Consider the following 143,321-nt stretch of genomic DNA (forward strand, 5'->3'; position numbering starts at 1 on the left):
TACTCAGTACTTTGTGGAAGCACCTTTGGCAGTGATTACAGCCTCCAGTCTTCTTAGGTATGATGCTACAAGCTTGGCACACCTGTATTTGGGGAGCATCTCCCATTCTTCTCTGCAGATTCTCTCAAGCTCTCTCAGGTCGGATGGGGAGTGTCGCTGCACAGCTATTTTCAGGTCTCTCCAGAGATGTTCAATCGGGTTCAAGTCCGGGCCACTCAAGGACATTGAGACTTGTCCGAAACCACTCCTGCGCTGTCTTGGCTGTGTGCTTAGGGTCGTTGTCATGTTGGAAGATGAACCTTCGCCCCAGTCTGATGACATGAGCACTCCAGAGCAGGTTTTCATCAAGGATCTCTCTTTACTTTGCTCTGTTCATCTTTCCCACGACCCTGACTCGTCTCCCAGTCCCTGCCACTGAAAAACGTCCCCAGAGCATGATGCTGCCACCACCATGATTCCCTGAACCGATAGTGCAAGGTTTCCTCCAGACATGATGCTTGGCATTCAGACCAAAGAGTTGAATCTGGTTTTCATCAGACCAGAGAATCTTGTTTCTCATGGTCTGAGAGTCCTTTAGGTAACTTTTGGCAAACCCCAAGAGGGCTGTTATGTGCCTTTTATTGAGGAGTGGCTTATGTCTGTTCACTCTACCATAAAGGCCTGATTGGTGAAGTGCTGCAGAGATGGTTGTCCTTCTGGAAGGTCCTCCCATCTCCACAGAGGAACTCTGGAGCTCGGTCAGTGACCATTCGCCGGATCACCTTTCGCTTGATCACCTCCCTGACCAAGGCCCTTCTCCCCCAAATTGCTCAGTTTGGCCGGGCGCCCAGCTCTAGGAAGAGTCTTGCTGGTTCCAAACTTCTTCAATTTAAGAAATGGAGGCCACTGTGTTCTTGGGGACCTTCAATGCTGCAGAAAGGGTCTGAATACTTGTGTAAATAATGAATGTTACATACATGCATACATGCATACATGCATACATATTTCCAAAAATGTGTCATTATGGGGTATTGTGTGTTGTGTGTAGATTGCTGAGGATTTTTTAAAGGCCATTTTAGAATAAGGCTGTAATGTAACAAAATGTGGAAAAAGTCAAAGGGTTTAAACACTTTCCAAAGGCAACGTATAAAACACATAGTGGGGCAAAAAAGTATTTAGTCAGCCACCAATTTGCAAGTTCTCCCACTTAAAAAGATGAGAGGCCTGTAATTTTCATCATAGGTACACTTCAATTATGACAGACAAAATGAGAAGGAAAAAAAAAATCCAGAAAATCATATTGTAGGATTTTTAATGAATTTATTTGCAAATTATGGTGGAAAATAAGTATTTGGTCAATAACAAAAGTTAATCTCAATACTTTGTTTTATACCCTTTGTTGGCAATGACAGAGGTCAAACGTTTTCTGTAAGTCTTCAAAGTTTCACACTGTTGCTGGTTTTTGGCCCATTCCCCCACGCAGATCTCTAGAATAGTGATGTGTTGGGGCTGTTACATGGTCAACACGGACTTTCAACTCCCTCCAAAGATTTTCTATGGGGTTGAGATCTGGAGACTGGCTAGGCCACTCCAGGACCTTGAAATGCTTCTTACAAAGCTACTCCTTCGTTGCCCGGGCGGTATGTTAGGGATCATTGTCATGCTGAAAGACCCAGCCACGTTTCATCTTCAATGCTCTTGCTGATGGAAGGAGGTTGTCACTCAAAATCTCATGATACATGGCCCCATTCATTCTTTCCATTGCACGGATCAGTCGTCCTGGTCCCTTTGCAGAAAAACAGCCCCAAAGCATGATGTTTCCACCCCCATGCTTCACAGTAGGTATGGTGTTCTTTGGATGCAACTCAGCATTATTTGTCCTCCAAACATGACGAGTTGAGTTTTTACCAAAAAGTTATATTTTTGGTTTCATCTGACCATATGACATTCTCCCAATCTTCTCCTGGATCATCCAAATGCTCTCTAGCAAACTTCAGACGGGCCTGGATATGTACTGGCTAAAGCAGGGGGACACGTCTGGCACTGCAGGATTTGAGTCCCTGGCGGCGTAGTGTGTTACTGATGGTAGGCTGTGTTACTTTGGTCCCAGCTCTCTGCAGGTCATTGGGGCAGCCTAGTGGTTAGAGCGTTGGACTAGTAACCGAAAGGTTGCAAGTTCGAATCCCCGAGGTGACAAGGTACAAATCTGTCACTTTGCCCCTGAACAGGCAGTTAACCCACTGTTCCTAGGCAATCATTGAAAATAAGAATTTGTTCTTAACTGACTTGCCTAGTAAAATAAAGGTAAAATAAAAATTCACTAGGTTCCCCCGTGTGGTTCTGGGATTTTTGCTCACCGTTCTTGTGATCATTTTGACCCCACGGGGTGAGATCTTGCGTGGAGCCCCAGATCGAGGGAGATTATCAGTGGTCTTGTATGTCTTCCATTTCCTAATAATTGCTCCCACAGTTGATTTCTTCAAACCAAGCTGCTTACCTATTGCAGATTCAGTCTTCCCAGCCTGGTGCAGGTCTACAATTTTGTTTCTGGTGTCCTTGGACAGCTCTTTGGTCTTAGCCATAGTGGAGTTTGGAGTGTGACTGTTTGAGGTTGTGGACAGGTGTCTTTTATACTGATAACAAGTTCAAACAGGTACCATTAATACAGGTAACAGGTGGAGGATAGAGGAGCCTCTTAAAGAAGAAGTTACAGGTCTGTGAGAGCCAGAAATTTTGCTTGTTTGTAGGTGACCAAATAATGATTTCCACCATAATTTGCAAGTAATTCATTAAAAAATCCGACAATGTGATTTTCTGGAATTTTTTCCTAATTTTGTCTGTCATAATTGAAGTGTACCTATGATGTTGAGCATCCCCCAAAACACATACTTCAACCATTTTCTGCCTGTGTGCACAACATTGTAATAGCTCCTCAGTTAGTAAAGATTATCAACCCCACCCACTTTCTTGTTGAAACATTACAAGCTCTGGAACAGATATACAGTTGAAGTCGGAAGTTTACATACACTTAGGTTGGAGTCATTAAAACTCGTTTTTCAAACACTCCACCAAATCCTTGTTAATTAACTAAGTATAGTTTTGGCAAGTCGGTTCGGACATTTACTTTGTGCATGACAAGTAATTTTTCCAACAATTGTTTACAGACATATTATTTCACTTAGAATGCACTATCACAATTCCAGTGGGTCAGAAGATTACATACACTAAGTTGACTGTGCCTTTAAACAGCTTGGAAAATTCAAGAAAATGATGTCCTGGCTTGTAGACCTCCACAAGTCTGGTTCATCCTTGGGAGCAATTTCCAAACACCTGAAGGTACCACCTTCATCTGTACAAACAACAGTACGCAAGTATAAACACCAAGGGACCACGCAGACTTCATACCGCTCAGGTAGTATCGATATCCACAGTAAAACGAGTCTGATATCGAGTCTGCTCAGCAAGAAAGAAGCTACTTCTCCAAAACTTCCATAAAAAAGCCAGACTACGTTTTGGATAAATGTTCTCTGGTCTGATGAAACAAAAATAGAACTGTTTGGCCATATTGACCATCCCTATGTTTGGAGGAAAAAGGGGGAGGCTTGCAAGCCAAAAAACACCATCCCAACTGTGAAGCACCCACACAACAGCATCATGTTGTGGGGGTGCTGTGCTGCAGGAGGGACTGGTGCACGTCACAAAATAGATGGTATCATGAGAAAGGAAAATTGTGGATATATTGAAGCAACATCTCAAGACATCAGTCAGGAAGTTAAAGCCTGGTCGCAAATGGGTCCTCCAAATGGACTATGACCCCAAGCATCAAATCAAATGTTATTTGTCACATACACATGGTCAGCAGATGTTAATGCGAGTGTAGCAAAATTCAAAAGGCACTCCCACAACTTAGCAATCTTTTTGCATGGCAACAGTTGAACAAGATGAAGGAAAAAGGAAACCGCACACTGCTCTTGATATTATCACTGATATTTAATAAGCTTACGTATCGGCCTCACTGCCTTCGTCAGAGCTTTTGTGAATAAAAATAAATAAATTGCACCCTTATGTTGACCTGGCCCCACTCACATCCGTTCCACACATCGAAAGGGGTTGGAGGCAAAGGAAAAACAAGTGCTGCCAAATACAGTATAATAATATGCATTTCATAAATATTACAAAAGTGTATAAATAAGACGTATTAAACAAATCTGTAAAACCATAATGAGGACATAGCAAGTTTTCATTAATCATTGGGTACATCGTACGAAAAACAGAGTAATCTTAAATAGGCACATAATTCATGTTCAAATTCACAACATAACATACATAAGCATTTCATCAACCTCTTGAAACTAGGGGGCACCATTTTCATTTTTGGAAAAATAACGTTCCCAAAGTAAACCGCCTATTTCTCAGGACCAGATGCTAGAAAATGCATATAATTGACAGCTTATGATAGAAAACACTCTAAAAAGTTTCCAAAACTGTCAAAATATTGTCTGTGAATATAACAGAACTGATATTGCAGGCGAAGCCCTGAGGAAAATCCAATCAGGAAGTGGCTCTTATTTTGAAACTGTTGTGTTCCTATGCACCCCTGTTGGCCATTGAAAGGGATATCAACCAGATTCCTTTTTCTACGTATTCCCTAAGGTGTCTACATCATTTTGACGTTTATGTTTAAGAATGAGCGTAAACGACTACATTGCGTAAGTGGCCAGCTGAGGGCTCTCAGAGTGATTCTTGCGTAAAAGACAGAGGTAGTAATTTTTCCTCTCTCTCCTACTGAAAAGCCAATTGTCCCGGTTGATATATTATCGAATAGATATTTGAAAAACACCTTGAGGATTAATTATAAAAAAACATTTGCCATGTTTGTCGATATTATGGATATAATTTGGATTTTTTTCTCTCGCCGTTGTCGTGACCGCTATTTCCGGTGGATTTCTCAACATAACGTGACAAACAAAACGGAGGTATTTTGGTATAAAAATAATCTTTATGGAACAAAAGGAACATTTGCTGTCCAACTGGTAGTCTCGTCAGTGAAAACATCCGAAGATCATCAAAGGTAAACGGTTAATTTGATTGCCTTTCTGATTTTCGTGACCAAGCTTCCTGCTACTAGCTGGACATAATGCTATGCTAGGCTATCGATAAACTTACACAAACGCTTGTCTTGCTTTTTTGGTGATTAACAAAAGGCTAAGCTGTGTTTCACTATATTTCACTTGTGATTTCATGGGTATTAATATTTTCTAGTAATAGTTTTTGACCGTTGCGCTATGCTAATTAGTGTAGTTGATGACAATTCTCCCGGATCCGGGATGGATAGTTCCGGGGGGTTAAGTCCTTTAGGAAATAATGTCTGGAGGGTGAAAATCCAAAAACATTCTCTTTTACTCAAGAGTTTTATTAATATATCCTCCCCTGTCTGATATCTTAACTTTCTCTGTGCCACAAAATCTTTAAAAAAAATTAGAAATGTCATACTTTAGGTCATTAAAATGTTCTGCAACTAGATAATCCCTGTCGTTTCTTTCTTATGTTCACTAATTCTCTGAGAGAGCGGGAGGTTTTACTGACAGAGCCCACATGGACATTGGACACACGTGGAACACGTAATAATGTAATTTGGAACCGTTTTCCTGTGTGTGTTTGGCAGAAATATTCACACTTCATCATATTGTTGCACTGTGCACATCCTCTGCATTTATAGCTACCATTTGGCAGAGGGCGTAAAAGAGCCTGACTGATTTTCTTTTGCGGCTAGAAGATGGCATGAACCAATTTATCGCGTAAATTGTGACCTCTCCTATACACAATAAGTGGTGGATTTTTAAATTCAGCCGGCAAAGCTGGGTCCGATGATAAAATATGCCAGTGTTTGACGACACCTCCCACTTTTCGTGATTTTAAAGTATATGTGGTTGTGAACATTACGGAGTTTTCTTTAGCGGGTCTTTTTTGTAACAGTTCATCTCGTGTTTTTCCCCAAAGCCAAATTAAGAGCTTCATCAACACATTGTATTCATAAAGTGGCTAGAGATGAGTCGGTATGTTGGCAGCAGCCTCTCAATGTTAGTGATGGCTGTTTAACAGTCTGTTGGCCTTGAGATATAAGCTGTTTTTCAATATCTCGGACCACGCTTTGATGCACCTGTACAAGAGGTCGACCGATTAATTCGGGCCGATTTCAAGTTTTCATAACAATCGGAAGTGAGTGTTTTTTTACACTTATTTAGATAGGCGAGTCAGTTAAGAACACATTCTTATTTTCAATAACGGCCTAGGAGCGGTGGGTTAACTGCCTTGTTCAGGGGCAGAACGACAGATTTTCACCTTGTCAGCTCGGGGATTCAATCTTGCAACCTTACAGTTAACTAGTCCAATGCGCTAACCACCTGCCTCTCATTGCACTCCACGAGGAGCCTGCCTGTTACGTAAATGCAGTGGAAGCCAAGGTAAGTTGCTAGCTAGCATTAAACATAACAAATAATCAATCATAATCACTAGTTAACTACACATTGTTGATGATATTACTAGTTTATCTAGCGTGTCCTGCGTTGCATAAAATCGATGTGGTGCGTATCGTTGCTCCAATGTGTACCTAACCATAAACATCAATGCCTTTCTTAAAATCAATACAGAGAAGTATATACAGTGCCTTGCGAAAGTATTCGGCCCCCTTGAACTTTGCAACCTTTTGCCACATTTCAGGCTTCAAACATGAAGATATAAAACTGTATTTTTTTGTGAAGAATCAACAACAAGTGGGACACAATCATGAAGTGGAACGACATTTATTGGATATTTCAAACTTTTTTAACAAATCAAAAACTGAAAAATTGGGCGTGCAAAATTATTCAGCCCCTTTACTTTCAGTGCAGCAAACTCTCTCCAGAAGTTCAGTGAGGATCTCTGAATGATCCAATGTTGACCTAAATGACTATTGATGATAAATACAATCCACCTGTGTGTAATCAAGTCTCCGTATAAATGCACCTGGACTGTGATAGTCTCAGAGGTCCGTTAAAAGCGCAGAGAGCATCATGAAGAACAAGGAACACACCAGGCAGGTCCGAGATACTGTTGTGAAGAAGTTTAAAGCTGGATTTGGATACAAAAAGATTTCCCAAGCTGTAAACATCCCAAGGAGCACTGTGCAAGCGATAATATTGAAATGGAAGGAGTATCAGACCACTGCAAATCTACCAAGACCTGGCCGTCCCTCTAAACTTTCAGCTCATACAAGGAGAAGACTGATCAGAGATGCAGCCAAGAGGCCCATGATCACTCTGGATGAACTGCAGAGATCTACAGCTGAGGTGGGAGACTCTGTCCATAGGACAACAATCAGCAACAATATTGCACAAATCTGGCCTTTATGGAAGAGTGGCAAGAAGAAAGCCATTTCTTAAAGATATCCATAAAAAGAGTCGTTTAAAGTTTGCCACAAGCCACCTGGGAGACACACCAAACATGTAGAAGGTGGTGCTCTGGTCAGATGAGACCAAAATTGAACTTTTTGGCAACAATGCAAAACGTTATGTTTGGCGTAAAAGCAACACAGCTCATCACCCTGAACCCTCCATACCCACTGTCAAACATGGTGGTGGCAGCATCATGGTTTGAGCCTGCTTTTCTTCAGCAGGGACAGGGAAGATGGTTAAAATTGATGGGAAGACAGATGGAGCCAAATACAGGACCATTCTGGAAGAAAATCTGATGGAGTCTGCAAAAGACCTGAGACTGGGACAGAGATTTGTCTTCCAACAAGACAATGATCCAAAACATAAAGCAAAATCTACAATGGAATGGTTCAAAAATAAACATATCCAGGTGTTAGAATGGCCAAGTCAAAGTCCAGACCTGAATCCAATCGAGAATCTGTGGAAAGAACTGAAAACTGCTGTTCACAAATGCTCTCCATCCAACCTCACTGAGCTCGAGCTGTTTTGCAAGGAGGAATGGGAAAAAATGTCAGTCTCTCGATGTGCAAAACTGATAGAGACATACCCCAAGCAACTTACAGCTGTAATCGCAGCAAAAGGTGGCGCTACAAAGTATTAACTTAAGCGGGCCGAATACTTTTGCAAAGCACTATATTTTTAAACCTGCGTATTTAGCTAAAAGAAATCCAGGTAGCAGGCAATATTAACCAGGTGAAATTGTGTCACTTTCGTTGCGTTCATTGCACGCAGAGTCAGTGTATATTCAACAGTTTGGGCCACATAATTTGCCAGAATTTTAATTAATTATGCCATAACATTAAAGGTTGTGAAATGTAACAGGAATATTTAGATTTATGGATGCCACCCGTTAGATAAAATACAGAACGGTTCCATATTTCACTGAAAGAAGAAACATCTCGTTTTCGAGATTATAGTTTCCGGATTCGACCATATTAATGACCTAAGGCTCATATTTCTGTGTGTTATTATGTTATAATTAAGTCTATGATTTGATAGAGCAGTCTGACTGAGCGGTGGTCGGCAGCAGCAGGCTCGTAAGTGTTAATTCAAACAGCACTTTCGTGCGTTTTGCCAGCAGCTCTTTGTAAGCACAGCGCTGTTTATGACTTCAAGCCTATCAACTCCCGAGATTAGGCTGGTGTAACCGATGTGAAATGGCTAGCGAGTTAGTGGGGTGTGCGCTAATAGCATTTCAAACGTCACTCGCTCTGAGACTTGGAGTAGTTGTTCCCCCTGCTCTGCATGGGTAACGCTGCTTCGAGGGTGGCTGTTGTCGATGTGTTCCTGGTTCGAGCCCAAGGAGCGAGGAGAGGGACGGAAGCTATACTGTTACACTGGCAATAATAAAGTGCCTATAAAAACATCCAATAGTCTAAGGTTAATGAAATACAAATAGTATAGAGAAATAGTCCTATAATTCCTATAATAACTACAACCTAAAACTTCTTACCTGGGAATATTGAAGACTCATGTTAAAAGGAACCACCAGCTTTCATATGTTCTCATGTCATGAGCAAGGAACTTAAACGTTAGCTTTCTTACATGGCACATATTGCACTTTTACGTTCTTCTCCAACACTTTGTTTTTGCATTATTTAAACCAAATTGAACATGTTTCATTATTTATTTGAGACTAAATTGATTTTATTGATATATTATATTAAGTTAAAACAAGTGTTAATTCAGTATTGTTGTAATTGTCATTATTACAAACACTTTTTTTTTTAATGGCCGATTAATTAGCTTTTTTTGGTCCTACAATAATCGGTATCGGCTTTGAAAAATCATAATCGGTTGACATCTACTAACTACCAATTGAATATCACTAAATTGTGGAGAAAAAGGGGTAAAAAGTACCCCCCCAAAAAAAATACAATTACATTGAATATAAATGTGATATAAATGTACATAATTTTCAAAACCATATAATAAAATGTACATTTAGATCTTGCATAATGAAATATATTATTGATTTTAGAACATATTGATGTTTCAAATGACAACATTAAGTTCAACAGTAATGGTGTCTTGCAATGCTCCTGGGTAGGGTCAAATTGTCTTAAATAGGCCAACTTTGATTCATTATTTCTCAATATGTTTTAAAATATAAATGTCAAATATATGTCAATACGCATTCCTCCAAAGGACCATTTTATGAATTACATTTTGTGACAATCCCAAAAAAGTCACGTTCCTTTTTTGCTCTACTTTCTTGAGGAATCGCCCCCAGACTACTAATAAGCACTGCCTTCTCAATGGGATCCTGAAGTTGAATAAAGTTTGCAGATGTGTTTGTGTGAAGTTTCTCCACTTTAAATGCATACTAGGCCTAACTGTAGCTGACAACCTGTGACCAACCAATCTAATGAATGTAACACTGTGCCCTACTCTGGGTGTATGGGGGTGGATGACGTACTGCACCAACAGCGTTCACATACAATAAATAGTAAATGCATTGAAAATGAATGGTTGGAATTCAGAAGCTGCTAACGAAGTGAACATATGTGAATTACGTTAGACTTAGAAGGGACATCCGGAAATGGGACATGATGTGATGACCACCCAGACAATAAAATAAACCAAATCAACTCATAAGTAGCAAGTTGTTCACTAGCTAGCTACGTAATGAATGTGTCTTACCTTTTTAACGGGTTTGTGAATAGGGACCGCGCTAAACGCAGCAGACGACACTGACAGTTCACCCATGGTAATTTCGCTGTTCTTGCTCACGGTCATGGCTGAGTATTTTTCAGCCACATTCTCGCTCTCCTTTACTTCTTTGCTGGCTTGTTTCAGCTCCAACTTTCCGTCCCCCGGAGTGTCCGACATTTCGATAAATAATTAAAACGTACAACAAATTAGTTAGCCCGTGGTATAGCTAACGTTAGTTAAGTTAGCTACAGGATTCGAGTTTCTCCCCACTGTTCGGTATATTACGGAAGAGGGATTGTTTTGTGCAGCTGAAGACTGCAATTCACACGATTTAGAAACAATTAACAGCCGTTTGGTGTATCAGTTGGTAATTCTATATTTACTACAAACTACAATGTAGTAATTGCTGTCATAAAACGGTTCGTTGCCTGCGCAGTTCCTTGGCGTGCAGCAAGTTGTGAACTGCCTGTTTCGCCTAGCTGTCACCTGAAATTGTGGGCGGGTGATGCGAGCCTCCTCTGCCTTCGTTTGCTCAAGCATCTCGTTGTTGAGGTTGCTCTAAAAACATTGATTGAGAATCAGCTTCCCAGCCTACTCCCCAGTGGCGGATTTAGGTATAGGCGACATGGGCATTTGGTCAAATCATACAGTGTACATACAGTATGTGTACAGTACAATTCTGGCAATATTAATTCCAAAACAAAATATGTTGGAAGTTGGAAAATGTATTAATTGTATTTTCAGAGGCATTCTAAACACATACAGAACATTTGATAATGTTTCATTTTATTTATGCAATAAAAAAGTTGCTAAAACGTTTTTAAAAAGCATCTACACTCTTACAAGACTGTTACAACACAATATAAAAAACTGATGCAGGTAATTAGGCATTTGATTATTGCTCCTTTCAAATAGAATAACCAGGAAATCATTTTTTTTAAGTCTGAAAAGCCTTAAAATAAGTGATGATAGTTACATATTATCATAAACCAGAGGACACAACTTATCTGTACAAAAGAAAAACTATTTCATATTTCTGAAGAGCATCAGGAAAGGAAGAGGGCTATTATAACAACCACTTTGGACTTGTGGCCTATAGGATGGTGTGTTTATTGATCAAGTTCTTGTGGCACATCCAGAGATAAAAGTAACTGACATGAAACAAGTCAAGGTTTCTTTGGAAGAAACTTTCTTGTAGAACTTGTGCTGTTTCTTAAAAGACATTCCCTCCAGAAGGCCCAATTGTTCTCCAGTGTTACCATGGTTACAGTATATCTGTATGTGCAGTATCTCTGTGTGCTAGCAATCTCTTCACCCAGTCTGGCCTGCTCTCTACCAGACAGGGGACTTGGGCAGCTTGGGACTGGTTGGAAAGCACTGGTTGATTGATGTGTGGGACATCTGATCTCAACTCCTCTGCAACCATTCTCACAGAGACAAACACATGAGCACACACACACCTCACAGGTCTTCTAGAGGTTATGACACACAGATCACCTGCCCGACTGCCTCTTCTCTAGCATGTGGTTGGGCCGCCTGTACCTGGAGGAAGAGGAGCGGTTGGTCAGCCTGCGTAATGACCATGCCACAACAACATGAATCTCTCCCAGGTATAAGCAGCTAAAGTGCCAAAGTATAATCCAGTCTGGGGGTTAGATTTCAATCAGACTATACCTTAATCTAAATGCTCACTAATGTTTTGTTAGGATTTGGTCTGGGAGGTGATACTATGTTATTGGTCAAAATGCATTTTTCCATCATACCAAAAGGAGCTACACAGCTGATTGTATTAGATAGGGATTCATTTATGTGCCGTTACAAGAAACTGGTAAATATTTTATTGATTTATCAAATCCATCATTTTCAAACATCTTAATTGTTTTGAATAGTATTTTTAGTTTAGTGGACACAGATTTTTCATCATGTAAAAAAAAAAATTGAAAAGATTGAAAGCCAAGTCTTTATTCATATTAAAAACAATACCAACAGAAAGAGACATGTTTATTTGTATACACACACATCACAAATGTGAATGATGGGCAATGAGACAGGTGGCAGTCGCAGAAAAATGTCAGCAATCATAAAAACTAATAGAAAACAGAAATCATACACAAACATTATACACAGAAAACACACACAGCCTCATTCTTAATCTGTTACATGTGGTTCGCCATTACCAACTTCTCAATAAACCTTGCGTGGGCATAAATAAAACTGCTGCAAATTCAGGTTTAATGTGTATATAATTACTGTATGTTCAGCGTTTGTGTTAATTGCTCGTTCTCCAAGGATGGTTGGATGTATAGCACCATGTTTAATATTTAAAATTAGGATAAATCAACCTACATTGAGGGGTGGGTCTGACCCAAGACATTCATAATATGAAGCAGCATTGACAAAGGTTAGGAAAGTAAACATTTGTTTTATAGTGATCTTGTGTTAAATTCATACAGTACCTTTACACCACTCCCATCCTAGCCCTGCAGCTGTTAAATGAACACAGGTGTTAGCAGAGATGTTTACACTACAACATAGTACAAGTTTCACAAGGAAACACAACAGCAAGGAAGCAACACTGGACAAAAACAGCAACATTAACATTCCAACATTCTTCAGCTTGCAACAAGAGCTCAAACAAAGCCAAGACACATTTCAAATGACATTGGAGAACATTTTACTGAGTCAGTATCAAAGAAGGTTGGTGGCACCTTAAATGGGGCGGATGGGCTCGTGATAATGACCGGAGCAGAATAATTGGAATGGTAACAAATACATCAAAACATATGGTTTCCAGGTGTTTGATGCCATTCCATCTGCTCCGTTTCTGTTCTGGACATTATTATGAGGTGTTCTCCCCTCAGCAGCCTCCTGTGGTCAGTATGTACAGCTCTATGTGAAAGAATGAGATTTTGAACTCAGTGTGGTTTGCCAGAGACATGGTTAGGGATCAAGTGGCTGGAATACATCAAAAGAACAACAGAAGGTACACAAAAAAATATGCCCACATCTAAAAGCACCCCGTCTATATACTCAAAAAACAAGCAAGTACAAAAAAAACATAACTTGTAAAAAACTATACTATTCTTTGATACAAAACTACAAGGTAACCAATATAATAAAAACATACAAAGATAGCGATGATGACCATTTTAAGAGTGCAGGGGAAATGAGTGGCTGCGGTGGACATGTGACAGAGTGAGTGGTGGAAATGGCTGCTACTTGTTGGTTAGCTGAGGGAGTCAACAGAAGTAGGTTGCCAATTAGAGTTGAGTTCAACACCTCCAAACACATCCTCTTGTTTGAGGGCACCCTGAGCCCTCCTCACCTGCATGGCCAGAGCCATCTCCTCCCTCTCCTTCGGCGAGAAAAAGCGTCCGCCATCACCCCTCTTCCTCGCCATGGCGTGCTTGTGACGAGACTCGTGCAGGTATTTCTGAGGGACAAGTAAAACCACATTCACAGACAAGCACATGAACACATCCTTTACTGCCCACACCATTTCCTCATCCTAAAACTGTCATCCTGGAATATTCCCCCTCTCAAACTCACATAGAATCTTATAGACAAATATTGTGTCTAAACACACTCCCAGCAGTTCTCTGTCTTCATAAAAACAACAACCACACATATATACATCTGCTCATGTCACAGACACTCACCCTCCTCTCCTTGGGGATCTTTCCTTCTGCCTCCAGCTTGGCGCGGGCCTGCCGTCTCTTCAGGATGCGGTGGTACTGCTTAGCGTTCACATACAGAGGCTCCTCCTCCAGCATCTCTGCCCCCGGCAGGGGGATACGCTGCATGGTGGGAACACTGCCACCGCCACCCGGAACCATCTAACACATACACACACTGGTCAAACTGATGCATAGCATACACACATGCCAACAAGTCTGTATTAATGTCATTATGGACCTTACCATGACCATGCCACCTGCGTTGACCATGTTGCCAGGCAGTGTGACGGTCACTGTACCCTGACTACTGTTTGTGGTGTTGGTGCTGTTGCCTGCCTGAACGATCTGAGCACCAGCCAGACTAGAGGCAGGGATGGTAATCATACCTGGGGGAACCGCAAAAGGGTTACGTTAATATCAGCTATCATAGATTAGTGATCCAGAAGTGTGGAGTGTGAACCACTTTGCATACAGCCACTGATTCAGTTCTAAATCAGCTGATAATCAAAAGAAGGGGACAATAGCCAGCACACTAAGCATCCATCAACACACAGTAGGGATCCCAGCTATGAGTGTGAACGTGTTACCTTGCTGTAGAATGGACCCATCAGCATTGACTGGCTGGTACACAATGGTCTGGCCGTCTGCAGTCTGAGCCACTTGCTGCCCCGGCTGTAATGTAATCTGCTGCTGGCCCTGAGAAACAAACATCAACAATCATTACCACCCAGTTATACACCACAAAATGTGGTGGGTTTCTATGGTGTCCATAATATGTTTTATGCATTACAGCTATTTACATAAAAAATTACAAGTGGGCCTCTTCTGAACAATGGAAACTATGAGTATGTGTTCTATTACAGACCAAAATATTGTATAAAGAGTGTGTGAGTGTCTATACCTGGTTTTGTCCTGCGGTCACAGCAGTTTGGGGCTGCTGAATGATGAACTGCTGGGTCTGGCCTTGCTGACCCTGTACCTGTAGAGTCTGTCCCCCCTGGAGCTGGATCTGACCTGGCTGCACCAGCTGGATCTACAGCAGAGAGCAGGACAATCTTAATCAGCCAGTCTGCTTTATCATATCTCGTTCAGTAACATCTTGTTAGAGAGACATGTTTGCTCGGTTTCAGATAGGTGTGGTGTACAACAGTTCAGTCACCTGTTGGAGCCCCTGCGCTCCAGACATGGGCACCTGCATGATGGTCTGCCCCTGCCCTCCCTGACCCCCCATGACCATAATGGGCTGGCCCGACGAGGTGATGAGCTGACCACCGCTCACCTGCACCATCAGAGGCTGCCCCTGCACCTAGAAGAGAGGGGAAGGAAGGAGTGAAAGAGATAGAAACAGGTGGGAGATTGTAAAAGAGACATGGAAAGGAAAGGAGAGTGAGGTTAATTCAAGATATCTCTAATGGAACTGCAACCATGCATAACAACCATTTGACATCACAGCAGAGCTTCCATGCAGCACATGTTGACCACAGACAGACAAAACAGAACAAAACAGGCCAGAGGGCAGCAAACAGATAAACATGGTGCTGTGATAGTCAATGCACCTTTTCTTGGAGTTAGTTTGATCTCCACAAGATGCTGAATGAGCACACACGAAAACACAAATGACAAGAAGGGAATCATAATAGGGTCCGAGTGTACTGTAATTTCAGTGTATACTATATTCACCGGGATATTTACTTGAGATTTGAAAAGGCAATGTAGGAGTCTGGTCAATCTTAAACTCAGCAAGGAGAGCATTTTATGCCACTCAGAATATTGTTGTAGGTTACAAAATACACATATATCTATAGATTCATGACTTGATTGTGGTATAACTGTACCACCTGTTGGACAATGTGAGAATAACACAATTGATAATCTCAGACTGAAGACAATACAGATAGCAAGATTGATATTGGAGAGGGTCATGCATGTAGTTTTTCAGCCTGGCTGACAGCAACTCATGACAACACTACGATCACAGGCAGCTGTAGCGTCAGAAATATTTACATGCATCTGCACACAACAGTGTAGCAGTGAGGCCCAGAGGATATGATGAGGCGACATGTAGGGAGCAGTGTTACGTGGTTTATTCACCCACACTCGCTTGCATTTGGCGAATAACCAATTCGCCCAACTATATGTGATAAGGTGAAAATCTGCAGTTCACACCAGACCTTAACTCACTAATAAAAAACATGTTCTGTAGGCTACAGTCAGAAACTGCAGAACTATTTTTTTGATGGGGGTTCAGGATTTTTTGTTGTTGCCTGATTTAGATATATTTCTGATTTTAATTTCTGACATTTTGGTAAGCTATTTGTTAGTCATCTTGTCTATAATTATAATGCAGCTTTTCTTCTCTCATTATGAGTTGCCCTAGAAGACCCTTGCTCACCAGAATACTGTAATAAATCGATAGAATGTATGCTTCAATCGGTAAAGTTCTCTGTCATTCTGTCATATCTGCTTCTTTCGTGGAGCAAAGACGTTTATGGACCGGAGAGAAAATGAAAATATTTTTTTTACAACTGAAAAGATTTTCTGTACAAAATGTTCAAATGACACCAGTTTGACCTGTTGTAAGGAAATAGATTCCAGTTTGGCTTGGATGCATATTTTATGTGGTTGAAATAATATCAGCTTTTATGATGCTGATAAAGATAGCACTCCACAGACAGTATCTAACTGCACAATCGCATTCTCTCAAAATGCTGAAAGAATTAAATAATATTTCTCCAGTCATGTTCCCATGTCGAAATGTAGCCTACATTTGGTGTATACTTTTACTGCAAGAAATGCTTAATTCTACAGGAGTTAATAGTAAGGCTGTGAGAAGTTATAGACCTACAGTCAGTGTCCAGATTTCAGTTTTCATTTAACCCATCCGAAAAGTAGGCTACAGTTTCATTGATATGCCATAGGCCTATTTGAAGTTCTGTCTTGTGACTCGAATTTGTATAGCCTATCATCAAACATAACATAGATGGCCTGCTATCATCCTCTTTTACCACTTCACCAAATCCCAAACATTACTTTTCTGTCCCTCCCATCTCTTTATTTTAAAGGTCACCATTTTGCAGCTTTTATCAAATTGAATTAAACTCAGACTGCCCTTTATGCCTTTGTGGATTGTCGTTAACTTTTTCTGCCCTTTCCCAAAAGCATTTGGCAACTGGCCTATAGGCTATTTGGCTCGCTTACAGTTAAGCTTTAGGGCCTAGGCATACACACTAATAACAGATAACCTAAAATAATGAATGAAAAACCTCAATGTAGCCTATACATAATACATTGCACAATAATTATAAATTTAAGGTGTTTTCTCTTTATTCAACCTGACCCTAAACCCACTCGCCTTGTACATAAAGGTATATGAATGAATGATGGTACCGAACGGCATAGGCAAGATGCAGTAGATGGTATCGAGTACAGTATATACATATGAGATGAGTAATGTAAGGTATGTAAACATTATATTAAGTGTCATTGTTTAAAGTGGCTAGTGATACATTTTTTTTTTACATCAATTTCCATTATTAAAGTGGCTGGAGTTGAGTCAGTATGTTGGCAGCAGCCACTCAATGTTAGTGGTGGCTGTTTAACAGTCTGATGGCCTTGAGATAGAAGCTGTTTTTCAGTCTCTCGGTCCCTGCTTTGATGCACCTGTACTGACCTCGCCTTCTGGATGATAGTGGGGTGAACAGGCAGTGGCTCGGGTGATTCTTGCCCTTGATGATCTTTATGGCCTTCCTGTGACATCGGGTGGTGTGGGTGTCCTGGAGGGCAGGTAGTTTGCCCCCGGTGATGCGTTGTGCAGACCTCACTACTCTCTGGAGAGCCTTACGGCTGTGGGTGGAGCAGTTGCCGTACCAGGCGTTGATACAGCCCGACAGGATGCTCTCGATTGTGCATCTGTAAAAGTTTGTGAGTGCTTTTGGTGACAAGCAGAATTTCGTCAGCCTCGCTGCTGCGCCTTATTCACAACGCTGTCTGTGTGGGTGGACCAATTCAGTTTGTCCGTGATGTGTACGCCGAGGAACTTAAAACTTTACTACCCTCTCCACTACTGTCCCGTCGATGTGGATAGGGGGGTGCTCCCTCTGCTGTTTCTTGAAGTCCACGATCATCTCCTTTGTTTTGTTGATGTTGATACAATAGGCGCTAAAGGTAGTTAGCTTCTATGAATGGGTTAACACACAGCTACTGTGGTCAATGCCCAGGAACTTCCACCACACAATGAGTAAAGCCACAACCTCGCCCAAACTCATGGCATTAACATTCTTCCGTTGGTACATTTCTCCTAACCCGCTTCCAATACACAAACACACCATACATAACAGATGTGAACAAACCCTTCCTTCTTACCTGTTGTTGGATCTGCCCAGTGGCAGTCTGAACCACTATCTGTTCTCCAGTAGATGTGGTGGCGGTAGTGTACTGCTCCATGGTCAATGAACTCTGAAAGTCCTCAATTCAGTCTACTGCTACAGATGTGAAGGACACATAACTGCATGAGATGACTATCCTCGATTAGATAGTAAGATACATTCTTACTTAAGAAGGTGAAATTATGACGCATTTCAGCAACAGGTTAACATATTTACAGTATGGTGGTGGAACAAATGTAACAGGACGTCATATCTTGTTATCAAATTATTATTATAATCTGTAAGGGCATATTCGCTAAGGCTCATAATAATCATGCCAATAAATACTACAATCACATGTAAGTACCATGATGAATATGACTGCCTTCACAAATGACTCTCTTGATAGATTTTTGGACAACTGAAAATGAGTCCCTCTCCTTCCCTTGATCTGGAAATACTTGTTGACAGGAAAAACATCTCATCATTAGGCAGGCTTTCACCTGGTCAGCTCTTTCAGATCAGTGCAGATAAGTTGGACAGAGCCCAGGGACATGGTTTGTTTGGTGGTCAAGAAATGGGCTACTCTTCTTGCCACTTTAAGACAAATTACAAAAATATATGCCAAATCACTATATTGTCCTAGACAACTGGTATGTCAACTTTGATCACAGGCTACTAGTGTTGTGACTGACGGTTTTAGTCAAATTTTTCAACTGAGTATGCAGCAGCCCAATAGTCAGTAGACCAGTTAAGTAACGTTAACTAGCTCACGAGTCACGCACCTCCTCGAATATTGTTTTCATGTGGCATTCTAGCTAGCTATATTATGAGACATTGGTCATTGTTGTCTCTCACCCAACCAGGCATTTGTCACTGTGCCACCACACATAACTAGTTAACGTTAGTTATCTTACAGAGCTAGCTAGCCAGGCAGCTAACAATGAGCCATGGTGATTAGTGAGTTAAGGTTTAGTTATATTTTAGCTAACCAGCTAGCTTTTAATTCTTGCATTTAACTAGTGGAGTTAGTAATTTGGTTGGTCAATGACACACCAATCCCCTGCTACCGGATCACATTCCTCCTCAGCCGTGCAACCTCTCACCGTTTGTCCGCCGCCCGGTTTCTCTGATTGGCTCCAATACCCACACACAAAATCCAATCACGGCGCTCTCGACATGTAGACAAAATGGCACTTGTATAAAAAACTACCACCAACAACAAGCGTCTTCTTCTCCAACCCACGATATATGCACATGCGCGTTGTGTAGTATAAGGCGAGAGGGAGGTGAAGCTGAAAGTTTTGGCCAAGGTTTCGGGAACTGATGGCTTTATGGAGTAGCCTATAGCACCACAGTTGTCGCATCGGGACACTGGTGATTTTTCATAAGGGAGGGACAACTGTACATTTTTAGTGATGGGATGATTGATATTGAAGCTCCGATGCAGTATTCAAAGCACTATGTAACATGATCACGTGTTCAATGACGTCCGAAGAACAAGTTTCTAAACCCGGAGGCGCAACATCGCCATGAATCATTATAATAAAATATTTTCAGAGTGAATATAATTGCACTTAAATTGTTAATTTTTTGTATTTTATTTATTTATTTTTATTTTTTGTATGTTTGAGCATTGTTAATACCTGTGTTTGGTTTGCTAGACATGTTTGATGTAGCAATGTAAATAGATTTTTGTATTATGAATAATAAAAATAATAATAAAAAGGCGCAACATCGCGAGATTTCCGGGAACGCGCGCGACAAACCAGGCCAGAGTTTTGGGGTTGAGAAGTGAACCATTTAAAACATTCTTCCTGAGTTTTTCATTTTCTCGAAATCTAAAGGCTTCGATTCGAGACGATTTCTTATGTTGTTGAACATGTTATTACTTTGATTTGACGGCGTGCGCATTTCGGCGCAAGACGACCCTTAGACCCGATGACGTGTCTCTGCGCATGAGCTTAGCGAGCCAACGTCGCCATGACATCGCCTACAAGCGTGATCAGGGATTTATATTGGAGAAGCAGTTTCAGCCTATCTTCATGTCTTTGGTAATACTATTGGCGCGAGTCAATTGCCGCGTTTGTCTACCAGTCGGAACGAGGCAACTCCGAAATGTCCGACTTGATAATTGGTTGTAGTTATACACGTGCCGTGTTCAACTAGTTAGCAAATCGGAAATTTGTTTCCTAGTTCCGACTAGTATGTGAACGCAGCACAAAGCCTTTTATAAGGTTAGAAAATGTGGGTGAACGCAGCACAAAGCTTTTTTTAAGGTTAGAAAATGTGATGTTTTGTTTGTAAATGTACTTTTGTGAATACGAAATTTGGCCAAAAGAATAATTAAATCGATTACATAAAAATGTTTCAGTTTATTTTTATCGTCAGTAAAGAATCCAAGCAGTACATCTCCACAATAGTGTAAGATCTTCATCCTGCTGAAACAAGGTTTGTATCGCTCTGTTGTTGAATGGACCAAAAGTGAAACAAATCTTTCCAACTGATGAGTCAACAGTGTCAATGGAAGGTAAAGTTTTGAGGGTCAGGTCTTGACACGTTCCTGAATAATAAAGCAACACCTGAGGGAATGGCATCTAAAACAATTGCAAAATCTGTAGGTGTTACAGGGACCTTGTAAAGTGATAAGAATTCCTTATAACTAAGTAAAAGACCCTCTGCATTTACCAGTTGGCTCACCAATAGAATATTATTTCGGAACCAATATTCTAAAAACAAAGAAATATGTTTATACAATATATTCCAATTATTCCATATACAATATCTGTGTGGAGAAAAAATATGCTTATAAATTAAGGTCCATGACAAGAAAACCTGCCAATGAAAAGCAGAAAGTGTCACTGGAACTTTGTCAATATTATAATTGCAAACCAACATGAAGTTAAGGCCACCAAAAGTCGAGAAGACATGAGGAATAGAATTCCACATAGAAGTGGGTCTTCTTAGGAATTATTTTATCCAATTGATCTTAAAAGTATTATTTAAGGTAGTAAAGTCCAGAAGATTCAGCCCACCATTCTCATAAGTGTTCATTGCAATAGTTTTCCTAATGTAATGGATACGGTTTCTCCATAGAAAGTTGAAAAGCATCTGGTCTATCTCCTTGCTTATTTTACCGTCACGATATAAAGATAGAGCGCCATATGTTAGTCTAGAGATACCTTCAGCCTTGGTTATTAGGGGACTCTACCTTTTAAAGATAAGTCCCTCTGTAGCCATTGATTTAGCTTCTTCTGGGGTTTTTTAATAAGAGGGTTAAAATTTAGTAAGCCTCTAGACTTCTGATCCTTTGTAATGGTTATGCCTAAATATGTAAGTTCTTCTTTTACTGGAATATCATAATATGAAGGTGTCACAAAATCTTTGACAGCCATGAGTTCACATTTATGAATGTTAAGATATAGACCAGATGCTTTGGAAAAGGATTGTATCACATTGATCGATATGGGAATTTGGTTAGCGTCTTTCAGAAAAAGTGCCAGCCAGCTGGCTAATAATAATTTATTCACCAGCTATGGAAATACCTTGTACAGGACTATTATTTAAAGAATTTGTAAGAAGTTGGGTGATTACTAAAAACAGGTATGGAGAGATAGGACATCCTTGCCTAATTCCTCTCTTTAACTCAAATCTCGATGAGGTGCCATATTTCAATTTGATAGAGCTGTTACCATTTGTATAGAGAGTCTTAAAACGTCTTTGGGCTGCAATCCCGTTAACGGGATGATATGACAACAGCCAGTGAAAGTGCAGGGCGCCAAATTCAAAACAACAGAAATCTCATAATTAAAATTCCTCAAACATACATGTATCTTATACTGTTTTAAAGATAGTCTTGTTGTTAATCCCACCACAGTGTCCGATTTCAAATAGGATTTACGGCGAAAGCACCACAAATGATTATGTTAGGTCACCACCAAGCCACAGAAAAAACACAGCCATTATCCCAGCCAAAGAGAGGAGTCACATAAAGCTTAATAGCCTTACAGAAATAATCCCCAAAGCCAAGTTTCTCAAGGGAGTGGAAGAGGAACGGATGCTCTACTGTGTCAAATGCTTTATAAAAATCTAAAAATAATATGAAGCTATCCTCGGTTATTAGGTCTGAGTAGTCAAGCATGTCTAATACTAGTCTGACATTGTTAGAAATATGTCTGTTCCTCATAAAGCCCGACTGTGTTTCATCAATGATTGCATCCAGGACTTCTTTAATTATTTTTGCAAGTAGTAAGGCTAATATCTCATAGTCATTATTAAGAAGACAAATTGGACGCTGGTTATCGATGAGCAGCACTTATTTTTTAGGCTTAGGTATCAGTGTTATTAACCCCTGACTCATTGTTGGAGGGAGAACATTGTTTTTAATACTCTCTAAAAAAGACTTCAAATAGGAAGGGAGCTACTTGTTCAGAAAATAACTCTGATGTAATTCCATCAACAACTGGTGATTTATTGTTCTTTAGATGTTTGACAGACTATAATCTCTTCAACTTTGATGGGTTCATCTCACTGTTTAGATTCTATATCACTCATAGAGTGAACATTATTCAGTGAGTCAAAAAACATATCTGTGGATTCCTGACATTACTTAGAGCTATACAACTTTCTGTAAAAAAATTGCTACAGTATGTAGCGATACATTTTTGGTCATCTGTAATAATCTCCAATGTTTATTTTATGGATAGTGTTATTTGTAGAGTGAAATTTCTCAAATCTAAAGAAATAGGATGAATTCTGTTCTCCCTCCTCAATCCATTTTTTCCTAGGTCTAATAAAGGCTCCTTCTGCTTTTAATCGCAGCACAAAGCCTCACTCCTCTCGTCTCTCTGTACATTTCCGGTCCATAGTGTGGCGTGTGAGGGTTGTTCAGTTATGAAATGACAGGTGGAAGATCATATCAGCTCCACCTCACCTGACACCCGAGACACACTTTAATTTGCATACCACCCCAATAGATCCACAGACCATGCAATCGCCATCACACTGCCCTATCACATCTGGACAAAAGGATTACCTACATAAGAATGCTGTTCATTGACTATAGCTCAGCCTTCAACATCATAGTACCCCCCAAGCTCATCATTAAGCTCGGGGCCCTGGGTCTAATCCCGCCCTGTGCAACTGGGTCCTGGACTTTCTGATGGGCCGCCACCAGTTGGTGAAGGTAGGAAACAACACCTCCACTACGCTGATCCGCAACACAGGGTCCAACAGGACACTTACAGCACTAGATGTCACAGTAAGGCAAAAAAGATCAAGGACATCAACCACCCGAGCCATGGACTGTTCAGCCCACTATCATCCATAAGGCATGGTCAGAACAGGTGCATATAAACTGGGACCAAGAGACTGAAAAACAGCTTTTATCTCAAGGCCATCAGACTGTTAAATAGCCATCACTAGCTGGCTACCACCCGGTTACTCAACCCTGCACCTCAGAGGCTGCTGCCCTATGAACATAGACATGGAATCACTGGTCACTTTAATAATGTTGACATACTGCTTTGCTAATTCATATGTAAATACTGTATTTTAGTCAATGCCACTCCGACATTGCCCATCCTAATATTTATATATTTCTTAATTCTGTTCTTTTACTTTTATATTTGTGTGTATTGTTGTGAATTGTTTGATTCTACTGCACGATTGGAGCTAGGAAAACCAAGCAATAACATCTGCTAAATATGTGTATGTGACCAATAAAATTTGATTTGATTATGACCTAGAATTCCCGGGCAGATTGGGATGCAGGTTGAGTGTGATGTATGGAGCAGAATGGGGGAGAGCACAAGAATGGTAGTAGACATGATATAGGTTGTTACGTTTGTGACAGCAGCAATCAGTTTCACAGAAGAATTACAATCAAAGACTAGGAAGATACAGATCATAGTGGAGCGAGCAGTGAGGTGTCTTGGGATCACAGGACTAACATGGGAAAATGTACAGGATGACCTCAATAAGATTGAGAATCAGTCCAGCCAGGAATCATGTATTCGTTAATTTTCTTAATGGTGTTAATCTTTCAATGGAATGACAGAAGTTTGATGGCTAATGGACAAGAGTTCAAACAGTTTATTGAGGAGTTACCAGCCAAACCTGATATGATATGTCTCCAGGAGATATGGCTTAAACCTACTCTAGATTTTGTATTACAAGCTTATGTTGCAGTCTGTAGTGATAGGGTGGTAGGGGGAGGAGGAGGTTGTGCTACCTTTATAAAGAGGGTGATCCATATAGGTGTGTGGGAGAGGGAGTTGAACAGGAGTATGTAGTGGTAGATGTGTGGTTGGGAGGGGGTTAACGTAATAGTGAACTATTACAACCTGTGTAAGAGACTAGACTTGGGAATGTAAAAGAGATTACTCTTGGGAATGTAGAAGGTCAAGATAGGAAACTGGTCATGTGTGGGGATTTTCATGCACATAGTATGCTCTGGGGAAGGTTATAGACTGATGTAAATTAACAAGTGTTGGAGTAACTATTGAATGAGAAAGGGCTTGTGGGTCTTAATGATGGCCGGGAAACCAGGACTGACCCAGTAACTGGAAATTAATCTGCTCTGGATCTTACTTAGATCTCAAGTTCAGTGGCAGGCAGATGAAGTTGGGAGGTTTTGGAGAAATCTACAAGGGGTTGCTATCACTATTCTATCATGTGTACTGTAGGATTGGGAGCATACGGGGTCCTGGATCAGAGAGAGATGGTGGGGATACATGTAATGACCCTTTTATGTTGGCTGAGATGAAGAGAGCATTAGCTAATGTAACCGAAGTGAAATGGCTAGCTAGTTAGCGGGGTGCGCGCTAATAGCGTTTCAATTGGTGACGTCACTCGCTCTAAGACCTTGAAGTAGTTGTAGTTGTTCCCCTTGCTCTGCTTTTGTGGTGCGATCAGTAACGATGCTTCGTGGGAAGCAGTTGTTGATGTATGCAGAGCGTCCCTGGTTCGAGCCCAGGTAGGGGCGAGGAGAGGGACAGAAGCTATACTGTTACACAAACGTTGGAGTAACATCTCCTGGGAATGATACATCATGATGGCTCATCTCAGTGACACTGCAATGGGGAAAGTATTGGGTCTTTACGATAAGGTGTGGCAGGAAGGGAAACTGCCTGGAAGTTGGAAGCAGGCTGTAGTGGCGCCGATATGGGAGCCTGGTAAAAGACCCGACATGTCCTTCAAGCGATAGGCCGATAGCGTTGACATCTCATGTATGGAAAGGATGATAACAGAAAGGCTGACTTACTTTCTGGAGAGAAGAGGACTAATGTCACCAGATCAAAGTGGGTTCAGCAAAGGCAGGGGAACAATGGATCCTGTATTTTTCCTTGAGTCAGTCATACGGAAGTCACAGGCAGATAAGGAGGTGGTGGTAGCAGCTTTTTATTTGATGTAGAGAAGGCTTATGATGTAGAAGGAAGGCCTACTTATCAAGCTGGATAACATGGGGGTTGGAGGGAAGGTGTTAACTGGATAAAGGATTTTATTTATGATTGACAATGTATTCTCCCTGGGAGGTTATTGTTTGCAGATGATGGGGTACTGTGGAAGAGAGGGAGAAATATTACCCATACAGCCAGAAGAGTTCAAGAAGTGATTAGTGAAGTTGAGCAATGGTCCCTCAGGTAGGGTTTCAAGTTTTCAGTTGATAAAACACAGGCTGTTTTTTTCGAGAAGGAAGGTTGGTGAGGAAATATACTTGAAGCTGTTTGGAAGGAATCTCGAAAGGGTAGGAGGGTTTAGGTTCCTGGGGGTCTGGTATGGTTTAAATGAAGGTTAAATAAAATATAAATTAAAGTATGGTTTGACACTCAAATTACATTGGCGGCGCATATTAACAGAGTAGTTGTCAAAAAAAGAATATATTGAATGTGATGCATTGCTTGTCAGGAATGACTTGCCCAGTTAAATAAAGGTAAAATTAAAAACATAGAAATCCAATTTTAATGGAGTGGGTGGCAGATAGCATTTTCAATGCCATTCTATATCTAACGCTGTTAAGGTCATCACTGGATTATAGAATTGTAGCATATAGATCAGCTGCTCAGACATCTTTAAAAAGCTGGATGTAGTCCAGTCCCAAGCCCTAAAAATATGTTGTGGAGTACTCAGGACCTCCCAGGTGGCAGGATGCAGGTAGAGTTGGGAGAAATGCCGTTAACGTTAAGAAGACAACAGCTAACCATGACATATTGAATAAATAAACACTGTGTTAACAAACCTCCAAACGAGCTTCAATGTCATACAACACTCCTTCCGTGGCCTCTAACTGCTCTTACATGCTAGTAAAACTAAATGCATGCTCTTCAACCGATCACTGCCTGCACCTGCCCGCCCGTCCAGCATCACTACTCTGGACGGTTCTGACTTAGAATATGTGGACAACTACAAATACCTAGGTGTCTGGCTAGACTGCAAACTCTCCTTCCAGACACATCAAACATCTCCAATCCAAAGTTAAATTGAGAATTGTCTTCCTATTTCGCAACAAAGCATCCTTCACTCATGCTGACAAACATAGCCTCGTAAAACTGACTATCCTACCGATGCTCAACTTCGGCGATGTCATTTACAAAATAGCTTCCAATACTCTACTCAGCAAACTGGATGCAGTCTATCACAGTGCCATCCATTTTGTTACCAAAGCCCCTTATACCACCCACCACTGCGACCTGTATGCTTTAGTCGGCTGGCCCTCGCTACATATTCATCGCCAGACCCACTGGCTCCAGGTTATCTATAAGTCTATGCTATGTAAAGCTCCGCCTCAGTTCACTGGTCACGATAACAACACTCACCCATAACAAGCACGCGCTCCAGTGGGTACAGTATATCTCACTGGTCATCCCCAAAGCCAACACCTACTTTGGCCACCTTTCCTTCCAGTTCTCTCCTGCCAGTGACTGGAACGAATTGCAAAAATTGCTGAAGCTGGAGACTTATATTTCCCTCACTAACTTTAAACATCAGCTATCTGAGTAGCTTACCGATCGCTGCAGAGAATCAACAGCAGCAAGAGCGACATCATAGATATATACAGAGAAAAGAGTCGGCCCGAGAATTTAACCCTGTGGTACCCCCATAGAGACCGCCAGATGTCCGGACAACAGGCCCTCCGATTTGATACACTGAACTCTATCTGAGAAGTGGTTGGTGAACCAGGCGAGGCAGTAATTTGAGAAAACAAGGCTATTGAGTCTGCCAATAAGAATACGGTGTTTGACAGAGTCGAAAGCCTTGGCCAGGTCGATGAACACGGCTGCACAGTACTGTCTTTTATCGATGGCGGTTATGATACTGTTTAGTACCTTGAGCGTGGCTGAGGAGCACCCGTGACCAGCTCGGACATGTTCTATTTTAGTGCCAGAAATATGGGAGGAAAGGGAGTGATTGCTATTAGATTTGAGGAGCAATGGGGTAGAACAGCCAGGATTAAGTGAACTGCTGGGGAAATCTTCAGGGGATGTAGTATTTAATTATGTATTTCGTTTCCTTAGGGAGAGGAGAATGTTGGGTAAGATTTCGACCTTCACTGTCTCTGGTCCACACTCCAGTCCAGTTGGTGGCGGTAATGCAGCTTAAAGTTGGTCGCCAACCGCCATATAAAACCCACAGAAGAAGATTTCCGGTCTCCATTTTATTATAGCTAGCAGCTCATGTCGCAGCTACAGACAGGCGTTTCGACGGAAGGCTGCAAACGGATCGAATATTAGTGTTGGTTTTACAATACGGTAAATAACACATACCTAAATAATGTAAAGTGTGATATGTATTTCATTTTTCAATTCATGTTTATTTTATATTTACTGACTCTTTCATTTATACTATCTAGCTAACGTTAGTTAGCCCACCGAAGAGCTAGCTAGTAACGTTATCCATTTTCAGTATTTTCGCAGTTATTTAGTGAAGTTAACTGAAATGGTTAAACCAACGGTACTACATCGTGTAATTTTAATGACAAATGTTTAAGTGAATTTGCAGCTATACTCTAGCCCATGGCACGTAAACAAAAAAGTCAACTAGGAGGGAGCAAGCCAAGCAAATGTCGTGAGGGTTCTATCTCGTCAAGGCCCCAGCCCGGGCTTCTGCCATTTTGCATAACTACATACGGGCAGGTAGTTAGTAACCTTAGTGAACGATGCAAAGGGGCCGTGGGCGATTTTGACCAACGTTGGATCAGAAAACAAGCTTGTTCTAACAAACGTATTACTTACTTTGTAGCTGTAATGGCAAAACCTGTTCATCTTTCACGGCAATTACATATTAGAAGAATTACCGCAATGCATTTCCATGTGCTATGCATTTCCACACCACTTGCTTTATGCCCTGTATTAATTTCTGGCACTTTGTTGCCTACCTCAAATTCAGCCAGAACGACGCAAAACATCTGCGTGTTATAAACACACCTGGCTGTTTGAATGTGGCTTTGTAAATTGTATGTGTAGGGAAATTTGTAAATCTGCGTGTTATGAACATAGACTATAGTACAGTCCTACTTGAATATAAATTGTGTGGAAAATGTGTACTACGTGAAAATCTAAATGGACAATTCTTCTTTCAGTTTCTCATTCACGTTTGCGGAGTATCAATTTTTGTTTTGAAAATTGAGACCTGTTGAAATGGCAGGTAATTACAAAAGTTTTCGTTCCTTGCATGCCAGTACACTTGACAGATTGACTGTTTGACACAAGAATTTCAGATAATTAGAGGTGTGTGTGTGTGTGTTCCAGAACTGCTTGATGTAGCTTTTCTGGTTTATATATATATATATAAGTGCACTTTGTGCATTGGCCATTCTGATGCCTTTTGAAGCATGATTCCTAGAAAGCAAAACTAGTCAGATACTGTGAACCATCAACTCTAATACCAAAGATTGAGTGGAACCTGATGAATTCTATTAATTTTGCTTAATATATTTACAGATCCAGCCATGCACCGAGATTGCCCTCTTGACTGCAAGGTCTATGTGGGAAACCTGGGAAATAATGGCAACAAGACAGAGCTGGAGAGGTCCTTTGGCTATTATGGGCCACTTCGCAGTGTCTGGGTAGCAAGGAACCCCCCAGGCTTTGCTTTTGTGGAATTTGAAGATCCAAGGGACGCAACAGACGCAGTAAGGGAGCTTGATGGAAGGTAAAGCCTAAGAACAAGTTTCTGGTATAAAAAAAAAATAACTGAATGATAGATTCAGGAAATTGAGGACTGTTGAAATGAGAGGCAATCACTGAAGTTTTCGTTCCTTGCATGACAATATACTTTACAGATTTACTGTTTGACCAAAGAAATTAGAGGCATTCCAGAACTGTTTGAAGTAGCATTTCTGTTTTTGCTATATGAACGCACATTTTCTCCGTGTGCTTTTCACTTTATAAGATAACTATATGACAGAGCCTAGTTTGCTTGGAGATCCTTGTTTCCAAGCAATTCACTTACTCTGATATTTGGAAGGACTACATATTAATTTCAGTTGCCACTGGCCTCCATTTAACTACCCAACAGGTGGCGAAGCAAGTCGTTTGGTGACCGTTAAACAGTATACCCATGGTAACATCCTTATTGATCTGCACAGGACACTAAGTGGTTCTCGTGTGCGAGTGGAGCTGTCCAATGGTGAGAAACGCACCCGCAACCGGGGTCCTCCTCCCTCATGGAGCAGACGTCCTCGAGATGACCATCGCGGGCGTCGTGGCAGCCCGCCCGCCAGGCGCAGGTAACCCGTCTCCCGTACAGGGCTTTATGATAGCAATGCCCAACAGACTACAAATCCCTTCCTTCCCCTTTTCCTATTTAAACTTTTTTTGTTTGTTCCTGTATCTTTCCAGAATGCGTCTCCTGTTTCTATGCAACCATGTTGATAGTTCAGCTCTGACTGTTTGATAACCCTTGCTTCCATGGTAGTCTACAGTGGTTACTGTGATGTGGTGCTGGAAACGTGCTGTTTTCATCTTCATTATCATTGATCAATTTAACGAGTTCCAGGGAACTTTAGATCCAGGGGGTGGTACAGTGTGAAATGAAGTGTGTTGCTTTTTATGCCAAGTTAGGTACAATTGCATTTACTGCTGCCACTTTTTCTCTAAATTTGGATTGCAAGCTTTTCACTGTTGCCTAAAGCACTGAATGTGTTTTGGAACCATGGTTCATGCAAGATTATTTTAAGATTTGACAAAGTGTAAAAAATTGCAGCTAGCTTTTTAAGTAGGTGATTTGTATTACAAAGCAGTACTTATCTATGATCCCGGTGGGGTGGGAGGGAAGCCTAATGATGCTAGATTGGTTGTTTTTGTTACAAATTGAGGTTGCCTTTTTATTTACCATTTATATTAATAAAAATGAACCCCCGTTACAGAGTCATCACCATGCCTCTTCTCACCACCCTCTGAGTCAGTCAACTAGTCCTCTTTCAGCAGCATGTGACCTCTGACCAGCGTGCACCAATCAGCTTGGCTGGTGTCGTGTCACATGACCCAGGCATGGCCAGTCGTCAGGTTGCACCAGCCCATTGGTTCCTGCGCATGCAGTTCTCAGCCTCCTCCTCCAACCTTAACCAAATCGTCAGCGGCCCACCTCACATTCCCGACCAATCAGCGTTTTACGTCCCCAAATGTCTACACTACTACAACCTACCAGCAACAGCCTTCGGCTAACCAATAAAAGCAGGAAAAATCCACAGCCAGCCCCCATCCGCCAGCCAACTAATCACATCGCAGCATCTGGCCAGTCCTTTTCAGCCAAATCTGCCTACCCGGCCGACAGTCTGCCTCCCCTTCGTCATTTCTAGCTTGTTGAAAACCAAAAGACTAGTAAGTTTTTCCTGCTTCATACAGTACACTGCTGATTACAAATTTAAAAGTGAAGAGAAAGCTGCTTTTAAAAAAGGTTCTCCTTATTTGAATCAAATAGAGTTGGTATTTCTCACTCATTACTGTAATCCGTTGGGGCATGGCTCTGCATCCAGTGAGTCTAGGACCCTGACATTTTGAGATGTGAATTATTAAATTGTGACTATAAATGTTCAAAGGAGCTATTCTGATCAGTGCTTCCCCTTCCAAAGTGTAGGTCCCTCCCTGGTTTAGGTCGCAGTGGCCCTATCTTGTGTGTACTTTGTGGTTGTGCATAATATGTAACCTTTACTGCAGCTTTAAGATGCCAATGTTAAAACCCAATGTTTTACCATTAGTTATGTTGGAGCCCTTCATTTTCTTACCCCTCCCCATTTGGTATAAATGCACCTTTTTGCCATTCTCTCAGCTGGCAGTATTAACAAACCATGACCTTTTAGGGGAGGTGATGACTGAATTTCGGATTACAAATGCCTTATCAGAGGTCACCCATTCTCATCCCTTAGGAGGGGTGTAGCCTATAACTTTGTGCCCACTGAGGGTCAGTTTTCAGTGGGAACCGTAGGGTTTACTTCAAGGGAGTACAGGTAATTTGTGGTCGGATGGGTTTGGTATCAATGGGTCACCAATGTATTGTGCTCTGCTTTTGACACCCTGTCCCCCCCACCACCACCAGATCTCCACGAAGGAGGAGCTTCAGCCGCAGCCGAAGCAGGTATGTTGACAACCATAAGCGTCATTGTAAACGTGAACAGCTATACTGTGGGCAACTGAGATCAAAACAGATTATTGGTCATGGAAGCATGGACTTAAGGACTCAATTTTGAATCAAAATATATATGTATTATTTTTTAACACAGCTTTCCAGAGGGTAACTGACAAACTTGTCAATGATGACATCCTCTTGTCAACAGAGGCCTCAGTAAGATGCAGTGTGCTTTGGTTAATTCTGTGGTTCCTTCTGTATGCAGGTCTCTCTCCAGAGACAGGAAGAGGGAGAGATCTTTGTCCCGGGACAGAAACCATAAACCCTCAAGATCATTCTCTCGATCAAGGAGGTAAGCAGGAGAGGTTTTATGAGACAGGGCAAGGATTTTATATCTCGTCTTAATATAACAATGAAACCTCGTGTTAGTATTGTCGTGGAAATTTCCTGTATTTACCAAGTCATGAGAGCAAACCACACAAGTCAGTTATCACAAAGTCCATTTTAATTATATGAGCTCCATCACAACCTTGTGACTCTCAGATCAATTCAGTGTCTATAAATGAATTCTCTGAGTCCCTTACACATTGCAACTGAGATCCTTTATAGCAAAGACACAGATAGCCAGACAGCATTGGCATAGTTTAGGAGACAAAGCTGAACGATAAATTGTTCTTTTCTCAAACTCAGAACCTAAACAAATCCTCCATATCAACAGGCATATATCAAATCCATCCTATCTTGACAAGATCACAGAGACACATTGACTGGCACACAGACATTGTGGAGCCAAGAGATACAAGCTTGACCTCTCCCCTCTCTGCGGCCCAAGCAACTTAGTCTTGACAGAGAACAGATACTGCAACCCCGCCACAGTATTATACAAAAATAAACATTCTGATGAGAAGTAACTTGCAAACATATGATGAATATAAAACACCTTACCTATGTTACCAACTAATTCTGATTATTCCCCAACAGTATGTAACTCTTAACAGACCATGGCTGTAACATTGTTCTGAGAGTGCATGAATGCTCCGGGTAAAGTTTTAATTAACGTTCTTGCTTAACTGTTTTTCCCCTTCTCACAGCCGCTCCAGATCTACTGAGAGAAAGTAAGAAGATTCACGGCAATCGATGGATGAACAAATACAGCCATCCCTCTAGCGAGTTGTTTCATGTGATGGACTTTAAATGACCTCTGGTCATTTTTGTCATTTTTTTTATTTTATTTTTAACAATCAAATGTTTAGTATTTGCTTCTTTGTGACTTTCAAGGTATCTATTTCCTCTGTATTTTGTAAATAAGTGGGTATGCAGGTGTAATACGTTACTGAAAGGGCTGAACTTGAGAACCAACTTCTCATTCAAAATAGCATATAAGACATTGATGTTAGTCAAACATTTATTCCAGTGCCAAAATTGACAATAAAAATGCAAGTAGGTACATATAAAGTCAGTATCGTCCAAAACTGACTTGTGAGATTTGTGTACAAGATTTCGGCATGACTTGAGTGTTTGTCTCTGTATGTCTAAAAGTACCAGGTCAAGGAAAGGCCCTGTTTTAAATAGTCTAGTGCTCCCATCATGTTTCCATGTCAGCAAGATTTGTCTGGAGGTGGTAAAAGTCTATGGTCATCTATTCTTTGTTGATTAATATATGTATCCTGTTGTTTAGTTGATCAATAGGATTTTTGCTGTTCTTCCAGTTCCTGTTGGTAAATATTTGTCAATGGGAATAATGCCACCCTTATTCGGGATATTGGAATCGATTTGAGAAAAAAAGATGCAAAGTACTGAATACAATTATCTCAATTTTGGCTCTACAATATTCCATTTTCTTTTCCTTTGTACTATTTGTAATGTTCTCTGAATTAAAAACTGGTTGTTGAAAAGTCTTCTGTTACCATTTTGTGGGGAGATATAAAATATTAAACTGTCTACAGACCTCAGATGTTCTTGCTTTGGATGTAGACTCATCGATATGGAACTAGAAAAGATCCAACTATGCCTCCATCACAAATCAACAGGGAAGTGCTGGGCTTCATGATGACAATGCATATTTCTGTTTTCTTTGGTATTGAGGCACACAGCAGATTTCCAACAAGGGGTTGGAAAATGTATTGCTTTGATTTGAGCAAACACTTTTAATAGGACAGATCAAATGTTTGCTCTTTTCTTCAAATTGGCGCCCTCTACTGTTTTGTTTGTCTTCAGATTCACCACAAGATGTAGCTGATTAAATGGCATGATCATTACACAGTTCCACTGGTAGCTGGGGACAAAATGCCACTACAATGTGCAGTTTTGTCACAATGCCACAGATGTGAAGTTTTGAGGGAGTGTGCAATTGGCATGCTGACTGCAGGATTGTCCATCAGAGCTGTTGCCAGATAATTGAATGTTCATTCCTTTACCATAAGCTGCCTCCAATGTCATTTTGGAGTGGGAATGCTGCTGATGAGTATTTCTGTCTGTATTGAAGCCCTTTTGTGGGGGAAAATGCATTCTGATTGGCTGGACCAGGCTCCCAAGTGGGTGTGTCTAGGCCCACCCATGGCTGCACCCTGCCCAGTCATGTGAAATCCATATATTAAAGCCTAATTCATTAATTTAAATTGACTGATTTCTTCATATGAACTGTCAGTAAAATCAATAAATTGCTGCATGTGTAGTTGATATTTTTGTTCAGTATATTTGCACAACCATTGATTACATTTGGCACTGTGATTGGCTGGGCCTGGCTTCCAAGTGGGTGGGCCTATGCCCTCCAAGACCAACCCATGGCTGCGCCCCTGCCCATGTGAAATCCATAGATTAAGGCCTACTTTATTTATTTAAACTGACTGATTTCCTTAGATGAACTGTAACAGAAAGTATTTGTAATTGTTGCATGTTGTGTTTATATTTTTGTTCAGTATCATTGTCCTTCAATTCGTAAGAGGCTGAATGTATCTCACCGAAGAAAGCATCCAAGTGAGAGAAACAGCACCCCTGTGTATTTGTAGGCCATCTATCTGATTCTGTCTGGCCATAAAGAATATGACATTGTTGCCTCCCATAGCATTTGAATGCAAGGGAAGCCAGCGAGCAATTGGCCTCATTGAGCTAAACTGAGTGAGCTGAACTGTGAATGGTCCTGGAGCACCAAAAAAAGCTTGTTTGGATTTGGCTTCATTTCTATTACCTCAAGAGAAATACATAATTGACAGAAACAACTTAGAATTGTTGCATTCATTGTGCTGTTGTCCTCTTGTGGCTGGTTAGCTAGCTAAAATGGTCCCTTTCCTAAATTAGCTGGATGGAGATAGGGATCTGGACTTGTGGTTTTACTTTATTCTCTGTACTGGCCAATGATTATAATGGCGATTCTGATCCAAACATACATTTATACATTGGACTCAAGAGGATGGAAGTTCAACATGTAGCTAGATGTAGAAGAATAATGTTAACTAGCTAACGTTGCCTATAAAAGGAAGTTAGGCTAGCAAGCAATAATTTTAGCCAGATTAAAATAAAAGATTGTACTGTATGACAGCCATAGACTGTTTCGTCATCATGAAAGAAAGGGGGTTGGCATTGGCGTCTCCCCACAAGTAGGGTGAGTCAATGTTTTTTTATACTTGCACGCACACACACACAAATCAGAACCACGGACAGCCGCATATTTACCTTACGTTGATTGTTATTGGTAACTTTTAGTCAATGTTGAAATGGTGCTGGAATAGTGGAGGCAGCTCCTGTTTTCTTTGCAACTTGCAATATGCGTTCTCCAGTTTAGTAATGAAAAAAAGGTGTGGTGGAATTTATTCTGCCACTACATCTTACTGTCTCGACCTTAGGCGTATATATCACGGTGTCAATGTATATGAACTAACAGGTTATAGAGCAAACAATGCAATTATCACAACACATAAGTTGTCATATGTACATTTTTTCTGGCTTCCCCAGGGATTTTACTCACGCACCGCTACTGTAAGTTAGTTCTGCCATTAGGTTCCAAAAAGGGGAGACGAGGTCAGTTATACATTAGGTGCTATGATCCACATCTAATACCCCTTCAGTCTGTGACTGAATGACAATTTAGTTTCAATAATATCACAAAACAAACTTTACTGTCAAAATAGCTTTGTCTTCGGCTTCATATTCATAAACTTAAACTCATCTCCTATGATCATATGAATGATCTCTTCCATCTGAATAATCTCATCTCCTCCATCTGAATGCCCTCATCTCATAATAGGGTAAGCTACTTTGGATAAGTATGTGTTACATTTTATAAATGTATGGCATATCATAGGTGTAAATGTACCAATGACAATGGTTTTAAAAAGTCAAACCTGGACATCACAATTCTAAAATAGTAAACAAAATCCTATAATTGACTACAACTGGTGGATAAGAGGGGAGGTGACCAATTCGTAAATTAATGATTGAATTTTTATTTTATTTAACTAGGTAAGTTACAATGACGGCCTACCCCGGCAAAACCCAGACCACGCTGGGCCAATTGTGCACTTCCCTATGGGACTACCAATCACGGCCAGATGTGATACAGCCTGGATTTGAACCAGGGACTGTAGTGACACCTCTTGCGCTGCAATTTTTTTAAACCTTTATTTAACTAGGCAAGTCAGTTAAGAACAAATTCTTATTTTCAATGATGGCCTAGAAAAAGTGCCTGTTCAGGGGCAGAACGACAGATTTGTAACTTGGGAATTTGAACTTGCGACCTTTTGGTTACTAGTCCAATGCTCTAACCACTAGGCTACACTGCCTCCCCAATGCAGTGCCTTAGACCGCTGCGCCACTCGGGAGCCCCTCGTCCTCATGAAAATACTATAAAAAGTTCAATATAATTGTAATGTCACAAGACAACTTTACATAACTTAGATTTTAAAAGGGTGGTGACTGTCAAAGTTCCCTGTTGAATTCCCTCCATTATCACAAAAGTATATTCCAGTCTTTCTGGGTGTCTGTGAAAGCTCTGCGTCTGGACACTGCCCTCTGCAACTGGATCCTGGACATCCTGGCATAGACCGACAACACCACCACTCTTGTCAAGAGGGTGCAACAGCGTTTCTACTTTCTAAGGCGGCTGAAGAAATTCAGCATGTCACCCCGGTCCTCTCCAAATACTACTGCTGCACCATCGAGAGCAGTTGCATCATGGTCTGGTAAAGGAATTGACCTCGTTGAAAATCTGTTTGAATTGAAGAGGCCAATCCATAAGCGCAGAGGCAGGATACCAAGGACCTGGGAAGATTCTGTATGGAGGAATGGTCTAAGATTCCTCCCAATGTGTACTCTAATCTCATAAAACATTTTAGAGGAAGGCTCAGTGTCATTATCCTTGCAAGGGGAGGCTGCTGGAGTATTAATCATTTTGATCCCTATCTTTTTTAGATGTTTTTTTTTAAATTACTTGTTTGACTAAACCTCTATCTCTGAGCAATTGTATTAGTATAAAATAATATCATTTCTCAATTTTTGTGAGAAATACAAGTCTACTCTCTGGAATGTCACTCGAATAATCAGGCCAACCTACAAGAAGTCTAAGCCAAGTGAAGAAATTGGTCTGGACTGGAATTTACTCATACCGGAAAAACTTGGGAGAGTTTGAATGTGTGTACACATGGTTGTTTACTGGACGAAATACACATGCTTAACTCAGCCTTTGCACCAGAGAAAATTCATCACCCAGAGTTTATGGAAGTCGGCTTCTGCTTATCCGCCACTCTGCCAGAACAGTACACTTTGAGAAAGTATCAAGCAAAGAGAAGACATCAGTGAGAGCTTGAGTTGCTTTAGTTGTGCCTCAGGCATTTAGTAAAACATTGTTTTTAGAAAACTGATATTCAAAGCAAAAGTTTACTTAAAGTAAACCGTAATTTCATTCATTTTATTTTCAAAGAGTAACCTGAAACCGAGAAAGGGAACTTTTCCTGATGTTTGGATTGCAGTTTCAATGTATGTAAAATCTTCAAATATCTATGCATCCTACTTTTTATGTAAATTGAAATAACGGTAACTCAGAAAAGCCTCATCAGGCTATAGGCTTATGGAAATGTGTTATTTCATACAACTGAACAAAGGAAAGGTTGAATCATTATCAAATCAAAGTTTGTCACGTGCGCCGAATACAACAGGTGTAGACCTTACAGTGAAATGCTTACTTACAGGCCCTAACCAACAGTGCAATTTCTAAGTAGAAAACTAGGTATTAGGTGAACAATAGATAAAGTAAGGAAATAAAAAACAACAGTAAAGAAAACAGTGAATAACAGTAGCGAGGCGATATACAGGCACCGGTTAGTCGGGCTAATTGAGGTAGTATGTACATGTAGGTATGGTTAAAGTGACTATGCATATATGATGAACAGAGAGTAGCAGTAGTGTAAAAGAGGGGTTGGCGGGAGGCGGGACACAATGCAGATAGTCCGGGTAGCCATTTAATTATCTGTTCAGGAGTCTGGGGGTAAAAGCTGTTGAAGCCTTTTGGTCCTAGACTTGGTGCTCCGGTACCACTTGCCATGCGGTAGTAGAGAGAACAGTCGTAGACTGGGGTGGGTGGGGTCTTTGACAAGTTGTAGGGCCTTCATCTTATACCGCCTGGTGTAGAGGTCCTGGATGGCAGGCAGCTTTGCCCCAGTGATGTACTGGGCCGTTTGCACTACCCTCTGTAGTGGCTTGCGGTGGGAGGCCGAGCAGTTACCATACCAGGCAGTGATGCAACCAGTCAGGATGCTCTCGATGCTGCAGCTCTTGAACCTTTTGAGGATCTCAGGACCCATGTCAAGTCTTTTTAGTTTCCTGAAGGGGGATAGGCTTTGTCGTGCTCTATTTATGACTGTCTTGGTGTGTTTGGACCATTCTAGTTTGTTGGTGATGTGGACACCAAGGAACTTGAAGCTCTCAACCTGCTCCACTACAGCCCTGTCGATGAGAATGGGGGCGTGCTGAGTCCTCCTTTTCCTGTAGTCCACAATCATCTCCTTAGTCTTGGTTACATTGAGGGATAGGTTGTATTTCTAGAACCACCTGGACAGGTCTCTGACCTCCTCCCTATAGGCTGTCTCGTTGTTGTTGGTGATCAGGCCTACCACTGTTGTGTCGTCTGCAAACTTAATGATGGTGTTGGAGTCGTACCTGGCCACACAGTTGTGGGTAAACAGGGAGTACAGGATGAGACTGAGCACCCCTGAGGGGCTCCAGTGTTGAGGATCAGCGTGGCAGATGTGTTGCTACCTACTTTCACCACCTGGGGGCGGCCCATCAGGAAGTCCAGGATCCAGTTGCTGAGGGATGTGTTTAGTCCCAGGGTCCTTAGCTTAGTGAGGAGCTTTGAGGGCACTATGGTGTTGAACGCTGAGCTGTAGTCAATGAACAGCATTCTCACGTAGGTTGGAGTGGGTCTAGGGTTTCTGGGATGACAGTGTTGATATGAGCCATGATGTCATGGTTCCTCCTGGCGGCAGAAACCGCCCGAGAGAATTTTATTGGACTCAGGTGTGTCTTATTAGTTCATGATTGTGTCCCTGTTGAAAAAGGTATGTTTTCTGGGGTCCTTTGTAGAAGCTTGTCTTGTTTACCGTGTGTGTTCGTTTCCTGAGTGAGTTTGAGGCTTAGTATTTTTTTTTTCTAGTGTACTGTGATCCTGCTTCTACTGTTTCTCAGTAAAGTATTAATGTGTATCCTTATCCACTAATTCCTCATCTGGTCTCTTCTCTGCACCTGGGTCCAACCTCTTCACGCCATACATGATTAGCTACAGACGTGAGTGCTACAGATCGGTAGTCATTTAGGTAGGTTACCACGGTGTTCTTGGGCCCGGGGACTATGGTGGTCTGCTTGACTCACTCATCACTTAAGGAGGCAAACATATTGAGTGAATTTGTTTTTCCCAAATACATACAGTCTCTGTCCAACGATACTCTATTGTGGCTCTTTGTTTCCACAAACATTCAGTCCAGGTTATTTATTTTGTTGCCATTCTCAATTAGCCTTTGAGGCTTTGGCAGTCCTTTTTGGTTCTGCTGAAGCACTTATTGAAGCAGTTGAACAGCATTCATTGTCAGTCAGGGTGTTCTGACTCCAATGCTGAAGGCATTTGACACTTAGGAAGTGTCCTCCTGATGATCCTCAGTCCCTTGAGTAAACGGCTGAAGCCTTAGAGCCACTCGGTTTCCTCGAAGTTGTGATCCATGCGCCGTTTGGATCTCATACGAATGCGGTGCAACTTCTCTCTGCACGTGTCCTTGCTGCATCCAGGTTCCCGTAGTGATGTCTCTTGAGTTTTTGGTTTTTCCGTTCAATTAAAACCGACAACCATCTTCTCTTCGTCTTCGATAAGGTTAACAGCGTTTGGCGACTGAGCGAGAACGTTGCATTACCACCAGCTGGACGGGATATTGGATAAGAAATTAAAAGAACAGTGCAGAAAAGGGGGGAAAACTACATCATATTAAAATAAAACATGTTAACTAAGAAAACCCATCCCACTTATTTAATCCCAGTCCACTCTACAATACACCCCTACACAGGCTCAGGGGCCTGACATCAGGCTCAGGGGCCTGACATCAGGCTCAGGGGCCTGACATCAGGCTCAGGGGCCTGACATACATTCACGTCAGGATTTCTTGCACGGCCTCGGCTGTGAAATCACATAGACCCAAAAAAGCAGCATTCACAATACCAGTTTGATTCGACTTGTTCTCCGCTTGTGCTGTACAGTTTATGACCGTTGCAATCAATAATACAAAGTCCACCTTTTTAACATGTAGCATTTCTCTATCCTTCGGTTGATGAGAAACCTTCACTGGTCTTGGTGGCTCTACTGCCATTGTTTCTTCCCCGCTACTCGTTCCTTCCATAGCTTCCAATTTTCTCACCACCTCCACATGGGAGACGCACTGGACACTCCTTACCCTTGCCACCTCATTCTCCTCCACCCTAACAGGGTACTCCAGAAATGCAGGTGCATGTTCACCTCCACAGTTGCAGCATTCATCTGGCATAAGATACTCTTCCCTTCTGCACACACTTGACACATTACCAAATATTTTACATTTATGACACTGAAGGGGTTTGTGCAAAAAAGCTCTTACAGGGTATCTCATGAATCCTTACTTCATATGAGAAGGTAGAGACTCAAAGAAAAGTAGCATGGATGAATTGATTTTCTCCATACACGTCAGTCGATTTGCACCAACCACTCCATCGATGTCTTCAGTTATATTCTCTGCCTTTATTTCTTGCGCCACCCTAGAAATCACCCCCTAGATAGCACGAAAAACGAAAATCCACACAGGAAGCATTCCGCAACAATATCTTTTGATATTCTCCTCCGCAGACACAAACAATCTAAGATCACTTCTTGTGACTCACCGACTCCACACTTTCCTCCAACACATTCCAGATTTTCCTGGAGACGTTAAATGGATTTCCTAAATAGCATTGATCAAAAACCCTCAATCCGATTAAATACTAGTCTCGTGGTTTCCTATTTTCCAATACTGCTTTACTTCTCTTGTTTCCCTTTTTCTTCGCCACTGTAACCCAGTATTCTCACTTTCTGTATTATTAGCTTCACCCGACTCACTCGCAGTTTCAAACAAAACCTCAGTTTCCAACCATTTTCTCAACCGATGATCTTTCGACCTAGACAACCAGGAGAGGGGAGTTCCTTATTAATTAGTGACCTTAATTCATCAGTCAAGTACAGGGGAGGAGCGACAACCCGAAGACACTCGGCCCTCTGTGGAATGAGTTTGACACGTGACATAGATTTACCCAATTTCAGCCTCTATTCATTTACTGTAGTTAACTCTGTTTGTATTGCTGTCTGACATCAGACAAGTTTTCACGAAGCTAGTTTGGAGTGAGATTTATTTTCTTTAATCTGTAAATGTCTATCATTATCTGTGCGTATATTCAACATGATTCACAAATGAAACTATGATCTATGAATATATTTAGTAAATAAAATAGGATCTGTAAATATGTAAAAATATTTCACTAATTAAACCTTGATCTGTATATGTATTCAATATAGCTCACAAAAAAGCGAACATTTTAACAAATATAGAAGGATGTGTGAGAAAATGTTCAGAAACATTTACAACTGTGGAATGTGCATTTTGCACATTCAAAAAGTGCTTGTGGATCTCTGTATTTTGTTTGTCAAAAACGAAATTTATGGGTTAACACTGGCACTGAGTGGTTACATGTAGTACTACAGCCACAAGAGTTGACGTCCAGGACTTGTCTTTACATGTCGCTGTAGAGGTTTGCCCAGGCATGTACTGTACTAGATCAGGACAGTAGGAGGGCTTTATGAATCATAGTCTGATGGCAAGCAGTTAAATAGAACAGCAGCATCCTGAACACACAGTCCAGTTCCTCCTTTACACTGATGAAGTGTACAGTTGGGATTTTGAGAGAGATTTACTTGTGCATAAATGGTAAGTTCTTTATTGGTTGGGGTAGGCTAGATATACAACTTCTTACATCTTGTTGCATTAGCTAGTAGTGTTTCAGTGATTATGGTGTGATATTTGGTTGTTATTGGAATATCTGATTTATTGATGCCATTTACTAATATTTGTTTCAGTTTGATTGTTGGTGATATGATAGGCCGATTTAAGATAATTTTTTGGGGTTACTACCTTAGTTGTTGATGTTTAAATCTGAGAGAAACAGTTTTGGTCTTACATATCAATAATCTATCATATTTACCTTTGTTCACAAGTTCAGAGGCATCTGATTGAAGTGAAACATTTTTTTTTTAAATCTAACTTAAGCACTTTTAGATTTGCTATTCTATAAAGTAGAAGACACAAGAAATGGACTTGTGTCACATACTAAGGATATTTCAACAAACCGTCAACTCAGACAATGTACACTATATTTACAAAAGTATATGGACACCCCTTCAAATTAGTGGATTTGGCTATTTTAGCCACACCCGTTTCTGACAGGTGTATAAATTCGAGCACACAGCCATGCAATCTCCATAGACAAACACTGGCAGTGGGATGGCCTTACTGTAGGGGCTCCCTGACTTTCAACGTGGCATCGTCATAGGATGCCACCTTTCTAACAAGTCAGTTTGTAAAATTTCTGCCCTGCTAGTAGTGTTATTCTGAAGTGGAAACGGAAAGGTGGGAGCAACAAGGCTCAGCCGCAAAGTGGTAGGCCAAACAAGCTCACAGAACGGGACCGCCGAGTGCTGAAGCACAGAGCCTCAACCTCATCGAACACCTTTGTGAGGAATTGGAACACTGATGCGAGTCAGGCCTAATCGCCCAACATCAGTGCCCGACCTCACTAATGCTCTTGTGGCTGAATGGAAGCAAGTCCCTGCAGCAGTGTTCCAACACCTTGTGGAAAGCCTTCCCAGAAGAGTTGAGGCTGTTATAGCAGCAAAGAAGGGGAGGGGGGAATGAGATGTTGGACGAGCTTTTGGCCATGTAGTGTAAATATAGTGTAAATAATGGTCATGTAGTGTAGATCAGGTGTCTACATTTGACATGAGATCTTTTTACATGATCTTATTGATGACATTACTGTTTGCTCTTGCTGTGCTCTGTAACAGGGTAGCCTAGTGGTTAGAGTGTTGTCACTAGTAACCGGAAGGTTGCAAGTTCAAACCACCGAGCTGACAAGGTACAAAGCTGTCGTTCTGCCCCTGACCAGGCAGTTAACCCACTGTTCCTAAGCTGTCATTGAAAATAAGAATTTGTTCTTAACTGACTTGCCTAGTTAAATAAAAGTAGTTATCTGTATACTTAAAAACTGTATGCTGTTCTCTCCCTTTGTCCCCTGCAGTGTAGAACCAGAACAACCATGGACAGTTATAAGTGGATTCTGAGCTCCCTGGGGAAAGGTCCTGCCAGACGGAACCTGTTTGGCCCAGTGGACCATGAGCAGCTGCAGCAGGAGTACCAGAATGCCTTGCGCAGAGACCTGGAGGATGCCTGTTGCCGCTGGGGCTTTGACTTCCTGTCAGAGAAACCTCTGGCTGGGGGAGACTTCCAGTGGGAGGGGGTTCTAAGCACCAAGCTGCCTCTCCTCTACCAACCCTGCCTTTTGGGTCAGGGGGAGGCACAGAGGGAGGGAGGCCTGGTGGCCATCACAGGGAGGGTCAGGGCAGGGCCATTGCACCGTGGCAAGGAGAATATCCCTTGCACCCCTGAGAAGTGTGTAGCCAACCACCAGAATCTGGAGAAAACACCAGACAAGAAGGAGAACACAAACCACAACGAAAACAGACTGACGACAAAACAGACCGAAGACTAAACAGACCAACCTCACAGGCAGGAGCGTTGGTGTCGTGTGTGGATGTAGGGGTTGGTTTTTGGGGATGGGTTATAAGTTGGTAGGGTTGAACTGCTGGTTTACTTTAAAATTCCGTTTCGAATACGAAGTCCAATGCTGACAAGGCCTCTATTGGTTTCTGTCTCTGCAGATTTCTACCAAGCCAAGAAGAGAGTGGTGGGTACGCAGTGTAAGTCAGGCCAGTGATTTCAGGGCACACAGTCACAGCTGCCAGGGAGCCAACAGTCAGGACAGAACCACAGCAAACACTACTTCTCGCAGGAACCCACACACTGCACAGACACTGGACACATAGAGTGGATACTTACCTGGAGGAATACATAATCAATACTCTCGACAAATGCAGGGGGAAATTAAACAACCTCTTTTATTGCATCCATTACCAATGCATACTGTAAAAATAAATAAATGAGATCCATGTATGGTTAACCGATGTACTAATGATTTCAATGTAAGGGGGCTTGTGTTCTTCCTGTGGTAAGGGAGGGACATTCAAGCGGTACAAATGATGCACCCATGTTCATTTGTGAGTCAAGTAAGGACATCCTCTAAAACCCTATGACCTTTTGGTGTAAAGGGGACTTTTGCTATAAGAGCTCACTGTCTGGACAGGTAAGTTCCTGTCTGACATTCCACAGCACTGAAATGGACCAATCAAAGCCCTGCCTCTGGGTCTACCCTTAACCCCTCTTGTCTTGATGACATCTTGAAATTATGAAAACATACTGTTTATGGTAGAGGTTGAATCTACTACAATATACTGTCACATTGAGAGGACTCATTGAAAAATGACCCCAACAACACAATAGCTTTTTACAAAGTATTTCTGGTTCATATGTCCAAATTTATTGATTGATGTTATTTTATTTCATGTTTTTTCATTATGCTGTATTTCTTGTGAAGAGCGCCAGAATCATGTTATTGTCTGTCTTTTGCAAGCACTTCCTGCCCAAAGTATGTATTTTTGTACATATTGTGTAAATTTGTGAAATCTCAACATGTACTTATAGGAAACTAGTGGAAGAGTACCGTAATGAATAAGACTGTTATGCTTATAATGCAAATTCCTATATAGGAAATGTCATCAATGTCCCCCACCTTCTATCTAACTAGGGCATTTTGCTATAATACTCCTGGGAATTTGTTGATGGGTACCTCCCCAATGCTCTTTCATGCTTTTCTGAACACAAGGCCAGACATGAACGTTTCCTTTGAATAGTATCAGAGATCTATGTTTTCTTTCAGTATTGCTCAATATTTTTAATTTAGCCCACAGCAGGTGCATCAAGGGACTCAAATTAGTCAAGTGCATGTATGGTATTTTAATCTAAACAGGGAAATTGATTCCTCAAAAACACATAGCTCTTTTAGAGTAAGCTACAGCCAAGTGTAAGTGCAGTAAAATACACATTGTGTTTTTATCTGCCTCAGACTAAGGTCCATCACGGACCACGGTTATGTTTTGTTATGATGGATGATCCTTCTGCTATTGGTCATTTGAATGGGGGTTAGACACGTATCTGTCATGACAATTCTTCCAAACTAAACTAATAGCTTCACAGACCCTGATATTCTGCTTAGAACATGCATTACACCAAAAAATGCATTTGTGTTTATAGATGTTGGTGCACAAGTCCTACATAGGGTTTATGTTCAAAGCTACAACTAAAATATTATTTATTGTGAAATATGGTAGATATGTGTAATTGGTTATTAGATTTTTTTTTTATAAACACAGTATGTATATTTATCCTGAAGTACATTTATTGTTTCACCTTTGGGTGTCATGAAAATCTTTTGACCTGAAGATAAGTAATCAATATTTATAAAAATGTTTCCCTCCACCTCAGTCAGGCATCGATTCTGAAATCGAACAAAATATTTATGTAATACAGATCGTAGTTCTATGGAACCATATTTATACTGAACAAAAATATCAATGCAACATGTAAAAGTGCTTGCTCCATGTTTCAAGAGCTGAAATAAAAGATCTCTGTATTTCTCTCAGATTTTGTGCACAAATGTATTTAGATCCCTGCTCATGAGCATTTCTCCTTTGCCAAGATAATCCATCCACCTGATAGGTGTGGCATATCAAGAAGCTGATTAAACAGCATGATCATTACACAGGTGAGCCTTGTGCTGGGGACAATAAAAGGACACTCTAAAAGGTGCAGTTTTGTCATACAACACAATGCCACATATGTCTCAAGTTTTGAGGGAGCATGCAATGTTCATGCTGACTACTGCAGGAAAGTCCACCAGAGCTGTTGCCAGAGAATTTAATGTTAATTTCTCTACCATAATCCACCTCCAACATTGTTTGGCAGTACGTCCAACCGGCCTCAAAACTGCAGACCACGTGTAACCATGCTAGCTCAGGACCTCCACATCCGGCTTCTTCATTTTTGTGATCATCTGAGACCAGCATCCCAGACAGCTGATGAAACTGTGGGTTTGCAGAACCGAAGAAGTTCTACATAAACTGTCAGAAACCGTCTCATGGAAGCTTATCTGCATGCTCATCGTCATCACCAGGCTCTTGACCTGACTGCAGTTCGGCATCGTAACCGACTTCAGTGGGAAAACGCTCACCTTCGATGACCACTGGCACAATGGAGAAGTGTAATCTTTTTTTAAAGTATCTGTGACCAACAGATCCATATCTGCATTCCCAGTCATGTGAAAGCCATAGATTAGGGCCTAATGAATTTATTTCAAATGACTGATTTTCTTATAGGAACTGCAACTCAGGAAAATTTTCATAAAGGATGAAGATGGGGCCAAGCGTACGTTTGATTACATTTATACGTACCTCTACACATTATACACCATTACCACATCATCAACTCTTTTTAATCATGCTCATCATATTCCCAAAACTGTGAAAGTTAGCTCATCAACTATAAATTATTTGCATAAACGAAGATTAAAAACTAAATCCCTAGTATTTTTGTATTTATAGCATAATGATTACGAATACTATCATCATGTCGAGAGCTAGAATAAAAATAGGATTTGTAATTATGTTACTGCTATTAATAGTTGACAGAGCCCATTGTGGTTGTCAGAGGCCTCACCTTGGTCACTCCTCCACTCCTGTGCCCCTTTTTCACCTTGGAAACAGAAGATGACCACTGAAAGTAGTGACACCATCGTGATCATCAAGGGCAACTGCTCCACTCCTGAGTTGAACATACACATTCTCCCCAACCTTTAGTTGCAGGGAGACTGAGTTGGACATGTTGATGTAATAATCATTAGATGAGTTGTGGAACGCAGAGATGACCGTCTGGGAGTTCTTGTACATGCTTAAAATCATAGGATGTGTTCCACGGCCAAATCCAGTAATCGCAAAGTGGTAGACTCCTTTAACCTTTGCAGTGAACACACCTAAATATAAGCATTAAGATATTAGTGATTTAGTTGATGAGACATTGGATTGTGCAGTCAGATGTGTCACAGGCTGGCTCATAGCTCGTGGCAAAAATGAGGGGAACCGAACAACAGGTATAGGCCAATCAAAAAGGTTCTTTATTATAACCCAAAAACTATTAACTTTAAACAAAGAAAAAGGAATGAGGTGTGAAAGTATCATAATGTAGGGTGTATGTAAAGTGCAGGGATGCGTGAATCTGTGCGTGTGAATATGACTGAGTGAAAACTACATAAAACTACAAAGGAACAAACAAAACAGGATCATACCTGGAGGAGCAGAAAGAGAGACAAGAGTGGTTAGTGAAGCAGTTTAAATACCCTGAGCCCAGATGACTCCAATCACTAAGGACCCTCCTCTGCCTGCAGGAGGAACCGCCCCTGCAATGCAGAGGAGGGGCCGTGAAAGATGGAACAGAGTAAACAGGCATTTCAACATCATAGATTTACCAGGTGGTAACTTGTGTAATAGACAATGGCTGGAATGCGGTTTTAACCAATCAGCATCCAGGATTAGACCCACCCATTGTATAACATGTACTTTTTACTTGAGATTAAGATGTACAGTGCACTGTTACAACTTATCGCATGCATCATTTGACATATGCGAACCCAGACCCATATACACACATACTATACATACCAGTAGAGGAATCAAAAGCCCCACTGATGTTGGTGTGGACTCGTTTGAAGACCACAGTGGTGTAATTGTTATAAGGCCCTATGGTGCTCCCCAGTGCAGAAGAGAACACCACCGCTGACCTCTCTGTGGACACAGGGCAGGGACCCTTACCAAAAAGTACCAAAAGGGAATGATTATCAAAATGTTGCTTAGTGCATTACAGTACCGGACATTTCTTTCTTCAGCCCCGCTACCAAGCCCTCACTGACTTTCAGCCTGGCCTCCATGGCTATAATGACAGAAATAATGTTGAAGGATATTTATTAAATAAAACCAACCAAAGACAGTAGTTGAGTTGATCTCTTACTGTACCTTCATTAACTATGGTGAGTTTCTCCACCACACCCTTGGTGGCTCTCAACTTGGCATCTGTGTTTCTCAGCTCCAAGTGTTGCTCCACTACCATGTCTCTGACAGCCAGGAGCTCAGTCCAGATGTTGGGGGGGGGGCAGCTGTTCTTTTCATCCGTTGTGTTTGCAGGAACTGCAAGAGCAATGACCTCCTGCTTTGTGTTGCTCATGGTTCTAATGTTGTGTCTCAAAATGTATTTTCTTGTTGTGTGAGGTGCTCTTACGCCTCTGCTCTGCGCCTCACTTCTGATCAATGATGAACTTGCAACTAGGAATGGCGATGTAGACGAAGACCTCTATGGAACCCAGGTGTATCTAGATTGGGCGAAATCAATCATCAACAATTCTATTCTGTGATAAGTTCAAAAGCTTTATGGTGGTTATCACATCCACAATAATCATATTTTCAAGAAATTGCTCGTATAGAGCGGTCAATGGCTGTGATAAACCAAGCTTGGGCCACCACCGTTGAAGTGTGTGATGGACTGTGACAAACTCCAAAAGATCTTAACAATGCTTTCAATTAAAACATTTATTCACCTACTCTGTAAGGGGGAGGGTGGGGTACATGTTCTTCTCCAGTAATATACCATGATGAAATTGTTTTGTTAACTTCTACTTCTCCCTGTAAGATCATAGCGTTGTGTACTCTGTAACTATGGCGTAAACTCTTGACAGTTTGCAAATAATTAAATATCGTTCTTGAAACGTAATTTTGTTTTGTGTGGATTGTCATGATTGCTGATATCTGTGATTGGACCCTCCAGTATGTGTGCATTGTCTATTATTGAAAATAAATACAAATGTTGATAGAAAAATATTTATGGTGCTTATTCATAAATAACCCACAATAGTTCCTTCTGGCATAAATACAGCTGAGCATGGAAGCATGGCTGTGTGAGACATTATGTATCTGTGGAGCTTTTCCCCAAGGAAGTCTGAGGAGAGCTCATGGCAACCCTCCAAATCCCTACAGACCCCACAACCTCACAACACATTAGAGAGAACCAAGAGAAAAAATATATATAATAAATAAGGGCATCAAATATGAACCCGTCCATCACAAAGAGACTATTATTAGTTCTCTGTTTTGGATACCCTCACCAAGCATTCTTATAACCGGTGTGTGTAGGCCTATTTCTATATAACTTTTTTTATGAAAATGGCTTTCATTTTGCATCTGCCTATATAATGCTGCACCGTGGGACAGAGAAGATAGGGCACTCCTTTATAAGCCTGGCCGTAGATCCACATTCTTTGTAAACCACTGCAGCAGCCCTCCATTAACATGCGTGAGGCGGTGTATATTCAGGGTTTAAGGGATGAAATGGCTGCAATAGGCCCTGACACAAGCCCTGCTGTACTACCGTCCCCCCTCCCTCCCCCTCTCTGCTTCCCTGGCTTCAGCACATATAGGCACCTGCGCGCGTGCGCTAAATTTTCCCCATCCCCCCTCCCTTCTCCCTCCATCATCTGTGCCTCTGCTCACACAGCCGTGAGAGCAGGACCGCTAGTATTTACACTCAGACAGTGAGAAGGGGAAAGAGAGAGAGTGAGGGAGCGAAAGAAAGAGGCAGACAGAGCAAGCGTAAGATACAAAGGGGGAGAAAGAGAGCAACAGCAGAGACACAGAGAGAGAGAGAGAGAGAGAGAGAAAGAGAGAGAGAGAGATGGAGGAAGACAGGGAGGCTGCAGACATCTTTGTTATCAACAATGGAGCATGAAGCACTGGTAAGGCGATAGGCAGATATTGGGTAGGGGAGAGACATTGAGGAAAGAGGGTCTCGTGTGACCACAGGGGGGAGGAAGGAGGAGAAGGAGGAAGTGGAGGAGAAGGATGGGCCTCGAACACAGACCTGCAGTGGCACTGCCAATCCTGGATTAAACAGTATGGTAACGTTCCCAAATTAATCTGTCACTGCACTGGTTTTGTCTCATCATCCTCTAGTGTTTACTTCCATTCTCATTGACACCCATCACTCATTTCACCCATGTCGCAGTGCGTGTATACTCCTCATGTGAAGACCCTTTTTTTCACGCCATAGCCGTCTGTTATGATTATCTCCCTGCTTCTGCTCTTGTCTCCAGGAGCCTCACCCACCGTGGACCTAACCCTGTGTTTTCACACACACTGTTGGATCTGTATGTGTGTTGTTTTTGTTGTATATTTTTCCCATCCATCCAGAGAGGATGGAACATTGTGTATTTCTTCCCTTCATCCAGTCTGTAACATAATAAGCTTTCCATTTTCTCTCATTGAAATAAAAGGAATAGATGAATAGCCTGGTATTGTAGTGCCTGCAGTCATTCGTCCATTAAAATCACATGCCTCCATTTCAATGCAGCTACCTGATTGTAACCTACTTTCTAAAATTGTCGCCTGCTTGTCAGTGGATCTGTTGGGAAATAGTGCAGGGCACTGTGGCTCCTCTGAGACCTCGTTTACATGCTAATACAATCCTAATAAAGCCTCAGTGGCCTGACTAGATGAATTAGGGCAGCGCTTGCTGAGATATGTGTGGTGTCTGCCCTGGTTCCTGTCTGCTGGGGTTGGTGACAGTAGTGTTGTGATGTCTGCCCGGGCGACATGGGGTAATAATTAAAACACAACAATTCCCACTCCCAGAAACAACTAGATGTTTTCTATCCTTTTTAAACAGTCCACAGATGGTTGTGTCTTTCAATGAGATGTTAAGAATTCACACTGAGGGAGATTAGACCTCCATTGTTTGTTGAGCTGCCTGCCACGTTGCAGAAGTGGGAGGGTACTCCCCCATGTTTATGTCATGCAGCATCACACCACTAGATCATACATCACACAAGTTTAAAAGGGATAGAATGATACATTGATAGTGCAGATTTCTGAACTAATAATCACAGTATTCATCGTTGTCTTAGGCCTAACCATCATCATCACCATCATTATTATCACCATCACATTCATCGGGTATTCATGTGCCAAAATAGTTGTTCACAGTTTAGCAGTATGCACTGTGAAAACACTTTATGTAAAATCTGTTTTTTAAGGCGTAACACAGTAACTTTGTCTGAGTCTTATGCCAAGGATCTGGGGGAAAGTCTGTGAAAAGAGAACAGTCACTAGATCTGTCATTGTGATGGGTGTTCTGCTTTAAAGATCATGTTTACCTTGCGATGCTGACTTCACATCAATCATGGCAACCACTTTCTCCCTGTCCGCGCACTCTGTCACCTCTGCCTCCCCCATCCCCTGTCCCTGCTTAGCTGGATAAAAGCGAAGTGACAACATTGGGCCTGCCCCCCTCAACCAGCCATGGCGGCTCTGACGGTAACATCAGCTTGGATGGGGCTGGGGTGGGTGTGGGGGCGGGAGCAGTGGCCGGGTTGGGGACTGTGGCTGGAGGGGCTGAAGGGGTCTCCGAGCCTCAGCGAACGCGGGTCGCTCTGGAGCACCTGCAGCAGAAGATCCTGAAGATAACTGAGCAGATTCGGATAGAACAGGAGGCAAGAGATGACAACGTAGCAGAGTACTTGAAGCTGGCCCACAACGCAGACAAGCAGCAAGCCTCGCGCATCAAACAGGTGTTTGAGAAGAAGAACCAGAAGTCTGCACAGACCATCACCCACCTGCACAAAAAGCTAGAGCACTACCACAAGAAGCTGAAGGAGACAGAGCAGGTGAGTGTTTGTGTATGTGTGTGTGTGTGTGTGTGTGTGTGTGTGTGTGTGTGTGTGTGTGTGTGTGTGTGTGTGTGTGTGTGTGTGTGTGTGTGTGTGTGTGTGTGTGTGTGTGTTGGTTCCTGCCACACTGGTTCCATCTCATGACTGATGATGACTCCTCTCCATGGCTCAGTTGTTCCGAAGGGACATTTGTAATGTAATGTGTTTGTCTCACTTGAATGTTTTACCCTGACTGCTGCTTTCTGAGGTGATGCACAGGACGTTGGTGGCACCTTAATTGGGGAGAAAGGCTCGTGGTAATGACTGGAGAGGAGTCAGTGGAATGGTATAAAATACATTAAACACATTGTTTCCAGGTGTTTGATGCCATTCCATTATTATGAGCTGTTCTCCCCTCAGCAGCCTCCACTGACGTTATGATACATGTTGTCACTTTATAAGTAGGGTTGGGCCATATCCACATTACCCTATGAATTAAATATAGAAATCCTCCCTGGACTATTTCTGTATTTTGAAAGTTACATATCTTTAACACTTGAGTGCTGACAAGCAAAATATTTTTGGGACTATGTCAACAACGAACTAATGAAACAAATATCAAAAGATCATTTTTTGGTGGAATTTCCCTTTAACAACGGGTTGTTGAAAATACCTATTTCAATACCTGGCTTTGTAGAACATGACATGAGATGTCACTCACTCACTATCTAAAGATGTTTTGTTGTTGTGGAAAAGCAAATAAGAATGATTAGCTTTATCTTTCAACTAACACACACATTTCTTTATTTAAAAAGTACAAATATTGACATTTTAACATTAAAATAATTGGAAATCATGTCTCCTGTATTTCAAAATTCCTTGGTATAGGTGCTATTATAAACCTGCCCAACCCTATTCTTAGGTAGATTATCTGAGGGTTCTGTTCTGACTATGCCCTCTTATTGATAAAGTATGTTTATATTCTCCTATCTCCCTGCTCTGTTGTGTCACCTCCACCATTCCACTTTAATTTCCATCCCTCTCACCACTTATCCACCCATGTATCTGCTACTCCTTCACACCCTGTCAATCTATCCCATTTATTTTTGTTTCTCCCTCTCATCTTCCATCCCCTGTCCTCCCTCTACCCTTCTTATAGAATGGTCCAGCCCGTCAGCCTAAGGATGTGCTGCGGGACATGCAACAGGGGCTGAAGGACATGGGGGCCAATGTACGAGCTGGGTTCCATGGCTTTGGCGGGGGTATGGTGGATGGGGTCAAAGGAGGGGTGGAAGGGGTCAAAGGAGCTGTGGTGTCTAAGCCACGGGAGTTTGCCAGCTTGATCCGCAACAAATTTGGCAGTGCAGACAACATCTCCCACCTCATAGAGGACGAGGTGGGAGGGCACTCGGAGGACGCGCCTGCTCAAAGAGCCCTGAGTGGCAGTGCCACCCTTGTCTCCAGCCCCAAGTACGGTAGCGACGACGAGTGCTCCAGTGCCACCTCTGGCTCAGTGGCAGGCAGTCACTCAGGCGGGGCTGGGGTAGGAGGTGGGATGTCGGGGCAAGGGCAGGCTGGCCTGGGGAGCCCCAGACTGGATGGGCACCACCACCACCACCACCACCACATTCACAGCTCCTGGGACGCCTTGCTGGAAGGCCTGCAGGAGATCAAGGCCAGCCAGGCCCACATGGAGGATGCCATCGAGGACATGAAGAGTCAGCTGCAGAGTGACTACTCCTACATGAACCAGTGCCTGCAGGAGGAGAGATACAGGTGCAGACCAACACCTAGGCCAATACACAGAGCATCGAATGAGAGTTGGTAGTATACATCAATCTCACACTAACTGCTGAAACAAGCTGCTTTGCTTTTAGCTTGTTTCAGTACAGCAGTGTAAATTATGTTCAGTGTTTTTACACTACATGATTTATGGTGAATGATATTCATGAGGATAATTAAAAAGGTCCAGGGAACTTTCACAGATTTTGTACATTTCAAATTTTGTCAAGATCAGAAGTAGTTTTAATGTAGAAACTGATCCTTAAATTAAACGGAGTGATGCTTTGAAAATTGCATAAATATGTAAAATGTTTCTCTAATTCGTTGAATTGGTCTTTACCCCGCTGGTCTAAATTATACCGGCTCTGCCTCATACATTTCAAAAAAATCTCTTTCTCTTTAGGTATGAGCGACTGGAAGAGCAGCTGAATGACTTGACAGAGCTGCACCAAAACGAAATGACTAATCTGAAACAAGAGCTGGCCAGCATGGAGGAGAAAGTGGCCTACCAGTCCTATGAGAGAGCCAGAGACATACAGGTAGAGAGATAGAGACCTGGATTGACAGTTTATGATACTTTTCCTGTAGATAAACAAGTATGACTCCAGAAATTAGCCTCATTCCCCTAATTCAGTTGTAACATTGTGTTTGTCTGTGTTTGTCATTTGTACCTGTGTGTGTATGTATACATGCAGGAAGCGGTGGAGTCGTGCCTGACCCGCATCACTAAGTTGGAGCTCCAGCAGCAGCAGCAGCAGGTGGTGCAGTTGGAGGGCGTGGAGAACGCCAACGCCCGCGCCCTGCTGGGCAAACTCATCAACATCATCCTGGCACTCATGGCCGTAGTGCTGGTGTTCGTCTCCACCCTGGCCAACTTCATCACCCCACTCATGAAAACCCGAGCGCGGGTGGCCACCACCGTCATGCTGGCCCTGTTTCTGTTCATCCTTTGGAAGCACTGGGACTTCATGGAGCTGTGGCTAATGCCCAGCTGAGTTTCCTACAGCCAATCACCCATGCCCTTGTGTCTGAGTGACCAGGATGTGGACAGAGGGACCAGAGTGATTCACTGAGCTGCCCTAGACACAATTTGTTCTTAACTGACTTGCCTAGTAAAATAAAGGTAAAATAAAAATAAAAAGACACTCTAACAGTCTGAAACTCAGAGAGCGTGAATACAAAACTCATATTTCTGAAAGAGAACCAGTGCACTTTTTTGATAGGATTTATGCTCAGAGAGTCGTACTTAGGAGGGTTGAAAGGTCAAAACATTTCTTTACAAAGCGACTGGCGAAGACTTCCTTCGGACAGGGGGGGGGGGGCATTTCTGGTTGACTGATGGTCGAGAGAGAGACAATTAAGGAAGAGTGTTGGGTGTTTTATGGTGATTACCATGACAAGGAACCTGAGGAACTATCTGCCTGGTCGCTTGGCAACTCAAGCATTTGCTCTTTCTCATGACCCATCTAGTGGTGTCAACTCGCCATCGTACTGTAGTCACTATGACCTAATTACAATTCGAGAATTCATGTTGAAATTCTTTGACACATTTTTCTAATGTTAGTATAGGCCTACACTTAAAAGTGAAAATGGATAAAAGAACAAATTATACTTTGTCTTTGCTCAACCATGTTTGCTGTTACCTTTTTGTTGAGCCAATTGTATATTTGGAGGACAAGGCCAAGCAAAAGGATTGTTTTTTTTGCTCAATGTTAGGGTATGTACTACTCATGCATGTCCTCACGTGCATTTATACCTGTGTGATGCACTTGGCATGAGTAGCATTCCAACACCAACAGAAATACACTTTGGACTTAATAGCATTCTGTTGTCTGTAGACAGTTTCTACCTAAATGTTTTTTTAAACTTTCATCTCCATATTATTTTTAAAACAGTCAACTCAATCTCTTCTGGTGTTTAAAACTACACCTTTTTTGGTGTATCGGTCATTTTAGTGTCTTATGTGTGATGCAAAGAAGAATTTGAGGGCCAGAAAGTAATCTGGTGAGATGGATCATCAAAACTACTAAATTATCTATAATCTATTCTGAGCATCAATGCTATTTTATAACCACTGTTGTTGTAGAGCAGCTAAGAATATATGTAGTGTCAGATTCATAGGCATGTTAGACCATTGCTTCCATATTTCTATCCAGTTTGCGAAATCCATCACAACTCTGTTGCAATTCTTAATAAATACATTCTTAAACTATATGCTAATGTTGCATGATATTGGAAAGTAGGATCATTTGCATGCAACTATGTATATCTAACAGTACTGACAATGGAGTAGAATAATAATATGGTAAGTAATCTGTGATAGTTGGGTCTTCATTATAAAATAATTACTACAAATGTCAAATAGAGTTCCACAACCTATAAAATCCCAATGTAACCCCCCTTCAACATTTTATTCTAGCCTGGTTCAAGCTAAAGGTTGTTTTTATATCAAGTTATGACATATCTTGTGTCCATCATTTCAGTCAGGGGGGGCTAAAATATGTGTTATATATGTCTAAAAATGTATTCAGTTCCAGCCCAACTGAATATTCACCCACTAATCCTGTGGATTACAGCATTATTTACACTTAACTGCCCCCCCTCTCACTTTTATTCACTGGCTCAGTAAAACTGATAATCCTCATATGTGATTGGGTGAGAGGTTACCAACTCTGCACAACTGAATTTCAAATGCTTGAAAGAATACACGTTTAGGTTGGTTCTGTTGCCAAAATGTAATAGTTTACTGTTCTTACCAACAGTACTAAATAAACTATGGAACTCTAAAAGGCTAAGAATGAGCCCTAAAAAAAGTAAGAGTTGTCAAGGTTGTCAGATGTAGTAAAGAGGCAAATAGGTTTTTAGTGAGGATTTCTTTGGAAAGGCTTCAACCATCAGACAGACCCTGACGTATGCTAAAATACACTGAGTGTACAAAACATTAGTATTGGCTTACACCCCCTTTTGCCCTCAGAACAACCTCAATTCATCGGGGCATGGACTCTACAAGGTGTCAAAAGCATCCCACAGGGATGGCCCACATTTACTCCAATGCTTCCCACAGTTGTGTAAAGTTGGCTGGATGTTCTTTAGGTAGTGGGTCTGGGAAACTGTTGAGTGTGAAAAAACCCAGCAGTGTTGCAGTTCTTGACACACTCAAACCGGTGCGCCTAGTATCAACTACCACACCCCATTCAAAGGCATTTTAATATATTTTCTTGCCCATTCACCCTCAATTGCACACATATACAATCCTTCTCTCAATTGTCTCAAGGCATAAAAATCCTTCTTTAACCGGTTTCCTCCCCTTCATCTACAATGATTGACGTGGATTTAACAGGTGACATCAATAAGGGATCATAGCTTTCACATGGATTCAACTGGTCAGTCTGTCATGAAAAGAGCAGATGTTCCTAATGTTTTGTACACGCAATGTATGTCTTGTAAAATAGTCACAATCACATAGTAAGTTCCAGCAGCACAAAGGCACCTCCTAGTGGAAAATATGTATATTTTTTATTTTGTGGACAGTAAAAGGGAAGTCTTCACTGCGCCAAAATCAAGAACTTGACTGAACCTGAAAAACGAGTGTTGACAGTGGCACTGTTCTCTCGAGAAACACAAACTAATATTGTGAGAAACACAGACATAGTTTAAATCCCATGTGTCAATCTAATTAACTCAATGAAAAAGATCCCCATCATAATCCGTCAGTATTAACGAGAGATGTGTTTTTTTTGCATTGGCTACGTCTCAATCCACCGCCTCCTCCGATGTCAGCCTTCCGCATCTGTGGTGGAAGATGGCCGAGCTACAACAATGTTTGTCAGACCATGAGACATCCCGAAAAATCTGTCTTCTCACGAAAGTGTCCAAAACTAATAAGGAAAGATGAGACTCATGAACATGATGGACTCGTCTGAAGTCGGTACTGCTGATGTGCCAACTTCTGTCTGTAGTGTCCGAACTGTTTGGGCTACAAACTAATGATCCCACTATGGAAAAGGGCAACGCTCACAAACACTATGGTGTTCTCCGTTTAGCTCTACGATCCCCACAAAGTCTTGGACTCATCTGAAGATAAACCATACAAATGGGAATGTAAGTATGGAGTTAGTTCTGTGCCAACAAAAATAAAGGCTTAAATATTTCCTGAGCTTTCTCTAGATGTAAGAAAGCTCAGGAAATATATATATATATTTTACATATTTAAGCCTTTATTTTTGTTGGCACAGAACTAGGACAGACACTTTAAAACCTTATTCCTTATGATGGTCTTTTTTGCCATTTATGAATGTGTTATTCAATGCATTTCTCTCGGCTATTACTGTAGTAAAGGCCAAATTCATTATTTTATCAAATAATGATACCTAAAAGGGTCCTTAAAATTCAAAACCAAATAGCTAAATGATCCATGGTATAACCATCTTATATACCCCCCCCCCCTCCCCACAGCTTAGAAATTAAGACAGTCCATCAATGTAAGAGGTTAAAGCAGGTGGTACATGGACAAAATATATGCAAATAACACAAAAAATGTATGTAATTTCTTGTTTTTTAATCAGTATTGACCGGCAAAACCCCATTTGACTATTACATTGATAACAGGTGCTTTTTCAATACAGGACTGAACCCAAGAGATCATGACAGGCCAATGGAAAGGCCATACCTGACCTCAAAGTAAGACATTCATCGTCATTAGATTGTAAAAGTTGAAACAGTTCACAAATTAATTTGATTCATATCAAGACCAGCAGTACCATATATCTTCATTACATGGCAAAGTAAGTAACTGCCCAGCATTTCTATGAAATATGACCTATACTTACAATATGAGTAAAATAAATGTCCTTCTAAAAAAATCGAATTAAGTATGTTAAAAAGCAGCTTTTCTGTTGGAAAGGTGTGGACGGAACCCAACGACAAGAATGGTGTGGGCGTATACCAGTCATTAAGTAGACCGGTGATTGGCCAGCTCATCCACCTCAGGGAGATGGCATGTTCTATGAGGACATTTTCTAAACGGTCTGTTTGAGATACAAGCTAAGACAGTACAGTATGAAGATATGCACAAAAAACTGCTTTCCCAATAGAAATCCCCGATCACACGTGTAGGCGATGTCATGGCGACGTTGGCTCGCATAGCTCATGCATAGAACCATGTAATCGGGTCTAACGGTCATCTCGCGCTGAACTGCGTATTTGCAGGCCGTCAAATCAAAGGCACTCCTTCGATATAAAGTATTTTTTGATAAAAATGAAATCAGTTTGTCACTTTCAGAAGGTAGGAGTAATAACATGTTCAACTACTTAAGACATTTGTATAGAATCTAGGTTGTGCAAATATGGAATAATTTTTCACTTCTCTCATTTGGCTTCTCAAAACCACGACCTGGTCTGGTCTGTTTCGCAAGCGTTCCCGGACGTCTCGTGATGTTGAGCCTCTGAGTTTAGAAACTCTTAATACAAGTTTGAGGTGGGGTTTTTAAAGTATTTTTTTTTCAATTGATGCTTCGGCCACAAATACAAGTATAGAATGGGTCAACATTATTTGGATAGGAGTTAACAGAATATTACACAAAAATAAAAAGCAACATGCAACAATTTCAAAGATTTTACTGAGTACAGTTCATAAAGGAAATCAGTCAATTGAAAAATAAATTAGTCCCTAATCTATGTGTTTCACCACTGGGAATACAGATATGCTGCCGTTGGTCACAGCTCCATATAAAAAAAATAAAAAAGGACTGCACTTCTCCCTTCTGCCAGTGGCCATCGAAGGTGAACATTTGCCCACTGAAGTCAGTAACTATGCCGAACTGCAGTCAGGTCAAGACCCTGGTGAGGAACATGAGCCAGCAGATGAGCTTCCCTGAGACGGTTTCTGAACGTTTGTGCAGAAATTCTTCGATTTCATCAGCTGTGCGGTTGGCTAGACCCAGACGATCCCACAGGTGAAGAAGCCGGATGTTGAGGTCCTTGGCTGGCATGGTTACACTTGGTCTGCAGTTGTGAGGCCTGTTGGACGTACTGCCAAATTCTCTAAAATAAGAGGCAGTTTACAGTAGAGAAATGAACATTCAAGTCTCTGGCAACAGCTCTGGTGGACATTCCTGCAGTCAGCATGCCAATTGCACACTCCCTCAAAACTTGAGACATCTGTAGCATTGTGTTGTGTGACAAAACTGCACATTTTAGAACAGTCTTTCATTGACCCCAGCACAAGGTGCACCTGTGTAATAACCATGCTGTTTAATCAGCTTCTTGATATGCCACACATCAGGTGAATGGATTATCTTGGCACAGTTGAAATGCTCACTAGCAGGGATGTAAACAAATTTGGGAACCACATTTGAGAGAAATATACATTTTGCACTTATGGAAAATTTCTGGGATCTTTTATTTCAGATCATGAAAGACTGCACCAACACTTTACATGTCGCGTTTCTATTTTTGTTCAGTATAACTTAAAGTAACTGCCCAGTGAAAATTTAACTTAAAAAGACCCCAAATAGAAACAGCAGAGTAGAAGAAAAAAATACATTGTATTACAAAGCTGAAGAATTCCTGATTTTATCTTGATTTCATGTCATGATGTCACACGTATATTGCTTGCATGTGATCCACTCTTGAAATGGGTACCCCTCCTATCACAACAAGACACTCTTCAATTTCTCAGTCCTTTGTTCACTCTTCCATCTATTTCTATCCATGAACAGAGATACAATACATCAAACTCCAACCAGAGCCCAAACTAGCCTCTACAATTAAGGTAGGAGAAGAGAGCTGCCACAGGATACAGAAGTCATTAAAAGATCAGAAGCCAATTGATCATTGGATCAATAAGCTAAGCCCCTCCTCCATAAAGGTGCAGCATGACGCCAGTTGGCTCAATAGTTTCCATCCATCTTCAAAGTGGATGCCTGCCACACAACCCAATACCGCCATTCAACGTAGGGAAACCGAGTACACACAGGAATATCTACACACCATCTATCCCTGTTCATTCCGTTGGCCCAGACCAAGGCCTTTAAGCCTGAGATATCCACAGCAGAATGTGTATGAACAAGAGGTCATAGTGAGATACAGATGACAACTGGGTTGGAGACAAATGCTTTTGGCGGACATCTCATTGTGGTTGAGAATACAGAACAGAGGTAGGCTAGGCAACATTGGTTCTGGAGTTACTGATAGTATCTGCAGGCTCGTAATCCACCCAGGCTCTGAAGCACCTGACGCAATCAATCATCTCTGCTCCTGAGCCACAATGAAAAACTCCATTAGTTGAGCCACAGGAGGATTCTGATTCCACTCCAAATGGCTGCTGTTCATCAACCCAGGAGGGAGATAAACATTGGAGGACGAGGTAAGTTACCTCCTATACAAAGTAAAGCACTTTGACACCAGGTGAAAAATATAACTAACCATATGCAATTCATCATTATTATCAAAAGCTGGTCTTGAGGCTGGATAGAGCAAAAAATATTGCTGACACTGCCACATTCCAGGATCAACATTGCCTTCCCCTGTGGTACAACATTCAGTAGCTCTCACATGGCTGTTAGCCTACCAGACTCAACTAATATGGGCTGAGTTGTTTCAAGCCTGGACACACAACTAGGCTACATCCTGGTTTACAGCTAGTAGATGGGAGTGTAACATGACCAAGCAGACCTCTAGGAAACAAACCCAGATGTGGGTCTCGGTCCCACAGGCCAGGCCTTGGCAGATGGGCCTGGTTGTTGACTCCAGGCAGACAGGTGTAGGGTGTAAATGTGGGAGGGAGATGGGTCTAGGCAGACCTCTGGGTATAGAACAGAATGTAGGCCTGAGTGTTGCACACCTCCTCCACGCTGCACACGTTCATCTCAGAGTCATTACAGTGGACCCAGAAACCTGGAAACACACACAGGTCTGGTTACAGTTTGGCAAACTGTGCCACCTACAGTCAACAGAAACTCATGTAATCTCACAGTATCAGGTAATATTCGGAGCAAATTGTTTATGAGAACCAACTGTACTATACAAAACCCAATGTTTTCAAAATCTGAAATGTCCACAACATGACAAAAATCAACCTAAAATGTACCAGTTAGGCTATTCTAAGCCAGAGTTGTTAGCTTTGATGCCAGTTTCTGATATCTTGGTCCCACTCACCTCCCTCTGTGTTGTAGCAGTATGCGGTGTAATGCCCTGAGCCAAAGCCTTTTCCGTGGTGCATGACGACAGCAGACAGGTCGTAGGTGTAGCCCTCTCTGTTGACCGACTGGCCAGAGTCTGTGCAGCAGTAGGGCTCTATGTTCAAAACCTGGTCAAAAGCCACATGGACGCCGATCTTCTCCCGGTGGTTCCGGCCTGACCATCTGTCACAACAGGGATTGGTTATCTTACGGTTGTCACTGTTACAAGACATCCCTTTGCAGAACAAAATCTATCATACCAACTAAACCACAAGATGACATTGTACTTTAACATGCAACATACATTTAAGAAACTAACAGAAAGTGTGAGTGTAAATCTTGACTGTCTAAGCAGACAAAGTCTTCAAATTCAGTAGACCAACTGGGTGTGTGAAAAGAAAGGCTTCCTGCAGATGTAATAAACGCTCTGAATGGCCAAAACGGACTAAAGTTCAGGGGCTAACCTGAAGCGTTTGAGGTGCAGCCGTAGAACCTGAGGTAGGCGGTAGATAAGCAGCTGCTTACATGCCTCTGACAGAACCAGGGGCTTGTGGGACGTCTTTCGTCTTTTCCCTGACAATTATAAAACATACATATCACAGACGTGTAACATTTGTGTGACGGAGGTATAGGATGGGATCACCCAGAAAATGCAGAACTATATTGTGATTACCCGAAAACACAAACTCAGTTTCACTTTAATTATCCACCAATTGACTAGTTTGTCAAATAAAAACTGGCCCAAAATGAAAGAAACACACAATAGGCCTAATTCCTTAACCATGATTAGTCTACACCTGTTGCTTATGAGAGCATGTGACAAAAACAATTACTCGATTTCATGACTCTGGTCAAATAGCCAAATAAAAACTATAGAAAAACACAGTACAGGAAGATGTGTCTATTCCACAAACAGACAGATTTGTTTCTGTCCCAGTACTAACTGTTGCAGTGGTTGCAGGCGTAGATGCTGCCCTCCAGGGCCTCTGTCTCAGTGAACTTGGCCAGCATCTCAGTGAGGGAGCAGCTGCGCTGGTAGGCCAGAGACGCAGCCGAGCCCTTCTCCGTGCTGTGGTAGCGCTCTGGAAACTCCAGGGACAGGTCCCAGAACGGCTCCACCGTGTTCGACTTGTGCTTACAGGACAGACACGTCACCTGGACAGATGCAGGGATAACCAAGCAAACATTTTACCAAGGGCTTATTAGTTCAAATCTGACAGAGCCGACACACCTTAGTCCTGGTGCTGGAGAGCAACTATTGTCCTGCTTGACTTGAGACGTATAAAAAAGGCTGTGTAACAAGCAATAGGTATCTCTTTAAAAAAAGAATGCTCACCTGGAGTGAAATCCAGCAATCAACTAGTATAAGAGTGGAGAAAACCTGGTCTAAAGTGGGAATGCTATAGAGTAGAAAGAGCTTAAACATCCTTGTGATTTACCTTTAGCCATGATAGGGTGCCGAAGGTCAAACCTAAATTAATGTGTAATGTACAATTGCCATGTCAATGAGTAGAGACCTTTACCTGGCTGAGTAGCTGCCCGTGAAAGATGGTGTTGAGGACCTTGAGCACTTGCTTGGAGAGCTTCCTCTGGGTGATGGGGATGACGATCCTGCGCTTGCTGCCCTCTGATTCCAGCTCCTGCTGCACCTTGTCCAGCAACTCACACAGAAACTCCTGTGCGTCCTGCTGGTCATAGCCACGGAACGCTGGGATCAGGTTCCACACAGAGTGCAGCATGGCAAAGGGCGACACCAGCGACCAGCGGCCCGACCACATGACCCTGAACAGAGTGTGCAGCTCATGGCACAGTGACATCTGCTGGCGGGTGGAGGAGCGCGGCTCCTTGGGCTGCACCAGTTCTGCTGCATTTATGCAGGCGGGCGAGCTCTGCTTGCTGCCCGTGGGCAGACCCCCTATGCCTGTCTTTTCCATGCCACGTCCCAGAGGGCAGCCTGGTGTGGCTACACTACCGCCACCAACCACAGCCCCTGACACACCCTGGTTGGTCTTGGCCAGCAGCTCCTCAGTCTCACACATGTCCAATGTGAGGAAGCACTCCCTGAATTTCTGCAGGTGGCTCAGCACCTGTAAGATAGAGTTCATGTAGCACGTGTTCCCAAGGTTGCGTAGCCCTGTGACCCCCGGGGCCAGTCTCCGATGGGTTGCCTTATGGGAGTAGTACCTCCGCACTCTGAGTTTACGAGTCCTGCCATTGCTGGGAGGTTTCAGGGATAGAAGGGAGGGCTTCTTGGGTGGAGGCAGACGCTCTGGAGGGTCGCGGAACTTCAGGGGGATAAGTGTGATGGTTGAGCGAGGAGCCTGGGTGAGCAGCCTGGCACTCTTCCTTGGCTGCAAATTGTCAAACTCTCCCATGAGTCTCCTCTTCACCTCGTTTTTCTGGCGCCGGACCTCCTCCTTCTCCTGCTCAAGTTTCTCCTCCCGCTGGTTCTGTTCCTCCTGCTGCCGGCTCCTCCAGTGGCGCAACATCTTCCCCAGCAGCACCTTCCTCCGGTGCCACAGGGCTGTTTGCATGGCTGGTTGTGGCCCGCCCTCGCCCACCCAGGGAGTGCAGTCCCCCCCTGCAGAGGAGCGCAGGGAGCGCCTGCCAGAGCTGCGCACAGTGGACAGTGCCCCACGCAGGAGCTTGAGGTCTCCCTCAGCGTTGTCATTGAGCACATAGTCCCCACAGGCAAAGCAGAAGATGTTCAGCTCCCGCACCTCCATGGCCAGGGGGTGATGTGACTCCTGGAAGTGTTTGAGGGAGTGCTCTTCCATGAAGCTGCCACAGGCCACGTGGGAGCACTTGAGGCAGGCCCACACGGACTCGGTGGTGCAGCAGTCCACACAGCGCCATTTCTGTGGATTGAGGATGGAGTGGTCGTGGCCCAGGCGAAGGCGTCCCACATGTTTACAGCGGTCCATCTCTCCAGGTGCACATGTGCCTGCCCACAGCGTCAGGACACAAGCCCCTGTGCCAAGCAGCAATTCATCCTACAGGAGGAAAACAGATACACTTCAGTACATCACAGGGACATAATTCAACCATTTCATTTTAGATATGCCAAATGCAAAAATGTGTTCTCTATATGAAATTAAAATGGTGTAGCATGCGGAAAGGATTTTAAGGCCCAAGAACATGAACTTGTTCACCATGTAGGCTTGTTTTACTTACTGTAAAAACACTGTGTGCTGATGTAAGTCAGTGTTCCTTCGACATATGAAAAGACATGAAAAGGGCCCTTCCCAGGTGCATTCAGTCAGCTTCACTCATGTCTGATTCCGAATCCTGAATAAACGGAGTATACAAAGCAGGAAAAGAAATGGTGCTTATATAGCTAGCTCTTTACATTTACAGGTAAAGAGGCACATTTTGTAGCCAAACAAATATTTCTAACCAATTAAAGCATATAAACTTGCTAACTGTGGCCATTTACATTCCGTGTTAAATTCTGCTGTTCAGTTTCTTAGCAGAATGTAACACTGCTTATAAACAAAGAATTATGTTACGCAATTGAGTTTAGCTGGTAACACGTTATTGACTAGTTAGCAAGTCTGACAAATAACCAATCGATTTATCCATGATTACAAACAAAGGGGTCCAACTGTATTGAACATTTTTCTGAAGTTTGCAAGTTAGCCTCACTGGCCAACATGCGTTGGGTTGGCGACCAATCAATGGACTCGATATCAAACTGTGCTATATGCTAGCTAGCGCCTGGTACATGGCTTGCCAAATGGTACCAGTTTTGCCATAACGTGGCCACTCGGCTTGTTACACAATGAAAATGTAGCCAACGTTAGTTACGCAATCCACCCGAAGCGGGTTAGAGTGTGTTCTTGTTCATTTAGCGAAGTAGCAAGCTCGAACTTATTGTTGCCTGTTTGGTTATAAAGCCAGCTTGCTCGCCAATACTATTGGCAATACAGATAGCTACTTGTTGGTAACGTTAGCTAGCCAAGTTACCCATTATATACTGTATTTCTTGATAATCATTCGGCTAATGGATACAATAGGCACATTATTTGATGACAAAGAAAATGTAATTCGCCTCATAATTGTGTCCCAATACTGGAGTGTACTTTCTTCAATTTAAGACAAATACACAATCAATAGCTTGGTGGCTAGCTAGCATTACTAGCTAGGCTTGCTATCAGAACAAAGACTGGTCTGAAACCCACTTTCTTGCGAAAACTCAACTTCGGGTTGATGTGATTGACAACGACAGAAAAAAGAGAATAAAAAAAGCACTGACATTTTGCCTGTTAAATAGCTAGCATCCACGGAGCCGCAATGTAAACAAAGATAACTGTGTCTGATATCAACTTTTGAGTACATCTTCAAACAAAACACCGGGAGGTCAACCTAGAATAAAGTCACACATTCTGAGAAAACATACAATATAGCTAGCTAACGTTATGAACCCCTACAGTTCTGACGTTGGCAATGTCAGTAGCTAGCTACTTGATCTAAAAAAAAGAACGATTTGATGTATTAGTAAAAAAATGCTTCTATTTACCGCCATCGTCTATACGCGAAAGCTGTCACAAACATCGAGACAACCGAACCATATCAGTCCTGGAATCAACTCATTCTGATTGGATTGAGCTGATCACTCTTCCGTTGAGCTTGAGCTTTCATTGGTACAAAAGGTGGCATTCATTAAATTGGTCGTGAAAAGATGTGAGCAGTAAACCCACCGCAGTCCACATTATTTGAGCTCAGTTGGTAAACCCAATGCCGTTTTTACAAGGCATATGGCTTTTCACCTGGAGACTGATTAATTATTATTAGCACAATCATTGATTTATTTAAATTCATTAGTATGGCATGCTTTTCCCATTCATAACAGCTTAAATAGTCACCAATAAACCATTCATGACTGACTGTAGTTGGTGAAAAAAGGCCAGCGACAATATACACAAAATATGTATATGGTTAATGAGGAACATAATCAATTTGACATTTACAAAAATGTTTATTTAGTGTTTTGTCATTCATTTTTATAAAAATGACCAACTATAAGTAGAACCATAAAGCCCAGGGGTGCATTCATTACGCCGATTCTGTTGTAAAAGTTTCGCAACAGAAACCGTTCACTCCAAACGAAAACGATAGTTTGTATTAGTCAAATCCATGTCGGGCCCTCCCATTTTCGTTCTGTTTGTTCCCTTTGGGTTCCAAGAGTAAACGGTTTCCGTTGCAAAACGTTTTACAACAGACCAAATGTTTTGCAACGAAATTCGTCTAATGAATACACCCCAGATATTTATTTATTTTTACCTTTATTTTACTAGGCAGGTCAGTTAAGAACAAATTCTTATTTTCAATGACGGCCTAGGAACAGTGGGTTAACTGCCGGTTCAGGGGCAGAACAACCTTGTCAGCTCGGGGATTTGAACTTGCAACCTTTCAGTTACTAGTCCAATGCTCTAACCACTAGGCTACACTGTGTTAGTCTCTAATGAATACACTCCAGATACAACGTTAGTAGGTTCTTAAAACCGATTACTCATAAAGACAATTCACAAGACATTTGGGACAGCATTTTTCTGTCAAGAGGTCAGACTTCAATACGGTTTTGATCTAATCTAATTTTTAGCATGAGATATTCCTTGCAGTGGTTGTGAAAGCCTTTGAACAGTTTGAGTTGCTGTACTAATGCTCAGTACATACATTTCCTGCTGCCATAAAGAATTTCCTGTACATGACTACCGCTTGTAGCACAAACAGCTTTAGCCATTAATGCTTTGAAAAGCTGGTCATGGCTCACATCAACACCATCATCCCAGATCCACTCCAACAAATCCACAGATGATGCAATCTATTGCACTCCACACTGCCCTTCCCCACTTGGACAAATGGAACACTTGGGTGAGAATGCTGTTCATTGACTACAGCTCAGCGTTCAACACCATAGTGCCCTCAAAGCGCATCACTAACACAGATAGAACAACAGACTGATATTTCACTGTATGTATAAATGTGAAGCCCCGGGTTGGCGTTTCCACTCACTACCAATTATGTTAGTAAGAGGAAGCCCACTGCCGGCGGTGGGAGAAGATGAACAAGATTAATTTTGGCCGACATTCTGCACATTTTCTCATCGATTAAACATTTGATCTCAATACAGTTTTCTGTTCCCAAAACTAGAATATGTTATGAACAGAGTGGACTAAGTTTTGTAGACTTTAATCTTTGCAAAAGTTTTTTAAAGTCACTAAGCTAAGGCCCCTGGGACTGAACACCTCCCTCACAACTGGATCCTGGATTTCCTGACAGGCCGCCCCCAGGTGGTGAATGGCTGCATCACTGCTTGGTATGACAACTGCTTGGCATTCAACCGCAAAGAGCTACAGAGGGTAGTGCTTACAGCCCCATACATCACTTGGGTCAAGCTCCCTGCCACCCTGGACCTCTATACCAGGCGGTGTCAGAGGAAGGCCCCAAAAATTGTCAAAGACTCCAGCCACAGACTGTTCTCTCTTCTACCGCAGGGAAAGTGGTACCAATGCACTAAGTCTGAGACCAACAGGACCCTGAAGAGCTTCTACCCCAAGCCATAAGACTTCTAAACAAGACTGCTAAATAGCAAATCAAATGGCTACCTGGACTGGCCCTTTTTTGCTCTAACTCTGACTATGCACACACTAGACTCTACCCACACTTTAGTAGACAGAAACAATTAGGGTGAAGTGCCTTGCTCAAGGCCACTTTGACAGATTGTGTACCTAGTCGGCTCAGGGATTCAAACCAGAGACCTTTCGGTTACTGGTCCAACGCTCTTAACCACTAGGTTACCTATAACATGTACATTATAACATGTACATACTGACACCACACTCACACACTTGCATACTCACCACATATTTTTATTTTATTTTTATTTAACCAGGTAAGCTAGTTGAGAACAAGTTCTCATTTACAACTGCGACCTGGCCAAGATAAAGCAAAGCAGTACGACACAAACAACAACACAGAGTTGCACATGGAATTAACAAGCGTACAGTCAATAACACAATAGAACAGTGTGTGTAAATGGCATGAGGAGGTAAGGCAATAAATAGGCCATATTAGCGAAGTAATTACAATTTAGCAGATTACCACTGGAGTGATAGATGAGCAGATGATGATGTGCAGGTAGTGATACTGGTGTACAAAAGAGCAGAAAAAGTAAATAAAAACAATATGGGGATGAAGTAGGTAGATTGGGTGTGCTATTTGCAGATGGGCTATGTACAGCTGCAGCAATCGGTTAGCTGCTCAGTTAGCTGATGTTTAAAGTTAGTGAGGGAAATATAGGTCTCCAGCTTCAGCGATTTTCGCAATTCGTTCCAGTCACTGGCAGCAGAGAACTGGAAGGAAAGGCGGCCAAAGAGGTGTTGGCTTTGGGGATGACCAGTGAGATATGCTGCTGCTAGTACTTTACCCCTACCGATATGTACGGTACTGTACATAGCTACCTCAATTACTCTGTACCCCTCCACATTGACTCAGTACTGGTACTCCTTATATATAGCGAGTACCAGTACCGAGTCGATGTGCAGAGGTACAAGGTAATTGAGGTAACAATAATGTTTTGTACACTCAGTGTACAGGCATGTTATTTTTATTCGTTATTTTTATTTGTTATTCACTGTGTCACTATTTATGTTATATTTTTAATTTTAATCTTATCTTTAGCTCTGCATTGTTGGAAAAGGACCCTTAAGTAAGTATTTCACAGTTACTCTACACCTGATGTCTATGAAGCATGTGACAGAGTGTGGTCCCTGGGAGCACCTGCTGTTTGCACACTTTGCTGAACATCTTCAGGTACTGGGTCATGGTGTTAACACAGTACCCTGGTGCGTAGAGGCCCTCAGGCATGGTGGCAAACACAGGAGGCAGATCCACGATGCTGGGGCCCAGGAAGCTTTGCATGAACTCTTTCATCAGGTTCCAGCAGTCCCCAGGGACCATACAGTTGCAGTACATGTCACGCGGGACTAGGTGGGTGAGGAAGGAATCAGGCGCAGAGCGTTCCACTGGGAAAAGATGCTCTTTAATATGGCACAAAAATAACAAGCCCAAAATACAGGGCGCGGACAGTAAATGTGACTACCCAAAACACAGGGTGCCAAGTCCAGAAATATAAACACCTCTACCTAATGCACACACGTAACACAAATACAATCCCGCACAAAACAAGGGCAGGTACACATACTTCAAATAAGGAAGCTCATTAAGCCATACAACAGGACACGGGTGAAACTAAGAAGACAAAACAAACAGACAACGAAAAAGGGACCGGTGGCGGCTAGTAGGCCGGTGATGACGACCGCCGAGCGCCGCCCGAACAGGCAGGGGAGCCAACTTCTAGTAGGCCGGTGACGAAGACCACCGAGCACCACCCGAACAGGCAGGGGAGCCAACTTCTAGTAGGCCGGCGACGAAGACCACCGAGCACCGCCCGAACAGGCAGGGGAGCCAACTTCTAGTAGGCCGGTGACGAAGACCACCGAGCACCGCCCGAACAGGCAGGGGAGCCAACTTCTAGTAGGCCGGTGACGAAGACCACCGAGCACCGCCCGAACAGGCAGGGGAGCCAACTTCTAGTAGGCCGGTGACGAAGACCACCGAGCACCACCCGAACAGGAAGGGGAGCCAACTTCTAGTAGGCCGGTGACGACGACCACCGAGCACCTCCCGAACAGGCAGGGGAGCCAACTTCTAGTAGGCCGGTGGCGACGACCGCCGAGCGCCGCCCGAACAGGCAGGGGAGCCAATTTCTAGTAGGCCGGTGACGGCGACCGCCGAGCGCCGCCCGAACAGGCAGGGGAGCCAACTTCTAGTAGGCCGGTGACGACGACCGCCGAGCGCCGCCCGAACAGGCAGGGGAGCCAACTTCTAGTAGGCCGGTGACGACGACCGCCGAGCGCCGCCCGAACAGGCAGGGGAGCCAACTTCTAGTAGGCCGGTGACGACGACCGCCGAGCGCCGCCCGAACAGGCAGGGGAGTAAACTTCTAGTAGGCCGGTGACGACGACCGCCGAGCGCCGCCCGAATAGGCAGGGGAGCCAACTTCTAGTAGGCCGGTGACGAAGACCGCCGAGCGCCGCCCGAACAGGCAGGGGAGCCTACTTCTAGTAGGCCGGTGACGACGACCTCCGAGCGCCGCCCGAACAGGCAGAAGTGCCAACTTCTAGTAGGCCGGTAACGACAACCTCCGAGCGCCGCCCGAACAGGCAGAAGTGCCAACTTCTAGTAGGCCGGTAACGACGACCACCGAGCGCCGCCCGAACAGGCAGGGGAGCCAACTTCTAGTAGGCCGGTGACGAAGACCACCGAGCACCACCCGAACAGGCAGGGGAGCCAACTTCTAGTAGGCCGGTGACGAAGACCACCGAGCGCCGCCCGAACAGGCAGGGGAGCCAACTTCTAGTAGGCCGGTGACGACGACCACCGAGCTCCGCCCGAACAGGCAGGGGAGCCAACTTCTAGTAGGCCGGTGACGACGACCACCGAGCACCGCCCGAACAGGCAGGGGAGCCAACTTCTAGTAGGCCGGTGACGACGACCACCGAGCGCCGCCCGAACAGGCAGGGGAGCAACCAACTTCTAGGTAGGCCGGTGACGACGACCACCGAGCGCCGCCCGAACAGGCAGGGGAGCCAACTTCTAGTAGGCCGGGGACGACGACCGCCGAGCGCCGCCCCGAACAGGCAGGGGAGCCAACTTCTAGTAGGCCGGTGACGACGACCGCCGAGCGCCGCCCGAACAGGCAGGGGAGCCAACTTCTAGTAGGCCGGTGACGACGACCGCCGAGCGCCGCCCGAACAGGCAGGGGAGCCAACTTCTAGTAGGCCGGTGACGACGACCGCCGAGCGCCGCCCGAACAGGCAGGGGAGCCAACTTCTAGTAGGCCGGTGACGACGACCGCCGAGCGCCGCCCGAACAGGCAGGGGAGCCAACTTCTAGTAGGCCGACCACCGAGCACCGCCCGAACAGGCAGGGGAGCCCGTAGGCCGGTGACGACGACCGCCGAGCGCCGCCCGAACAGGCAGGGGAGCCAACTTCTAGTAGGCCGGTGACGACGACGACGATCCGCCGAGCGCCGCCCGAACAGGCAGGGGAGCCAACTTCTAGTAGGCCGGTGACGACGACCGCCGAGCGCCGCCCGAACAGGCAGGGGAGCCAACTTCTAGTAGGCCGGTGACGACGACCGCCGAGCGCCGCCCGAACAGGCAGGGGAGCCAACTTCTAGTAGGCCGGTGACGAAGACCGCCGAGCACCACTCGAACAGGCAGAAGAGCCAACTTCTAGTAGGCCGGTGACGACGACCGCCGAGCACCGCCCGAACAGGCAGGGGAGCCAACTTCTAGTAGGCCGGTGACGACGACCGCCGAGCGCCGCCCGAACAGGCAGGGGAGCCAACCCGGTGACGAACCGCCGAGCGCCGCCCGAACAGGCAGGGGAGCCAACTTCTAGTAGGCCGGTGACGACGACCGCCCGAGCGCCGCCCGAACAGGCAGGGGAGCCAACTTCTAGTAGGCCGGTGACCTCCGAGCGACCGAACAGGCAGAAGTGCGCCGCCCGCCCGCCCGAACAGGCAGGGGAGCCAACTTCTAGTAGGCCGGTGACGACCGAGCCCCGAACAGGCGCTAGTAGGCCCGACCACCGAGCGCCGCCCGAACAGGCAGGGGAGCCAACTTCTAGTAGGCCGGTGACGAAGACCGCCGAGCACCACCCGAACAGGCAGAAGAGCCAACTTCTAGTAGGCCGGTGACGACGACCACCGAGCACCGCCCGAACAGGCAGGGGAGCCACTCGAGTAGGCCGGTGACGGACCAGCGCCGCCCGAACAAGGGGAGCCAACTTCTAGTAGGCCGGTGACGACGACCACCGAGCACCGCCCGAACAGGCAGGGGAGCCAACTTCTAGTAGGCCGGTGACGACGACCACCGAGCACCGCCCGAACAGGCAGGGGAGCCAACTTCTAGTAGGCCGGTGACGACGACCACCGAGCGCCGCCCGAACAGGCAGGGGAGCCAACTTCTAGTAGGCCGGTGACGACGACCGCCGAGCGCCGCCCGAACAGGCAGGGGAGCCAACTTCTAGTAGGCCGGTGACGACGACCGCCGAGCGCCGCCCGAACAGGCAGGGGAGCCAACTTCTAGTAGGCCGGTGACGACGACCGCCGAGCGCCGCCCGAACAGGCCTAGTAGGCCGGTGACGAACAGGCAGGGGAGCCAACTTCTAGTAGGCCGGTGACGACGACCACCGAGCACCGCCCGAACAGGCAGGGGAGCCAACTTCTAGTAGGCCGGTGACGACGACCGCCGAGCGCCGCCCGAACAGGCAGGGGAGCCAACTTCTAGTAGGCCGGTGACGACGACCGCCGAGCGCCGCCCGAACAGGCAGGGGAGCCAACTTCTAGTAGGCCGGTGACGACGACCTCCGAGCGCCGCCCGAACAGGCAGAAGTGCCAACTTCTAGTAGGCCGGTAACGACAACCTCCGAGCGCCGCCCGAACAGGCAGAAGTGCCAACTTCTAGTAGGCCGGTGACGACGATCCGAGCGCCGCCCGAACAGGCAGGGGAGCCAACTTCGGCGGAAGTCGTGACAGTACACTACCAAAACAAACACACAGAGATTTGATCATGGACATCAGTTTAGAAAAAGTGAGACAGATCGAACATCCCCTATACCCTCCTTTTGTATTCATTCGTTGTACAGATCACTCACCTCTACTGAAATGCCCCTGGACACTGATTAAAATTTGATTACCGCACCAAGTTTTATCAGGAAATCATAATAGCGGTGGTGGGAGCCACGGCTCTCTACCTTGTGCCCCTTGGCATTATGGAAGTGGCTCTTCAACTTAGCCATGAGAATGTCAGGCAGGGACCCCCTTCAAACAGGGCTAAGCAGCTCAGGGTTGTTTCTGAGTTATGCATCACATACAGGAATTTGGTGGGCTGGCCTGTGACAAACAGAGACAAAGAGGGAGAAAATAAAGATTAGGTGGCTGTTGTGGGTAGTTGAAGGATGAATTACATGACAGATAATTTAGTTTATGTCATAGCTTTGCAGTGCAACTTTAGTTACCCCTGGCATTTCCTGTGGCATGGTAAGTCTCACAGTCCACAGTAAATCTTCCTGCTTCACAGCGCCTAACTGCTCCAACTTCTTGTGCAGAATTGATATTGTCTGTTGCACACTCTTTCCCTCAGATAAAGGCACCTGACACACACTAAGCATTGGATACAGCACACAGAGTAAAAATGTTAATAACATTATGATATTGTTCAGCACTAAAAATCAGATATTGAACAATGTCAGATCTGAATGGTGATGAAAGTATTAATAATAAGTATAATTTAATTGTGCATTGTTGCATGTTGATCCCGATGATTTAGATATACACTAGATGACTAATTGGGGGCTTTGTGTTGAAGCCACAGTGCCTTCATTTTGGCACTCCCCCACCGTTGTAAAGTATTTTAGGAAGCTATAGAAATGCATTTATTAAGGTCACATTTGTTTTTACCACGTTTATTCTATTACAGACACATTTATGCATGCATACTTACTTTTACATTATATTATGTGAGTTAAACATAAACATATATAATTATTTATTTTTAAGTATAATTTTTAGAGATTGCTAATATTACTGTCCCCACTATAACAAAAACAATACTTAAATATATGTCATTTTGTCCTGGAACCTTTTAATTTAAATACTGTAGAATTCAATGACTTCCTATGGAGGACTGCCAACATGGCCAACTGGTGGATTCAAAGGATCTCATCAAAGACTGTACAGTATGTTTAGAAACTGTGTTCTCAATGGCCAGTATATACAGTAGCATCAGCAATCCTGCATTTATAAATCACTGGTTGATCCACATGGGATATTGGACCATGTAGGAGACCAGGTGTGAGAAGTTGTAGCTAGCTAACTACTGATATTTCATGAGTTTTATAAGAAAGCAACCAAAACTAACAATAGATCTCACCATGTCACCCCCATTGATTTAATCAAGCTTGGTGTTATGGGGGTAGAAGGAAGAACGTTCAACTGGATAGAGACTTCCCCATCATTTCAGGCAGCTACCTGGTGGATAACGGTACACCAACAGGGGAGCATGATTAGTCCTCTGTTGTTCTCAATCATGATCAATGATGTTTATTCTCAGGTACAGATGGATATTTGGAGGTCGTTATTTGCAGATGATGGGGCCTTATGGAAGAAGGGAAGAGATGTGCCATACATAGTCAGGAAGGTACAGGAAGTAATTGATGAGGTAGAGCAGTGAGTATTAATGTGGTGATTTAGGTTCTGTAGAGAACTCAGTGTTCGTTACCAGGAAGAAGGTGGGAGATGAGGTATGCTTGAGTTCCTATGTGAGAAACTTGAAGGGAGTTGGGCCTTCAGGTTCCTTGGGGTATATTTTGGCACTAGACTAACCTGGGCAGAACACATTGAGAGAGTGGTGGGAAATTGTAAGAAGGGGATAAATGTGATGCGCTGTCTGACAGGGAAGGAGTGGGGGTCATTCCTCAGTGAGGACCATGTATGTTGCATTGATCTGATCTGTAATATACTATAGCAGTATAGTGTATGGTTCGGCAGGCCGGACCTCATTGGAAAGGACTCTGAATATGTAGTGGGGCGTTTCGGACACCCCAATTGGATGCAATACAGGTGGAGATGGGGGATATGCCATTGCAGATTAGGAGACAGCAGCTGGCAATTCATTATTGGGTCAACCTACAGGGATGTGGGGTGTCTCATCCTGCGAAAGGGATTTTACAGGCATGCTGGGAACATGAGCAAAGACAGAACACAAGCTTTGGGTGGGTAATACCCAGGCAAAGGAAATGGAACTGGGAGATGGGAGTTTAGTCCAACAGTAGCTATTCCTGTAAATCAACCATGGCTCCTCCTGCCTCCAGTAGTTGATCTAAAGGTGTTAGAGAGACTACAGAAAGATAGGGATGGTGATGATCCATCTGATTTGTTAAGAACAAATTCTTATTTACAATGACGGTCTACCAAAAGGCAAAAGGCCTTCTGCGGGGACGAGAGCTGGGATTTTTTTTAAATATATTTTATATATATAAATACAGGACAAAATACACATCACAACAAGAGACAACACAACACTACATCAAGAGAGACCTAAGACTACAACATAGCAAGGCAGCAACACATGACAACACATGACAACAACATGGTAGCACCACAACATGGTAGCAGCACAAGACATGGTCCAAACATTATTTGGCACAGACAACAGCCGCAATGTCAAGAAGGTAAAGACAACAATATATCATCACGCAAAGCAGCCAATTTGAAGGAGCGAATGGCCCAACGGTTCTACAACATGGTGCTACTGCCAAGGATACGAGAGGACATTGCAGAGTATAAAATAAAATTGCACATGGCCCTGAAGAAGGCTTTTTTCAAGCCAGGGGCATGGTTCAAAGGTGAGACAAATCAAGAACCTGTATCAAAGGGGAGATATAGTCAGGTAGATAATCTGAAAACGTGGTTGATAATCAGATGTAAGGTTTCCAGGATGTAATAATGTGGAATAAAAGTAATTAAGATAATACACATTTTGCTGTCAGGCATTCAACATTTGAGGACTTCTCTATCTGTATACTGGATTTTGTTCTGTGTGCATTTTACAGTCACTGCCACTAGGTGGCAGTATTGTTTAGTCAGATCATAAACTCGACCAGATTTATTTTGGTTCCTTAGTAAAGAAAGCAAGGATTTGAGTGGTCAGAAAAGCTATGATGCTAACCAATAAACTAAAACATTTTTACCTTAGGTTGAGTGTTTATCTCAAGGTAAATAAAAATGATCATCTATGATCTATTTAACATGTTCAACTAACGACTAACTCTAAACAGCATGTTTCATGTGTCACTGGATGTGTGTTCACACATTGGCTCGCTTTCTCACTCAGGCATCCTGATCCCGAGCTGTGAATTTCCAACATGCACTCTCAGAGGCTATCATCATTGGCAACATATTCACAAAGTGCTCAATCCCTATAGTGCATTCCGGGTAAGAGACACACTTTTACCCGAGTTATGTGTGCAATTTTGTATGATCTACGATGCCCTAACGTAATTGCTCGGCTTAACCGTTTTGGTTAAGGGACTTAGTGTTTAAGCGTGGCAGCTTGACTATCGCTGATTATGTAAATGGTAATTAATGTAAATGTGTGGTACAGTTTTGAAGGTAGTAGAATTGCAGGGCTTGCCACCACTTGTTCTCTGTGGAAATAATGCAGGAAACAAATGACTCATAATTTTTTTGCAGTGCTGCCATGCTCAAACTGGCAGCGATTGAGTACAATGGATCATCTTCCTGCGACTCTTACTGGACAGGAAATACGCCCTGCCATTCCGTGTTCTGGATGCCCTGGTCGGCCACTTCCTGTTCTTCCGCAGTGGCACCAAAGTCTGCTCACCATGGCGCAGCACTACAAGGCCGACCAGGCCTCAGAACATTAGGATGCTCAGCTGGAGCTGCTTAAATTGGAGACACACCCCAGATTTCTGCAGAGATCCGTCGGGAGCTGCAGAACTTTGGTCCCATGATCTGGAATCCGCCATGCCTGTCAGTGGCCTTGGACTGACTGTTACTGTAAAAATAAACATTACGACATGTTTTTTTTAAATAAATTGTTTGGCTTTTTAAAAAGTAAAATGTCTTAAATTGTATTGCTACCATCCACAAAAAAAGGCCAGAATTCCCCCCCCGACTGGTACCCTGGCCTGGCCTACCAGATGACTCCAAGGTGTGACAGCTCGAGCTGCGTTTGAAATTCCCATGGTGCTAGGGGGCGCGAGGGCATAGCGTTTTGTGTCTAGCTAGAACTCGTAGCTGCCTCTCGCTTCTACACGTTAGATTTCACATATATAACATTAGCGAATTAAAGTCATGTGAATGAGAGGAAAGGAACCCGACCTACTATTTGACGACAAATGACATTCTGAATTTTCAGAAAATCCAGAACATTTCTGCCCTGTTAGCTAGCTATAGGAGCTGAGACGGAGGCAGAGGTAGAAAACTTCGCTAACGCCAATTAACGTATTGTGTTTGTTAGCTAAGCTAGCTAACTGAGAGAGACCCTACTAAAAGTTGTATAAACAACCCTCTAATGGAGTTGTTGTGTCACGAGGATGGACGATTCCATGCCGCATCAGAAAGCACAACCGAATATATGAATTCCGCTGCTCTTCGGGCCAGCTCTGACCCGACCCTGACACGGGACCGTCGAGCATTGCAGAACCTTCTGTCACTGGAAAAGACCAGTCGGGCCTCACCATCATACTTCGGCACGATTCAGACAGACATTCAGCCATATATGCGGAGAATATTGGCAGTATGGATGCTGCAGGTAATGTATGACAAAATATCTAAAGTGAAAGACATTCAGGTCACGGTTAGTGTTGATTTTGATACGATTCTGCTGTCAAATCGGATGTAATTCTTTAATTGACCATCGTCATCCAATATTAACGTTCATTGTCTCAGTTTGCTTTCTTATGTAGCTAATGCACTCATCAGCCTGCATTGCACCCGAAAGTAAGAGGGACTCGCTTGGACTGATTGGGTAAAATACCAGGGGCGCAACTTTCAGTGGGAACGGGGGACATGTCGCCCCCACATTCTGAAATTGCATTTTTGTCCCACCCCAGTTTTATCATTGCAATGTGATACAAAACAAGGCAACGGTGTGATTTAGGACCATGCGGACAATTCTGCGTGGTCTGATAGGCTGTTTGGAGAGTGTGTCCGACTGGATTAAAAAATCCAAAATGATGCCCCCCACACTTCTAAAACCAAAGTTGCACCCCTGTAAAATACTATCACCAAATGAGAGAGACATTGGAGGGAGGACATGAGTACAAGAAAACATGCATGTGTATAGAAACACATCTATCCCTGAAACCAGTCAAGTCCTTACTTAACATTGTTTAAAAAACTTCTTTCTTCCAACAGGTTTGCGAGGAGCAGAAGTGTGAGGAAGAGGTGTTTCCTTTGGCCATCCACTATCTGGACCGTTACATGAGTTGCTTCCCTGTTCAAAGGTCCAACCTGCAGCTTTTAGGTGCTGTTTGCATGTTCCTGGCCTCAAAACTGCGTGAGACAGTACCCCTGAGTGCCAGCAAGCTCTGCATCTACACTGACAATGCCATTACAGTGTCAGAGCTTCTGGTAAACACAAAATTTGTTTACAAGTTCCATGTGCTTTCGCCATAAGCATAATAAAATGGCTGATAAATTTAATGACCATAATTTGCAAAGAAATTCATTAACTATCTATCCTACAATGTGATTTTCTGGATGTTTTTTTTTTTTTTTTTTTTTTTTTTTTCATTTTGCCCGTCATAATTGAAGTGTACCTATGATAAATTACAGGCCTCTCATCTTTTTAAGTGGGAGAACTTGCACACTTGGTGGCTGATTAAATACTTTTTTGCCCCACTGTATGCATTTATGTTATGCAGCAGTTGGAGCTTGTGCGGATTTAATGTATTGTGTGTGTCTGTTTTGCAGCAATGGGAACTTGTGGTGGTGGCAGGGTTAGAGTGGGACCTGGCTTCTGTGTTACCCTCTGACTTCCTGGAGCAAATTCTTCATGGCATACCCATAATCCCTCACAACCTCCATGCCTTGCGCAGGCATGTCCACTCCTACATTGCACTGGCAGCCACAGGTAGAGGCAGGCATTGGGTAACTCATGGTGATGTGTGACTGTTGCTTCTAGCAATGCAGAAACATTTAGGCCTACAAGTCAAGTATCATAGAAAAACAAACATCACTTTGTTATTCTATGTGCTTGGCACTTCTTTGATTAATGATGATAATAGCTTGTGTTTCAAGAAATCAAGTGGCTCTGTGTGAGGCAAACAAAGGGCACACAGCAGCTATAACTTTGATTACGATGTGTCAGCGGTTCATTTGGGGGTGGGGGTGAGTTTGTGTAATCCTGTATTGTGCGGTGTGAAAGACCCATGCCCATCCATTCAACTGCTTGATTTCCCACAAATCTCCCACGAGGTTGCCTGAGGCAACCAGTCACTGGGATACAGTCATGGTCATTTTGAATAGGCTGTTTTATTGTATCTGGATTTGGCCCATTCCGGACTTTGAAACCTATTTTATGAGGTATGGGTGAAAGGATTGCCTGAGATTGATTAATTGTCTCGTCTTTAAGCACTTCCTATTGTCTGTCTGTCAGGGCGGGTCTATAATCGCAGCATTCCTCTACTCCCATGGCATCCTGCCTCAGCGATCAATGATGTCTGCTCCAAACCACAACCTCACAATTGTTAAGAAATTGTTTTCTGTTGCACATCTGGTATTGTGTTCCTTGTCCACAAAGTGGGTCTGACAATTGCTCTGTCATCTAAGCAGATTAGTATAACAGACTTGTCAAACCTATAGGTATTACATTTCCGCTGATCTCTTGTATATCTCCCTGCTTTTAGAGTTTAAGTTCTCTGTGTTCCTGCCTTCCACTATTGCCTGTGCCAGTGTGGGCGCTGCCATTCGCAGACTGAAGCTCCTGGAAGGAGCTCTATCCAATGATTCACTTATGCAGTTGCTAGCTAACATCTTGGCTATTGATCTGGTGAGGAGAATATTTAACTAGAAACCTGCTGCTCCTTTTAACCTTGTCTGCTTCCTCTTCAAGCAAATGCCTGTATTTTTCTTGTTTGTCTGACTCCTCCTTGTTTGTCTGGCTCCTCCTACTCTACAAGGTGCAGAAATAAGGCCTCCTTTATTTAAAGAAGCAAGCAAACTGGTTTTGAAACTAATAGTACAAATGTCATTGTTTTCTCTGGGCCTTGGTTGGTGAGGACTCTGGAGTTTGGTGAAATGAAAAGCTGAAACATCAATCTTAAACTCTTTCTTTACTGCTCTGTCCCCAAACAGGAGTCTCTCTGCTGCTGCTCTGACCAGTTGGAGGGTGTGCTGGAGCTCAGCCTGCCTCCCTGCCCCCAGACACCAGGGGCTTGCCGTTCAGGGACACCTGGCCCAGAGGTCAGCTACACCCCCACTGACATCCAGGACGTACACCTGTCACCACTGGGCTAGAGATGACACCAAGCAGACAATCACTTAACAATGACTGGAGCTTATTTATACCATAATGAGGCAGGTGTCTTAACTACCCCGTAAGACTATTTTTGGCAGTCACTAAAACAAATGTATGTGGTAAGAAAAAACATGTCTTATAAGCATTACTGTGTTCACACATGATGAATTGTGGAGATCTTTTTGATTTCCAAAGTTTCTGTTTACATTACATTTCAGTGTATTTGAGTTCTTTGTCGTTGCTATGCTGTTGCTGCTAAGGTTTTTTTAAGGACGTTTTAAAACTTCCGTTACTGTCGCTAGCTTCAGGGAACACAGTTTCTCACTGCTCTCTGAAGTTACCACGGAGGGGTATCTTTTTAACTTAAAACATGCTATTTGTGATATTGCCAGAAGTATTACTGAATTTCTATTTCAATGTTTGCACTGTGAGTTTGCTGAGTGGTGTTCTCTGTGAATACATTATGAATTATTATTAAAAGAAAATGCTGCTTTTCATGGAGTTGTATTAAGTACCCCTTCTGACATCTCTCTCATCCTGCGAACAGTCACTCACTCAGGACGGTTACAATACACCTCTAGATCTTGGCGAATGCCAGCAGAATTTGATAAGCACAATGCCATGCATTGTTTCCTGGTATCAGCGTCTTACCATAATTAGCCTACTAAATCAATAGTAAAGCCACAACTACCATAAATGTCCCAAACGAGTTTAAAGACAAAATAATCATTCATATGGGTACAGTTAATTTAAAAAAAAAATGTTTATGATTCACTGGGCCAAGTCAGATCAGAGCACAAGCTGACAGATAAGCCAGACACTTTGGCAAACATGGATCATGTCCAACTCATGAAAAACAAATTCATTGTATTTATTAACATGGCAACATTTTATGGTTGAGTTGGCTAACAATTGATAGGTCACTTAATGGAACTGTATGAGCATTTTGTAGTTACTGTATAATACTGAGGGGGGAAAAAATAATCACCTGAATCGGTTTGAGCATCAAAGTGTGAATATCTTTGTGTTTTAACCTCCTTTGTTGTTCACTCTTGTATACTACTAAAAAGACTATTTCCCTTTATCCCTACAGTGTTAAATATAAAATCAACCTATTAATAACCAACAATAAGAAATCACCACATTCCAGTCATTGAACAGCAACTTGATGTTGTAGCCCCTTGTGCAAAGCTGTGTGTGCAGTTTGTTCCACATTCAAGTGAACCCTGAAACATTTTATATAATTATCAGATTTCAATAGTCTGAGCAGCTCCTCGGCACAATTTTTCATAGTATTAATCATTTTTAGGTGTTAAAACAGAATAAATTGAATCGATCCTAGTCATAATCATGAAATGCCCAGAGGGCACATCAAAGTCACAAATCCCAGTCTTTGGCCACATGCTGTTAGTGGGAAACCGAAACACACCTTTAGACCCATCCTTGTAAATTAATTAACTCATAAAACTGTCACGTATCGGTCTGAACTAGTTCTTCAGTTCACTCTCTGGGGAAGTTACACATTAACTAGTTAACACACATGCTAAAGATCATGGTTTAATTCCAGAGAACTGGAATACTGCTACAATACTTAACCTGCCAAAAGACTGAGGAACATTTACTGTAAACCCCCGTTTTCATCTGAAATGCACTGTACACAGAGTAAACTTAGGCTGAATAGAATAGTAGCAGGTTCGACAAGTTCGTGCTAGTGTGCCTCAGGGCTTAAAGGGGCAATCTGCAGTTTGAACAATAAAGCGGTAACCTGGTAAACAGCTGAGGGGTGGGGCTGGAGAAATGTAAAGAGCTATGTATAAAGGGACTGACCATCCATGATTTCAAGATTAGTTTCAGTTTACATTTAAATTTTTTAAAACAAAAGGAGTATAACAAGCTCATATTTTGGGTTCTGATGGGGTACAACAGTTGAACTAAGCTGATGAGGCATCTATAAGTTATATTCATCATTCATTTAAATGTTTAATAATGGATGTACCAACTGCAGATTGCCCTTTTAATGGATGTCATTATTACCTTTACTTATTATTGTGAGTCATCTTTCCAGGTGTAAATCAATTCCAGTTCTAAAAGTTTAACCATAACAGTCAATAGTAGACTCTGTAGGCCCAGATGAATCTGTCTTATTAACATGGTGATTGGACAGAAAAGAAAATAGTGCTCTCCATGTTTTCACATTTTAGCTTTGGTATTAAACTGTCAATTCCCTCAAACCCTGAACAAAAATGCTACATTTTGAAATCAAAATCCAAAAGTCAACATTGAAAACCATCCAAAGTCAATTGGAACTTGGTCCAGACAAAATGTCACAATTAACAGCTACCAATATTTTTGAAAAACACTGTACCCTCTGTTTTTCTGACTAAACATTTAGTCCCTGAAAAAAAAATATTGTATTGAAGTCTGGATCTCCCTGGCAAAGAAACAAAAAAAATGGGAATAACTCAAACCTCTGATCTAGTTAACTAATTGAAAGGCATTTATTTTACAATGTTTGTCTAAACTAGCAATAAGTCTGATATGAGCCTAGATTCTTTCTCCCTTTGCTAGAATCTATTTTTGGTAAAGTTCTTATAGTACTGCATCAAAACAATGTCACATCACGAGTGGCTACTGTAGCGTCGCATTTCTCCTATACCATTTTGGCTATCAAGTCACACATTACCACAAATGTGTTCAGCTATCAGCCAACTTTAAACCAACTGCTGTATTATACTGTCCTGGGACACTTGCTGGTCCTCAGCTGGCTGCAGCTCCTCCGATCACCATGGCATGCTTGTAGGCTTCTGTCACGTTCTCACAGTCTGTGATGGAGAAAGCGCTGTCAGCCACCCCAGACTGGTAACAGGCCATGTCCCAGGGTCCTCTCTGCCTCAGCAGGTCTTGCCCAAGCCCCTCTTCTCGGATGTCCAGGAGGTTGTCAGCGGACACGCAGCCCCTCATGGTGCCCTTGGCTGGGCGTTCGCTGGGTGCCGCTGGCCCCACGCGGTCAGGCAGATCCAGCTGGTCAAAAGACTCCGAGGAGAGGATGCTGTCCTCGCTGATTGCCCCGCTGGGTCGTGCTCTCGTGCCCCCCCTTGGCAGGGAGGCCGCCAGCTGGTCCAGAGACCCAAACTCCTGCAGTAGGCCTGAAGAGAACTTACCGTGGCGCTTCAGGATTCCCTTTCGGTGGGGCGGTGCTGAGGGGCAAAGCTGGGCCTGGCGTGTCTGGGCAGAGTCACTGCTGTCTGGGGAGGAAGAGTAGTAGCCAGACTCTCGCTCGGCTGGTTTCTTCAAGATGCCTTTGCGGGGCAGTGATGCAACAGGCAGGGGCCGGGCCGGGGTGGAGAGTTCATAGTCCCTCACTGGTTCCTCCATCACTGAGGTTGTAGCCTCGCTGAGGGCCTTCTGCTTCAGGCTACCTCGTCTCTTCAGTATGCCCTTGGAGGGTCGAGCGGTGGCCCCATCATTCATGGTCTGGGACACGTTGTTCTCCTTGCGTGACCTCCGTAGGGACCGCTGACGCACCACATCCCCTCCACCGCTCCCGTGGGACCGCAGCAGACAGCGCACCTTGGAGCTGTTCTCCAGTAAGGGCCGGGAGTTTCGACGCAGCCAACTGGCAATGCTGGCAAGGCCTCCAGGCTGCTGTGTGGATGCACTGGTCTTCTCACTTGGTTGTAGCAATGTCGCATTCTCACCCTCGGCCAGTAGGGGTTTCTGGTAACCCCAGTTGAGCCACCAGTGTCCAGCGATCTCCTCTATGGTAGCTCTGCGCTCAGGATTTACCATTAGCATCCAACGAATCAGCCCACAGGCATCTGAGACAGGGAGGAAGAACATACAGCAGTATTTACACCTGATACAGCTCTGCTACAATAAGATAGAACTAAAACACACACACACACACACCACTACATGGCAGAACTACATTCCAGTTAGGAGAGGCAATACTCTCACCTGAAGGGTTAGTGGGTTTGCGGTAGTTTCCAGTGCTAATCTGCTGGACCAGGTTCTTGTAGTTTTGCCCATCGAAGGGCATGGCACCATGGACCAGGGTGTAGAGCAGAACGCCCAGCGACCAGGTGTCCACCTCGGGCCCTTTGTACGGCCGCCCGTTAACGATCTCTGGAGAAGCATACAGTGGGCTGCCACAAAACGTCTGCAGGTACTCATCACCACGGTACAGGTTGGACAGCCCAAAGTCAGCAATCTGGAACAACAATCAAATAGAAGTTTGCCATGAGATACAATCACTATTCAATGAACACTAGGAACTACAAACAAGTGAAAGTAGAGAGAACCGAATTGGAGTGGATGGCGGGAATCGTTTTCCACCAATATGTGAGAGTTGTTCATGCGTAAATTCTCCAAGCAACATTGCAGTGTGAACTGTGCAGGTATGAGAGTGACCTATGCGTGAATGCCTCAGGTGCGCACATGATAAAGATTGTAGATTATCACAGGTGCTGAGACATAGTAGCCCTTTGTCCATACCTTAATATTGCCCTTTCCATCTAGTAAAATGTTCTCCAGCTTCAAGTCCCGATGTACTATCCCATTCTGTGTGATGGGAAGAAGATACAAACTATTAAGGTCTTCATGTTGACACAGTTGACACTTAAGAAGGCAGATATGAGTCTTTGCTATTTGCCCGTAATGTGTTAAAAAAAAAAAAAAGCCCTCAACATTTGGGTCAGAACAGAGGTTGTTCCAACAGAAGATTGTTCTGGAATGTCAGCTATGCTCCATTGTCCTCCACTCTACAGGGGGGCATGCCTCTGACAGGCGTGGAGCAAGAGCTTAAATTTAGTTCAACTTCAAGAAATGCAGGTCAAACTACTTGTCTTGCAACTCCTGTTACAATCACTCAAAAACGGGCTAAAATTTTAACTATGCGGAATTTCCATTTTAATTTGATGTTGCATTGAGGTAAAGAAAACATACAAGAGCCAGTGAAATAAGAATAATGCTTTTAGTAGCTGTAAAAGGGTTCAGAACATACTACTTATTGATTTGATATACATTTGTTTCTAAATGTACTCTTCAAATTGATATTACAAAATAGTTGACTTAATGAGGGACCACATTCTATTGGACCAACAATATTCTACCACAAAACAACCAGCCTAAGAGCAATTTCATACAGTTCAAACAGCAATAAAGTACCTCAAATATTGACATGTCTGACAAAAGACAAACAGAATAGACAGCTGGATAGCAGAGAGCCTTTACCGGCCCATTTCCTTCACTTTGTCAACTCAGGTCGGTTTTATATGGTACTAAACTCTTCCTACCTCACAGAGAACAGGCCTAAGTGGTTCTTACTGTAATGTACAGAAAAACAGTATACTATTACACCAAGTACTCTAGAGACAGTGATTGTTTGCAACACTACTTTGGGCCTTGGGGGAGTAACGAGTAGATTTGTGTGTGCTCACAGAGCCTGTCTGTTCCCTCGCATCCTCATTATAGAGAGAGACAGAGAGAGGGTGTGTATGTGTGTTGAGACGAATGGCCTTTGGCCCGGACACTGGCTCGCCATAAACCTAACGGTTCATTTCACCCTACAGAGCTGGCCGACGGTGAATGATGCCCATTATGTAACTGCCAGGGTGGCTTTGCCAGCACTCTAGGGAGGAGGCTGATGAGTGGGCAGGCTAGTGGGGTTCCCTGCCTACTTACTGTCCCTGTGTGCCCAGTCACAAATATGCCCATGAGGTACAGTTGTGGGCACTGATGGAGATTTAACAGTGGTCTGTTCTTTGTTTCAGCTGATTTAAGAAAAACAAGATGGCTGTAATTATATATATGAGACCACTATTGGTAAATACGAAACAAGTGTACAGAGATGTAGGCTAATCTCAGAACCAAATCTCATACTCTGTCAAGACAGACTAATAGAGATGCAATGCCTTACCCTGTGGCAGTAGTGTACAGCTGACACGATTTGTCTGAAGAAGTGTCTGGCCTCGCGTTCTGAGATCCTCTGCTTTTCAGAGATGTAGTCGTAAAGGTCACCTCGGCTAGCATACTCCATCACAATCACAATCTTGTCCTTGTTCTCGAACACTGCGAGGCCACACAGGAAAACAGTTAAACAAAGGTACACGGCAACGTAGGCGGGATGGGTTGTTACAGGGAAAACACATCAGTGGTGATGGGGAATTGTGAAGCTCGGATGGCACTGCAGCGGGTTATGTAACCAAGAACGGCTCAATGTCAAATAAAGTCTTCCGTGACCAGACTCTGCTCCACAGAGTTCAGTGTGAAACATCTTATTCAGGTGTCACGTTTCATCACATATGCAATTTGATCACATCTTATTGTTTTATTCCCGAGAAGTTTTACTACTGTATCTGTGCGTGACTATTGTAAAATCAACAGGGCTGACCACAACCTGGGTCTCAATGTGACTTCCCTGTCTAAATAAAAGGGCAAATTAAATAACAAAATGCCTCATTGGGATTTGAGACACAGATGTATGTACCTTCATATATGGTGATGATGTAGGGGTGATTGAGTGAGGACATGATCTCAATCTCTCTGCGAATGTGCACTAGGTCCTGCTCATCCTGGATCTTCTCCTTTCTGATGGACTTAATGGCAACCTGGGTAAACGTAAAGAGAAGAACAATAAAATAAGGCTTTGTGAAAGGTATGCATTAGAACAAACTGTGTTTACTTTAAATTGCACACGTCAAACTCATTCCACAGAGGGCGGAGTGTCTGCAGGGTTTCGCTCCTCCCACATTTTGGAGAAATGTCCTCTGGTCTGATGAAACAAAAATAGTACTGTTTGGCCATAATAACCATCGTTATATTTGGAAGAAAAAGGTGAATGCTTGCAAGCTGAAGAACTCCATCCCAACCATGAAGCACGGGGATGGCAACATGCTGTGGGGGTGCTTTGCTGCAACATCTCAAGACATCAGTCAGGAAGTTCAAGCTTGGTCGCAAATGGGTCTTCCAAATGGACAAGACCCCAAGCATACTTCCAAAGTTGTGGCAAAATGGCTAAAGGACAATAAAGTCAAAGTATTGGAGTGGCCATCACAAAGCCCTGACCTCAATCCTATAGACAATTTGTGGGCAAACCTGAAAAAGCATGTGCAAGCAAGGAGGCCTAGAAACCTGACTCCGTTAAACAATTTATGCTGCCAAATACTAATTGAGTGCATGTAAACGTCTGACCCACTGGGAATGTGATGAAATAAATAAACTCTACTATTATTCTGACGTTTCACCTTCTTAAAATAAATTGGTGAGCCAAACTGACCTAAGACAATTTTTACTAGGATTAAATGTCAGGGAATTGTGAAAAACTGAGTTTAAATGTATTTGGCTAAGGTGTATGTAAACTTCTGACTTCAACTGTATGTGCAGATGAGGATGTGCAAGTTAAAATACTGGTGGCAAAAGAGCAGAAAAACAAAAACAAATATGGGGATGAGGTAGGTAGTTGGTTGGATGGGCTATTTACAGGTGCAGCGATCGGTAAACTGCTCTGACAGCCGATGCTTGAAGTTAGAAGTCTCCAGCTTTAGTGATTTTTGCAATTCTTTCCAGTCATTGGCAGCAGAGAACTGGAAAGAAAGGTGACCAAAGGAAGTGTTGGCTTTGGGGATGACCAGTGAAATATACCTGCTGGAGCACGTGCTACGGGTGGGTGTTGCTATGGTGACCAGTGAGCTGAGATAAGGCGGAGCGTTACCTAGCAAAGACTTCTAGATGACCAGGAGGCACTGGGTTTGGCGACGAATATGTAGCGAGGACCAGCCAACGAGAGCATACAGGTCACAATGGTGGGTAGTATATGGGGCTTTGGTGGCAAAACGGATGGCACTGTGATAGCAAATTGGATGCAGTCTGAGTAGAGAGTGTTGGGGGTTATTTTGTAAATGACATTGCCAAAGTCAAGGATTGGTAGGATAGTCAGTTTTACGAGGGTATGTTTGGCAGCATGACTGAAGGAGGCTTTCTTGCGAAATGGGAAGCCGATTCTAGATTTAATTCTGGATTGGAGATGCTTAATGTGAGTCTGGAAGGAGAGTTTACAGTCTAACCAGACACGTAGGTATTTATAGTTATATTCTAAGTCAGAACCGTCGGGAGTAGTGATGCTAGGCGGGCGGGTAGCGATCGGTTGAAGAGCATGCATTTAGTTTTACTAGCATTTAAGAGCATTTGGAGTGTTGTATGGCATTGAGGCTTGTTTGGAGGATTGTTAACAGTGTCCAAAAAAGGGCCAGAAGTATACAGAATGGTGTCGTCTGCGTAGAGGTGGATCAGATAGTCACCCGCAGCAAGAGCGACATCATTGATATATACAGAGAAAAGAGGATGTCTTCCCTGTAACGCACAGTGTTAAGAATGCCTGCAATGACAACAAGCTCAGGCCGATGATACTGTGACACACCGCCCTAGACCATGGGACCCTCCACCTCCAAATTGATCCCGCTCCAGAGTACACGCCTCGGTGTAACGCTCATTCTTTCGACGATAAACATGAATCCGACCATCACCCCTGGTGAGACATAACCACAACTTGTCAGTGAAGAGCACTTTTTGCCAGGCCTGTCTGGTCCAGCGACGGTCCCATAGGAGACATTGTTGCCGGTGATGTCTGGTGAGGACCTGCCTTACAACAGTCCCTCAGTCCATCTTCTCTCAGCCTATTGCAGACAGTCTGAGCACTGATGGAGGGACTGTGCGTTCCTGGTGTAGGTCGGGCAGTAGTTGTTGCCATCCTGTACCTGTCCTGCAGGTGTGATGTTCAGGTGTACCGATCCTGTGCAGGTGTTGTTTCACGTGGTCTGCCACTGCGAGGGCAATCAGCTGTCCGTCCTGTAGCGCCGTCTTAGGCGTCTCACTGTACGGACATGGCAATTTATTGCCCTGGCCACATCTGCAGTCCTCATGCCTCCTTGCAGCATGCTTAAGGCACGTTCACGCAGATGAGCAGGGACCCTGGGCATCTTTCTTTTGGTGTTTTTCAGAGTCAGTAGAAAGGCCTCTTTAGTGTCCTAACTTTTCATAACTGTGACCTTAATTGCCTGCCGTCTATAACCGGTTAAGTGTCTTAACGGCCGTTCTACAGGTGCATGTTTATTAATTGTTTATGGTTCATTGAACAAGCATGGGGAAAGATATTTAAACCCTTTACAATGATGATCAGTGAAGTTATTTGGTTTTTGACTAATTATATTTGAAAGAAAGGGTCCTGAAAAAGGGACGTTTCTTTCTTTGCCGAGTTTACAAAGAAAATACCAAACTAAAACAAAGTGAATAATTGTTTGTTTTTTAAAAACCTAGCCAAGTGTGTTAGGCAATATGTAGCCTGGGGAAGAGGTTAGGCAACATGTAGATTAGAAACAATTTATTCAAATGAAAGGAGCAATCAAAAACGTAGTTTAGCTTTACCCTTCCATGGCCTGAGGATTACGGAGCTGAAAGTGTTAACTGAAAACACCATAGTGCTACTGTGACAGGGCAGTAGAAGGAAGGACAGTGTACTGGCTGCTGTGATGAAATGCATTGTCTTGTATGATGTCAGTGAGGCCCACAGAATTAGATCATTTGAATAGAAGTGACAGAGTTTAAATGCACACATGCATCAGGGTGTGACTAAATGTCAGCATATCTGTGTGTATATGGTTGCCTGTGTGAAACATGTGTGTTGAGATGCTAATATTTACCTATATGCCTTTTATATTGTTGCATGTATAATAGATTGCACTCTATCCATGTGTACATGAAGGAGTATGCATGCGTCTTAGCCTATGTGATGCAGGCTTATTTAGATGTATGGGATTCCACACCGACTCCGAGCGCGTAGAAGTATATCAAAAGGAGAGAAGAGGGGGTTATGAGGGGCAGCCGATGGTTAGAGAATGTGGTCTTCTTCAGCCCTTCACATTCACCCTAATAAAGACCACAGAAACACTCCCTGACAGGAGGAAGAATACCAGACAAGACCTTCACACTCACAGCCTCTTCCCATGAGTCATAGTCTGGATACGTCTTCTCCTATCAATGTTACTTACCTCAGGATGAATCCTTTGGTTGTTGTGTCTGTTGACTGGATTCATGGCCAAACTAATGCTCAAGTCACACTGAGCCAGTGTTAACGTCATGTTAGTGTGTTATTCCTCAATACAGGTGGAGTATAGCCACCAAATACTGGCTCTGTAAAACACTGTGGCGAGGACCAATTGTATTTATTTATCGAACTAGGGAAGTCAGTTTAAGAACAAATTATTATTTACAATGATGGCCTACCCCAGCCAAACTCTAACCCAGAGAACACTGGGCCAATTGTGCCCCACCCTATGAGACTCCCAATCACGACCGGTTGCAATACAGCCTGGAATCGAACCAGAGTCTGTAGTGATGCTTCTAGCACTGAGATGCAGTGCCTTAGACCGCTGCACCACTCGGGAGCCCCCCACACCGTGATATTTGATGCCCATGCTCTGTGGGAGGCTAGCCTGAAGATGAAGCTCCTTTGATTATGTAATATGAAACATACAGGATTTCACAAAGGGATAGGAGCAGCAGAACACAATGATAATAGAGCCTGTAGTTCAAAATGATGCCCTCCATTGTATGAAAAGGTCACTCCCAGCATTGAGTTCTACATCTCTGTGCCATTAGACTGGAAGATCTGGAACAAGCCGTGTGTGATGATACAGCCAGCCCAGGTAGCCCAGCCAGGTATGCAGACACAACACTTATCTTCCAAGTCTATACAGAAGTTTTGGGAGGGGAATTCCAATCGTCACTTTCTTCAATTTTCTCAGGATGTTTCCCCAACCTTTAACAGCACACTGCTTGGAAAGGGCCCAACCCCAGCTGATTTAGCATGGACTTTCATGGACAAATAAACCAAACTTATTTTTAGACACCTCAGCACATGCATGTTTTGAAGGTCAGCATAGAATGTTCAACTGTTGTTTTCTCCCTGCTTCTATCTCAAAATATAATGAGTGATATACTGCATCTTTGTGCTTGTGCATGTCCACAGTCAAGAAGGGTGTGAGCATCTGTCTGTTACCGTGGAACTGCCCTAAATGGAAATATATACATTTCCTTACGGAACAATCCTTTACTATGACGTGACCACATCAAAGGAAACCCCAAAATAAAACCCCCTCGTGTTCTTTCCTAAGAATTGTGTTTCCTGCTTCCCTAATGGTAAATGATGAATAGTGTAATGAAATGTGAAACTGAATATTGATGTTTAACATCACCGTTACAGTCAGGATGCAGGGTTGCAGTCCATTAATCTCTCCATGACAAATAAATTAACTTTCTTTGGCTAAGACTATTGCTCTCCTCTCTCCCACTCTAACCCCCCTCCTACTGATCAATATGACATAAGTCCAAGGTTACACCATAGAGGCATCATGTTATGACCCAATGTTGCCTAGTTTTGGCTACAAAACTGCTGCAACTGTTCACTGAGGTTAATACTGACAAATATATTATTTGTTTTGAACATACAAATTACATACTGAATGTTTGATGTTTGTCAGCAAACAAATTGTGAATAATCACAAGTAAATGTTGTTGTTTTTTAAACCTCATTCTCCCATCTTTTCCCCCCGAGGCTACAGGACAGGAATGCACCTCAGCCAGGTGGGAATTTACCCAGCTGTCCCTCCTCCATACCTGAGAGGTAGGCCTAGATTAGAGAGCCATTTAGGATGACCAACTACCACCCCATCAGGAGACACCAAAACTCCAGTGTCCTTTCCAAGGACAAATCTGGGTTACAGATTACACCTCAGTGTCACATTTTACACATAATAAATACCATGAGGACAGGATTATGTGGGACTTGAAAAGTGTTGAGATTTTGGGACATGGACTTCCACTTTGCTAACCCACATGTCAGTGAACTACAAGGTAGTGGTTGTTATCCACCCAACTCCTGCATTTCAAATCCCCTGCATTAAATGTATGTAACTGCCACAGTCAAGTCTAAAGATGATTTTGATGGATCACTAAATTGTATTTGGAGGTGGGTTGCCCTTGACACAGGAACATGTTAAGCACATTTCAGTCTTGTGCTTGATCAGATGAGAACTACACTTTTAATGCCCTGTTTGAAACTTCAATAATGCGTTTTTCCAGTATGGCTCTCAATTGTCAGTACTGGTCATTCATAGTCATTGGCATCTATTGCCAAGTAGTCAGTCATTATAACTCATTCTTGTATACAACGTACCCAAGAGGTGAATGAGCTCAGACTGTTTGGAGATGTTCTTTAGGACAGATAAGAAGTGCACATACATTGATATGGTCTTGATATGTGGGAGGTATATTGGACTGTACTGAACCATCCCAGAACATGTCCTGTTGTCTTAACCGTTGAACTCTTACTCAAACATACATTTGTCTAAATCTTTACTCAACACATTCCAAAACTGAGGGTAAATAGAAAGTGGCGTGCCTTCCCAGAAACCTCTGATACCAGTGTCAAATTGCCAACTGTCTGCCCACAGAGCCATTCACTGCCAGGCAGGCATTGCAGAATAGGCTACAGGCCAGTTTGGTGCCTCTTTGTTCTGACATGTTGGGTGCTCAATAGCCTGGACATGTTTAGTCTAAGTAGATCCAACCAAACAAAGGTAGGTCACAGTGTGGAAAAGATCACAGAATGAATCCATTGCCGATTTTGTAGCCTGCCGGTTTATAAAGTCTCATCAAAACATGTTTCTCTTTCTAATGTAGGCTGCACACAGCTAATGGTATGGGTGAAATAACACAGGCCTATAAACACCAGCAGGCGAACACCCACCTTTAGGAGTTTCTACAGTGTAAAGGCGATATGGGTGTGCTAATGGAAAGACCTGTTTTTGTTTTTAAAGGAAAGTCTATTCAAGCTCCTGGTGAACCACTCACAGTGTGTCATTGTTTTGTGTCATTGTAGTTTGAGTGAGTCATGACAGAACATACACAATTACGTGTGCTTGCTTCAGTCCCCTCTGTTCAACACAACAATTTGGTCTGACATGGCATCAGATACACTATATACACAGAAGTATGTGGACATCCCTTTAAATGAGTGGATTCTGCCATTTCAGCCACACCAGTTGCTGACAGGTGTATAAAATCGAGCACACAGCCATACAATTTCCAAAGACAAACAATGGCAGTAAAATGGCCGTACTGAAGAGCTCAGTGACTTTCAACATGGCACCGTCATAGGATGCCACCTTTCCAACAAGTCAGTTTATAAAATGTCTGCCCTGGTCAACTGTAAGTGATGTTATTGTGAAGTGGAATTGTCAAGGAGCAACCACTCAACTGCGAAGTGATAGGCCACACAAGCTCACAGAACGGGACCTCCGAGTGCTGAAGAGTGTATTGCGTAAAAATTGTCTGTCCTCAGTTGCAACACTCACTACCAAGTTCAAAATTGCCTCTTGAAGCAACATCAGCACAAGAACTATTACTCTGGAGCTTCATGAAATGGGTTTCCATGGCCAAGCAACCACACACAAGCCTAAGATCACCATGAACAATGTCAAGCGTCGGCTAGAGTGATGTGAAGCTTGCCGCCATTGGACTCTGAAGCAGTGGAAAAGCGTTCTCTGGAGTGATGAATCACACTTCACCATCTGGCAGCCTGACGGACATACCTTGGTTTGGTGGATGCCAGGAGAACGCTACCTGCCCCAATGCATAGTGCCAACTGTAAAGTTTGGTGCAGAAGGAATAATGCTCTGGGGCTGTTTTTCATAGTTGTGGCTAGGCCCCTTAGTTCCAGTAAAGGGAAATCTTAATGCTACAGCATACAATGACATTCTAGAAGATTCTGTGCTTCCAACTTTGTGGCAAAGGTTTGGGGAAGGCCTTTTCTTGTTTCAGCATGACAATGCCCCCGTGCACAAAGCAAGGTCCATACAGAAATGGTTAGTCGAGATCGGTGTGGAAGAACTTGACTGGCCTGCACAGACCCCTGACCTCAACCCCATCGAACACCTTGGGATGAATTAAAACACTGAAAGCAAGCCAGGCCTACTCGCCCAACATCAGTGCCCGACCTCACTAATGCTCTTGAAGCTGAAAGGAAGCAAGTCCCAGCAGCAATGTTCCAACATCTAGTGGAAAGCCTTCCCAGAAGAGTCAATGTTATTATATCAGCGAAGGGGGGGGACCAACTCCATTTTAATGCCTATGATTTTGTAATGAGATGTTCGAGGAGCAGGTGTCCACATACTTTTGGTTTTGTAGTTTAATCGCAGAATGTAGGCTATAGGTATAATGTACAAATAATACAACAGTCTACATAATTAAACCAACAAAGTAGGCCAACAGATGAATTAAATGCCTAAACCTTAAACATTTTATGAAATTGTAATGAAAAATAATGAAATATTTAAAAAGGCTACTCATTACACATTTGAAAATGAGAATAAGCATTTTAAAAAACGTACCATTCTACCGGATCTCTCGATTGCTTTCTTCACCTTTCCGTAAGTCCCTTTTCCAAGAGTTTCAAGAAATTCATACCGATGCTTCAGATTGTGTTTATGATGATGTCTCTTCACCGCTTGCCTTTTCACGGATGCCTCGGAGACCGATTTTCTAACAAGCGAGTGGCCATGACCAGGTGACTGTTGTCCGTTGTCGGATAAAGTTGATGATCGCCCACCACTGTTGAAATCGTTAGGATCCATTATAGATTGCAACCACGTTTTATTTATCCTACAGTTGAATGACTAGACTATACAAATATAACACATTTAAAACGTGTAGTTTGTTGTATATACTCTTCCTCAGGTAGCCTTGTTTCCTGTGTTGGTTTCATGAAGTCGATGAAGGTGACCACTCCTCCTATTTGAATATCCAATAAACAGGCATCGTTGCCCATTTGCTGTTGTTTTTACCAGGAGGCGTGTGAGCTTCATGGTGCTTTCCAGACAACGGGGAACTTGGAAATAACCGAGGTCAAGTCATTACTTTGGTGATCTTTAGTTCGGAACGTAAGAGCTCAAGTTCTCGACTTGTAATTTCAAGTTGAATGACCGTTCAAACAAATTTCCCCATCTCGGGGGCACATTTTTTTTCCGAGTTCCCATTTGTCTTGAACACACTGAAGTCAGAGAATTCTGAGTTCCCTGACGCCTTGAACAAGGCATCATTTTGGGCGGAGATCGGGTAATATGTTCAAAACACCTGGGAACTCGCTACTGGGAAATCGGAATTATCAGACTTCCGACTTCAGTGCATTTAAGACAACTGGGAACTCAGAAAAAAACGAGCTCAGACTGGGAAAAATCTATTTGAACGGTCATCCAACTCGGAATTCCAACTCGAGAACTCTGGCCTCAGTCTAGACCTGAAGATCACTGACGTCATGATTTGACCTCGTATTTTTCCGAGTTCCCAGTTGTTTTGAACGCACTGAAGTTGTATGTCGGAGATTTCTCAGTTCCCAGTTGTTCTTGAAATCGGAAAAATACGAGGTCAACTCATTATTTCGTTTTCTGCCAGTGCAAAACACTGCGCCAACAGTCAGGCAAGCTCAATCAGGTGCATCTCTTCCTCACAAAGTAAATGTTCCTGCATGTCCTCTTCAACAGTGCCAGCTGTTTGCCAGGCTATTTTTTTATTTATATATTTTTAACTAGGCAAGTCAGTTAAGAACAAATTCTTATTTACAATGACAGCCTAGGAACAGTGGGTTAACTGCCTGTTGAAAGGGCAGAACGAAAGATTTGTACCTTGTCAGCTTGGGGGTTTGAACTTGCAACCTTCAGGTTACTAGTCCAATGCTCTAGCCACTAGGCTACCCTGCCACCCCCACTGTGTGCATGGATTAGAGTCAGTAGTGGAAAAAGTACTCAATTGTCATACTTGAGTAAATATAAAGATACCTTAATTAATAGAAAATGACTTAAGTAAAAGTCACCCCGCAAAATACTACTTGAGTAAAAGTCTAAAAGTATTTGGTTTTAAATATAGTTAATTATCAAAAGTAAATGGAATTGCTCAAATGTACTTAAGGGTCAAAAGTCAAAGTATTAACCATTTCAAATTCCTTATATTAAGCAAACCAGATGGCACCATTTTTGTATTCTTTTTTTATTGACGGATATCTAAGGGCACACTCCAACACATCATTTACAAACAAAGCATTTGTGTTTAGTGAGTCCGCCATATCAGAGGAAGTAGGATTGACAAGGGATGTTCTCTAGATAAGTGTGTGAATTCAACCATTTTCCTGTAAAAATGTAAGGAGTACTTTTGGGTGTCATGGAAAATGTAAGGAGTACTTTTGGGTGTCATGGAAAATGTAAGGAGTAAAAAGTACATTATGTTCTTTAGGAATGTAGTGAAGTAAAAGTCAAAGTTGTCAAAAATATAAATAGTAAAGTACAACAACAAAAAAACAAAACGACTTATGTAGTACTTTAAAGTGTTTTTACACCACTGAATAGAGTTCACACTGTGGCCTAGCTGAACCCTTAAAAATACAACTATAGTGATAGAATACGCCAAAGACTCCTGGTTTGCTGCTGCAATGCTCTGATTCACATGATCTTACCCAAATTTCAGCCTGCCATTTAATAGTCAAAGCTATTGACAACCTTTGATCTGTATAGTCAAATACACTATGAGGCCCAACTTGAGTGTTGCAAAATAAATTTAGAGATGAGACACCAATATGTTTGTATTTGTATTTATTATGGATCCTCATTAGTTCCTGCCAAGGCAGCAGCTACTCTTCCTCGGGTCCAGACACATTAAGGCTCATCACAAAATAAATAAACCAAACGAATTAAAACAGTACATCATATAACATCACCACACCACTATATATCTACAACACAAAAATGTACAATACCACCATACAACAATAGTAAAATCTATATGTGTATAGAGAGTGTGTGCTAGTGTGTGTGTGAGTATGTGTGTGTGTGTCCCTGTGTATCTCTTCACGGTCCACGCTGTTCCATAAGGTGTAGTTTTATCTGTTTTGTTTATTTAATTTCACTGCTTGCATGAGTTTCTTGATGTGGAATAGAGTTCCATGTGATCATGGCTCTGTGTAGTACTGTGCGTTTCCCAGAGTCTGGTCTGGACTTGGGGACTGTAAAGAGACCCCTGGTGGCATGTCTATTGGGGTATGCATGGGTGTCTGAGTTTGAACAGACACCTCAGTACTTCCAACATGTCAATCCCTCTCACAAAGACAAGTAGGAATGCAAGTCAATCACTTCTCTACTTTGAGCATGTCATTGATGTTAGCTCTCTGTGTACATTTAAGGGCCAGCCGTGCTGCTCTGTTCTGGGCCAACTGTAATTTGTATATGTCCCTCTTTGTGGCACTTGACCATATGACTGGACAGTAGTCTACGACCTGTAGAACTTGTTTTGTTGATAGCCTAGTTAAGAAAGCAGAGCAAAATTCATTATGGACAGACCTCTCCCCATTTTAGCTACCGTTGCATCAATATGTTTTGACCATGACAGTTTACAATCCAGGGTTATACCAAGCAGTTTAGTCTCTCAGTTTAGCATCATCCATACATTAAAATTCAATTATGTCCTCTGAACTCAGAGGGGATTTTTTTTACATTGAAATGTTTTGCATGTTAACACACTGGCACTGTACATACCAACATACCAATTTTTATATATACATTGCTCAAAAAAAAGGGAACACTAAAATAACATATCCTAGATCTGAATGAATGAAATATTCTTATTAAATACTTTTTTCTTTACATAGTTGAATGTGCTGACAACAAAATCACACAAAAATGATCAATGGAAATCAAATGTATCAACCCATGGAGGTCTGAATTTGGAGTCACACTCAAAATTAAAAAGTGGAAAACCACACTACAGGCTGATCCAACTTTGATGTAATGTCCTTAAAACAAGTCGAAATGAGGCTCAGTAGTGTGTGTGGCCTCCACGTGCCTGTATGACCTACCTACAACACCTGGGCATGCTCCTAATGAGGTGGCGGATGGTCTCCTGAGGGATCTCCTCCCAGACCTGGACTAAAGCATCCGCCAACTCTTGGACAGTCTGTGGTGCAACGTGGCGTTGGTGGATGGAGCGATACATGATGTCCAAGATGTGCTCAATTGGATTCAGGTCTGGGGAACGGGCGGGCCAGTCCATAGCATCAATGCCTTCCTCTTGCAGGAACAGCAGACACACTCCAGCCACATGAGGTCTTGCATTGTCTTGCATTACAAGGAACCCAGGGCCAACCGCACCAGCATATGGTCTCACAATGGGTCTGAGGATCTCATCTCGGTACCTAATGGCAGTCAGGCTACCTCTGGCAAGCACATGGAGGGCTGTGCGGGGCTGTGCGGCCCCCCAAAGAAATGCCACCCCACACCGTGACTGACCCACCGCCAAACCGGTCATACTGGAGGATGTTGCAGGCAGCAGAACGTTCTCCAAGGCGTCTCCAGACTCTATCACGTTTGTCACATGTGCTCAGTGTGAACTTGCTTTCATCTGGGAAGAGCACACGGTGCCAGTGGCAAATTTGCCAATCTTGGTGTTCTCTGGCAAATACCAAACGTCCTGCACGGTGTTGGGCTGTAAGCACAACCCCCACCTATGGACGTCGGGCCCCCATACCACCCTCATGGAGTCTGTTTCTGACCGTTTGAGCAGACACATGCACATTTGTGGCCTGCTGGAGATCATTTTGCAGGGCTCTGGCAGTGCTCCTCCTGCTCCTCCTTGCACAAAGGCGGAGGTAGCGGTCCTGCTACTGGGTTGTTGCCCTCCTACGTTCTCCTCCACGTCTCCTGATGTACTGGCCTGTCTCCTGGTAGAGCCTCCATGCTCTGGACACTACACTGACAGACACAGCAAACCTTCTTGCCACAGCTCGCATTGTTGTGCCATCCTGGATGAGCTGCACTACCTGAGCCACTTGTGTGGGTTGTAGACTCCGTCTCGTGCTACCACTAGAGTGAAAGCACCGCCAGCATTCAAAAGTGACCAAAACATCAGCCAGGAAGAATAGGGACTGAGAAGTGGTCTGTGGTCACCACCAGCAGAACCACTGCTCTATTGGGGGTGTCTTGCTTATTGCCTATCATTTCCACCTGTTGTCTATTCCATTTACACAACAGCATGTGAAATTTATTGTCAATCAGTGTTTCTTCCTAAGTGGACAGTTTGATTTCACAGAAGTGTGATTGACTTAGAGTTACATTGTGTTTTTTAAGTGTTCATTTAATTTTTTTGAGCAGTGTATATATAATTTAAAAAATATTTTTTTTTTAAATGGTATGTATATATACAGTTGAAGTCGGAAGTTACATACACCTTAACCAAATACATTTAAACTTCAGGTTTTCACAATTTCTGACATTTAATCCTAGTAAAAATTTGATGTCTTAGGTCAGTTAGGATCACCATTTTATGGTGTGAAATGTCAGAATAATAGTAGAGAGAATGATTTATTTCAGCTTTTATTTCCTTCATCACATTCCCAGTGGATCAGAAGTTTACATACACTCAATTAGTATTTGGTAGCATTGCCTTTAAATTGTTTAACTTGGGTCAAATGTTTCAGGTAGCCTTCCACAAGTTTCCCACAATAAGTTGGGTGAATTTTGGCCCATTCCTCCTGACAGAGCTGGTGTAACTGAGTCAGGTTTCTAGGCCTCCTTGCTCGCACACGCTTTTTCAGTTCTGCCACAAATTGTCTATAGGATTGAGGTCAGGGCTTTGTGATGGCCACTCCAATACCTTGCCTTTGTTGTCCTTTAGCCATTTTGCCACAACTTTGGAAGTATGCTTGGGGTCATTGTCCAATTGGTTGACCCATTTGCGACCAAGCTTAAACTTCCTGACTGATGTCTTGAGATTTTGCTTCAATATATCCACATAATTTTCCCACATCACGATGCCATCTATTTGTGAAGTGCACCAGTCCCTCCTGCAGCAAAGCACCCCCACAATATGATGCCGCCATCCCCGTGCTTCATGGTTGGGATGGTGATCTTCGGCTTGCAAGCCTCCCCCTTTTTCCTCCAAACATAACAATGGACATTATGGCCAAACTATTCTATTTTTGTTTCATCAAACCAGAGGACATTTCTCCAAAAAGTATGATCTTTGTCCCCATGTGTAGTTGCAAACCGTAGTTTTTTTTTAATGGCAGTTTTGGAGCAGTGGCTTTTTCCTTGCTGAGCGGCCTTTCAGGTCATGTCGATATAGGACTCGTTTTACTGTGTATAGAGATACTTTTGTACCTGTTTCCTCCAGCATCTTCACAAGGTCCTTCGCTGTTGTTCTGGGATTGATTTGCACTTTTCGCACCAAAGTACGTTCATCTCTAGGAGACAGAACGTGTCTCCTTCCTGAGAGGTATGACGGCTGTGTGGTCCCATGGTGCTTATACTTGCGTACTATTGTTTGTACAGATGAAGGTGGTACCTTCAGGCGTTTGGAAATTGCTCCCAAGGATGAATCAGACTTGTGTAGGTCTACAATTTTTTTTTCTGAGGTCATGGCTGATTTTTTTGTTAATTTTCCCATGATGTCAAGCAAAGAGGCACTGAGTTTGAAGGTAGGCCTTGAAATACATCCACAGGTACACCTCCAATTGACTCAAATTATGTAAATTATCCTAACAGAAGCTTCTAAAGCCATGACATCATTTTCTGAAATTTTCCAAGCTGTTTAAAGGCACAGCCAACTTAGTGTATGTAAACTTCTGGCCCCCTGGAATTGTGATACAGTGAATTATAAGTGAAATAATCTGTCTGCAAACAATTGTTGGAAAAATTACTTGTGTCATGCACAAAGTAGATGTACTAACCGACTTGGCAAAACTATAGTTTGTTAACAATAAATTTGTGCAGTGGTTTAAAAACAAGTTTAATGACTCCAACCTAAGTGTATGTAAACTTCCGAATATATATACACACACACACACACACACACACACACACACACACACACACACACACACACACACACACACACACACACACACACACACACACACACACACACACACACACACACACACACACACACACACACACACACACACACACACACACACTACCGCTCAAAGGTTTGGGGTCACTTAGAAATGTCCTTGTTTTTAAAAGAAAATAATATATTTTGTCCATTAAAATAACATAAAATTGATCAGAAATACAGTGTAGACATTGTTAATGTTGTAAATTACTATTGTAACTGGAAACGGCAGGTTTTTTAATGGAATATCTACATATGCATAGAGGCCCATTATCAGCAACCATCACTCCTGTGTTCCAATGGCACGTTGTGTTAGCTAATCCAAGTTTTTAATTTTAAAAGGCTAATTGATCATTATAAAACTCTTTTGCAATTATGTTAGCACAGCGGAAAACTGGTGTTCTAATTTCAAGAAGCAATAAAACTGGCCTTCTTTAGACTAATTGAGTATCTGGAGCATCAGCATTTGTGGGTTCGATTACAGGCTCAAAATGAACAGAAACAAAGAACTTTATTCTGAAACTCATCAGTCTATTCTTGTACTGAGAAATGAAGCCTATTCCATGGGAGAAATTGCCAAGAAACTGAAGATCTCATACAATGCTGTGTACTACTCCCTTCACAGAACAGCGCAAACTGGCCCTAACCAGAATGGAAACAGGAGTGGGAGGCCCCGGTGCTCAACTGAGCAAGAGGACAAGTATATTAGAGTGTCTAGTTTGAGAAACAGACGCCTCACAAGTCCTCAACTGGCAGCTTCATTAAATAGTACCCGCAAAACACCCGTCCCAACATCAATAGTGAAGAGGCGACTCCAGGATGCTGGCCTTCTAGGCACAGTTGCAAAGAACAAGCTATATCTCAGACTGGCCAATAAAAATAAAATATTAGGATGGGCAAAAGAACACAGACACTGGACAGAGGAAATCTGCCTCGAAGGCCAGCGTCCCGGAGTCGCCTCTTCACTGTTGAAGTTGAGACCAGTGTTTTGACTAAAGGGGGCATTGTTTTGAAGCTAGAGCGCCTCCATCATGGCACTCTGTGAAACATATTTAGGAAGCTATAGAAATGCATTTGTTAATGTCTACATTTGTTTTTGCCACTTGTATTCTATTACAGACACCTTAATGAATACTTTTAAATTATATTTATGTGAGCTAAACATTTTAAAATGAAAATATATATAAAAACATTTTCTTTAAAGTGTGATTTTGAGAAATGTCTAATGTTACTGTCCCCACTATAACAAAACTACTTAAATACATGTAATTGTGTCCTTGAAACATTTCATTGAAATACTGTAGAATTCCATTCATTCCTATAGTGGAGTGCTCCCTCTGGGGAGTGAAAATATAGCCGACTGGTGGCTTCAAAGCCCAATACACAGCATCAGCAAACAAGGTTTATTTACATTATTGGTCCGTCCACACACGACATTGTCATTTGAAATCTTCTTGTGAATTCTACACACATAGAGTACAGACACCACCAAGTGGTGGATTTGAATCATGAAATGTAGGCCTACTTTTGCCCCAAGAGGGAGTGCTTTACACACAAATGTGTAATCCATGTTAAGAGTTTGGTAAATAAATTGTCTTTATCAGTTGCTGGCTTGGGGTTTTGTTATACTTCATTGTGCCATTACATTATACCTCATGTAATGATTGCAGTGGAGCTACTGGAATATTGCATGAAACATCAAACAAATAAAACACAACAATAATCAAAGTAATTCAGGGCATTTCATTAGAAGTTCTCTGAGTCTCTACTGGAATACACCAGTATTATACATATATTTTCTCAAGTTACATGCCAATTGACAAACCTGCCACAAGGCATGATTCTGCATTTGAAGGTGCAGCCATCAAAACCTCCAATGGAATGCATTTGTAAATACACTTGGAAAGTATTGGCATACTTGATAATACTCAAATAGACAGTGCATTTTCAAATATAAATAAATACTTTTGGTCATTTGAATCCAGGTCTGTTTGGTATTTGATATAATGTATTTGGAAATAAGTATTTGAAATATGTTCAAATAGTAGGCTTTTTTATGGGATACTTCCGATAGAAGTAGTTGATTTCGGCCAGATTATTTGAGAATGCTCAAATACACAGAAAAGAGGTATCTAAATAGCAAATAATAAAATAGTCCTACACATGTATTTGAGGTCTGGAGACAAACGCGATTCAAACTCAACAAAGACAAACACTACCAGGATGAAAAGAATATGGTGTGTGAGAGAGGGTGAACTCAGTTGGGCTACCCCCCAAATTTGCTGTACTGGTGTTAGAATGCGATTGCGCTGCTGGGAGACTGTTGAAAGTGTGTCACATCGGGATTGAGAAACCCTGACAGCAGTGTGCAATTTCGGGCCGGGCCCAATGTAGGCGGAGTCAAACGCGTTTAACCCGAACGCTTCCCGTCTCCTTCAACGTCACCCAACGTCATACAATATGCATAATGTACTTTGTAATATTCATGTTATACCAGTGCAGTGGTATATTTTTATATTACCAACAACCGCACTGATGTTAGCATAGCGTTAATTAGCACGTGAGCTAGCTAATTGCCCACAATGAAGGAAACCTACTCGGTTTACATGTACAGTTATGTAATTGATTTGATCGTGATTTTCTGTATGTATGCCTTGTTGTGATTGGCTGCCTCTAAATGTGTAAGATTGATGCAATTCCCCTAGTTACACATAGTAAAGTTACATACAATAATTAAATCACCTGGTCCCAAAATACATGGCAAGTCAAGAAAAGTCATTCTAACTTGTTCACACTGTAAACCCAAGTTAAATAAGAAAAACTTCAAAACACATTTATGAAGAAAGCATACACATTGCTTTGAAACAGTGTCCAAGGAAAGATTTTTGGCATGCAAGTGCATTGATGTGAGAAATGGTGTGTTTGCAGTCGAAAATACATTTTCTGGTCCAGCAACACACATACATGTTGTGAAAAATACTTAGGCTAATTCAGTTCCAACTGTGTTCAAAACTGTTATGCATGCTGAAGTATAAAAAGCTGTTGAATTGTTATTTTTCTTTACTTTTTTAATGATTTGTTATCATAACTATCAAACTTAACAACCTCCTCTTTCTTAATTTACAGTACACTCTGTACATTGCAATGGAAGCACAGTGTGATTTCACGGAGGTATGTATGAATTATGAAATTCTCATCACTAGTGTATATGTTTTTTGGGATATTCATCCGATTGTGTGATTTTCTTTTTCAAAGGAAAACATGCAGCAAATTAGGTGGCGGTGGTGCCTAGTTCTCCTGCAGAATTTTCCCATGCCGTAAGTCTTGAACATTATACAAACTTTTCATTTGCATCCTTAAAATCACTTGGTTCACTGTACGCAGACTGACCTGAGTACATGTTCACATTGAATGCATGTCATTCACTCACTAAGGTCTGAAGAAGAGAGGTTGAAAGATCGAAAAAGGTGGCGAAAACAAAACACACTACAGGGAGGTGTGATATGATGAGTGGTATAGTCTTAAACCAATGTTTAAAGACTTAAACTGCATTATTGTACACACATCCCGAGAGGTTCCCTTGCATTACTTAATGACCACAATCTGTTTTCTTTTCTTTCTAGACGATAGTGAAAACAAAACACGACGAGCTGTGAACTGGGTATGTAGTCTACTGTGTATAATGCTGACAGCTTGATGCATGGCAAGATATAATAGTTGTGATGACTTGATGAGTAGTTATAGATATCACTGAAAACCCCTTTAGTAATAGTGGCTTTTGTTTGCAAGGTTGGTATTGTGAAAGTAGGGTGTAATTTGACTTGATGAGCCAATACTCTTAATATTTATTCTTCCTTTTTCTTCAAGGAAGCAGATGTTCTTCTAAGGGACACCCTAGAGGCAGCGAACATTTTAAAGGCACTGTTTCCCTCCCTAGTGTAATTGGGATGGACGGGGAAGACCGCATTACAATCCTTTAAGAACTACGGTTGTATGATGGCCTGGATGAAGAGGAAAATATTCTCCTCAAGGAACCATTCATGTTCCAGAGAGATTATGAGATGTTCTATGTGGAGGCAGTTGACAACAAGAACATTACTGTCTTTGCTTCTTTTGAGGAGCAGGAGTGAAGCCATTTTTGAGGAGTAGTCAAACCTTGTTTTTGTCTGCTGTTTCAATTGTTAATTGTGTTATGTTGTTTAGTAAATATGACATAGAAGTAACCCGAGTCTCTGATCTCTGTACTGGAGCTGGTATAACTTCATGTACAAAGCACCTTCAGCTATTCAGTATGTCTACTATATAGTTTAGTCTGTCTCCATTCTCATTGGGAAAGTAAATAGCATTATAAATCAGGGTAGGTAGTAACTGTATATGTGTGTGTGTGTGTGTGTGTGTGTGTGTGTGTGTGTGTGTGTGTGTGTGTGTGTGTGTGTGTGTGTGTGTGTGTGTGTGTGTGTGTGTGTGTGTGTGTGTATGTATAGCATGAAGCAAAAAGTGTTACAACACATCTAGTACCACATTGTATAATTATTTCTTACAGTTTCAAAAATGAAATACGTTTGTATTCAACACGTGCCTTGTGCAAACTTGCGTGTTTGTATTCAGTGTGTGACTGTCAAACCTCAGCTGGACTAAAAAAGGTGGGCGGGGTCAAACGTTTGACTCCGACCACATCGAGACCGGCCCTGAAATGCACACTGCAGTCAGGTGTACTTGTCAGGACTTGCACTTTCCAAAGGAAGTATTTGAAATACAAATTTCAATTCTGAGTATTTTGTCATTTGTAGTACACTGGGCTGAACTAAACTCAAATGTATTTTGTAACAAGATACTTTAGACAACTCTAGGTATATGTGAATTTATACTTTCAAAATAAATACTTTTCTATACCATTTATTTTTAGTGGTTCACAACTGGCCCCCTCTCACTCTGCATTGGTATCAGAATGTCTTGGCACAATGGTGTTATAAGAGCATCTACTAAATGACCTAAAATTGTATACATAAAAATGGACAATTGCAAAGCATTTCAGGCCCTGTGTGTAGCTAACTGACTCTCTCTGCCAATTCATCGCCATTTACTCGTTGTCTCACCCGTTGTCTTAGCTCTCCCAATCAACATCTGTGATTGCTCTATACCTTTCTCAGTATGCCTTGTATACTGTTGTTCAGGGCAGCTCTCATTGTTTTATTTTACTGCGGAGCCCCTAGTCCTGCTCAACATGCCTCAGATAGCCCCCTTGTCCCACCCCCCACACATGCGGAGCCCACACTTAGCTTAACTTGCGCCTCTTGAGATGCAACCTCTCATCGTCACTCAATGTCTAGGGTTTACCCCATTGTACTTGCACCCTACCATACCCTTGTCTGTACACTGTGCCCTGAATCTATCCTACCACACCCAGAAATCTGCTCCTTTTATTCTCTGTTCCCAAAGCACTAGACGACCAGTTCTTTTTGCCTTTAGCTGTATCCTTATCCTACTCCTCCTCTGTTCCTCTGGTGATGTAGAGATTAACCCAGGCCCTGTGTGTCCCCCGGCGCTCTCATTTGTTGACTTCTGCAACTGTAAAAGCCTTGGGTTCATGAATGTTAACATCAGAAGCCTCCTCCCCAAGTTTGCTTTATTCACTGCTTTAGCACACTCCACCAACCCTGATGTCCTAGCTGTGTCTGAATCCTGGCTTAGGAAGGCCACCAAAAATTCTGAAATTTCCACCCCCAATTACAACATTTCCGTCAAGACAGAACTGCAAAAGTGAGCGGAATTGCAATCTACTGTAGAGATAGCCTGCAGAGTTCTGTCATACTATCCAGGTCTATGCCTAAACATTTCAAGCTTCTACATTTCAAGATCCATCTCTCCAGAAATAAGTCCCTCACTGTTTCCTTGTTATAGACCCCACTCAGCTCTCGGCTGTGCCCTGGACACCATATGTGAATTGATTTCCCCCCCTCTATCGTCAGAGTTCTTACTGCTCGGTGACCTAAACTGGGATAAACTCATCCTGTTTTACAATCTGATCTAGATGCCCTCAATCTCACACAAATTATCAAGGAACCAACCAGGTACAACCCTAAATCCGTAAACATGGGCACCCTCGTAGATATCCTAACCAACTTGCCCTCTAAATACACCTATGCTGTTTTCAACCAGTATCTCAGCGATCACTGCCTCATTGCATGTGCCCGTTATGGGTCCGCGGTCAAACGACCACCCCTCATCACTGTCAAACGCTCCCTAAAACACTTTAGTGAGCAGGCCTTTCTAATCGACCTGGCCCGGGTATCCTGGAAGGATATTGACCTTAACCTGTCAGTAGAGGATGCCTGGTTGTTATTTAAAAGTGCTTTCCTCACCCTCTTAAATAAGCATGGCCCATTCAAAAAATGTAGAACTAAGAACCGATATAGCCCTTGGTTCACTCCACACTTGACCGCTCTTGACCAGCATAAAAACACCCTGTGGCGTACTGCACTAGCTTCGAATAGTCCCCACTATATGCAACTTTTTAGGGAAGTCAGGAACCAATACACACAGTTAGGAAAGCAAAGGTAAGCCTTTTCAAACCAAAATTTGCATCCTGCAGCACTAATTCCAAAACGTTTTGAGACATTGTAAAGTCCATGGAGAATAAGAGTACCTCCTCTCAGCTGCCCACTGCAATGAGACTAGGAAACACTCACCACTGATAAATCCACGACAATCAATAATTTCAATAGGCATTTCTTTGCAGCTGGCCATGCTTTCTACCTGGCTACCCCATCCCTGGCCAACAGCTCAGCACCCCCCACTTCTCCTTCACCCAAATCCAGACAGCTGATGTTCTGAAAGAGCTGCAAAATCTGGATTCCTACAAATCAGCTGGGCTAGACAATCTGGATCCCCTCTTCCTAAAATGATCCACCGCCATTGTTGCAACCCCTATTACTAGTCTTTTCACCCTCTCTTTTGTATCGTCTGAGATTCCTAAAGATTGGAAAGCGGCGCGGTCATCCTCCTCTTCAAAAGGGGAAGACACTCTAGACTGTTATAGACCTATATCCATCCTGCCCGGCCTTTCTAAAGTCTTCAACAGCCAAGTGAACAAACAGATCACAGACTATTTCGAATCCAACCTTCTTCGCTATGCAATCTGGTTTCCGAGCTGGTCACGGGTGCACCTCAGCCACTCTCAAGGCTTTCAACTCTGTCAATCACCATATTCGTATCGGCAGACTCAACAGCCTTGGTTTCTCAAATGACTGCCTTGCCTGGTACACCAACTACTTCTCAGATTGAGTTCAGTGTGTCAAATCGGAGGGCCTGTTGTCTGGACCTCTGGCAGTCTCTATGGGGGTGCCACAGGGTTCAATTCCTGGGCAGACTCTTTTCTCTGTATATATCAATGATGTCGCTCTTGCTGCGGGTGATTCTTTGATCCACCTCTACGCAGATGACACCATTCTGTTTACATCTGGTCCCTCTTTGGACACTCTGTTAACAAACCTCCAAATGAGCCTCAATGCCATACAACACTACTCCTGTGGCCTCCAACTGCTCTTAAATGCTAGTAAAACGAAATGCATGCTCTTCAACCGATCACTTCCCACACCCGCCCGCCTGACCAGCGTCACTACTCTGGACGGTTCTGACTTAGAATATGTAGAAAACTTTAAATACCTAGGTATTTAGGTAAATAGCTAGACTGTAAACTCTCCTTCCAGACTCACATTAAGCATCTTCAATCTAAAATTGATCTAGAATCGGCTTCCTATTTCACAACAAAGCCTCCTTCACTCATGCTGCCAAACATACCCTCGTAAAACTGACTGTCCTACCGATCCTTGATTTCGATGATGTAATTTACAAAATAGCCTCCAACACTCTACCCAGCAAATTGGATGCAGTCTATCTTCAAGCGTCAGCTGTCAGAGCAGCTTTCCGATCGCTGCAGCTGTACACAGCCCATCTGTAAATAGCCCATGCAACCAAATACCTACCTCATCCCCATATTTTTTTTTACTGCTCTTTTGCACACCAGTATTTCTACTTGCACATCCTCATCTGCACATATATCACTTCAGTGTAAATTGCTAAATTGTAATTACTTCGCCACTATTGGCCTATTTATTGCCTTACCTCCTTACTTAATTTGCACACACTGTATACAGATTTTCTATTGTGTTGTTGACTGTACGTTTGTTTGTCCCATGTGTAACTCTGTTGTTTTTGTCGCACTGTTTTGCTTTATCTTGGCCAGGTGGCAGTTGTAAATGAGAACTTGTTCTCAACTGGCCTACCTGGTTAAATAAAAGTGAAATAAAAAAATGCTGAGTATTATTCTCATTGACCTCTGCCTGACATCAATAATAATACCCAGTGTTGCTTGCAGTTCATTTTGGTATGTTCATTTTCATATACAGTGCCTTGCGAAAGTATTCGGCCCCCTTGAACTTTGCGACCTTTTGCCACATTTCAGGCTTCAAACATAAAGATATAAAACTGTATTTTTTTGTGAAGAATCAACAACAAGTGGGACACAATCATGAAGTGGAACGACATTTATTGGATATTTCAAACTTTTTTAACAAATCAGAAACTGAAAAATTGGGCGTGCAAAATTATTCAGACCCCTTAAGTTAATACTTTGTAGCGCCACCTTTTGCTGCGATTACAGCTATAAGTCGCTTGGGGTATGTCTCTATCAGTTTTGCACATCGAGAGACTGAAATTTTTTCCCATTCCTCCTTGCAAAACAGCTCGGGCTCAGTGAGGTTGGATGGAAAGCATTTGTGAACAGCAGTTTTCAGTTCTTTCCACAGATTCTTGATTGGATTCAGGTCTGGACTTTGACTTGGCCATTCTAACACCTGGATATGTTTATTTTTGAACCATTCCATTGTAGATTTTGCTTTATGTTTTGGATCATTGTCTTGTTGGAAGACAAATCTCCGTCCCAGTCTCATGTCTTTTGCAGACTCCATCAGGTTTTCTTCCAGAATGGTCCTGTATTTGGCTCCATCCATCTTCCCATCAATTTTAACCATCTTCCCTGTCCCTGCTGAAGAAAAGCAGGCCCAAACCATGATGCTGCCACCACCATGTTTGACAGTGGGTATGGTGTGTTCAGGGTGATGAGCTGTGTTGCTTTTACGCCAAACATAACGTTTTGCATTGTTGCCAAAAAGTTCAATTTTGGTTTCATCTGACCAGAGCACCTTCTTCCACATGTTTGGTGTGTCTCCCAGGTGGCTTGTGGCAAACTTTAAACACTTTTTATGGATATCTTTAAGAAATGGCTTTCTTCTTGCCACTCTTCCAAAAAGGCCAGATTTGTGCAATATACGACTGATTGTTGTCCTATGGACAGAGTCTCCCACCTCAGCTGTAGATCTCTGCAGTTCATCCAGAGTGATCATGGGCCTCTTGGCTGCATCTCTGATCAGTCTTCTCCTTGTATGAGCTGAAAGTTTAGAGGGACGGCCGGTCTTGGTAGATTTGCAGTGGTCTGATACTCCTTCCATTTCAATATTATCACTTGCACAGTGCTCCTTGGAATGTTTAAAGCTTGGGAAATCTTTTTGTATCCAAATCCGGCTTTAAACTTCTTCACAACAGTATCTCGGACCTGCCTGGTGTGTTCCTTGTTCTTCATGATGCTCTCTGCGCTTTTAACGGACCTCTGAGACTATCACAGTGCAGTTGCATTTATACGGAGACTTGATTACACACAGGTGGATTGTATTTATCATCATTAGTCATTTAGGTCAACATTGGATCATTCAGAGATCCTCACTGAACTTCTGGAGAGAGTTTGCTGCACTGAAAGTAAAGGGACTGAATAATTTTGCACGCCCAATTTTTCAGTTTCTGATTTGTTAAAAAAGTTTGAAATATCCAATAAATGTCGTTCCACTTCATGATTGTGTCCCACTTGTTGTTGATTCTTCACAAAAAAATACAGTTTTATATCTTTATGTTTGAAGCCTGAAATGTGGCAAAAGGTCGCAAAGTTCAAGGGGGCCGAATACTTTCGCAAGGCACTGTATACACTTACATTTTGGTCATTTAGCACACACTCTTATCCGGAGTTATTTACAGTCAGTGAATTCAACTAAGGTAGATAAACGTCAACATATAACAGTTATAGCAAGTAAAACGTTTCTGTAACCATTACTGAGAATGTTGTTGCTCTTCGGGCCAGCTAGTTATTAAAAATGTAGGTTATGTCTATATCTTAAAATACATGTATTTTAATTAAATACAAATATTTTGTAGTTAATTTTAATACATTGATCTTTATTGTATTTTATAATTATATTTTGTCATTTTTGTCCATCCCTGGGAAGTTAGTAGTTTAAGTGTTCGATTGACAGTCGCATGGACCCAAATTCCAATTCACTGCAACACCAAACCTCTAAAATCAGACTCCCAGATAATACTGTTTTTCACACGTTGCCATGTCAGAGAAAGAGTATGGAGAACCTGAGCCTATTTGTCCCTAAATAATATATCGTGGACAGATTGCGTAAATGTAAATAAAACATACATTTAATCGAGCAAATTTTAGTCTGGGTTAAACGAGATTACGTCCTAACAGTAGCAAATGAATCCATGTTCTCTGGGCAGTTGGGCAGAAGAACTACATATCCCAGAAGGCAATAAAGAAACATTGTCCTTCTCCAAGTAACTACTGTAGCTAGCTAGGTACTCTCGAACTGTCTGTGTTAGTTTGAAGAGAGTGCTGCTAAACTGTAACATTCCAAATGTTGATCCCCTCGAGTGATGTAATAGCTTTTTTTTCTAGCATTCATTGAAGACTGAGGAGCGTAGCGACAGACATCTTTATTATGTATCACAACTGTGATTGACAGCGAACGAATTTGTTTTGCTAGCTAACTAGCCATCTCTTCCGTGGAATCTCGGATAAACCAGCAAATTAGCAGAAACTCGCTAGTTTATGTAGCACATGTGGAACAGGTTACTCGAGGGAGCTAATGACAACATCGGCTGGGGTAATGGGTCTGCTGTCTTGAAACATTAACTTGGAATAACATGCCTGGCTTGCTGGCTAGTAGGATAGGAACTGGATAGGAAGGTAAGTAAGGCTACTAGTACGGGAGCTAGCTAACGTTAACTATCTCACATCACCGATACACTGCTAGCTAGGGCTGGAAAGAAGTTGGCAAGTTCGATAGCTAACGTTAGCTAGAGGACACTGGTTATCAAACTAGCTATTTGCCGTTCAAAGTTTGTCATGCCATATTTTGTTGTGTGGACAGCGACAATGTGATGCAGTGATTTTGCTACGGAATTCCCCACGGCAGTAACGTTGCCCGCTAGCACTGCGATATCGCTTGCACAATCGGCCCTTTAAATTAACAGTGGACTTTTTGGACTGTTGGTGTCTGAAATCCATGACCCAGGGCACAACCTATACGTCAAGTAAACAAACATTAGTGATACTGATGCAAATAATTGAACAGTGGAAATCTGAATAAGTGAGACCATAAGAGAATTCACTGAAAAGGAGCAGCAAATCACATTGACGCTCACTGATGCGCCCTTGTCCAATAACTTGCAATGGCAATTACAATTTGAAGACTGGGACCATTTGCATACCATATTCGGTTGGAAGTTCAAAAGGTGGTAGCAGTAAAGAGAAGAGCGCTCTCCCCATTGCCTCATTTCTGACTCAAATACCTACTGCAATGGAGGTGGTAGGTGGGGGAAATGTGCAGAAAGTCACTCCTTTAGCTAGAGAATTATCCCGACTCTTCAACACCTACAATAAACACTCCATACAACTGAAAAAGAATCTGAAGGAGACCAACGCATTTTTCCGGGAAATAAAACGCAACTACAGTAACGCCTGCGCATCGGCCGCCAGCTCGGAGGCAGCTGCTCTGGAGGCAGGTAAGAATGTAAACCTGTTCACATTTGTTACCAATAATTACCGCTTTTCTCGGCATCATCACAACAGAATGTTAAGTAAAACTTCCACATTCCTCAGAAAACGGCATGCTTATCCAAACATGCATATATAACTAGACCATATTAAGTGATTAGGTTATCACATGTCACACACACTTTAGTACTTGAGGTTACTTTTATCCAAGTAGCTACAGTACTTATATTATAATATGCCTGTTACTGAAGGACCCTGTCTGATTCTTTTACATTCTACAGACTTGGCCTTCATTGAGAGCCACCACTCACAAGTTTTGTAATGTGCTTATTGGTTCCAGTGTGAAACCCTATTAACTTTGGACAAGCCCCATAAACATAGACAACAAGCAGAAGAATGTCAGTCATTCTAGAATGAGTTTGAGTGGGAACTCTTCCGATTGTGGTCATTCAAGGTGGACTGAATTAGGTACAGCAGACTCTGCACATCCCATAATTTTCCAATTAGGAATGTGCACAAGTGCTGCTGACGTCAGGCAATTCCTAAAGGGCCCACAGGTTTCTGACCTGTACCCAATTCATATACGGTGGTGGGATGCCATATACAGGTGGATATTGTTAAAAGTTTAACTGTCATCTGAATGGAATTAATGAGGTAGGGTAAATGGCCTAGGGTCTGCCTTTTCCCCCACTGGAAAAAACAACTGTTGGCCGGACAGAGATTTCTTTGGCAACACGTCGACTGTAGAAAATGTGTTAAATAGGATTTAGAGGGAAAATTAACAGATTAGGGCCAGCTAAAATCTATTTCAACAGTATGACCTGACAAAGGGCACCCAGTATGTTGAGATTCCCACTTAAGAAATAACTGAGGCAAAAGGAAACATGTACTGATAATAAATAACATAGTAGGCTACATATCCATTTGCTGTAAGCCATCCTAATTTCATCATTTTAAACTCTGCACTAGTCACTGCACTAGTTAATTTGGGGATAGCCTGACCTTGAAATGTGTGCAGGCTGATGAGCAGGGTGTGAGTGTGATTCTCACGTTCCTGTCTTGGAGATGTGAGTTCTTTTGAGCCTCTGTCTAATAGGGCTGTCATTCAAGCCCACCTACAGTGCCTTGCGAAAGTATTCGGCCCCCTTGAACTTTGCGACCTTTTGCCACATTTCAGGCTTCAAACATAAAGATATAAAACTGTATTTTTTTTGTGAAGAATCAACAACAAGTGGGACACAATCATGAAGTGGAATGACATTTATTGGATATTTCAAACTTTTTTAACAAATCAAAAACTGAAAAATTGGGCGTGCAAAATTATTCAGCTGCCTTAAGTTAATACTTTGTAGCGCCAACTTTTGCTGCGATTACAGCTGTATGTCGCTTGGGATATGTCTGTCAGTTTTGCACATCGAGAGACTGAAATTTTTTCCCATTCCTCCTTGCAAAACAGCTCGAGCTCAGTGAGGTTGGATGGAGAGCATTTGTGAACAGCAATTTTCAGTTCTTTCCACAGATTCTCGATTGGATTCAGGTCTGGACTTTGACTTGGCCATTCTAACACCTGGATATGTTTATTTTTGAACCATTCCATTGTAGATTTTGCTTTATGTTTTGGATCATTGTCTTGTTGGAAGACAAATGTCCGTCCCAGTCTCAGGTCTTTTGCAGACTCCATCAGATTTTCTTCCAGAATGGTCCTGTATTTGGCTCCATCCATCTTCCCATCAATTTTAACCATCTTCCCTGTCCCTGCTGAAGAAAAGCAGGCCCACACCATGATGCTGCCACCACCATGTTTGACAGTGGGGATGTTGTGTTCAGGGTGATGAGCTGTGTTGCTTTTACGACAAACATAACGTTTTGCATTGTTTCCAAAAAGTTCAATTTTGGTTTCATCTGACCAGAGCACCTTCTTCCACATGTTTGGTGTGTCTCCCAGGTGGCTTGTGGCAAACTTTAAACAACACTTTTTATGGATATCTTTAAGGAATGGCTTTTTTCTTGCCACTCTTCCATAAAGGCCAGATTTGTGCAATATACGACTGATTGTTGTCCTATGGACAGAGTCTCCCACCTCAGCTGTAGATCTCTGCAGTTCATCCAGAGTGATCATGGGCCTCTTGGCTGCATCTCTGATCAGTCTTCTTCTTGTTTGAGCTGAAAGTTTAGAGGGACGGCCAGGTCTTGGTAGATTTGCAGTGGTCTGATACTCTTTCCATTTCAATATTATCGCTTGCACAGTGCTCCTTGGGATGTTTAAAGCTTGGGAAATATTTTTGTATCCAAATCCGGCTTTAAACTTCTTCACAACAGTATCTCGGACCTGCCTGGTGTGTTCCTTGTTTTTCATGATGCTCTCTGCGCTTTTAACGGACCTCTGAGACTATCACAGTGCAGGTGCATTTATACGGAGACTTGATTACACACAGGTGGATTGTATTTATCATCATTAGTCATTTAGGTCAACATTGGCTCATTCAGAGATCCTCACTGAACTTCTGGAGAGAGTTTGCTGCACTGAAAGTAAAGGGGCTGAATAATTTTGCACGCCCAATTTTTCAGTTTTTGATTTGTTAAAAAAGTTTGAAATATCCAATAAATGTCGTTCCACTTCATGATTGTGTCCCACTTGTTGTTGATTCTTCACAAAAAAATACAGTTTTATATCTTTATGTTTGAAGCCTGAAATGTGGCAAAAGGTCGCAAAGTTCAAGGGGGCCAAATACTTTCGCAAGGCACTGTACCTGTCCACTAAGGTATGTTTGTGAGTTTAGTGTCGCCACTAAACCCATTTACATTTACACACACATTTACCAAGAATGTTTCAACATCCTCATTCTAGTGCATCTAGAATGTCAAATTTAATGTGAAAAGCAAATCTATCCTTTCCATCAAGTAGGGCTATAGATATCTCTTTCAGTCCAACAATAAACCACAGAGAGGTTGCCATCCCAGATGACATGTTTCAAGCTCTAGTAACATGCTACAAAATGTGACCAGTCATCACTGAATGGAAAGTGCAGCTGTTTAACCTAATTCCAAGTGGATGTTTTTATTAAGCCTATAGGCCTGTTTTTATACAAAACCTTATGAACTCAGTCACCGCCTTTAGAATCAGACACACACACACACACACACACACACACGGCTGGTCTTTCTGGCCTCAACTAAAAACCTTATGAATGCCATAGTTGTGATGAAATGAGCTGCCACCTCCTTAAGCAAGGCGTCTTAAGTGAACTTGAATAAAATTCCCAATTAGATGTAGAAAACAGCACAGTAGGTATTTAAATATATATATATTTTCTACTGTGGTTCAATCATCCATTGGATTATAAGGCCTACTGTGTGCAAAATGTTTTAGGCCAAACACCATGCAGAGTAATACCAGATAAACAGCTGCAGAGGAAACAGTGGCGGGTTGGAGAAAGAGGGAATGAATATAAGGGGTGGGAGGGAAAGAGAGAAACAGAGTATAGCAATCCATTGCTGGCATTGTCTTTGTCTGTTGTAGCTGCTTTAGAACGTGACTCCGCATCATGGAGGATTATGACCATTTCCTGTGATTCATTTAGGTTGAAGATGACAAAGGTTAAAACAACGGGATTCTAATATCCCATAACTCTTTGCAACAATGGGGAAGAATTCTAAACAATGGGACTAGCAATTCGAGTGAAAATTACAGAAGGGAATGTTAGCAGTACAGAAAGTAAGCCATCAAAGTGGAAAATAAAAACAATTATAGTGCATTTCAGCTTACTCAGCAAATGCATAGTATAACTGTTTTATTGTCATTCTCATCATTTAAACATTTTTCAAATGATCTACACCCACTTTATTACTTGGATATCCCGACCGCTGGTCATGTTTTCTATGCTAATCCTGTAGAATCAGCAACGACGCTGGTTTAATTATAAAAAATGTATATATTTATTGAACGCTCCCGCATGGACTTATTACGTTGTCTTAACCTATATGTGCATTTGGAAAGTATTCAGACCCCTTTACTTTTTCTACATTTTATGTTACAGCCTTATTCTAAAATGTATTAAATTGTTTTCCACCCATCATCATTCTACACACAATACCACATAATGACAAAGCAAAAACAGGTTTTTAGAAATGTTTTTCAATTTATACAAAATTAAAAACTGAAATCACATTTACATAGTTATTCAGACTCGAGGTCGACCGATTAATCGGAATGGCCAATTTAATTAACAATCGGGATTTTTGGGCGCCGATTTTATAAAAACATTTTTATACCTTTTATTTAACCAGGCAAGTCAGCTAAGAACACATTCTTATTTTCAATGACGGCCTAGGAACGGTGGGTTAACTGCCTTGTTCAGGGGAAGAACGACAGATTTTCACCTTGTCAGCTCGGGAGACCCATCCCTGCAACATTACAGTTCACTAGTCCAACGCTCTAACCACCTGCCTCTCATTGCACTCCACGAGGAGCCTGCCTGTTACGCAAATGCAGTAGAAGCCAAGGTAAGTTGCTAGCTAGCATTAAACTTATAAAAAACAATCAATCATAATCACTAGTTATCACACATGGTTGATGATATTACTAGTTTATCTAGCGTGTCCTGCTTGGCATATAATCGATGCAACGCTGGGGGATGATTTAACAAAAGCGCATTTGCAAAAAAAGCACAATTGTTGGACCTAACCATAAACACAAATGCCTTTCTTAAAATCAATACACAGAAGTATATATTTTAAACCTGCATATTTAGCTAAAAGAAATCCAGGTTAGCAGGCAATATTAACCAGGTGAAATTGTGTCACTTCTCTTGCGTTCATTGCACACAGTGTCAGGGTATATGCAACAGTTTGGGCAGCCTGGCTCATTGTGTTCAAATTTGCCAGAATTTTACATAATTATGACATAACATTGAAGGTTGTGCAATGTAACAAGGATATTTAGACTTAGGGATGCCACCCTTTAGATAAATAATAAATGTTTTGTTTCTGGATTCGACCATATTAATGACCAAAGGCTCGTATTTCTGTGTGTTATCATGTTATAATTAAGTCTATGATTTGATAGAGCAGTCTGACTGAGCATTGGTAGGCAGCAGCAGGCTCGTAAGAATGAATTCAAACAGCACTTTTGTGCGTTTTTGCCAGCAGCTCTTCGCAAGCACAGCGCTATTTATGACTTCAAGCCTATCAGCCTAATGTCTGGTGTAACCGATGTGAAATGGCTAGCTAGTTAGCGTGGTGCACTTGCTCTGAGATTTGGAGTAGTTATTCCTCTTGCTCTGCAAGGGCCACGGCTTTTGTGGAGCTATGGGTAACGCTGCTTCGAGTGTGGCTGTTGTCGATGTGTTCCTGGTTTGAGCCCAGGTAGTGGCAAGGAGAGGGAAGGAAGCTATACTGTTACACTGGCAATACTAAAGTGCCTATAAGAACATCCAATAGACAAAGGTATATGAAATACAAATGGTATAGAGAGAAATAGTCCTATAAATACTATATTAACTTCAACCTAAAACCTCTTACCTTGGAATATGGAAGTCTCATGTTAAAAGGAACCACCAACTTTCATATGTTCTCATGTTCTGCGCAAGGAACTCAAACGTTAGCTTTTTTACATGGCACATATTGCACTATTACTTCTCCAACACTTTGTTTTTGCATTATTTAAACCAAAATGAACGTTTCATTATTTATTTGAGGCTAAATGGATTTTCATTGATGTATTATATTAAGTTAAAATAACTGTTCATTCAATATTGTTGTAATTGTCATTATTTCAAATAAAAAATTGTCCGATTAATCGGTATCAGCTATTTTTTTTTTGGTCCTCCAATAATCGGTATAGGCGTTGAAAAATCACAATCGGTCGACCTCTAATTCAGACCCTTTGCTATGAGACTTGAAATTGAGCTCTGGTGAATCCTGTTTCCATTGATCATCCTTGAGATGTTTCTACAACTTGATTGGAGTCCACCTGTGGTAAAATGAAATTGATTGAACATGATTTGGAAGGGCACACACCTGTCTATATAAGGTCCCGCAGTTGACAGCGCATGTCAGAGCAAAAGCCTACCAATGTGATCGAAGGAATTGTCTGTAGAGCTCCAAGACAGGATTGTGTCGAGGCACAGATCTGGGGAAAAGTACCAAAACATTTCTGCAGCATTGAAGGTCCCCAAGAACAGTGGCCTCCATCATTCTTAAATGGAAGAAGGTTGGAACCACCAATACTCTTCCTAGAGCTGGCTGACTGGCCAAACTGAGCAATCGGTGGAGAAGGGCCTAAGTCAGGGAGGTGACCAAGAACCCGATGGTAACTCTGACACAGTTCCTCTGTGGAGATGGGAGAACCTTACAGAAGGACAACCATCTCTGCAGCACTCCACCAATCAGGCCTTTATGGTAGAGTGGCCAGACGGAAGCCCCTCTTCAGTAAAAAGCACATGACAGCCCGCTTGGATACCTAAATACTCTCAGACCATGAGAAACAACATTCTCTGGTCTGATGAAACCAAGCTTGCAATTCAGGCCAAAGAGTTCAATCATCATGTCTGGAGGAAACCTGGCACCATCCATACTGTGAAGCGTGGTGGTGGCAGGATCATGCTGTGGGGATGTTTTTCAGAGGCAGGGACTGGGAGACTAGTCAGGATCGAGGGAAAGATGAACAGAGCAAAGTACAGAGAGATCCTTGATAAAAACCTGCTCCAGAGCACTCATGTCCTCAGACTGGGGTGAGGGATCATCTTCCTACAGGACAATGACCCTAAGTTCACAGCCAAGACAACGCAGGAGGGGCTTCAGGACAAGTCTGTGAATGTCCTTGAGTGGCCCAGTCAGAGCCTGGACTTGAATCCAATATAACCTCTCTGGAGAGACCTGAAAATAGCTGTGCTGGAATGCTCCTCATCCAACATGACAGAGCTTGAGAAGATCTGCAGAGAAGAATGGGAGAAACTCCCCAAATACAGGTGTGCCAAACTTGTAGCATCATACCCAAGAAGACTCAAGGCTGTAATCGCTGCTTAAAGTGCTTCAACAAAGTACTGAGTAAAGGGTCTGAATACTTATGTAAATTAAAACATTTCTTAACCTGTTTTTGCTTTGTCATTTTGGGCTATTGTGTGTAGATTGAGGGGAAAAACTATTTAATCATTTTTCGAATAAGGCTGTAACGTAACAAAGTGGAAAAAGTCAAGGGGTCTGAATACTTTCCGAACGCACTGTATTTTCCACCTAACGATGAACCAGGATGTATGGGTTGCCACAGAGATGGGTCAGGAGATAACAGACAAGGGGTTAAGGAGGGGCTTTGAAATAAACACCATAGATTCTCCCTTTGACCTTTCCTATGCCAGAAGTGCAGAGACAAAGAGATGCAAGACACCAGTTCACAACAGGTTCCATTATTTCTCTATTGCAAGCCAATCCGTTGGAATTTGCACACATTCAAAGTGGGATATAGCATTACGTTGTATTATCAACATATGCAGATTTTTACTAGGCCTAATACCTGAAGAAATAGGCTTCTTCCTTACCCCTCAGAAGGGAGAGGGACAACAACTCAAGCCCTCCCCCCACCATTACTATTCCCTGTTCCCTGGAATTGTTAGGTTAGATTTCTCGTTGGTTATAACTGCATTGTCGGAACTAGAAGCACAAGCATTTTGCTACACTCGCATTAACAACTGCTAACCATGTGTATGTGACAAATAAAATTTGATTCCCTTCTATACACCCATATGCTGTCCCTTCTCTTAGGCCAGCTGAGCTGCATCTCCTTCCCCCGGCATGAGGAAGAGTTCCTGCAAAGCAACGTGGGCAGCGTCCTCTACATCGTGGTACTTGGCCAGGACTGTGCCGCGCGCTACCAGCTGCTCAACTGCCTGCTGGGGGAGCGGCTCTTGCCCCTGGGGCCTGAGGCGGGTGAGGCCTGCGATGGCGTCCAGGGCACCTCCTGCAAGAGGAGAAAGCTGTGCTTCACCCACGGGCGCCAGACGCGACTCAGCCTGGCGCTGCCCGGCCAGTATGAGCTGGTGCACCAGCTGGCGGCCCACTGTGGGCGCTGGGATACGGTTCCCCGGGAGGACCTGGAGATCCAGGAGGAGTGTGAAGACCCCGCCCACAGGCTGGCTGAGCTGGAGATTACCCTGCACCACCCTCTGCTACAGGTACACCTACATTTGCATATGCGAGGAGGATTCCTCTGGTGGGAGTCTTTTTTTATGTATTTGCAATTTAAGCCTACAGGAGAAATGGTCAAAGGTCCTTTTTACTTATTGATATGCTCATTGACGTTACAGTATTGATTTGATAAATGCCTGATTCGTTGGCTCTCATGAGAGTGAGTCTTTTGGGTTTTTGGCTTTGATTGATGATACTGTCATCTCACTGATGATATGTTAGTTCCCCCTCTTATGGGAACTAGAATGGCAGGCTTGTTTTTCATCGTCCTCTCCAGGCTGGTAACATTAATAGCACACAAAGGTTACTGCACAGAATAGATCAGTCCCCATGTTAGTCTGAGCTTTCCCTCTGATACCAGAGGTTACTTACAGAAGACTAGTGGACTCCTCTACCAGGTGGACAGACACAGCCCATCTTGCTCGGCTGACTAACATGCCTTGGTGTGTGGATTGCACTGTGCTTGCTTGTTGTCACGTGCGGGTCGAGACAAGTGGTGCTTAATCCTTCAAACAAAGGCCTCGCTTAGCTGGTCGCCATGGAAGCCAGGCTCCAGACAGCGCTGAGACGTATGCGTTAGCAAGGCCCTGCCTGCACTGCCTTATAGGCCGCTCGGCCCCCCGCCCACCCTCGCCTTATGTAATGGCCCTGGTCTGGTGCGATTCACATGACCGGGGCACATAAGGAAAACACTTCCAAAGTTAAACCCTTCACTGCGATGAGGAAGTTGCCATGGGTACGCCTGGATCCTTCCAGCAGGGCACTGCTTATTAGCCCATGTCATAATTTGCTGTCCGTTTTTTTTTCTGTGTTTTGCCAAATTCATTATGATCGTAAGCTTCTTATTTGGAGAACAAAAAGCTAATATCAGGTTGCCCTGCTCTTAGGTTTTGTCTCTTTTGAGTTAAATTGGCGAGGCAGGATTCTGAGTATAAATGGAGTAGTGACGGAGCCAGTGTAAGTCAATATGTGATGACCTATGTGATTACTCACACATGAAATCAATCTTATGAAGTGGAATGCTCCCTTACCCATCTTATTTTTCCTGTTCTGTTTTCAGGCTAAACATGGTGCTATTGTTTACTCAATGATTAACGACCCTTTACCTGAGAAGCTGTACAATTCTGGCTTGTATGTAATGTTTCTGACGCTTGTCAACCTGATTCATCTTGTCATGATAATGCAAACGCATGTGCCAGGTTGGGTAGGCTAGGCTGTGGGGTATTTAATAATGTAGTCAGAGCAGTAGTTCAAAGAGCTGCAGTTAGCTGCTGCTGTTTCCTCAGGGGGGCTAGAGGCTGGCAGGCAGGGAAGCAGCTCTCACCCTACTGGGACATTCACACAGCCATGGCAGAATCAGAGCGCCCTGTTTTGGGAGGCCAGGAGATAAATGGGCTAACTCGTTAATTACCCTCCTCTGGGCTCCCCACCCCACTCTCCCCAGGTTAGCCACACAGTGACACACATGACTGGGATAGTGCTAACCTATGTATGGATGCATTTCTCAGATAACCTCCCCAACATAAGTCTGCCACAAGTTCATATAGCCTAGATGTGTTTCTATATCTAAAGAATATTTTCGACAGAGAATAAAAAATTATTGCTTACATATGTAGATTGTGGGTTGCAACCGTCCATTGTCTGATATAAGGGTTAATCCATTTGAATCCAATCACTTTTTGACAGCCTCCCATAATAATAATAATACTTTTGAGGGGTGCTTATATTTGTCCTGTTGCTGGAATGTTTTTTTTTTTTTTTGCATATCCCAACTACACCTGAAACACCCGCAGGGAGTGGGGTCACAGCCAGGGTCGCCATTGTGGAGCAATTGGGGTTAAGTGCCTTGCGCAAGGGTACTGCAACAGATTTTTTTGTTCTCCTTGTCGGTTCCGGTATTTGAACCAGCAACCTTTTTGATTCAAACACAACTTTCCATACATGTTTGCAAGAAGTGGTCAGAAAGTGACTTTCTGGACTTTGGATAAAGGTGCTCAAAGTTGACCCATTTTGCATACCCACCATACCAGGAGACATCCATGTCTTCCATCACTGGAAAAGATAAACGGTTGAGTTTGATATCATTTAAAATCTTACAAACAGGGTTGTCAAACTATTTTATAATTTTTTTGTCATCTAAACACGTGTAAACTCCAGTTTTACACGTTGTAGCTACTTTACATTATGAGTTTTTTTATTGTACCTGCCATTGGTTGAGGTACAACATGCTCTCGAATACAGGGTGGGGGTAATTTCAATCATAGAAATAGGACCATTCTATGAATTCTATCCCATTAGACCACTGCAATTTAGCTGGCACACTATTGAAATGCACATTGTATTGACATGGCTGCCAGTCCACCCACGTCAAATGTCAACTTAAATGGTCATGTCTATTCTATGATCTATATTTTCTATGATTTCAATAGGTTTCTTATGGAGATTTGACAGTATAATTTAAAACAACAGATATTCCCATTCAAGTCAACATTCTCTGATGTGTGGACCTCCAAACATCTTTGTTACATTTACATTTTACATTTAAGTCATTTAGCAGACGCTCTTATCCAGAGCGACTTACAAATTGGTGAATTCACCTTCTGACATCCAGTGGAACAGCCACTTTACAATAGTGCATCTAAATCATTAAGGGGGGGGTGGTGAGAAGGATTACTTATCCTATCCTAGGTATTCCTTGAAGAGGTGGGGTTTCAGGTGTCTCCGGAAGGTGGTGATTGACTCCGCTGTCCTGGCGTCGTGAGGGAGTTTGTTCCACCATTGGGGGGCCAGAGCAGCGAACAGTTTTGACTGGGCTGAGCGGGAACTGTACTTCCTCAATGGTAGGGAGGCGAGCAGGCCAGAGGTGGATGAACGCAGTGCCCTTGCTTGGGTGTAGGGCCTGATCAGAGCCTGGAGGTACTGCGGTGCCGTTCCCCTCACAGCTCCGTAGGCAAGCACCATGGTCTTGTAGCGGATGCGAGCTTCAACTGGAAGCCAGTGGAGAGAGCGGAGGAGCGGGGTGACGTGAGAGAACTTGGGAAGGTTGAACACCAGACGGGCTGCGGCGTTCTGGATGAGTTGTAGGGGTTTAATGGCACAGGCAGGGAGCCCAGCCAACAGCGAGTTGCAGTAATCCAGACGGGAGATGACAAGTGCCTGGATTAGGACCTGCGCCGCTTCCTGTGTGAGGCAGGGTCGTACTCTGCGGATGTTGTAGAGCATGAACCTACAGGAACGGGCCACCGCCATGATGTTGGTTGAGAACGACAGGGTGTTGTCCAGGATCACGCCAAGGTTCTTAGCGCTCTGGGAGGAGGACACAATGGAGTTGTCAACCGTGATGGCGAGATCATGGAACGGGCAGTCCTTCCCCGGGAGGAAGAGCAGCTCCGTCTTGCCGAGGTTCAGCTTGAGGTGGTGATCCGTCATCCACACTGATATGTCTGCCAGACATGCAGAGATGCGATTCGCCACCTGGTCATCAGAAGGGGGAAAGGAGAAGATTAATTGTGTGTCGTCTGCATAGCAATGATAGGAGAGACCATGTGAGGTTATGACAGAGCCAAGTGACTTGGTGTATAGCGAGAATAGGAGAGGGCCTAGAACAGAGCCCTGGGGGACACCAGTGGTGAGAGCGCGTGGCGAGGAGACAGATTCTCGCCACGCCACCTGGTAGGAGCGACCTGTCAGGTAGGACGCAATCCAAGCGTGGGCCGCGCCGGAGATGCCCAACTCGGAGAGGGTGGAGAGGAGGATCTGATGGTTCACAGTATCGAAGGCAGCCGATAGGTCTAGAAGGATGAGAGCAGAGGAGAGAGAGTTAGCTTTAGCAGTGCGGAGCGCCTCCGTGATACAGAGAAGAGCAGTCTCAGTTGAATGACTAGTCTTGAAACCTGACTGATTTGGATCAAGAAGGTCATTCTGAGAGAGATAGCGGGAGAGCTGGCCAAGGACGGCACGTTCAAGAGTTTTGGAGAGAAAAGAAAGAAGGGATACTGGTCTGTAGTTGTTGACATCGGAGGGATCGAGTGTAGGTTTTTTCAGAAGGGGTGCAACTCTCGCTCTCTTGAAGACGGAAGGGACGTAGCCAGCGGTCAGGGATGAGTTGATGAGCGAGGTGAGGTAAGGGAGAAGGTCTCCGGAAATGGTCTGGAGAAGAGAGGAGGGGATAGGGTCAAGCGGGCAGGTTGTTGGGCGGCCGGCCGTCACAAGAAGCGAGATTTCATCTGGAGAGAGAGGGGAGAAAGAGGTCAGAGCACAGGGTAGGGCAGTGTGATACAAAAGTTTTGTGATACAAAAGTTGAAATTTCAATGTTATTTTCATTTGAATACGTTTATCAGCCAAAACATGACATCCACCCTGTATTCCAGAGCATTTTGCGTCTGAACTGATGACGAGCACAACACAACCTCCGATGACGGAAAATATGGGTATGAGAATATAGAAACATCTGAGTTCACGTGTTTGTAGATGGTTGACGTTAAATGTTAGAAAATGTTATGTTTTATTAACACATTTTTCAAGTAATTATAAAATAGTTTGACAGGGCTGTTTGTAAGCTTTTAAATGATCTCCATCTTAACTGTTTACCTTTTCCAGTGTTGACGATACGGAAGTCTCGTATGCAAAATAGGTCAACTTTTTGCACCTTTATCTCTTTAATGTTTTGGCATTCCGGTCCAAAAAGTCACTTTCTGACCACTTCTACACTGGGGAAGTGGAAATCAAAAGGGGTGCTGTCAAAAAGTGATTGAATTCAAATGGATTTACCCATAATGGTGATAAAACAGTCTTCAAAATATCCCCTAGATATTCAGCAGTTGGACTACATTTGGAAATTGACTGCATTATGGCAATTGAAACATTCTATTTATTTTGATTGGTTGTGAAGAAATGTTTGCAGGCTATCTTTGTTCTGAAGAGACTGCTCAGTTGGCCAACGCTGTTGTTTCTTGGAGACGGGACTGACTGTCTCTTTTGTGTGGCTGTGTTAGTCATTTCTCTCTCTCTCTCGCTCTTTTACAGTCTGCCCCCCACCCTCCATTTCTCTTCCTCTTTCCCTCGCACGCCCTCTCGTTCTATTTCTGTGGCTGTTACTGTGTAATTCATCAAATGTAGAGTGAGAATGTTTTCTTGCTTGGTTTTCTGTTGCCCTCCCATACCCTTTCCCATGACCAGACAGGTCTGTGTTTGCGTTTATGGGGGATGGCACTGGCAGCACGTACTGCGTCTGAGTTTTGTCCCAGTTAGAAAAACAATAATGTGACTGGTAGTAGTGTATGTGGGGGCCAATGAGGATTGGATAAATATTGTGTACTACCCTGCATGTTTACTCAACCTAGGAATCTTTTTACTTAAAAAAAACAGTACAAAAACAAGTGTAAGGACATTTCTCATGCAAGAGAATTATACTTTTGTTGATACAGGTAACTGCCAAAATAAAGGAAACATTTGAGTAAATGAGGGTTCTGGTTGCTCTTGTATGGTGTGGGATTCATTTTCCTACCATGGTTTAGGTCCATTCAACCTTACCCTTAGAGGGTAAGGTAAACACCAATAAATACACAGCCATTCAGTGGTCACTTTCAACCTATGGTGAATCATTTCTATCCTGATGGGAGTGGTCTCTTCCAGGATGACAATGCCCCCATCCACAGGGCACGAGTGGTCACTGAATGGTTAGATGAGCATGAAAATGATGTAAACCATATGCCATGGCCGTCTCAGTCACCAGATCTCAACCACATTGAACACCTATAAGAATTCTGGAATGGCTCCTGAGACAGTTTTTCACCACCATCAACAAAACACCAAATTATGGAATTTCTCATGGAAGAATGGTGTCACATCCCTACAATAGAGGTCCAGACACTTGTAGAATGTATGTCAAGGTGCATTGAATCTGTTCTGGCGGCTTGTGGTGGCCCAACGCCCTATTAACACATGTTTTATTATTATTATTATTATTATTATTATTTAGGCATTTTTCATGATTATACAGATAACAGACAGAACAGGTAGAGGGCAAAACACACACGGATCCCCTATCAAATCCAACCCCCCCCCCCTCCTCCCATGCTTTAACAGAGCCCAACTCCAAAACCAGACTTAAAGCAGGCATGATATACAGTGAGTAATATAATCAAATAGTTAAAAAAATAACAAAGATATTATAAAACAAAGAGTAAAAATAGTGATACAAATTCTAATTTGGGTTGGTTTATGGACTTGTGAAATTAGCTGGGTCCAAGTCTTCTACAAAAGATGGGAAAGGTTGTCAGATTATAAAATGTAATTGCAGATCCCCTAATGGAGTAGCATATTTTCTCTAGCTTGAGATGTTGGATAAAGGAAGTTATGCAATGGTTAAAAGTAAGAGGGAACCGATCTTTCCACTTAAATAATAGAAGACGTCTAGCTAGAAGAGTAGTACATGCCAGCATGTTGCCATATAACTGTTTAGAGGGGCCTCCAGTGGTGCTACTCCCAAAATGCAATAAAGGCAGAAGGTTTCACAGGTCTCGCAAAAATTGATATCCATAAATCTGTCGATTTCGGACATGTCCAAAACATGTGTAATAAAGGATCAGGAGTTTGCTTCTATCAGTCACGAGTGAGATCTATTTCTGCTCTGATCTTGGAGTATTTAGCCTTTTGAACAATGCAGCCGATTTAACTATTTTAAATTGAATTACAGCATGTCTTAGACATATAGATGAAAAATGTATTCTCGCAAGCATATTCTGCCAAATTTCATCTGAAGGTTGTTCACTTAAATACTCTTCCCATTGGTTCTTAAGAGAGCTCAGGGAATCCAGATTGTGCTAGTTTAATATATAGATCAAGTTTATGCCCCCTTTTGATATAAGGGTTCACTTTAAAAATATATCATCTAGGTGGGTGTGATGGGAAGTGATTAGTGTATGAAGATACAAAACTATGCAATTGCAGGTATCTAAAGAAAGGGGATCTAAGAATATTGAACTTTTGTACTAACTGTTCAAAAGATGCAAAAGCAAATGTATTTGTCACACACACATGGTTAGCAGGTGTTAATGCAAGTGTAGCGAAATGCTTGTGCTTCTAGTTCCGATCATGCAGTAATATCTAACAAGTAACAATTTCACAAATACCTTATACACACAAGTGTAAAGGAATTAATACATAAAAATATATAAATGAGTGTTGGCCGAACGGTATAGGCAAGATGCAGTAGATGGTATAGTGTACAGTGTATACATATGAGATGAGTAATGTAGGGTGTGAAAACATATAAAGTGGCATTGTTTAAAGTGGCTAGTGATACATTACATCAAGATGGCAAGATGAAGTAGATGGTATAGCGTACAGTATATACATATGAGATGATTAATGTAGGGTAAGTAAACATTCTATAATATAAAGTGGCTAGTGATACATTGATTACATACATTTTTCCATTATTAAAGTGGCCAATGATTTGAATCTGTATGTAGGCAGCAGTCTCTCTGTGTTAGTGGTGGCTGTTTAACAGTCCGATGGCCTTGAGATAGAAGCTGTTTTTCAGTTTCTCAGTCCCCGCTTTGATGCACCTGTACTGACCTCGCCTTCTGGAAGATAGCGGGGTGAACAGGCAGTGACTCGGGTGGTTGTGTCCTTGAGGATCTTTTTGGCCTTCCTGTGACATCGGGTGGTGTAGGTGTCCCGGAGGGCAGGTAGTTTGCACCCGGTGATGCATTGTGCAGACCTCACTACCCTCCGGAGAGCCTTACGGTTATGGTCGGAGCAGCTGCCGTACCATACAGCCCGACAGGATGCTCTCGGTTGTGCATCTGTAAAAATTTGTGAGTGACAAGCCAAATTTCTTCAGCTTCCTGAGATTGAAGAGGCTCTGCTGCGCCTTCTTCACCACACTGTTTGTGTGGGTGGACCATTTCAGTTTGTCTGTGATGTATACGCCAAGGAACTCTCCACCCTCTCCACTACTGTCCCGTCAATGTAGATAGGGGGCTGCTTCCTCTGCTGTTTCCTGAAGTCCACAATCATCTCCTTAGTTTTGTTGACGTTGAGTGTGAGGTTATTTTTCTGACACCACACTCCGAGGGCCCTCACCTCCTCCCTGTAGGTCGTCTCGTTGTTGTTGGTAATCAGGCCTACCACTGTAGTGTCGTCTGCAAACTTGATGATTGAGTTGGAGGCGTGCATGGCCACGCAGTCGTGGGTGAACAGGGAGTACAGGAGAGGGCTGAGAATGCACCCTTGTGGGGACCCAGTGTTGAGGATCAGCGGGGTGGAGATGTTACCTATCCTCACCACCTGGGGGCGGCCCGTTAGGAAGTCCAGGACCCAGTTGCACAGGGCAGGGTCGAGACCCAGGGTCTCGAGCTTAATGTCGAGTTTGGAGGGTACTATGGTGTTAAATGCTGAGCTGTAGTTGATGAACAGCATTCTTACATTCCTCATTCCTCATATTCCTCATGTCCGGACGGGTTAGTGTGCCGTGTGATGGCGGTTGCGTTGTCTGTGGACCTATTGGGGCGGTAAGCAAATTGGAGTAGGTCTAGGGTGTCGGGTAGGGTGGAGGTGATATGATCCTTGACTAGTCTCTCAAAGTACTTCATGATGACGGAAGTGAGTGCTACAGGGCAGTAGTCATTTAGCTCAGTTACCTTAGCTTTCTTGGGAACAGGAACAATGGTGGCCCTCTTGAAGCATGTGGGGACAGCAGACTGGGATAAGGATTGATTGAATATGACTGTAAACACACCAGACAGCTGGTCTGCGTATGCTCTGAGGACGCAGCCGGGGATGCCGTCTGGGCCTGCAGCCTTGCGAGGGTTAACCCGTTTTAAATGTTTTACTCATGTTGGCTACAGTGAAGGAGAGCCCACAGGTTTTGGTAGCGGGCCGTGTCAGTGGCACTGTATTGTCCTCAAAGCGAGCAAAAAAGTTGTTTTGCACGAATACTGCCATCAATCCACAGTTTCTGGTTGGGGAATGTTTTAATAGACGCTGTGGGTACAACATCACCGATGCACTTGTTAATAAACTCACACACCGAATCAGCATATTTGTCAATGTTGTTCGCCGCAATGTGGAACATATCCCAGTCCACGTGATCGAAGCAATCTTGAAGCGTGGAATCCGATTGGTTCGACCAGCGTTGAACAGACCTGGGCGCGGGTGCTTCCTGTTTTAGTGTCTGTCTATAGGCTGGTAGCAACAAAATGGAGTCGTGGTCAGCTTTTCCGAAAGGAGGACGGGGGAGGGCCTTATATGCATCTTGGAAGTTAGAATAACAGTGGTCTAGGACTTTTCCAGCCCTGGTAGCACAATCGATATGCTGATAGAATTTGGGGAGCCTTGTTTTCAGATTAGCCTTGTTAAAATCCCCAGCTACAATAAATGTAGCCTCAGGATATGTGGTTTCCAGTTTACATAGAGTCCAATAATTTTTTTTCAGGGCCGTCGATGTGTCTGCTTGGGGTGTAATATACCCAACTGTGATTATGATGGAAGAGAATTCTCTTGGTAGATAATGCGGTCGGCATTTGATTGTGAGGAGTTCTAAGTCAGGAAAAACAGAAGGACTTGAGTTCCTTTATGTTGTTATGATCACACCACATCTCATTAATCATAAGGCATACACCCCCACCCTTCTTCTTACCTGAGAGATGCTTGTTTCTGTCGGCGTGATGTGTGAAGAAACCAGGTGGCTGTACTGACTCAGCGTGTCTCGATTGAGCCATGTTTCAGTGAAACAAAGAACGTTACAGTCTCGGATGTCTCTCTGGAATGCTACCGTTGCTCGGATTCCGTCTACCTTATTGTCAAAAGACTGGACATTGGCGAGTAGTATGCTCGGGAGCGGTGCGCGACTTGCCCGTCTACGGAGCCTGACCAGAAGACCGCTCCATCTGCCCCTTCTACGGCGTCGTTTTTTTGGGTCGCCGGGTGGGATCCGATCCATTGTTCTTAGGCCAAACGGAGGATCCGCTTCGGGGAAAGTCGTATTCCTGATCGTAATGTTGGTGAGTTGACGTTGCTCTTATATGCAATAGTTCCTCCCGACTGTATGTAATAAAACCCAAGATTACCTGGGGTAACAATGTAAGAAATAACACACAGAAAAACAAAATACTGCATAGTTTCCTAGGAACGTGAAGCGAGGCGGCCATCTCTGTCGGCAGTGAGTTCAGTGAGGAGATCCCTTTTCCAGACGATATGAAACACCCAGTTTAGTGTTTCCTTTATTTTGGCAGTTACCTGTAGGTGTTTTATGTTTCCACAACATTTATATAAGTGTTGATGAGTGCTGCTATGACCATTTCAATGATTAAAGTATATTCCCTGCTTTGTCAGGAGGCGAAAATCATGGTGGTGCCATGCCCCAGTGTCCAGCCCATTGAGGAGGCCCTAGAGGACTGTACGCGTAACGCGGTTCCCATCATGCTCTACGCCCTCAACCAGGACACCCTCACTGCCGAACAGGTGGCCGAGCTAAGGAAAGTCAAAGAGACACTCCTCTTCCCCATCTGCTTCGTCCGTATCCCTGCGACTCCGCCCGAGGCCTCCCCCGAGCCCAGCCGGCGCCTAGAGAGGGAGAGGAGCCCCCTCTACAAGCAGCTGCTGTCCCTGGGCTTCCTCAGCACTCCGGTGGGGAACTGTTCCTGCGGAGCCCCCTCTCAGACGCCTAGCCCGGCCGTCAAGCCCCAGAGTGTCCTGGGGGAGACCTTTGAGAGGCTGCACCGCCTCCTGGTGACCTTTGCCCGCCAGGTGCTCCACAACCAGCAGGTGGAGGTTGCGAACTTGCTCAATGGGGTGCACTGCCGTTGCCTTGACCTCTTCATCAACCAGGTCAGTAGGAGGACAGCTGTGTCTGGGGGAAATAATCAGCCAATCAATTAGCTAATCAAATAAAATCTGTATAGCGTCACAAAATGTATAACTGAAACTTGTTTAATTTGAAGGCATAATTACAGTAGGGAGAAATTACTCTGACTATGTAGTGGTAGTGGTGGCAAATACATACTTTTCGTCCTCTCCCCGGCTGCAGGCATTTGACATGCAGAGGGACTTGCAGATCACGCCGCGGCGGCTGGAGTACACACGGGAGAAGGAGGGCGAGCTGTTCATCTCCCTGATGGCCATCGCCAACCGCAAGCAGGAGGAGATGAAAGAGATGATCGTGGAGACGCTGAGCAGCATGAAGGAGCAGCTGCTGGAGGATGCTGCCAACCTGGAGTTCAGAGGTACACTGCGAGAGAGAGTTAGCCTGCAGAGTTCTGTCATACTATTCAGGTCTGAGGAAGAGAGACCGGGGAGACTTTTAAAGAGAGACCGGGAGAGAAACAGGACCGGGGAAAGAGATACCGGGAGAGAAAATGTCCGGGGGAGATCATGGCATACTATAGTAAAAAGACCTTAATAGTTCATGGTGGGATACAGCCAAAGACACAATAAGTGGAGAGAGACCAGGGGGGAGAGAAAGAGAGACTGGGGGGAGAGAGACCGGGGGGGAGAAAGAGAGAGACCAGGGGGGAGAGAAAGAGAGAGACCGGGGGGAGAGAAGGAGAGAGACCGGGGGGGAGAGAAGGAGAGAGACCGGGGGGGAGAGAAGGAGAGAGACCGGAGGGGGAGAGGAGAGAGACCGGGGGGAAGAAGAGAGAGACCGGGGGGGGGGGAGAAAGAGAGAGACCGGGGGGGAGAAAAAGAGAGACCGGGGGGAGAGAAAAAGAGAGAGACCGGGGGGGAGAAAGAGAGAGACCGGGGGGGAGAAAAAAGAGAGAGACCGGGGGGGGAGAGAAAGATAGAGACATTTGTTGACTGCTGTAACCATAAAAGCCTTGGTTTCATGCATGTTAACATTAGAAGCCTCCTCCTTAAGTTTGTTTTATTCACTGAATCCTGGCCTAGGAAGACCACCAAAAATCCAGAAATGTTTATCCCCATCTACAACATTTTCCAACAAAATAGAACTGCCAAAGGGGGCGGAGTTAGCCTGCAGAGTTCTGTCATACTATCCAGGTCTGTGCCCAAACAGTTCGAGCTTCTACTTTTAAAAATCCACCTTTCCAGAAACAAGTCTCTCATCGTTGCCGCTTGTTATAGACCACCCTCAGCCCCAGCTGTGCCCTGGACACCATATGTGAATTGATTGCCCCCCATCCATCTTCAGAGTTTGTACTGTTAGGTGACCTCAACTGGGATATGTTTAACAACCCGGCCGTCCTACAATCTAAGCGATTCAGACAGCTAGTGGGCCGGGGCTAGCAGATGGGGCTCTGGCTAGCATTTTCAAACAGAAATGTGCATCCTGCAGCACTAATTCAAAAAAGTTTTGGGACACTGTATAGTTCATGGACAATAAGAGCATCTCCTCTCAGCTGCCCACTGCACTGAGGCTAGGAAACACTGTCACCACCGATTAAATCTATGATAATAGATCATTTCAAGAAGCATTTCTATACGGCTGGCCATGCTTTCCACCTGGCTACCCCAACCCCGGCCAACAGCTCTGCACTCCCTGCAGCAACTTGCCCAAGCCACCCCCGCTTCTCCTTCACCCAAATCCAGACAGCTGATGTTCTGAAAGAGCTGCAAAATCTGGATCCCTACAAATCAGCTTGGCTAGACAATCTGGAACCTCTCTAAAATGATCTGCCGAAATTGTTGCAACCCCTATTACTAGCCTATTCAAACTCTTCATATCGTTTGAGATCCCCAAAGATTGGAAAGTTGCTGTGGTCATCCCCCTCTTAAAGGGGGAGACACTCTAGACCCAAACTGTTATAGACCTATATCCATCCTGCCCTGCCTTCCTAATGTCTTCGAAAGCCAAGTGAACAAACAGATCACCGACCATTTCGAATCCCACCATACCTTCTCCACTATGTAATCTGGTTTCCGAGCTGGTCGTGGGTCCACCTAAGCCACGCTCTAGGTCCTAAACGATATCATAACCGCCATCGATAAAAGACAGGACTCTGCAGCAGTCTTCATCAACCTGGCCAAGGCTTTCGACTCTGTCAATCACTGTATTCTTATCGGCAGACTCAATAGCCTTGGTTTCTCAATTGACTGCCTCGCCTGGATCACTAACTACTTCTCAGAGTTCAGTGTGTCAAATCGGAGGGCCTGTTGTCCGGACCTCTGGCAGTCTCTATGGGGGTGCCACAGGGTTCGATTCTCGGGCCGACTCTTTTCTCTGTATATATCAATGATGTCGCTCTTGCTGCCATTGATTCTCTCATCCACCTCTACGCAGACGACACCATTCTGTATACTTCTGGCCCTGGGATTGGACACTTAACAAACCTCCAAATTAGCTTTAATGCCATACAACACTCCTTCCGTGGCCTTCAACTGCTTTTGAATGCTAGTAAAACTAAATACATGCTCTTCAACTGATTGCTGACCGCACCCGCCCGCCCGACTAGCATCATTACTCTGGACGCTTCTGACTTAACTACAAATACCTAGGTGTCTGGTTAGACTGTAAACTCTCCTTCCAGACTCACATTAAGCATCGCCAATCCAAAATTAAATCTAGAATCGGCTTCCCATTTCGCAACAAACCCTCCTTCATTTATGCTGCGATCCTTGACTTTGGCGATGTCATTTACAAAATAGCCTCAACACTCTACTCAGCAAATTGGATGCAGTCTATCACAGTGCCATCCATTTTGTCACCAAAGCCCCATATACTACCCACCATTGCGACCTGTATGCTCTTGTTGGCTGGCCCTCGCTACATATTTGTTGCCAAACCCAGTGGTTCCAGGTCATCTATAAGTCTTTGCTAGGTAAAGCACCGCCTTATCTCAGCTCACCGGTCACCATAGCAACACCCACCCACAGCAGGATCTCAAGCAGCTATATTTCACTGGTTATCCCCAAAGCCAACACTTCCTTTGGTCGCCTTTCCTTCCAGTTCTCTGCTGCCAATGACTGAAACGAATTGCAAAAATCTCTGAAGCTGGAGTCTTTTTTTATATAATATATATATTAATATCCCTCTCTAACTTTAAGCATCAGCTGTCAGAGCAGCTTACTGATCACTGTACCTGTACACAGCCAATCTGTAAATAGCACACCCAACTACCTCATCCCCATATTGTTATTTACCTTCTTGCTCTTTTGCACCCCAGTATCTCTACTTGCACATCTGTCACTCCAGTGTTAATGCTAAATTGTAATTATTTCGCCTCTATGGCCTATTTATTGCCTTACCCTCCCTCCCTACTCTTCTACATTTGCACACACTGTATACAGATTTTTATATATTGTGTTATTGACTTTACGTTTGTTTATGTGTAACTCTGTTGTTGTTTGTGTCGCACTGCTTTGCTTTATCTTGGCCAGGTTGCAATTGTAAATGGGAACTTGTTCTCAACTGGCCTACCTGGTTAAATAAAGATTAAATTAAATAAATAAGAGACTGATGAGAGAGACCTACCTACCTAGACACAGAGAGAGCATTTTAAGTTTTTATAAAACCTTTATTTTAAAATAAAGTATTAACACAAATATTGGCACACTGCCTTATCAGAAATTACACAACAATTGTGTCCTTCTTAAATAAACATAAAAAGCTAATACATTTAATAAAAAATGTACATTCAACTTATTACGTCAACAAAAAATTGTTTTCCCTCCACAAAACATTCCACTCCTTCATAAATCCACTTCAATCCTCAATCAATGGGAGGTCTTTTACAGCCGAGAACTCAAAATCCACTTTTATCCTCGCTTTTACTAATCCTTTAAAAACCCATCTTACATCCTTACTATATCTCTTGTCTATCTTATTCTTCCTTCTCAGAATAATTGACATTTTTGCTTGACCCAAAATAAAATGTGACAGTTGACAGTTTATTTTCTGTTGATTACTACATTGAAATGGCAAAATAAAAAGTGTTAAAAACTCCCCTACAGCTGTCAACAAAGACTGTAGTATTTCAAAGAGACGCTTTATCCTCTCACACTCCATAAAACAGTGAAAAATAGATGTCCTTTTTGTAATACAAGCAAAACTATCTTCAACATCTGAATTAACGACAGATACAAAAGCATTAACTGCAATGATGCCATGCAACACCCTCCATTGCATATCCATTTCAGAGATTCCCTGAAACGTACTTCTCACCAATGCCCCCTGTGCTCTGATACCCAGCAGGTCTGCCACTGCTGCTTTTTTCCTCTCGAGTGCCTGAATATGGCCTCAATCTCCTGTGGTCTCAACTAACGTCATGAGTTCCACTATTTCAGACTCTGGGGCGTTCATTGATCTGGTGATATATCTGGTGACATTCATTGTGTATTGATTACAGAATTGTTGAATCTGGATTTCCCCTATATCCCACCACTGTTGAAGAGATACAGAACTGTCCTTTTCAGACCTCTACCTCTCCCAGAAAAACTAAAACATGTCCTGAAGTGAGCATTACTCAATAAAGTTATATTAAAATGTCAGTATGCTCTTTTGGGTTTTACAGCGTTAATGTACACCACCTCTGTTACTATACAATGATCAGAAAATCTCACTGGGGTCATCACACTTACAGACTTGAGATGGATGCTCATAACCTATCTAACCTGGCCAGAGAGATTGTGTTCTCTCTCACATTAGCCCATGTGTACTGTCTCGTGCCTCCATTTTAACTCTGCCAAATATCACATAGTTCATGTGTTACAATAATGTGTTTTTAAAAAGTCCTTGAAGCTGTATGAGGTTCTTTGTGATTTCTATCTAAATCACTGACTGTACAGTTAAAATCCCCAGCAAGAAATAAATAATCCTCAGTGTTACATTTCTCAATAGTATTTGATGCTTCTAAAAAACATACTGTTTCATACCGCCACTACTGGGGCATATACATTTATTAAACACATAGTGATATCTCACTCTAACTTTTAATAACCTCCCCTCATCCTCCTCTTCAACCTCATATGACAAAGGCAAAAAACCTTTTGAGAACAGGAAGGCCACACCCCCACATTGAGTTTATGACTACACACCTCTGCCCCCCCCCACTCCTGTTGCCACAACTTCACAACTTCTTGTAGAAAACTTATGTCACTTCCCTTTCCCTTTATTAACTCATACACTACGGCTCTTTTTTTCCTGTCTCTTGCCCCATTTATGTTTAAAGAAGAAGTCTTAACTGCTCATGGCTGAAAATAGAATAAGAAACACAACACATCTCTTTACAGAGTTAATGCTGCAACTGAACTCTTTAATTTCCTTTAGAATGTACCTCACTTGTCACTCTCGTAACCACCTTCTTTAGTCTAGCAATTTCTGGGCTTGTCAAACCTACACCTGTTATTTTTGACATCAGAAACTTTGCTGATTCAATAAACAATTAATTTTTAAGGGGGAGGGGAATCCATTACATTATAATCCTGCATATATTTCTTACATTTTGTCATATTCAAAAATGTACGTACCTTTTCAATCCCATACCTCCCTTCCACCCCATTTCTCTCGCTATTTTGTTGTAACGCATCAGATGCCTCACTCTCGCTATCATCCCCAGAAGAAACCTGCATCTCAACAACCTGTTTATCCTCAACTAATCTATCATCTCGACCTTCCTCTTAGAATTAGAACCTTCACCACCCCTTAAATCCTTCCTCTTATTGCTTGGCACTTTAAAAACAGTCGTTTTCATGTTCCATTGTTTCACTCTCCTCTTGAACTCCCATTTCATTTCAGCCCCTCCCCCCAAGCGACCTCAATCGCAGGCTCACCTACCGCCCCCCTTTTCCCTGCTTTCCCACAACTACCCCCGTAGCCACATTGCTCTCCTTTCCTATTTCTCCCACCACATCTGCCCACCTTCTCTCTTCTCAGTGGTGCTTCAGCTGCACCAGTGCTAGAGCTGCTTCTGGGCTCTGCGCACTCGTTCTCTGGACAATTACGCACCAAATGCCCTGCTCTTCCACAACCAAAGCATTTCATTGATTCAGTAGAAGCGTAGAACACGTAATCAAACCCATCAATCTTGAAACTGAACGCTAAATTCAGTTCATCAGTATCCTTCTTTAAAATCATGTGCACTTGTCTCCTATGAGATACGACATGTTTCAGAAAAGGCGATTTGCATCCAAAAATAACCTTTTTTATTGTAGAAACCAGTTGTCCATGAGGAGAACTCTCGCTCCAACACTTAATCTCTAACAAAAAGGGACATCTTAGAAAGTATAACGTTCTTCGCCGGATTTAAAATACCGACGTCTGTGTTTCCCGTAACACAACTCAGCTATCGTATTCACCTTTTCAATGGAATCTAAAGACTATTACTACAGCGCTATTTATCCTTGAGGCTGATTTGATGCTATCATACCCAATGATAGCGCCCACTGCAAAATACATTCTTCCACCAAACAACCTGTCGCAGCGGGAATCTTCACCTCATGCCGCCGACTAAGTTTTTCAAACTCTACATGGCCATTTCAACCAACCCCTCCTGCTGGTTGTGCCCTCGAGAGAAACAACCTCAACGATCCCTCCACCCATATATATACACAGTATATCACAAAAGTGAGTACACCCCTCACACTTTTGTAAATATGAGTATATCTTTTCATGTGACAACACTGAAGAAATGACACTTTGCTACAATGTAAAGTAGTGAGTGTACAGCTTGTATACCAGTAAATATGCTGTCCCCTCAAAATAACTCAACACACAGCCATTAATGTCTAAACCGCTGACAACAAAAGTGAGTACACCCCTAAGTGAAAATGTCCAAATTGGGCCCAAAGTGTCAATATTTTGTGTGGCCACCATCATTTTCCAGCACTGCCTTAACCCTCTTGGGCATGGAGTTCACCAGAGCTTCACAGGTTGCCACTGGAGTCCTCTTCCACTCCTCCATGACGATATCACAGAGCTGGTGGATGTTAGAGAACTTGCACTCCTCCACCTTCCGTTTGAGGATGCCCCACAGATGCTCAATAGGGTTTAGGTCTGGAGACATGCTTGGCCAGTCCATCACCTTTATCCTCAGCTTCTTTAGCAAGGCAGTGGTGGTCTTGGAGGTGTGTTTGGGGTCGTTATCATGTTGGAATACTGCCCTGAGGCCCAGTCTCTGAAGGGAGGGGATCATGCTCTGCTTCAGTATGTCACAATACATGTTGGCATTCATGGTTCCCTCAATGAACTGTAGCTCCCCAGTGCCGGCAGCACTCATGCAGCCCCAGACCATGACACTCCCAGCACTATGTTTAACTGTAGGCAAGACACATTTGTCTTTGTATTCCTCACCTGGTTGCCGCTACACACGCTTGACACCATCTGAACCAAATAAGTTTATCTTGGTCTCTTCAGACCACAGGACATGGTTCCATGTCCTTAGTATGCTTGTCTTCAGCAAACTGCTTGCGGGCTTTCTTGTGCATCATCTTTAGAAGAGGCTTCCTGCTGGGACGACAGCCATGCAGACCAATTTGATGCAGTGTACGGCGTATGGTCTGAGCACTGACAGGCTGACCCCCACCCCTTCAACCTCTGCAGCAATCATACTTCTATTTCCAAAAGACAACCTCTGGATATGACGCTGAGCACGTGCACTCAACTTCTTTGGTCGAACATGGCGAGGTCTGTTCTGAGTGGAACCTGTCCAGTTAAACCGCTGTATGGTCTTGGCCACCGTGCTGCTGCTCAGTTTCAGGGTCTTGGCAATCTTCTTATAGCCCAGGCCATCTTTATGTAGAGCAACAATTATTTTTTTCAGATCCTCAGAGAGTTCTTTGTCATGAGGTGCCATGTTGAACTTCCAGTGACCAGTCAGTATGAGGGAGTGTGAGAGTGATGACACCAAATATAACACACCTGCTCCCCATTCACACCTGAGACCTTGTAACACTAACGAGTCACATGACACCGGGGAGGGAGAATGGCTAATTGGGCCTAATTTGGACATTTTCACTTAGGGGTGTACTCACTTTTGTTGCCAGCGGTTTAGACATTAATGGCTGTGTGTTGAGTTATTTTGAGGGGACAGCAAATTTAAACTGTTATACAAGCTGTACACTCACTACTTTACATTGTAGCAAAGTGTCATTTCTTCAGTGTTAACAATGATCACGCATTTCTCTTGACAGTTTACAAAATACCATTTAGCCTACTTGTAAAATGTCGAAACTAGCCAGGCAATCAACATAACCACACTATAACGCCATAGCATAAACTCATTCACAGCATGAGGTTTGCATGCTAGTGGCCTGTAACCAACCTACATTATCTTTCTCTCTCTCTCTGACCTCACAGATGTCATAGTGGAGACCAACGGAGAGCCTGTTACCTCAAAGGACATCAAGTCTTGCATCCACCAGATCCAGGAGCTGATAGTTGTGAGGTTGAACCAGGCGGTGGCCAACAAGCTGATCAGCTCTGTGGATTACCTGAGGGAAAGCTTTGTAGGAACCCTGGAGCGCTGTCTAAATAGCCTGGAGAAGTCCAACATGGAGTCATCTGTCCACAATGTCACCTCCAACCACCTCAAACAGGTGTGTGATTGTACAGTATGATTGTACAGTATACTCTTCCATAATTTATATACTGTATGTCAACCATGTCAAATGAAGCTTGTTTTGTTCAGAAATGCCTTTTCTATTTCTCTGTACTACATTATGTCCAAATACCATCAGATGTTTGAGATTAATTCAATAGACTGATTCCTCAAAAGACAATGAAAAAGACAGGATAAAAGACAGTTGCCTTTTTTCCTACAAGACAGTTGGTCTAAGTTAAATGATAACATCTTGTTCTGTTCTCTCCATCTCACTTCCTGTCCTGGTCAGATCCTTAACGCTGCCTATCACGTGGAGGTGACCTTCCATTCAGGATCATCTGTTAAGACTCGTCTGGGAGCAGATCAAACAGGTAACCATTCCCAGTCGAGCATCAGGAATCTACTTCAATTGTAGGGCTTTGCAATAACAACACATTGATTTGAACCTTGATTTATTTCTCTTGTATTCTCTCTCTCTGTCTCTCTCTCCTCTCCTTCTCTTTCTCTCCTCCCCTATGTAGATCATTCAGAGGATAACTTTTGTGAACCCTCCTGGCATCACTACAGAGTGGAAGAGGAAGGTGGCCCAGGATGCCATAGAGAGCTTGAGTGCTGCCAAGCTGGCTAAGAGTATCTGTTCCCAGTTCAGAACACGCCTCAACAGCTCCCACGATGCCTTCGCTGGCTCCCTGCGACAGGTACACCGCACTCCAAACCCGGCTTCAGCTAATCTTTTTTTTAATCAAAAAATAAACTTTTTTATGCACCTTCACACTCTCCATAAGGTGCCCTCTTCTCTATTGCAATCTTCATCCAATCTGGTTTGGTCTTGGCTACTTTTTTCTTTCCCATTGGGAAAAACGGTTTGAAATGACCTTATCAATGACCTTCTTTCAACCAGTCTCTGTTTGTAATAATGATATACAGTACCAGTCAAAAGTTTGGACACACCTACTCATTCCAGTTTTTTTTTTAAACTATTTTTTTATATTTTAGAATAATAGTGAAGACATCAAAACTATGAATGATGTAGTAACCAAAAAAGTGTTAAACAAATCTAAATATATTTGATATATAGCCACCCTTTGCCTTGATGACAGCTTTGTATTCTCTCAACTAGATTCATTAGGTAGTCACCTGGAATACATTTAATTTAACAGGTGTGCCTTGTTTAAAGTATATTTGTGGAATTTCTTTCCTTAATGCATTTGTACCAGTCAGTTGTGTTGTGACAAGGTAATTGTGGTTTACAGAAGATAGCCCTATTTGGTAAAAGACCAAGTCCATATTATGGTAAGAAAAGCTCAAATAAGCAAATAGAAACGACAGACATGAAGACACTTTAAGATATGAAGTTCAGTCAATCCGGAACATTTCAAGAACTGTTTCTTCAAGTGCAATCACAAAAACCACCAAGCGCTATGATGAAACTGGCTCTCATGAGGACAGCCACAGGAATGGAAGACACAGAGTTATCTCTGCTGCAGAGGATACGTTCATTAGAGTTACCTGCACCTC

General features: G+C 43.0%; 9 protein-coding genes and 1 pseudogene across 14 annotated transcripts in view; 5 read left to right on the forward strand and 5 right to left on the reverse strand.

Moving 5' to 3' along the window:
- The window catches only part of LOC135541967 (S-adenosylhomocysteine hydrolase-like protein 1), a 64,265-nt gene extending 53,635 nt beyond the window's left edge, over positions 1 to 10,630 (reverse strand). The window contains exon 1 of the mRNA XM_064968496.1: positions 10,095 to 10,630. Within this exon, the coding sequence (XP_064824568.1) occupies positions 10,095 to 10,283 (189 nt within the window). The 5' untranslated portion in view covers positions 10,284 to 10,630. The remainder of the gene's footprint in view (positions 1 to 10,094) is intronic.
- Positions 10,631 to 10,813: 183 nt separating this feature from the next.
- LOC135541968 (nuclear transcription factor Y subunit alpha-like) lies at positions 10,814 to 19,451 on the reverse strand. 3 transcript variants are annotated; one of them, XM_064968500.1, is made up of 10 exons: positions 19,254 to 19,449; positions 18,146 to 18,264; positions 14,943 to 15,089; positions 14,685 to 14,816; positions 14,371 to 14,479; positions 14,027 to 14,169; positions 13,766 to 13,942; positions 13,432 to 13,539; positions 12,563 to 12,592; positions 10,814 to 11,648 (listed from the first exon to the last, which is right to left on the reverse strand). In XM_064968500.1, the coding sequence occupies exons 2-9, from the start codon at positions 18,224 to 18,226 to the stop codon at positions 12,581 to 12,583; spliced, it is 909 nt and encodes a 302-aa protein (XP_064824572.1). In that variant the 5' UTR covers positions 18,227 to 18,264; positions 19,254 to 19,449; the 3' UTR covers positions 10,814 to 11,648; positions 12,563 to 12,580. The 3 variants fall into 3 exon arrangements, 2 of the variants coding, with proteins under 2 accessions (XP_064824572.1, XP_064824571.1); XR_010456016.1 differs by having other exon boundaries at positions 12,563 to 13,539; positions 19,254 to 19,451; XM_064968499.1 differs by lacking the exon at positions 10,814 to 11,648 and having other exon boundaries at positions 12,053 to 13,539; positions 19,254 to 19,451.
- An 8,336-nt stretch (positions 19,452 to 27,787) lies between these two features.
- LOC135541969 (serine/arginine-rich splicing factor 3) lies at positions 27,788 to 33,611 on the forward strand. 2 transcript variants are annotated; one of them, XM_064968501.1, is made up of 7 exons: positions 27,788 to 27,896; positions 28,727 to 28,791; positions 29,088 to 29,298; positions 29,735 to 29,875; positions 31,684 to 31,722; positions 31,979 to 32,065; positions 32,805 to 33,611. In XM_064968501.1, exons 2-7 carry the CDS (start codon positions 28,785 to 28,787, stop codon positions 32,830 to 32,832), a joined length of 513 nt encoding a protein of 170 aa, XP_064824573.1. In that variant the 5' UTR covers positions 27,788 to 27,896; positions 28,727 to 28,784; the 3' UTR covers positions 32,833 to 33,611. The 2 variants fall into 2 exon arrangements, with proteins under 2 accessions (XP_064824573.1, XP_064824574.1); XM_064968502.1 differs by lacking the exon at positions 28,727 to 28,791 and having other exon boundaries at positions 27,789 to 27,896.
- An 8,468-nt stretch (positions 33,612 to 42,079) lies between these two features.
- LOC135541091 (cyclin-dependent kinase inhibitor 1B-like) lies at positions 42,080 to 44,481 on the forward strand. Its single transcript, XM_064967214.1, has 3 exons — positions 42,080 to 42,176; positions 43,543 to 44,057; positions 44,183 to 44,481. Exons 1-2 carry the CDS (start codon positions 42,174 to 42,176, stop codon positions 44,011 to 44,013), a joined length of 474 nt encoding a protein of 157 aa, XP_064823286.1. The 5' UTR covers positions 42,080 to 42,173; the 3' UTR covers positions 44,014 to 44,057; positions 44,183 to 44,481.
- A 5,505-nt stretch (positions 44,482 to 49,986) lies between these two features.
- On the forward strand, positions 49,987 to 56,388 carry LOC135541970 (transmembrane and coiled-coil domains protein 2-like). The gene is made up of 5 exons (XM_064968503.1): positions 49,987 to 50,412; positions 51,763 to 52,176; positions 53,318 to 53,934; positions 54,344 to 54,479; positions 54,636 to 56,388. The coding sequence occupies exons 1-5, from the start codon at positions 50,410 to 50,412 to the stop codon at positions 54,933 to 54,935; spliced, it is 1,470 nt and encodes a 489-aa protein (XP_064824575.1). The 5' UTR covers positions 49,987 to 50,409; the 3' UTR covers positions 54,936 to 56,388.
- Positions 56,389 to 59,445: 3,057 nt separating this feature from the next.
- Positions 59,446 to 66,702, reverse strand: LOC135541971 (ubiquitin carboxyl-terminal hydrolase 49-like). Of its 3 annotated transcripts, none has more exons than XM_064968504.1 (7): positions 66,640 to 66,702; positions 65,295 to 65,408; positions 63,644 to 65,113; positions 63,065 to 63,275; positions 62,585 to 62,693; positions 62,098 to 62,303; positions 59,446 to 61,836 (listed from the first exon to the last, which is right to left on the reverse strand). In XM_064968504.1, the coding sequence occupies exons 3-7, from the start codon at positions 65,042 to 65,044 to the stop codon at positions 61,733 to 61,735; spliced, it is 2,031 nt and encodes a 676-aa protein (XP_064824576.1). In that variant the 5' UTR covers positions 65,045 to 65,113; positions 65,295 to 65,408; positions 66,640 to 66,702; the 3' UTR covers positions 59,446 to 61,732. The 3 variants fall into 3 exon arrangements, with proteins under 3 accessions (XP_064824576.1, XP_064824577.1, XP_064824579.1); XM_064968505.1 differs by lacking the exon at positions 66,640 to 66,702 and adding an exon at positions 66,376 to 66,633; XM_064968507.1 differs by lacking the exon at positions 66,640 to 66,702 and adding an exon at positions 66,302 to 66,381.
- A 3,149-nt stretch (positions 66,703 to 69,851) lies between these two features.
- Positions 69,852 to 75,138, reverse strand: LOC135541576 (mediator of RNA polymerase II transcription subunit 20-like; annotated as a pseudogene).
- A 2,801-nt stretch (positions 75,139 to 77,939) lies between these two features.
- ccnd3 (cyclin D3) lies at positions 77,940 to 81,722 on the forward strand. Its single transcript, XM_064968509.1, has 5 exons — positions 77,940 to 78,529; positions 79,135 to 79,350; positions 79,693 to 79,852; positions 80,628 to 80,770; positions 81,076 to 81,722. Exons 1-5 carry the CDS (start codon positions 78,290 to 78,292, stop codon positions 81,235 to 81,237), a joined length of 921 nt encoding a protein of 306 aa, XP_064824581.1. The 5' UTR covers positions 77,940 to 78,289; the 3' UTR covers positions 81,238 to 81,722.
- Positions 81,723 to 82,085: 363 nt separating this feature from the next.
- On the reverse strand, positions 82,086 to 96,088 carry nuak2 (NUAK family, SNF1-like kinase, 2). Its single transcript, XM_064968508.1, has 6 exons — positions 95,683 to 96,088; positions 87,726 to 87,846; positions 87,156 to 87,307; positions 85,733 to 85,798; positions 85,196 to 85,448; positions 82,086 to 85,056 (listed from the first exon to the last, which is right to left on the reverse strand). Exons 1-6 carry the CDS (start codon positions 95,923 to 95,925, stop codon positions 83,996 to 83,998), a joined length of 1,896 nt encoding a protein of 631 aa, XP_064824580.1. The 5' UTR covers positions 95,926 to 96,088; the 3' UTR covers positions 82,086 to 83,995.
- Positions 96,089 to 112,858: 16,770 nt separating this feature from the next.
- The window catches only part of LOC135541975 (dual serine/threonine and tyrosine protein kinase-like), a 35,913-nt gene continuing 5,450 nt past the window's right edge, over positions 112,859 to 143,321 (forward strand). Inside the window, 8 exon segments of the mRNA XM_064968512.1 lie at positions 112,859 to 114,127; positions 121,878 to 122,287; positions 132,643 to 133,137; positions 133,337 to 133,532; positions 141,560 to 141,798; positions 142,093 to 142,145; positions 142,147 to 142,174; positions 142,325 to 142,501. Of these exon segments, the coding sequence (XP_064824584.1) occupies positions 113,770 to 114,127; positions 121,878 to 122,287; positions 132,643 to 133,137; positions 133,337 to 133,532; positions 141,560 to 141,798; positions 142,093 to 142,145; positions 142,147 to 142,174; positions 142,325 to 142,501 (1,956 nt within the window). The 5' untranslated portion in view covers positions 112,859 to 113,769.

Source organism: Oncorhynchus masou, chromosome 6, assembly GCF_036934945.1.
Source record: "Oncorhynchus masou masou isolate Uvic2021 chromosome 6, UVic_Omas_1.1, whole genome shotgun sequence".
Classification (NCBI taxonomy): Eukaryota; Metazoa; Chordata; class Actinopteri; order Salmoniformes; family Salmonidae; genus Oncorhynchus; species Oncorhynchus masou.

Bases quoted from the DNA above. Each gene is read 5' to 3' on its own strand.
- LOC135541968 (XM_064968499.1), bottom strand. From the start codon at position 18,226: ATGGAGCAGTACACTACCGCCACCACATCTACTGGAGAACAGATAGTG. The intron at 15,090-18,145 runs GTAAGAAGGAAG...CCTCTCTTCTAG, and splicing joins CTGGGCAGATCCAACAACAG to GTGCAGGGGCAGCCTCTGAT. The intron at 14,817-14,942 runs GTGACTGAACTG...TCTCTGCTGTAG, and splicing joins GAGCGCAGGGGCTCCAACAG to ATCCAGCTGGTGCAGCCAGG.
- LOC135541969 (XM_064968501.1), top strand. The intron at 29,299-29,734 runs GTAAAGCCTAAG...TGATCTGCACAG, and splicing joins GTAAGGGAGCTTGATGGAAG to GACACTAAGTGGTTCTCGTG. The intron at 31,723-31,978 runs GTATGTTGACAA...TTCTGTATGCAG, and splicing joins TTCAGCCGCAGCCGAAGCAG to GTCTCTCTCCAGAGACAGGA.
- LOC135541970 (XM_064968503.1), top strand. The intron at 52,177-53,317 runs GTGAGTGTTTGT...CCCTTCTTATAG, and splicing joins AGCTGAAGGAGACAGAGCAG to AATGGTCCAGCCCGTCAGCC. The intron at 53,935-54,343 runs GTGCAGACCAAC...CTTTCTCTTTAG, and splicing joins CTGCAGGAGGAGAGATACAG to GTATGAGCGACTGGAAGAGC.
- LOC135541971 (XM_064968504.1), bottom strand. From the start codon at position 65,044: ATGGACCGCTGTAAACATGTGGGACGCCTTCGCCTGGGCCACGACCAC. The intron at 63,276-63,643 runs GTAAAGGTCTCT...GCATCTGTCCAG, and splicing joins ACGGGCAGCTACTCAGCCAG to GTGACGTGTCTGTCCTGTAA. The intron at 62,304-62,584 runs GTTAGCCCCTGA...CTGTTGTGACAG, and splicing joins CTGCACCTCAAACGCTTCAG to ATGGTCAGGCCGGAACCACC.
- ccnd3 (XM_064968509.1), top strand. From the start codon at position 78,290: ATGGAGTTGTTGTGTCACGAGGATGGACGATTCCATGCCGCATCAGAA. The intron at 79,853-80,627 runs GTAGAGGCAGGC...CCCTGCTTTTAG, and splicing joins CATTGCACTGGCAGCCACAG to AGTTTAAGTTCTCTGTGTTC. The intron at 80,771-81,075 runs GTGAGGAGAATA...GTCCCCAAACAG, and splicing joins ACATCTTGGCTATTGATCTG to GAGTCTCTCTGCTGCTGCTC.
- nuak2 (XM_064968508.1), bottom strand. From the start codon at position 95,925: ATGGATCCTAACGATTTCAACAGTGGTGGGCGATCATCAACTTTATCC. The intron at 87,847-95,682 runs GTACGTTTTTTA...ACGTTTACCCAG, and splicing joins TCGAGAGATCCGGTAGAATG to GTTGCCATTAAGTCCATCAG. The intron at 85,057-85,195 runs GTGAGAGTATTG...TCCCTGTCTCAG, and splicing joins CAAACCCACTAACCCTTCAG to ATGCCTGTGGGCTGATTCGT.